At 39.3% G+C, this 144,179-nt stretch overlaps 6 protein-coding genes and 1 pseudogene across 9 annotated transcripts in view; 1 reads left to right on the top strand and 6 right to left on the bottom strand.

Annotated features, from left to right (window-relative positions):
* LOC139984718 (uncharacterized) overlaps nt 1-2,062 on the bottom strand; it is a 13,618-nt gene extending 11,556 nt beyond the window's left edge. Inside the window, exon 1 of one of the 2 annotated variants that reach the window (XM_071998744.1) lies at nt 1,882-2,062. The gene's annotated coding sequence lies outside the window, so the exon portion shown is untranslated. The remainder of the gene's footprint in view (nt 1-1,881) is intronic. The other variant, XM_071998745.1, reaches the window with a different exon arrangement.
* Nucleotides 2,063-30,861: 28,799 nt separating this feature from the next.
* On the bottom strand, nt 30,862-36,519 carry LOC139954618 (uncharacterized). Its single transcript, XM_071954514.1, has 7 exons — nt 36,453-36,519; nt 35,577-35,654; nt 33,404-34,871; nt 32,435-32,558; nt 31,874-32,000; nt 31,471-31,589; nt 30,862-30,995 (listed from the first exon to the last, which is right to left on the bottom strand). The coding sequence occupies exons 1-5, from the start codon at nt 36,475-36,477 to the stop codon at nt 31,935-31,937; spliced, it is 1,761 nt and encodes a 586-aa protein (XP_071810615.1). The 5' UTR covers nt 36,478-36,519; the 3' UTR covers nt 30,862-30,995; nt 31,471-31,589; nt 31,874-31,934.
* Nucleotides 36,520-41,850: 5,331 nt separating this feature from the next.
* On the bottom strand, nt 41,851-85,318 carry LOC139984477 (N-lysine methyltransferase KMT5A-A-like). The gene is made up of 7 exons (XM_071998393.1): nt 84,955-85,318; nt 83,981-84,091; nt 83,729-83,870; nt 81,478-81,673; nt 81,205-81,241; nt 79,800-79,874; nt 41,851-41,942 (listed from the first exon to the last, which is right to left on the bottom strand). The coding sequence occupies exons 2-7, from the start codon at nt 84,087-84,089 to the stop codon at nt 41,851-41,853; spliced, it is 651 nt and encodes a 216-aa protein (XP_071854494.1). The 5' UTR covers nt 84,090-84,091; nt 84,955-85,318.
* Nucleotides 42,310-48,744, top strand: LOC139984478 (uncharacterized). The gene is made up of 4 exons (XM_071998394.1): nt 42,310-42,392; nt 43,042-43,235; nt 44,835-44,997; nt 47,592-48,744. The coding sequence occupies exons 1-4, from the start codon at nt 42,310-42,312 to the stop codon at nt 48,142-48,144; spliced, it is 993 nt and encodes a 330-aa protein (XP_071854495.1). The 3' UTR covers nt 48,145-48,744.
* On the bottom strand, nt 52,217-62,500 carry LOC139985017 (uncharacterized). Of its 3 annotated transcripts, XM_071999197.1 has the most exons (7): nt 62,072-62,500; nt 61,633-61,780; nt 60,003-60,246; nt 58,743-59,331; nt 57,665-57,772; nt 56,120-56,402; nt 52,217-53,528 (listed from the first exon to the last, which is right to left on the bottom strand). In XM_071999197.1, exons 4-7 carry the CDS (start codon nt 58,905-58,907, stop codon nt 53,296-53,298), a joined length of 789 nt encoding a protein of 262 aa, XP_071855298.1. In that variant the 5' UTR covers nt 58,908-59,331; nt 60,003-60,246; nt 61,633-61,780; nt 62,072-62,500; the 3' UTR covers nt 52,217-53,295. The 3 variants fall into 3 exon arrangements, with proteins under 3 accessions (XP_071855298.1, XP_071855299.1, XP_071855297.1); XM_071999198.1 differs by lacking the exon at nt 60,003-60,246; XM_071999196.1 differs by having other exon boundaries at nt 58,743-60,246.
* On the bottom strand, nt 64,422-69,310 carry LOC139954897 (uncharacterized). The gene is made up of 6 exons (XM_071954874.1): nt 69,208-69,310; nt 67,782-67,954; nt 67,024-67,180; nt 66,238-66,359; nt 65,253-65,445; nt 64,422-64,600 (listed from the first exon to the last, which is right to left on the bottom strand). The coding sequence occupies exons 1-6, from the start codon at nt 69,293-69,295 to the stop codon at nt 64,488-64,490; spliced, it is 846 nt and encodes a 281-aa protein (XP_071810975.1). The 5' UTR covers nt 69,296-69,310; the 3' UTR covers nt 64,422-64,487.
* Nucleotides 85,319-89,826: 4,508 nt separating the features above from the next.
* On the bottom strand, nt 89,827-108,255 carry LOC139984484 (uncharacterized; annotated as a pseudogene).
* Between the last annotated feature and the right edge of the window lie 35,924 nt (nt 108,256-144,179).

Here is a 144,179-nt window from a genome sequence, read left to right on the forward strand (position 1 = left end):
CATGTTTAATCTACTCAGTGGGGCTAACCCACATACTAAGTATGAGATCAATCCAAGTTGGCATTGTGAAGTTACGGTGATTACAAGGTTTTCAGTGCTTGATCCCAAATTACCTTTGACCTCTTACACAATCAATATGGTTCATCTACTCACTGAGGCCAACAACATAAGGCCTACTCACGGCTAACGAATGGGGATCAAATCCCATACACACGCCTGGTCGTGAAACATTTGGCACGTACATACTACCATTTGAAGGGTCATGGTTCACGGGTAGGCCTAACCCTAACACAAGCCTATTTATTATTTATAGAATAATATAGGATACAGGAAAAAACATTTGGGAATATAATTATATTATACCATAGCCTAGATATTAATATTATAATTCAGAATCGTAGGCTTAGCTTAGACTAGGCCCACCCTGATTTTGAAAATTTCCCCAAAAATGTGTAAATTCCTGAAGAATCGATTGGCCTTGGTCGTCCTAGGAAGAGAATCACGCGACCGGGCGTGCACTAGTATGGGACTTGGTCTGGATTCCGTACGACTATGCCAGTGACTAAAATGTGAAATTTTACTAGGCCTGCCAGTGCCACATAAGCATGCACGGTTTCGTGAAAACTTACAACCGGTTTTTCTCTAGCAAAAAACCGAATCTGGTTCAAAAACCGTATTTTTTCCACCTCCCGAATTGCATTGAAAACATCCAAATCTCGATCGCTAAGATGCATATTTTTGAAGCTTTACCAACAGTGGGTACAAGGCTGTTCGTTCGCAGTAAAGGGTTAAAAATAAGGAGAATAAATTCAACAAATGTTATTGCCATTCATGACTATCATACCATAACCTACGTTAACTCTACTGAAGTAAATATGTCGAAATGAAATGTGTTGAATTTTTTCTAAAAGTTTAACATCACGTACACGTATCCTTTGTCTTGTGTTTACTGTACTTCACGAAGTATAAATTTGTGTTCAGAAAAAATATCACTCAAGCCTGACGCCAAGGTGTCTCTTGTGAATAATGGACTGATTGTTCTCATGTTACTTGTTGCATCTTAGTTGTTAAACTCAGAGCCCTCCCCCCCCCCCCCGTGATTGTTACTTGTTGCATCTAAGTTGTTAAACTCAGAGCCCCCCGTGATTGATTGAATGTTACTTGTTGCATCTTAGTTGTTCAACTCACAGAGCCCCCCCCCCCCCCTGCGACTGTACATGTCGTATGGTTTTGTGGATTGCGCATTGTACCTTTGAAGTTTTAACGTTCATTTTTTCAACACGAGCTGTGATCAATGTGTTTGAAAAGATTTTCTCCATATCCTCTACTAATAAACTGAAGTTAAATAATAACTACTAACGTTGGCCACCAAGATCAGTTCAATACTACAAGGTCACCTAACTGATGCACGCATATAAGGGCTGCATAGCCTAATGTTAGGCCTAGCTGTCCACCCTCAAGCACTGGTTATAGCGTGTGCCGATCGTAGCTGAGAATGTCGTCTATCAGAAAAGCTTTCTCTTGTTGCAATTTACTTTCATATTGCCAAAAAAAACGGTAGATAGGAGAAACCAAAGTCAACAAACTTTGTTTTTTCCAGTATTTGGAATTCACATTTCGGTTTTTCCGGTTTTTTCGGTTCTCTTAAAGTAAAAAATAGTACCGAAATTCGCCCGGAAAAACCCGGTACTAAAACCGGTTTACCGTGCATGCCTAGACTGCCACGATATACTGTTGCCTATGGCTATCATATAATAACGTTAGCCTAGCCTATGCTAACAGAAGTCGTTTGATGATCCTAGCCTGTTCTAGTTGGCGGTTTCTCGTACAATTTAAAGAACAAAATACGAAATTAAAGGTACCGGATGTACTGTTACATACCAGTTTTATAGCCTGATTTCCTGAAGGTTTGTCTGATCTCTGTTGGATTATGGTAGATGAATGACCGCGGATATGAGAAAAGCGAAGACTGGTTGTATGGTCAAATTAATTGTGCATGCAGTCTAATCTGCAACAACTCTGCATAGTGCTAGTGCATGCATCGCTGGCAGATACCGCGTATTTTTTTCCTTGGACCGTTACCAGCAGTGTGCCACTGTGTGGCCAATGTAAAAGCCAAGATAAGAAAAAATGCTTTTCTGCATTAGTAGAATCCTAGCTTTAGGCTCAAACCTTTCTTTACAATTTTATGAAAGACGCCAATATGTGGGGGTGGGGGAGGCTGGAAAACTGTTGAGACCACTTGAACACGCCACTGAGATAATATGTTGAATTGGCCACACTTCGAAAATTCGTGTTGATGGTTGAACACACATGAAATTTTGGATCTGTGCCAAACGATTAGTACGTGGTTTATGTATAATATAATAAGGCGGGAAATAACCAGTTTAACAATGTTGCACTGCAGGTTCGTGTGGCGCGCGTGCCACCGATCTCAGTAGAAAAACTTGTTATTGCGATCGGTTCGCGCGTACGTACGCGTTTCCCTATGGGCGACCATCAGGAAAAAAAAGACAACAAATGGAAAGTAAAGTCAAGTTAAAAAACAACATAGGCTATGCCTAGCTCGGAATAAATAAACGATTTCAGACATAAATTATTTCAGTGAGGCTATAGGTCTGGCACATGATCGTGGAGAAAGCTGATGACAGAGCTAGTTGTCTAGACGAGTCTCAATCTACTACTACTATAAAAGTAGATTTCAGTAGTATACTACTACTAGCTCGGAAAATCAATTAGAATTGAAACAAAGGGATAACATATTGGAAAATATAAAATATATATGTGAAAAATATGTGACAAATCCAAACAAAATAATGAATAGATATCAAATTATATTTCAACATTGGAATATTTTAGTCAGATTGTGGGCAAAAAGAATTAAATTTATAACAAAATGAAATTCATTTCCGAAACAAATGGCAACGCCAAAATAAAGTTTTACCTCAAATCAAATTTAGGCCTTTTTCATAACAAACAGCGCAATAATAAGTTGGTAACCGAAATTCAGTTTATTTCACTGTGAGCAACAAACAGCGCGAAAAAGACATAACAGAGGGCGCCTACAAATTGAACCACAAAAAGACAATAGATCGGAAATTATTTTTTAAAACAGAATATAGCCTATCTGAAACAAATATTCGCAATTAAAGTGTGGACAAAACGGCAGCAAATTAGAATTCATTTAAATTCATCTCCAATGATATTTATTTCAGAAGCAACAGACAACGCGAAAAAATTGTAATCGAAATCATGTTATATACCGTATTTCACAAGCAAGGGCGCACCCAATAAGGGGAGGGTGGGGGTCACGACCCCACCTTTTATGTGGACCTCCCCAACTTGTGTAAGACCTTGGTTTTTGGGAAGGTCCAAAATTATCCGATAAGCGTTTATTATCGTGAAACATCCATATTTCACAGGAGGTTAAGGTTAAATCCCCGATAGAAATTTCGCGTTGTATAGTGTGTGTACGTATATATATATATACATATATATACATATATACACATATATACACATATATACACATATATACACATATATACATATACATACATACATACATACATACATACATACATACATACATACATACATACATACATACATACATAAAGATACATGCAATATTACAACGCGAAAAAAAATGGTCGGGAACTTGTCGGGTAAATCCTGGTGCCACCTCTGTTTTGCCCCCCCCCCCCAAATTTCAACACGTGGTTACGCCCTTGTTCGCAATAACAGACAAGTTTGTAATCGAAATCAATATGATATCACAAGCAAACATAAGACAACGCAAAAAAATATATATAACAGAGGGCGTCCACCCAGTAAACATTTTGACGTCGGATCGACGTCGGGTTTAGGTCCAGATGGTCGGTTAAACGTTGGTGTCCAACATAAGTGCTAGTTCAGAGGTCGGATTGACGTCCCAAATTAATCCTTTCACTATTAGACGTCCTAACGACGGCGGATGGACGTTTGTTAATATCGTAGTTATATAAAGGTAGTCTTTTCGACGTCGGATGACAGCCCTTTGATATACGTCGCGTTTTAATGGTCCATCCGACGCCGAAATGACCTATTATAATAGACCTATAATCAAATGTTCGTTGGATCGACGTCGGTTCAACTACGGACAGGACACGTCGCACTGAAAACGTCCCTCCGACGCTCAAACGACCAGTCAGAATAGCCTTATGATAAACGATATACCCCCACCGCATATCCTCAGAAACACAACCACATCCCCGACTACGTATTTATAACACTTCCGTAGACAAATGTGCGTCGGCAGCGCTTTCATCAGAAGCTGAGCGAACGTGAAAGAGGAATGTCAGTTTTCTTTTTATGCGCTGTGCAAGACTATGGAAGCGCAGAAGGGACATTGCATTGAAAAGTTACCGACTTTTCTAAACCACAAACAACGGTAAATTGTCGAGTTAACGAGACGATAACGTCATAAAATTCACAAACTTGGTATTGAATGTTGTTAATTTATTAATTTTCTGTAATTTGCTGAGTCGCACACTGAGTTGGTACTATCTCAAAAATGACAGAAGTCGGAAAATGTTGACGAGATAAAGTATCTCCTTCAAGTTTCTGCAAATTGGCAGGCAACCAACTTTAACAAAACTAGAAATATATGAAAAATGTTGAGATGGTAACGTGATTCTAGAAATTGCCGTATTGACCGTACAACCGACGGATCTCGTTAACGGATTTATTTTCTGTAATTTGAAGAGTGCCAAACTTTTGGAAAGTCGGGAAATTAACAAGAAAATTACTCTTCAATGATTTGACGAATTGCACTACATTAATCTCGCGAACATAGCGTTATATAATTGAGTTGAATTTTGATTACTCCATAGTGGAATTCAGTGTTGTTTTTTTTTATAATATTTACGAGTTGTAATTGTGCATCACGACACTTTTACGGTGTTCATAAGGGGACATTTCTCACACATTATAGAATAACTCAACTTCTTGACAAAAATAGTAGTTCTGTCGAGATACTGACGCTTTCTTGACATGTCTGTCAAAATGCATATACCATTGGTTTAATTCTAGGTAGACTCTGGGCCACTGTATAGCCATGTAGTGCCCCCCCCCCCACACACACACAGAAACACTCATTTATAGGGAGTTTCATCCTCCATTTCCGGTCACAATCTATTTGTTTGTTAATTTGGTGTGGGCGTTAGGGCTGTTGCCACGGCAACTCAATTTTAAATTGGAATTAATGTAAACAACATAAAAACAGTACGACTCTTTCATACCGTTTTATAATGTTGGAAAGACGTCCAATAAAAGTCATTTCAATGTATACCGAAGAGTCGGCCAAACGTCGGATCAACGAATATTGGACAGTTTCATCGACGTCTAATCGACGTCGACATTGACTGTTGGAAAGACGTCCAATGAATGTCGTTTGAACGGTACACCGAAGAGTCAGCCAAACGTCGGACCAACGAATATTGGACGTCTGAATCGCCGTCGAATCGACGTTGCGCCACTTTGCAAACGGGAACGTGGGAGACGTCGGTCCGACCATTTCACGCGACCCAAACCCAACGTCGATCCGACGTCAAAATGTTTACTGGGTATATGCACAATGGCGTAGCTAGGGGATTCCCGAATTTAGGTTTTTTTTAATTTAGACGGATACAACATTATACATAAAATGGAAATTAACCATTTCGCCTCGAGACATGTTTTATAAATTAAGGATCATTAGATGCAATCTGGTGCTATATTTTGCAACTTGAAGTAATTTTTTTGCTTTGAGAATTTAAGAATTAGAGTACTTAATAATTTTGTTTGAGTATTTTTTAACACTCCAAATCTCATCTGGGGGCACCTGGTGGCGGGAGGGCAAGTGCCTCGGCCCCCCCCCCCCCAGGCCACCCTGACAACGCCACTGCACGTTCGCAATAGTGTTGATAGACTGGTGCTATAGCCTATCTCTTCCACGTCGCGTGCTCTTCGGATAAAGTGGCTTACACAAGAAAGACAGTGTTACAGCCCGTTCATGTTACATGAAATTGTTTTACCATCTTACCAAATCCTCCGTTGCCCCAAACAGGGTTGGGAGAATTATTACGGGCATCTCAATAGCCAATCGCCAGCTGTAACTGTTGTAAGTGAAGCCTAAACCACGCCTCGGGGACTCGGTAGTCATCGGGTCTCCGGAGGCTCTGTCTGACAGCGACTCCGGAGACTCGGTGATCGTAGAGCCGAAACGTGCCACCGGGACGAGCTGGTACGACGAGATGGGGGAACCCTCTCTAAAAAGGTCGGCCTCAAGCGACGACTCAGACGACGATATGTCGTCTAGAGCTCGCTTGAAGCTTACAGAATCGTCGTCGGCGTAGTTTTGCGTCATTGCCCTCTCATGGCCCATACTTTTTCAGTTGCCACTTTCAACGTCAATGGCATGAGGGATCATCGCAAGCGCAGTCGCATTTTCCAATATTGTATTTCAATGGAAGTCGACTGCGTTTGCCTGCAGGAAACATATTTTGGAAGAAGATGTCCCTCTATGGGCTTACGAGTGGGGTGGTGGGCTGCATGCTTCGTTTGGTTCGTCTTCATCCTGTGGCACTGTCATCCTTCTGTCACCTCGTCAGGCGGGTTGTGCCACTAGGGTGGAGACGGATCACGAGGGCCGATTGGTTTGCATTCTATTCAAGTATCCACAGGGTAACATCTCCCTTTGCAATGTGTATGCTCCCAATCGGCCTTCTGCTAGACGAGAATTTTTTAACACGCTACCTTCCTTTGTTCCTGGTAGTGCACCATGTGTCATGGTCGGAGACTTTAACTGTGTCCCAGACTCGGGTCTTGACAGACTCGGGGCCTCTGTGTCTGCTAGTCCTGACGCTGGGATCACAGAATTGGACAGATTCACTTCGCCACACCATTTAGCCGATGTCTGGAGGCATATGCACCCGTGTAGTACGGTGTATACGTGGATGGGGTTTAACGGAGAAGATTCCTCCAGGATAGATCGAGTGTATGCGCCCGTAAGTTTTAAATTTTCGGGTTGCGAGACGCTCAGCTGTCCGCTCTCTGACCATGACACTGTAGTAGCACGTTTTGTTTTGCCTTCCATTTTCCCGATCGGGCGGGGCCTATGGAAGCTTAACTGTCGGATTCTTGGCGAGGCAGAGTTCCGCCAAGGTTTCGAGACCAGGTACAAAGGATGGCAAACATTGAAGCCGGCCTTTGCTTCTACATCCCAATGGTGGGATGATGTCAAGTTGCGCATCAAACGCTTCGCAATTCAGTATTGCGTGACCCGCGCACGGCGTCGAAGAGAACATTTTTCGAAGCTGTGCGCGGAGGTGAAGTTTGGCGACCCTTCGGCTGTCATCGCTTTGCAGACCTATCTCGATGAAAAGTACCACGGTGCCCGCGTCAGGGCCCGTGTCGAAGCGGTGGAAGCCGAGGAACGCCCTTCACTGAGGTTTTACCAGTCCGTAAGCTCATCGGCGTGTGACAGACGCGTCCCGTCTGTGCGCGCTACTGATGGGACCGTGGTTAGTGACCCTCACGGCATTGTCCGCGTATACAAGGATTATTATTTGAGTTTGTTTACGCGTGGCAGTGTCGACTTGTCGGCACAGGCCGATTTATTGAAGGGAATCTCAAAAACCGTTCCCCACGATGTCAATGATATTTTGGGGGGCGGAATAACCACTGTTGAGCTTTGGAAGGCGCTTTCGACGATGAAGAATGGCAAGTCCCCGGGTTCGGACGGGCTTCCGAGGGAGTTCTACCGAACCTTCTGGGCAATAACAGGACCCGACCTCAGAGCCGTCTTCGAGGACGCCTTCCAAAACGGACTGTTAAACGAAAGTCAACGTCTGGGCATGATTACTTTGCTGCCCAAGTCTGGTGACCCCTTGGACCCTCATAACAAGCGTCCAATCACCTTGTTAAATGTAGACTACAAGTTGTTGGCTAAGGCTTTGTGCAACCGTCTTGCACTGGCTATGCCGCATCTTGTGGGTGATCTCCAGACTTGTGCAGTGAAGGGTCATTGCATCCAGCAGAACTTGTGGTTGATGCGCGACTTGACCGACTTTGTTATTGAACGAGATCTGCCATGTGCATTGGTGTCTCTGGACCACCAGAAGGCCTTTGACATGGTGGATCGGGGGTTTTTAATGAATGTATTGGAGACGTTTCAGTTGCACCCTGTTTTTCGTAAATGGATTTCTGTTTTGTATCAGGAAAGTTTCAGTTCTGTTATCGTAAATGGGTTTTGTTCGGAGGTTTTTAACGTGGAGAGGAGGGTGCGCCAGGGGTGCCCTCTGTCTCCATTACTTTGTTTTGTTTAGCGAGTCCCTGTCTCGTCTTTTGGAAAGGGACTCAAGACTTGTTCCATTCGTTGTGCCAGGGGGTGCCAAAGTGAAGTGCGTTCAATATGCAGATGACGTCACGTGTGTTATTTCGAGTCTGGGCTCCTTTCGTGCTCTCTCGCAGAATTTATCTATCTTTGAGAGAGCTACCGGGGCGAAGTTGAATCCGGAAAAGACAAAGGGCCTTCGCCTTGGTAGCTGGAGATACAGAGACTTACCATTCGGTGCATCGTGGTCGGATCAAAATATCAAAATTAATGGTATATGGTTCGGCTGTGATGCACCTTGTGATGTAACCTGGAACGAGAGGGCTGAGGTTCTTGAGAGCAGGCTCGAAACCTTTGGCACCCGCTGGCTTTCGATCCTAGGGAAAGTCACCGTAATTAATCGTTTTGTTTCGCCCATCTTGTGGTACCCGGGCGCGGTGTATCCAATTCCGCGTCGCGTCCTGGTGCGGTTGGAGAGAGCGATATTTTCATTTATTTGGTCGGGTGGTACAGAGCTTGTCAAAAGGGCGCTAATGTAGCAAAAACTGGAGAAGGGTGGGTTAGGGGTGGTTCATCTGGGAAGTAAATTAACCTTTTTGTTATTTAAGCAGTTGTTTGTAGCGGTAACTGACCCACGGTTGCCTTGTTCATATTTTTTACGTTTTTGGGGCGGTTTGCACCTGCGTCGATGGGTCCCGGCGCTGTTTAGCAACAGAGAACCGCATAGTAGTACTCCAAACAGGGTGGTGCGTGTCATTTGCTCCGCCCTGATTGAGTTGCCCCCTGTTGACCTGTCACAGCCGGCCCTCGTTCACAGTTCGTTGCAGGATAGGGCCTTGAATGCAATTTTTGTCCAGGGACGTCATTCTGCCGAAGTATGGCGTTCGGTGCATTCAAGGCTGAATGGTGGCAGGCTCCGTGATCTTGCATGGAGAATTGCACACGGTGCCTTGGTGACGAACCTAAAAAGATACCATTGGCGATTGGGTGATGGACTGTGCCCGAGGACCGGCTGTGACAGCTTAGAGAGTACCGCTCATGTTTTTTGGCATTGTTGCTTTGTAGTTAACTTATGGGAGTGGTTCCAGACCTGGACCGACCGTGTTACGGGAGACCGTTCATGGTCGGTAGGACAGGGCTTTATTTTATATGGGGTAGACCCTCCAGTTTGTTCGGTTGCTGTTTTGCATCGCATTATTTTTGTTGCTCTACTGTGAAAAAACATGTTTGGCGGAATAGATGTGATGTGGTTTTTAGGGGGAAATTTGCCAGTTGGCAGGCAGTCCTGGAGGCGGTGAAGTCTGATATTCGCCTTCAGATTGAAGGCGATTTTCGCTGGGGCTGCCTTTTTTGGACGCTGGTGTGCTGGGGAGGGGTTTTTCGTTTCGCTCCGTACTGGTCGTCCTTTTGTGGTTTTTTGAATGTTTGAGTGGGGGGTTGGGCGTTTTGTCTCTGCAGGTCGGCGGGCGTATGTTTTATTGGCTCGCTTGACCTGAGTTTCGTTTTTCAGAATGGGATGTTTCGGTAGTGCCGTTTGGCCGTGACGTTTTATATCCCGCATGGCGGGTCACGTAAAAAGCACTAAACCACGCCTACACCTTCCTTATACACTGCTTGATTCGATAGAAAATGTTCAATGTAGGCAGATCCATTCTGTGTCACGTAAGTTTCAGTAGCCAATAACATAGGCCAACACTGACTAACACAACACTCAAAAAAATGAAGTGTTAAATTTGAATCGTGTTTGGATTAGGGATAACACCCACCGGGCTCAATTAACACTTCAGAAGTGTAACATAATATAACACTTTGCGAGTGTTGCCTTAACAACACCCATACAAGTGTCAAAATAACACTTCCTGGTGTTGAAGGTACACTACAGGGAGTAAAATTAACACAATAAAGTGTTCATTTGTTAAAACTTCTGGGTGTCAACATGACACTTCAGGAAGTAAAATTAACACCATAAAGTGTTCATTTGTTAGCACTTCTGGGTGTCAAAATTGCACTTCAGGGAGTATAAGTAACACTCTAGTGCACATTTTTTGGCCTTCTGGGTGTCAAAGTTCTGCTTCAGTGAGTAGAATTACCACCATATAGTGTTCATTTGTCATCTGTGTCAAGATGATACTTAATGGACTCTCAACACACAATAGTGCTCTCTCGTTTATACTTCTGGATGTATATTTAACTGCTGGTTTGTAAAGTTTTACATGTTTATTATGTAACACAAATACAATACTGTTATGTAAAATTTTGCCAGAAAAGTTTACATCGCACCCGTTTAGTCAATATTTTATACAGGTTTTAGGTTAATTATTACCTAGTAATTAGGTAAACAATATGGATGCATGTTTGAATCGCTCACAGCAGAAAGTTACATTTAAGAGAGAGCAAAAAGCAATGACAACACAAACAATTCAGAATGTGGGATTTCAGCAATTAAACACCCTACTACCTTCCTATTCCAAAGGTCCATTTATTATATCCCATTAAATGTAAAACGAAAAATTTAGGCTATAAAAGTATTGTCTTGTGGAATTAAGTCAACTTAAAAGTGCCAACATTTTCAAATGCTACAGTGCAGTTACTTGGTCTTTGTTGTTGGCAAATGCCTTTTGGTATTCCAGATTAAACGCAAGAAACAACTCTTCCCAAAGTCAATTTTAAATAAGCAACAACTTTAGATATATGCTGATCCGTGGGATGAGAAAACGTGGAGTACTGTCTATGATGACTGCTACACTGCAGTTACTTTGTCTTTGTTGGCTCGTGCCTTTGGTATTCCAAATTAAACACAAAGACAAAACTCTTCCCAAAGACATTCCAAATAAGCAACAACTTTACATACATTCTGATCAGTGAGATGAGGAAACATGGAGTTCTGTCTATGACAACTGCTAAACTGCAGTAACTTTGTCTTTTTTGTCGGCACGGTGAGCATAAAAATGTCGAATCTGGTTGCGTTTCACACCACCAGGCAACTTGTAGACAACTTTTTGGAAAAATTCCCAGGCACCGAGACTTGCAATTTGGTATAATTCAGATTTAACACGTACAATAATTTGAAGCAAACACCAATGGCTTCATAAATGTCCTCTGGGGTAGGGCATGTCTCTGGATGATCACAAATGACTGCTTGGGGTGTATTTTGCTTCCTCCAAAAAGTAACACATATTGCTGAGGTCTTTCTGAAATCTTTTGCAAATAGAATTCCAAGTTGATGCTTCCTAAGTAACAAAGAAAAGAAAATTCCCATCATAATGAAGTTGTGTTAAAACCTTCTTGGAGCATAAGCAGTTTTTTACATGTACCCCTCACAAAACATGAACATTCCTAAAGAAAATGCACACAATTTAATCAGTTGTGATTGTAACTTCTTCAAGTACGTTTGAATCTAGAAAGCCAGATGGCCTATAGTGATTACTTGTCAAAACAGGAACTTGCATTAAACTTTCATCAGACAAGGTAGGCAACTTTTATAACCAACGCATCATGTTAACAATGCTTAAAACAATGCTCACTCCCACTGTATGCAATTATGTAGATTCATATGAATTATAACAGCTAGATCACTTCCATAAGATAGCTAAATTATAGTTGGGCCTAGGTCTAAAAGTATCACCAATCCACATCAGCTTCGGCCTACTTGCTACAACTTACAAGCTAAAATGGCAATTAGTGGTAATGATATATTGCATTACATGAATATATGTTTATCCCTTATTGAACATATAGTACCAGCGTAACTATAGGCCCATGCCCGATGCTATTTAAAATGCATTGTCTTGAAATAGCCTAAGTATACCCTACTAGTACTAGGCCTAGTAGTACTACTTAAAAAAGTGACTCGCAGGGTATACGAAGTTACGGTTAACGCACAAAAAGGAATAGAATGCACTAGATTACAATAAAGGCCTACACCAAAGTCCTCCGTCCGTCCGAAGGCAATTCCGTTTAATGTTTACTTGTATGTAGGCTACACTGATTCGTTGACAATTATGAGTTGACTATGACAAACAGCAGCTAGCCTATTATATTAACTTATAGTATGACTTTAACGTTAGGTCTACGTAACGCAAGCGATTCAAATGCATTCGTCTACCCAGCTTAGTCGTGGGTCTCTAAGCATATCTCGTTCTTGTCACGTACACTTACATAATATCAAAACATACCTTCGAAATTTAAAAACGTATATATGGCTGTGGTAACTATAGTACATTTAGTAACGATAAATGTCGACTGCTACAAGTATTGCTAGGTACGGTAAATGGGTGTTCACGGTACGGTGGTACCGTTTAAACACTTAATTTACACTAAGAATCCAGCTGACAGGAGGTTTGACCAATCAGAATGCTCGAACTGAAAGTACACTTCTGCAGGTGTTAAAAAATCCACGCTACATAAATTATGTAACCCTACTCAGGGTAAACGGTTACACCTGGAAAGTGTTAAAATTCAACACTCCATTTTTTGGCGTGTTATACTACCACCTCGTGGCCTGGCTGAAGGTAGCAGCGATTAACAGAAGACAATAAGACAGTATGTCAAAACTGTGGGTGGACGGAATGACACTTCGAGCGGCTGTTTTTTGTCACCATTAATTATATACTAAGTATATATGCTGTCTCTATATGTATCATGTGGCCCAAAGTGCAATGTAACGGATACAGTCATGCTGTCATGATGTTTTAGTTATGTATCTGTTGTGTTGTCTATATATGTGAGATATGACCCAAAATACACTGTAACAGATACAATAATATTGTGTGTATTAGTTACGAATAACAGTTACTAAAGCAAAGAACGTATATGCTCAGTAACTGTTTCGCTGTCTTTATGTGTAACAAATGTACTGAACTGCAACGTAACTGATATACTTATTCTATGTATTAGTTGCGCTTTGAAGTATCTGTTATGCTGTCTCTATATGTAACATACGGCCCAAAGTGCAATGTAACGGATACATTGAAGTTATGTATCATGTTTGTAGGGATACTACTTATAAACTAAAAGCTAAGAGTACTTTAGACTGAGTAGGCTATTAACAAGTAATAACAATACTATAGCAATGTAATAGTACTTGACCAGGTTGATATACTTCAAATTTTTTTCACAAGAGTAAACTGATCATGATTCCATTACATACTTAGAAATATCCAGTAATACTTTAATCATATTAAATGCAAAAGAAAGGTTTTACCTTACTGCAAAGACGCTAAACAAGTTGAAGCATGAAGTTGAAAAAGTGGACTGTTGATTGTCCGGTGGACGGTACTGAAAGTTGTATTATCCGTCTGTGTTACTTTTGGAAGTCAGCAGAATAAATTCCTGAAAATGAAATTCAATTACCATTTTATTCAACACTGATCAAAAAAGGCATAATCAATAGCTATAAGACTCAGTGTTACTAAAAGTAAGAAAGTAAAATTGAACAAAATGTATTCATGTTGGAAGAACTACGTGAATGCAGTGCGATGCCTAAGTGTTGCCGAACATGGGAGGTGGATGTGCCCTCTCCAAAAACATTGTGCCCCCCACCCCAGATGAGATGTGGAGTGTTAAAAAAATTATTGAAATGAAAAATTCTTAAACATTTAATTATTTAAAGTTGCAAAATATAGCACAAGATTGCATCTAAGGACCCTTAATTGATCAAAAAAATCTCCAAGCAAAAGGGTTAATTGCTATTTTTGGTAAATTTGTTATCTGTTTTAATGAAAAACATAATTCCAGACAGATTAATAATTCCGAAAAATAAGACAATATTTGAACGTAAACTTTCTTCAAGTTGCAAATTATAGCACCAGAATGCATCTAGAACCCTTAATTTATATAAAAATTCTCAAGGTGGAAGAATTCATTTCTATATTTTTTCTTTTATCTGTCTCGATTAAAAACAAATTCAGACAGAATAACCCAAAAATAACACAATTCTTCAACATAACTCATAATTGAAATTGAAGCTTAACTATATTCATTATGAAGAAATTGCAATTTCTTTACATGCTCCATGGAACAGTATGGTAGTTGCATACTTCTAGACTAACCTAGTACTTATATTACTAGTAAACTATACTAGACAGTTCTAAAAGTTTGTCAATTGCTTGAATATACTGACCCTGGTTCCTGCCAACTCTGTACTACTAGAAATTACAAATTAATACTTGAACTGAAAGCCTTACTATTATTATGAAAAGATTTTTGCTGTAGAACTAATATTACTAGGCTAGCATACTTGACTAAGTTTGTTTAGTCACAAATCCTGATTCCATTCCAAACTAATAAGTATCCAGTAATAAAATTGACATTTATTTAAATTTATAGTAAATACAAAACAAAGGTACATACCTTACTGCAGTGAAACGGAACAAGTTGAAGTTGAATTGAATTATCAACAAAGTACTTGAAGAAAACTGTCCTCTAAGATGAATGATGAATTATAGATATTGTTGAGTCTGGCTCTTTCTGAAGTTTGCAGCAGAGTGATCACCTGTGCTTCGATTCTACTATGTAAGTACTACTTACTTACTCCCAATCAGGTCACCCAGGGATTTGGAAGTTAGAACTCCCTGGTACTAGGGACACCAGCATCTTCTCACTCAACACAGACTCAAATTTAAAACCCAAGCACTCTATCATTAGACTCCTTATAATTGATGATAATAGTTTCTGCATTATACCCTATGAAAAGGTCAAATTGGTCCAGTAGACAATCAAGATGGATGTTTGTATAAAACATCTGTGAAAGTATGATTAATGATTATGGGAAAGTTGAGTAAGTCATGTATGGTACCTAGGGGGGTGGGAGGGGGAGATACTATATTGGCCTGTAGTATGGAACTTCATTGGAGGTGTAGCAAGAGGAAATATTTTTACTGACCATGTTTATATGCATAGGTATTGCAACTGTTATCAATGTTAGTAGTCTCATGGTATTTTGAAAATGTGCCCCTATTTCTTTCACAAATTGTCTCAATACATCAGCCATGTTGGACTTTGTCAACTAAAAACAGTAACATCAGTGGGCATTTTTCTATCAATTAATACACTAACATAAGTGGGCATTGTTTGCCCATAAGGGACCTTAAATGACCTGACAGTTTTTATCAAAAATGTTTTCCTCGATGAAGAGCACTCTGTCCTAAAATTGTTAAGTGCTCTAATGTACACACACAATGTAATTGCTAAAAAGGTATCAAAACCAACCTTTTGCCCCTCATAACTTGAGAACCGGGTGTCCGATTGAAGTGTGAGTTGGTTTCCTCTACATAGCACACAGAGCTCTATCTCATATGAAAATATTGACAAACTGTTTCTTTTTGCCCCCTTTTCCAAAATGAGCTTATAGGGTTAGGGTTAGTAGTCACACAAATGCAGGTCGACTATTGGATTACAACTGTACTTATTAAAAGAAAAATTGACCTCTGATAACTTCGCACACACGAAAGTCGCACAGGGGTCAACCTAAGACAATTTTGATCGGAAGGTACCTTTGAGAACCGAATATGGCCACGAAAATTCAAATAACAAAAGAAACTGATAGAGTTCACCTGAGGTCAAACTGATGTCATCTAGATGCAAGTCGACTAATGGATTACAATACGAAAATAAAAGAAATATATGAGACCTACAAGCGTGTCAACAGATATGATAACATTGGTGACCTCAGATGACATGACCTTTAAGTTTCAAAATGTTCCACCACCCCATTCACAACTTGTCCCAATATATCACCCATGTCACACCTTGGCATTGAAATTTAATTGCATTAAATGTCTAAAAATTAACTTTGAACTTGTATACATAACTTCACACACAAAGGTCACCCGGAGGTCAACCAATTGACATTTTTGCTCGGTGAGACCTAAATAGAGCATGACTGTAAAAATTCAAACATTTTTTCTTTGCCCATTTTCTCTCCCCCCAAAATACGACTTTTTTTAACATTAGCTGACCTTTGGTGACGTTGGATCACGTGACCGTTATGTTTGGAAACGATGCCTTACCCATTCACAACTACTCCCAAAATATCAACCTTGTCACACCTTGGCACTGGGAGTTATTGCATTAATTGTCTGAAAATTAACTTTGACCTCATACAACTTCGCACACGAAGGTCACACGGGGGTCAACCTATTGACATTTATGATGAGAAGGTACCTTTAACATCTGAAAATAGCATCGAAACTAAAAATCCACAAAACACGAAAAGGTCACCAGAGGTCAAATTGAGGTCAAGGGTCACCCAGATGCGGGTCGACAATTGGATTACATTGAAGCAACTCCCAACCCTAACGGACAATTTGTTCTCAAGTTATCGCAAAAATACTAGTTTTTTATCATTAATTGACCTGTGGTGACCTCGGATCACATGACCGTTAAGTTTGGAAATATTCCCCTATACCATTTGCAACTTGTCCCAAAATATCAACCGTGTAACACCTTGGCACTGGGAGTTATTACACTAAATGTCTGAAAATTAACTTTGACCTCATATAACTTAACATACAAAGGTCACCTTGGGTCAACTTATTGATATTTTTGATCGTTGACACCTAAATAGAGCATAAAACTATAAAAATTCCAAAAATTTTTTCTTTGCCCATTTTCTCCTCCCAAAATACTACTTTTTTTAACATTAATTGACCTTTGGTGACCTCGGATCACATCACCGTTAAGTTTGAAAATATTCCCCTATACCATTTGCAACTTGTCCTAAAATATCAAGCACGTCACACCTTGGAACTGGGAGTTATTGCATTAAATGTGTGAAAATTAACTTTGACCTCGTATAACTTCGCACACGAAGGTCACACGGGTGTCAACCCATTGACATTTTTGATCGGAAGGTACCTTTGGTATCCAAATCTAGCATCAAAAGCAAACATTTTCTTTTTTGCTCGTTTCCTCCCAAAATAAGCACATTTTTTTAATGTGACCTTTCACCTTTTGACCTTGGTTTCAGATGTCGTTTTGTGTTTTGGAACACAAAACGACAAGTCTGTACAACCATCCTAACTCCGACCGAAAAACTTTGACCCCATATAACTTCGCACATAAAGGTCACACGGGGTCAACCTATTGACATTTATGTTCAGAAAGTTCCTTTGACATCTGAAAATAGCATGAAAACTGTAAAAATCCCCCAAAACACGTAAAGGTCACCAAAGGTCAAATTGAGGTCAAGGGTCACCCAGATGCGGGTCGACAATTCGATTACATTCAAGCAACTCCCAACCCTAACGGACATTTCGTTCTCAAGTTATCGCAAAAATAGTTTTTTATCATTCATTGACCTTTGTTGACCTTCGATCACATTACCGTTATGTTTGGAAACGATGCCTTACCCCATTCACAACTACTCCCAAAATATCAACCATGTCAAACCCTGTCAATGGGAGCTATTGCTGTTTTTAATATATTGGTTTTTGGCATCTAACTGACCTTTGCGGGCACCAAAAACAATAGGGATCTTCCTCTTACTATGGGCTATCCACCCAACAAGTTTCATCATGATACATCATTTCCTTATAGTTCATCGGCTGAGTATCAAATTTCCACACTTTCGTTGCACCCCCCTTGCAGCTTTAGTTTGAGTAATGAAATGGGCAGTTAAAAGTAAAAGAAACAATATTCAGTGTGTTTTCCGCAACGACATGAGTTATTTTGGAAGAAAACAGTGGTTAAACATGGGCATATTTTAAATGAGCGGAAGCCCAAAAGCAGTAATGAGGCCCATCCGCTGCTGCACTTTCAACCAATGAATGACCCTTATTTAGGTCATGTGATCTGCTTTCAGTATTTTGTCAACACAAAACATGGCTGCCGCCACAACTGCCTCTTGTTTGTGTCATACGCGGTTAAAAAACGACGAGAAACTCACATTTTACAGATCGTAGTTGGAAAACGTTTGTGTCAAGTGCAAGAGAGTGGAAAGAAATTGATTCCGGGAGGAAATTTCAAATTGCACAGCAAACGGAGGCATTATGGAATGTAGTAGGCCTAGCTAACTTCGACCAATTCGTTTACCATCGCCGTTGCTATCAAGACTTTACCAATAAAGCAAATCAAGCAAAGGCCAAAAGGAGGCTACATTCGGCAACGACTGAAGGTAATTAGGCCCTAATAATATTGTTATCACTTTGAAATACAGATTCAGAAATGCATTTATGGTGTCTATAATATGAATTTATTAACCTATGCTATCTTAGGCTATAGGCCTAACTTTAGGCCTAACAAGTAAACGTTAGGGTAACTGTTTACTGTAGTTACTAGGCAAGGCCTAACGTTAGTAACGGTACTATATAGGCTAGGCCTAGGCTAGTATACGTTAGGTTTAACGTTATTGTTAGCTAACGTTATGGGCCAACAAAAGGTGTACACAGTCACATACTTGACATTGAAACAATATGCAAAGGTTAAGAGGCTTGATTTACGAATTACGAACTAGGCTATGACTTAATGAGACTAGGTTAGCTTCGATTTGCTGGTGAACGTAGTTTACCCGGCTTAAGGCATAGGCTTACTAGGATATTCATCTAAATAGTTAGGCTACCGTCATATTAGTGTTGATAAGGTAAGGATTGGGGACAGGGTTAGGAAAAAGGGTGTCGAAGTAACAAGGCGGAAACAGGGGTCACTGCATGATTCTTAAATCAAGCCAGTCAAGATTTCAATATCAAAATGTGCCGTTAAAATAACAAAAAGAAAATGTTCTATAGTAGGCCGAAGGCCGTGCAAATATTTGGCTGCATCGAATACACCGTCGTGTTTAGCCTTGGCCTGTCCTATTAGCCTAGCCTACATTTCTTGACATCAAATGTGCTGTTAAAAGACACAAATGTTGTAGTATAGGCCGAAGGCCCTTCCAAAAATGTTGCTGTATCAGATACACATTTTTATTTAGCCTTGGCCTATAGCCTAGCCACCATTCTTTACATAATATGTGCCGTTAAAAATGAAATGTTTTAGTATAGGCCGAAGGCCCTGCCAAAATGTTTGCTGTATCAGATACACATTTATATTTAGCCTTGGCCTATAGCCTAGCCACCATTCTTTACATAATATGTGCCGTTAAAAATCAAATGTTTTAGTATAGGCCGAAGGCCCTGCCAAAATGTTTGCTGTATCAGATACACATTTATATTTAGCCTATAGCCTAGCCAACATTTCTTTACATCAAATGTGCTGTTAAAAGAAACAAATGTTGTAGTATAGGCCGAAGGCCCTGCCAAAATTTTGGCTGTATCATATACACTGTTATATTTAGCCTATAGCCTAGCCAACATTAGTTAAATTTGCCGTTAATAAAAAAAAAATTATAGTATAGGCCGAAGGCCCTGCCAAAATTTTTGCTGTATCAGATACACATTTATATTTATTAAGCCATAGCATATCCTACTAGCTTAGCCTACATTTCTTTAGGGAGCGGAATAGCTCAGTCAGTAGAGCTCCGGATTACAAATCGAAAGGTTGGGAGTTTGAGATTCCTCTATGATTCACAGAGAGGACATTCCCTTCCAAAAAAGCGCACTTACTGGATGGCGTAACGCCTACCCTAACTTTCACTACTGTTGTATTTATCCTCTTTGTTGTATAACTAGAAAATCATTTATATGTATTACAGAACTTGATGAGACGCCTCCTCTGAAAAAAAAACGCGATCACGACAACAAGGCCAAACAGCAATCCTGCCACGAAAATGCATCTTTCATTTGGCGTCATCTCCTCACAAGCTGTGTGGTCAATCCGGTTTGAAATTCTTTAAGGACAGAAGTTCAGGAAGTAGACAAGAAGCAAGGTTAGTTCAGTGTCTAACTCTAGATGCCTCTACAAGACTGAAGAGTGCAGCAATTGCCAAGAATGATGAAGCTTTGTTACTCATGGTTAGAAACTCTGATCTTATTGCTAGTGAAGTATGTTATCACAAATCGTGTTATGCTTCATACATTTCCAGCTACCGACGGGCAAGTGAGATGAATGACAACAAAGAAGAGTTAGATGACATTGATCAATACTCTGAAGCATTCAACGAACTTTCCAAAGAGGTTGAGGTTACTGTCATTGATAACGGAGACATCATAAAGATTTGAAAGCTAAAAGAGCGCTACATTGACATTTTGGAAACCAAAAATGTGCACATTCTACAATACAGAACTGAAAAGTTAAAAAACAAATTAGTTGCATAATTTGGCTCTAGAATTGGCTTTTGCCGTCCAAATAAGAGGAACAAATGTGAGATAGTGTATTCGGAAGAAACACCAAAAGGAGAATTGCTTGAAACCTCAATAGAGTCGGAATCATCGCAGAGTGAAGTTTCCGAAACAGAATTGCCAGAATCGTCACATGCCCACCTATCATCTGAAACAAGACACCTCTACCATTCTGCTCAAATATTGCAGAAATCACTCAAGGACTCACGCCATGGCACCATCTGGCCTCCGACAAGTGAGCAGTTAACAGCGGAAGTTGCTGACAGCATAATACCTTGGCAATTACATAACATATTAGCATGGTTGATGCAACCCACAATATCTGCATTGCCTGTAAACAGCGATAAAGTAGAGTTACCGGTTGATATCATGGTTAGGCTAAGATCTATTGCACAGGATATAATTTATACTTACCATCATGGGAGGATAGTAACTCTGAAGCATATTGCTCTTGGTGTGAGCATTCACCACCTGACAAAGAATGTTCAAGTCCTCACACTTTTGAACAGATTTGGCCACAGTGTTTCTCACAGCTACATTTGTGAGCTTGAAACTGCTGTTGCACAAGATGTCATTGAGGAACATAAGGTCCTGCCTCAAAACATTGATTCGCAGATTTACACTACAGCTGTTTGGGATAACAATGATCTTTCGGAGGAAACTTTGTCGGGCAGAGGGACAACACACAACACTAATGGTATTCTAATACAACGGTCTGGTGACAACAGTATGACTAGGACGTCATCCAATGATAGCTCACAAACGCCAAGACAGAAGAGAAGCGGAAAGCGATCATTGGAACAGCAGCCATCTACATTTGTACCTTACTTTTTACAGAAGAGACAGGGACCTGGGAAATACAGTATCGAAGAAACTAGGAAATACAGTATCGAAGAAACTAAATTGGCTGAAGACAAATCTTCTCAAGTTACCGCTGAACGTCATGACTTTGCATGGCTGTTGCTCCGCCAGTCTCTGAATGACCAATCTGAATGTCAAACAGGAAGTTCCCAAGTAATTCCATCATGGTCTGGATTTAATGCTGCAATCAAGGAGGAATTTCCAAACCAAAGTTCTGTTGGATACTTACCAGTAATTCAGTCTAGTCCAACTGAAATGTCAACTGTGTATGAAATGTTAATGAGAACACTAGATATTTGTTGAAATCTTGAGCAAAGTGAAATCGTTGTGGTGTTGGATCAGGCTATATACTGCAAGGCACTACAAATCATGTGGAAGGAAGTTGACAAATTCAACAGAATAGTACTTCGATTGGGAGCTTTTCACACGGCTTGTGTTATGCTGGGCATCATTGGAAAGAGGTTTGGTGAAGCTGGATTCAAAGATGCACTTATTGAGTCAGAGATTGTTGCATCAGGGTCAATGTCTGGGGTAATATCTGGCAAGCACTATAACCGATCATTGCGAGTTTGGAAAATAGTATATGAAGCATTACATCGCTTACGCTGGCAATCGTTCAAAGATTCTGTTGAATCCACCCAGGCAAGTGAAAGAGATAACCTCTTAAGTCTTCTGCAACAAATTCAAAATGGCAGATGCAATCCAACGAACATTGAAGACCTTTTAGAAAATGAGGAATTCCTGCAAGTGAAGCAAGTTTATGATGACTTTTGTTCAAGCATTAAATCTTAAATGTTTTATATTTTGGTCATCCTTCATCAGCATGGTGCAAACATTGCTGAACTTCACTCGAGCAACAAGAACAGGAGACTTCAAGCTACATCTCTCTTCATTACGCTCAATGTTACCTTGGATGTTTGCGTATGACAGAAAAAACTATAGTCGTTACTGCTCAGTGTACTGGTTGGAGATGGTCTCACTTCCACAGACACATCCATCAATTAATGAACAGTTGCACCAGGGTGAATTTGCTGTCCAGAAATCCACAACAAACCCCTTTGGGCGAGTAGCTTGTGATATGGCTATAGAACAGACATACAACCGGGACACTAAGACATATGGAGGGATTGTTGGGTTTAGCCTAAAGCAGGGAGTCGTACAGAGATGGACATTAACTGCACCAGAGAGAGCAAAGAACCTGGCTGCATGTCGTGACTTGGCAGGTATGAACAATACAGGTACATGGCATCACAAAGATGTAGGACGTTTGCAGCGTGATGAAAATGATGTAGTGAAGGTCACCAACACTTTACAGGGGTTTATAGATCCATTTTGTAGTGATAACGACCATTTAGTCCAGTTAGCCTCTGGGTATATGCCAACAGTTGATGTTCAGAGTGACCTGATCAATGCAAAACAAAAGGGTGAAGATGCGCTGCAAAAGTTTGTTCAAGAGAGGTTGACAACGGATACGACAGACTTCTTTGCCCCAATCAAGCAACAGAAATTGAAAACGTTCAGTGACATTAAGAAGATAGTTACAGTTTCTGCATCAAAAGGCAAAACTATAATTGTTCAAGAAGATCGCAATCTCTTCTGCAAAATTTTCACAGTGAATGACCAGCTCAGGCGGAAAATAGATTTGAAGGATATGTTTCAATATTCGTTGGGTACTTATCCGTATGCACTCGCAACCGTTCATGGGTGCCTTGTAAAGACTAACAAGTCAAAGCTAATGGAGTGCATGGAAAGGGGGCATGATCCTATTGATCTGGAATCCATCAAGGACAAAGAATCTGTGTGGATTTATGATGCTATGGCTATCCTGCAACAGCTAGGCAACAGCTCTGTAAGTACCTATGGCGAAGTTGCTAATTCCGTGTTAAATGTTATACTGTCTGTTACCAAGAAAAATAACTGTACCCCGTGTTGATTTTGTTGCTGACACCTATCCATCAATAAGTATTAAGAGTGCTGAACGTACGAAGAGAGCAACATGTGGTGAAGTAAGAGTGAAAATAACTGGTCCCACTCAAAGGAAGACACTCCAGTGGAAGAAATTCTTGTCCAATGGTTCTAATAAAACAGCATTAGTAGAATTCCTTTACAGGGAGTGGAGTAAGCCTGAATATGCTGGCAAACTGAAGGGAATCGAACTAGTTGTGACGCATGGTACAAAGTGTCACTCTATCAAAAGTACTGATGGGATAAATTTGACTGTCAATGATGTACAAGAGCTAAGTAGCACCCACGAGGAAGCGGATACCCGACTTCTACTGCACGCAGCTCATGCAGCACAAACAGTACCAGTGGTAGTTATCAGAAGCCCAGATACCGATGTAGCCGTTCTGGCAGTAACATTCAAGAAACAAATTTCTGCAGACGTGTATTTTGACACAGGTGTCAAAAATCGAAGACGTCTTGTCAACATTAATCAGCTGAGCGATCAACTTGGTGAAAAAAAGTCTTCAGCACTATTAGGTCTCCATGCCTTCACTGGTTGTGATGCTGTAAGTGCTTTCACTGGAAAGGGTAAAGTAAAGGGCTATGATCTACTACTGAAGGATGAGCAAGTTGAGCAGCTTATGTGTGAACTTGGAACATCATCTCTTGTATCACCCGAGCTTATGACCGCTTGTGAAATGTTTGTATGTAAACTCTATGGCTCACAAATCTGAGACATATACTGTTTACAAAGAAAACTGCAAAGAGTGAGTTACTGCCACCTAACTTGGACTCTCTAAAGCTACATTGCAAAAGGGCGAACTACTAATCATATATATGGCGAAATGCATTGATAGCAAATCCAATGATCGACAGCCCTCATGGAATGGGATGGAAGATATCACATGATAGCATTACCATTGAATGGGCGACCCTTCCACCAGCACCTCAGGCTATACTACAACTAATGAGTTGTGGGTGCAGGAGAAGCTGTGCATCAAATGTCTGCCAATGCAGGAAAAATCATCTAAGATGTACGGATGCATGCAAGTGTACTTTGTGTGAAAATGTGGATGAAGACAATGACAACAGTGAGGATGATTCAGAAGAAGATAGTGAGGATGAGGACGATAGAGATTAATTGGTCACGGAGGATATGTACATGTAAGTATATGACCCAAGCCTCACTTGGTCCTTATCAAGGTGGTTGCGTGGCCATTCAGTGTCCAAAACACAGCTGCGTGTGCAGTATCATACAGTAAATATGACAAATCTGTCATATATTTTTCTCTGAGCAAATAAGCCAGTTTACGGTTAATATTGTGCAATCAGGTCAAAAAGTTACGAGGGTACACCTGGCTACATCTGTACACATAGCTTATGCTAAGCAGTATACAATGTTGATTTACATTTGGCTCTCACATTCTGCTCTCATTTTGCCAGTACCTTCAATAATTTACAAAGAAGTTTAAATCGCCAACGTAAGAAGAATTAATGATACAGAGCATCGATAGAATATTTTTTTTGGATGAAAAGTAAGCTCTTAATTAGCAGTCTTAACCAGACTTGTAGTAATGATTAGCTAATTTACATAACTCAAATAGCAATATATGTACCATTAAATTCACATGTGGTAATTCATTGTGCCTCCTTGCATCAAAACGTAGGTTTACGTATTAGATTCCTAATGATATGATGCTTAAATAAAGGGTTATCATAATCGTACATTTTGTGATGTAGCTATATGCATACTTTACTAATTTGCATATTTCAAATAATTACATGCATACATAGCATATAATTACTATAAGTCATACATATGTTAATCATACTTCCCAGCCCTAAAAATGTCAATTTTCACTTTCACAATTGATATGATGGGATACATAAACTAAATTCCATTTATTCACAATAGTTGTTTGCTAATTTGCATATTATGCAATTTTAAGCATTCTTGCATATTTGTAAATGTGCTTTTACGCGTATGAGGTTCAAGGGTACATTTTCATAACTCTTATGATTGCAATAACATCTATTGGAATTTAAAATAAGTGATTCCAGAGCAAATGTGCTACGTTGACTGAGTTAACAGTATAATATGTAATTAATGCACATAAATTACGAATGTATGCATACTTGATTTACTTGCAAATTAACACCTCTCAGACTGGAAAACATACAGATTTATATTGCTCAGGGATATATTTACCAAACCCAACTTTGCAAACAAGGCTGCCAGGGGGGTGCAACGGAACCCATTTTCTAGGCCTCTTTTTGGTACTCAGCCGATGGACTATTATTGAGATATCGTGTACACAAGCCAAGCGTCACATACACACACACACATACACACACACGCCAAGTTGAACGCATAGGTTCCTTGCTTTGCAAAAAGTAAGGAACCGAAAATTCAAGAAGGGCCTCCTAATTTTTTTTTCACTTGGTCTAAACAGAGACAATACAAACTGAAATAAACATCTTTCAAATATTGGCATTTTTTCCTTCTATCCCAGAAACTTTTTCATAGATATGTTGAAAATTATTCTAATTTCATGGGGAAGCAGGCAGAGTGGCTATGATGGCCCCAGTTACACGTACTTAATTCTGCCTATCCTTTTATACAGAAAAATAATGGAAAATATTTGAGTCTGAGGGTCGCAGGCAGAGTGCCTAAGATGGCTTTAATTCCATCGTTTTCATTGCGGCCTATTTTTTATACAAACAAATGTTAAAGACAATTTTAAGTCGGAGGGGAGTAAGGATAGTGGCTACGATGGCTTGGTTTTCATTTCTGCATATCCTTTTAGATTCTATTAAAGGCGAGGGAAGTAGAAAGTCTGGCTACCATGGCTCTGATTGCATCGGTCTCATTTCTGCCTATCTTTTAATAAAGAAAAATGTGAGGGGAGTAGAAAGAGTGGCTAGATGGCTCCAATTGCAGCGTTCTTATTTCTGCCTATCTTTTGATACAGAGAAATGTTTAAAAAAAATTAAATCTGAATGTGTAGGAAGAGTGGCTAGGGTGGGTCCAGTTGCATCTTTCTCATTTGTGTGTATCATTTTGTACAGGGAACAGTAGAAAATAAATCTGAGTCAGAGTGAAGTAGGGATAGTGGCTACGATTGCATCGTTATCAAGAACGTAGCCATTTAAGAACGTAGCCACCTAGCAGCCACCTAGGCCTACGGGGTGCAGGTAAATTGTGGCGGGGTATTAATGCAACTAGGCCTGGCTGGAGCCTTTATTACATATATTTGAACTGGTAGGTATTTATTTTTCTCATGCTGAAATATTACGTAAATGAAGGTGTTCAGACTATGCATTGCTCCTAACTTCGCATTACTCTTACTGTAATATATTACTTACGAGTACAACTAGCCTAGTACTAGTAGTATTACTAAATGGACCCTGCATAGTTTAGAAACAGAATAAGGGAGGATTTTCAATCATTGAACTGAAGAAATACCTGTGTGAAACAAAATTCACCCTTCATTAGATCTGCTCAGCAGATGTCAAATTGTGAAAGTTTCGGAAATTCCGGTAAATTTTGTACGGAAAATTTTGTGTTTTCTGTACAGGAAAATATTGGCTCAGCCTAGCCTATGCCTAGGTTGACAACGTCGGAGTATAATTCGAACGGCCAACTAAAATGGCGGCCAAAAATTCAAAGGCATTAAATATTTCATATACACTGGTCTTATTCTTACCTTCAATTCATAATATATTCATTTTGTTCAACGAAAATTGTGGTTGATTGGTAATAAAAGTGTTGAGTTTTGCGAGGTTCCATTCAAGTTAACACAATGTTCAAATACCTGAGGGAAATATTTTTCAAACGTCATTTTTTGTGGGAAGATCGTAAAATGTTGTGACCTAACATTGAATTTATGAATGATTTTTATTACATATTTGAAAACTGCTAGGTTTACATTTTCCCTTGCTGTATTATTACGAACATGAGGGTGTCCAATCTTAGCAGAGTTCCTAACTTCGCAATACTGTATATAGGCCTAGGTTAGGCCTCATAATAATAGACTAGTACAAATCAGCCTTAACTTACACCTACGCTAGGTCCACTGTACTAACAGAGTAACGTTAGATCGAACACAGTGGCGTACCAAAATTCATATTATTATCATTTAAATATTATCATTAAGTACTTACTAAATAAATAGACTTACCGCTTTCTTCTACTGGCGAGTCGGATTTGGTAAATATGGAAAGCAAATACCAATATTTTGCTGCACTGGATCTATCTGATTGTGGAGAGTTGGGTTTGGTATGCTTGTTACGTGACCCGCCATGCGGGATACAAAACGTCTCGGTTAGTACGAGCACGTGCACAGTCTAGACGGAAATACACCCAGCGCTGCACGGCTGCAGGCTTGCACAGCAGTTCCATTTATTTTTGCCCCAAACATCCAGCATATCGACAAGCGCTCGTCCAATCACGATAGGAATCATAAATTCAACCAATGATATTGCCTTATTACTGCATGATCACCGTGTGTTTTATCTACTTATCATAAAGACAGGGAGTTGAATTTAAAGGTACAGGTGACGATAACAAATAATAACACTATGTTCACCGATGTAATTGAGCAAATGGTTACGTCTACATCGCAATACCTTTAAGTACCATGCGCTGTATTAAAAATCAGCTACAAAATTACGGAAAACGTACCAAAAGTATGTTTTCTGATCATTTTAAAATGTTATCAATAAGTAACATTAAGTAACAATAAGTTAAATATGAATGTGAGAGACTGACTTCGGTCAGCTTGCGGCTTTGATAAGCCAATTAGGCTTCTTCGCGAGTTCCTGCTTGCAGGAGGATCTAATATACATACATACATAACATACATACATAACATACATACATACATACATACATACATACATACATACATACATACATACATATACATACATACATACATACATACACACTTACATACCAGCAAGAGTTACATTGTGGGGTTTTTGCTGTATGAACAGTATGGGGTGAATCATTTCAGTACATGGGTACCATATGGGTATACCAGAAAAAGTTTGTACAGTGATACAATGTGGGAATATTAAGTATGTACCATGTGGGACTATTCACATGCCTCCCTGTGGGGTTGAAATATAACTGCACTGTGGGTATAGAAATGTATATGTGCACTGTGGGAATATTAAATAACATTGTACAGTACTACTCTGTAAGTAGAAATGCTGGTAACTGCGTTGTGGGATCAGTGGTTTACTAATAAACTAGTGAGTGAATTTGAGCATAATGCCTGATCTGCAGGGGTTGTGCATTTGTAGATCCATAAAGTGAAATATAGCTAATAGGAGAGGAACAAAATTTTCAAAGTACCTTTAGCTACTAATACTCAAAAAGTGGAAATTCAAAAGAAAGAAAAAACAATGGCATTTTCAATACTTCCAGGTGTATTTGATGACTCTTATCTATTACATTGCATCAGAATATGACAATGCATACATATGTTGTTGATATATCAAAGTCATATACTGTAACGGAACTTGCTGGTAATTAAAAAAAAACATGAATTAGCAACAGATTTGTTTTTCCTTTTCAACAAACTTTAACAAGAACAAGTTTTGATCAGTGAATGAACATGGAAACATATACGAGGGGATAAAACGGTAACAACTGCCTTTCTTAGAAAATATTCTCCAAGAACTGAAAATGAAAAACAAATTAGATGTTTTCAAGTGCATGTTTTGTTGATGTCTTCTAGCGGTAGTCAGTTAATTTTATGTAGACATCATATTACACTAATAACATCTTGAAGCTTCTATGTCATGGATTACTGCTAACTACAATATAAACCAGCGTGATGCCATCGGTGTTCAATGATCACAAACTGACTACTGCCTATGAATAACACAAATGCATAAGAATGAAAGTTGATGTAATAATTAATGGAACCTTGTCCAAAGCAAATGAGGTGATAAAAACTTCTCACGTTTCACCCACCCAAACTTTTTAAGATACTGTCTTTACAATGTTTTAAAGAATTTACCATCTCTTGCCCTAAATTATATGACCTTCAACCCCAAGAATAGCTACTTCCCAGTCACTAATTATGCACCAGCTGTTCAACAAGTGGTTTAAAACTTTGACCTCTGGTTAACTGAAATGACCTTTGAAAGTCATGTAAAACAGTAGGCATCATTTACATGTACGTCACAACCTACATACTATGTCCACCCTCTTATGGTTATTTCCCCTTCGTCCGCATCCAACTAACTTTGGCCTTAATACTTTTCAGTGGTATCTTCCACATTGTGCCCCCCTTTTCTTTACTGGTTTCGATAGCCTTCTTGACAGCCTTTTCCCCGGGTGTTTTGTTTCTCTTAAAGTAAATGTTGAACAGCTGTCTGACTTCATCGATTTCAGCCGGAGTCCATGTATGCCTCTTGGTTACCTTCCTTTTCTTCTTTGATTGTCTTGTTCTACCTATCAAGAAGAATGTGCCATAGATCAGATTCTCATCTTATGTTACATTGCAGAGGCTAATGTCACTGATCCTGAATTGAAGCTGAGTAAAATAACATCATAGCTGGCTGGTGTGTACTTTTACATCATTAGTAGACTCGTAGGAAAAGAAACATTTGAATCACAAATTTTACATTTCATGATTAGTAGGGGAAACAGAACCTCAAATACAAGATGCCTTGACCTTTTGACCACTCCTGGTTATGAACTTCCAGCATTTTTTCGTGAAATACTTTTACCTATTTACTACTTTTGAACCAAAAATTCCCACCCATACACATTTTTTTGGCTTTTGAACATTACATTTAGTACTCTGAGACTTACATGTGCCCAAAGATTCTTCTTCTTCCTGGGGTAAATCAGGCAGATATTCCTCCTCAGCCTCAGAGTCACTACAGTAGTTAGAGTGTTCAAACTGCTCTTCATCTTCATCTGTTGGTTCACCCACAGTGGCGCCATTAGTCTTGGGTCCATCAAGAAGCTCTGCAAAGAAAGGAAATATTCATAACCACTAAAAACTCCTGAACAATGTATTAATTGCTTTAGGGCGAGGATGCAAATAACACTGTCATTATTTCTTGACACACTGGTATATCAGCATTGGGAATGAGTGCAAATAAATGTTCCCAACTTTTGGACAGATATTACCTACAGATTGGTTAGTTTTCATGAACATGCATATTCAAAGAGTTTGGACTTTGGGCAAGAAGCACTATGAATGCTGAGCAACAAAGGTTTCAGCAATGGAGTTGATTGTTTTCAGTGTTAACATGAAATAGTGGGTTTGAAGTTATATAAACGCCACACTGTACCCAGAACAACAACACTTTCATGGCATGATCAGGCCAAATAACACAACATGAAGGTTTCAACCACAGTAAAGGGAATTTAGTGTAGAAGAATCCTTGTAAAATACCTTGAAACTTAATATCTTCCACTTTCTTGTTCTTGAACCGTCCAATATGCCCCGAATCCATCATCAGCAGTAACTTAGTGATATCAATCCTCTCAATTATGTCGATGGTGGAACGCTAATGAATGTGATGAATGTCCAACGTGTGGCCCATGTGGTCCACTACCCATTGTTGCTGCTGGGCAGATATGTTGATCCCTGCATAAGAGGACAACAAAATATTATTCTACTTATACGTATTTTCTGTTCAGATAACTATGTGCATCCGGTTTAGACATGAAAGTGAAACAGATAACTCATATGATCCATAGAACTGTGATAAGTTGTTTCATTCACTACATTAAAGAGAACAGTTTTCAAATTTTCTTTTATATCTCTAGGTTTGACAAATAGCCGCTTAATGTCAAGAATGTCACATTTAGTTCTATTTCATACAGAAATTTTCATCGTTCACGACCAGAAACCACCAGCTGCCACCTTCATTAGAGGACACAATTCAAGTACAGACCGGAGAAACAGAACAAGACAAACTGTTGTGAGTCATATACATACACATGACAAGATCTTCATGACTAAACCAGGTCCCATGGTGAATAAAAAAAGTAGTCTCGCTTTTCAGGTACATAATTAGCAAAAGGCAATCACAAATATATAGAATTTAAAAGACAGTTACCTGGGTCATTGTAGCGATGTACTTTCTCATGTTTGTTGCCCTTATTCGTTCTGGGTTTTTTAGCTTTGCAGCAGTTTTCATGACACCAGTCGCGTAACCCCCACGAATAACACCAGACTCTGTGAAGTATGAAAAGTAATTGCCACGCACGTTCTACAATTTAAATCTATAAGCCTACAATTCAATATACAGACACATCCACACAAGTGAAACAGACAATATTCTTTGGTTCTTTAATATGAACACACTGGTGAAAAAAACTGGGATACACATTTAATATGTGCTGGCATAGGTATCAAAACCTTAACATTCCTTTTTATCTGAAAATAGAGTACGAACAAATGATATACCTGGATCCGTTTTGAAATACATACTTGTTAGAATAAAGAGGAATACAACTTACTGTTATTGGCAAAAATGTAAGTATTAGTTGTTGATATTCCTGCTTCATTTCTTGTTTGCTTTCAGGTGATAAATTCCATGAGGGGTTTCACATATGATGGTAAGATAACAGGCACAAATTTTCCACACTGGAAGTGGTAAGAAAAGTGACTTTTTCAGGAGGAAAATTAGAAATGAATAGAATAACAGTACACCCCCCATCTTCCAGTACTGCTTTCTTTCAATACCCAACAGCTGTTCTTATTTCTTTGTATGATATTTCCTCATTTTATTGTGTTTCATGTAAAAAGCTACCCCATAGAAATACGCTACAAAATATTTCAATAATATTATTACATGACAAAAACCCTTTCAATATCAAAAAATTATTGTAACTGATTTCTAGTAGTTAATGTATTGAATCATCTGTTTGTATAGGTCATGTCAGTCCCATCAGTTTTGCTGTTCTTACCATTAATACAAAGTATCTTAGACATATATTATGTACTGCATGTTGCCCCTATTTTCAGTTTGAAAGTACCAGCATCTAGGGTACTCTATATGTGTGCACAATATTTATTACCTTGCCCCTGACCTCCATTACATCCTGTTCAAGTAGTAGTCTTCTTTCAAAATCTGTTAAATCGCCAGTAATGGCTTCGGTAACTTCATCGGTGCCCGACTTTCGAGCGAAGTATTTGGCAGCTCTGTGAAGTAAATTTGACATTTCCTCATTAATTGATGTCCATTACTTTGAAAAAGAAGTTATAGTATAATATCATGTAATGCCTGAGTTCAATCAAGAACTCTCTACTTGCAAGCCAGAATGCTTAATATCCTTTTCAGCTAATAAATGAATAAACTGATCACAATAATATGGAGGGTATTAGAGAATTAGGAAAGCAGCAGAAATGTGGTTGGCTGACCAGTGCCATGTTGTATTGACATTCCTGCAAAATGCACAAATGATCCCACTTCAGAGGCATAATTATGCTATAATTTAGCCTAGGCATCTTTGATATCCCTCCGAACATAAACATGCACCTAATCCAGGGAATCTTGCTAGAATGTATTGCTTATAGCCACCAACTATGATATTTGCCTACTTACATTACACACTCCAGGTCTGGGGTTATTCTATTTTTCAAAGCCAATCAAACCTGATTTAAATGGTTGTTTTAAATGATTGTGAGAACTCAAAAACTAATGGTGACCCAACAGGGGAGTGGGTTGCATGCTTTCTTTTGTCATATTAATACTCTGAGAGATACATAACCAGTCATGGTTCAGCACCCAGCTAGATGGCAGTTCAACCTCATACTTGACACAAGTATACAAATACATAGGAGTGCAAATTAATGATACTTGTTTAAGCAGAAACATGTATGCAAATCTTAAGAAACACCAGATGAATGTCTTACTCAGTCGTACATAACTTTACATGATTGAAATAAGGCCTTTGTAAATGGAAGACCAGATTCATATTTGATGACTTTAACCAGGGCACCATTATGAATTACAGTAACCAATAACCCATTTGAAATTCACTCACTTTATTGCTTGGACATCTCCGGGTCTTCTGCGGTTGTAACTAATGAGGGCTGCCAGGGCCACGATTACCACTTTTCTGAAGTTGGCATAGGACATGTCTTCAAAGTTACAAGAAACTGCCTCATTAGTCAGGTACTTGCTGAATGCCACCACATCACTTGGGAGAGGAACAGGCTTGTTCTCCACTCTTCTTCTCTCTTCCAGTACAACCCGTTCCAGTTTGGTTGTCCATTGAATGGACATGAGCTGCAGAAAATCTTGGGCTGCCTCCTTTTTGTCTTTGCTGTGACTTTCAATGGCCTTCCCTAGTTTGATGTTGGCCAATCTTTTTATGTCAAATGACAACTTGAGGGCATTTGATGGTGCCTTCAAGTTCTCCTCATCATGAGCATCTTGACCAGCTACTTTGAGAGTTGCACGGACAAAATGACTGAAATATGCAGGATCTACGTAGTCCTCCATGTCATTACCTGTGTTTGGTGTCACCATGCCTCTAAGTGCCACAAGTAATCTGCTTGAAAGACGCATGGCTGCCGAAACATAGTATTTTCGCATGAGCCGGTTCCCAAGATTTCTCAGCAGCCACTCATTCCCAAGAGTTACAATTAAGGGGTCAGTCATCGCAAGTTTGCCGATTGCATCGTTTCGCATAATCGGAAAGACTTCCTTCACAATGTTGCTACTTGCCTCACCATTTAGTCTTCCGGCTATAATAGCACTCTGGATGATTAGGTTCCCTTTCGTTTGATTGATACCTTTCTCACTACCAACAATGCAATTTACCTGGTGTCTAGCAATAACGACCAGTTTGAGCCATTCAAGGCATGATGGGCAAGGCCCATACTCAGCAAATCTGAAAGCGTTGTTTTCTGATACTCTCCTTGCCACAATAACCTCACCATGTTTCTTTTCCAGGACTCTTCTATTGTGTTTATTATCACCTCTGTTCCTCAAAATGGCGATAAGCTTTTTTCTTGCTCTCATCTTTTGTTCCTTGGTATCAGCACTGTCTTTAGAGGACACTATTATCTGACTAATCTCCATCACTTCAGGTTCATTCTCATGCATTTTACCAAGAAGGTGTTGGGAAAAGTTGGTGTAAAGTTCATTACAACCAAAGGGGCAGCAATGTCTTGCATTGTAAACCCTGTCACACTTTTTGGCTTTCCCAGCTTTTGTACTTTTTGAAGCGACCACTCTCCTTACATATATGCGATTATTGTCTTCGTCACGGATGATTTCATCTTCATCTTCATCAGTAGTGTCACTGTCATCCTTACTATTAGTGGTATCAGGAACATCAGAAATGTGCACATTGTTGAGATACTCTAGTTTCTCAACCCTCAGAGGAATGTCAACACTGCCCACTTGTGGTACTTCAACGGAGCCCTCACTCAGGCTATCACTCACTATCTCTTCGTCCTCCTTCTCTGGGACATATTCTGATCCACTGTCACTGCTAGCATTGTCTAAAATAAGAAAGAAGTAAAAACAATAAAATTCTAGAGTTCATGGTTTCTAGTAGAACTTACTTAGTTAACAGCATTTAAAATATTCAATATATCACTCTGCCACACCTCTGTCATTGAGGAAATGCAGCTGTTCCAAACTTACATCGGGATTGCGAAGGGGTGGGTTGTTAAACCAATGGGAACACAAAGTGTTATCCAAAATACATGATAAATTAATAGTGCAAGTGAACAAGCAATATCACATACTCTTACTGGTGATAAACAGAACAATCTAAATATTTGAAAGCAGTTCATGGCCTGAAGCAATGATATTTGCATCCTAAAAGCATTCAATCAATTGCCAGTTGCTGTGATAGAAAATAAAGCACCTGGGAAGGAGTGAAGCAGTGTATAATATGTATTTATACCAATGTATGTAAATAAGATCACTACTTTAGGTTATATTCAAGATGTGCAATCTACCAAACTTATATAATACAAGAGACTGTCAATATTACATTCATCTTGTCAAGTGTATTAAACAAAACTGACATTCGAACACAGGCTCATTTCAATGATAACAAAAAGCACACCATGTCAGAGTGCAGTTATTAAAGTTTTATATATCTAGCTATTAAGCTATATAAGCTATATAAGCTATTAAGTGTACATTGCACATGCAATTGACAACACTATTATTTGTGTCATCCTAGTTCAAATTACCTGAGTCATCAACATCGCTGTTATTTCCTACTGCGCCAGATGATCTCTGTGAACATTCGGAATTGGGAGTTTCCATCACTATGAGAAAAAAACAAGAACATATTCAGGTAGCTAGAAGCATTTAAACTTCTCAATGCATTCACAATTCTGTGAATTAAGCATTTATCCAGTTAAGGCTGATCATGCAGTTACACATTACATACAATGGGGTTGCCATATCACTGTGGGGTTTACTAAGGGGTTATATTTACTAAATGAGTAGAAATTAACTGCATGTATCTACTTTCATTGGCACCTTCTTCCTTGAGAAATTGAATCCCCACAGACACTCATTTCTGGGGTAATTGTTTCCAAACATTGAGATTCTTATTATTTCGCATAAATCAGCTTGTGTGTATACCACTGCGGGGTTATTGCTGTACAAAAGGGCCAAGCTTTGGTCCTAGATTTACATCCAGCATTGAAATACTGAATGATCATGATGTTGTGTACAATAAACCCCAATGTCTTCATCATTCTGCAAAGAGACACTGTTTTGATCAATCCGAGATTGCAATTTAAAGATAAACAACCAATCATGTGGATTTTAACCGTTCTTACAGTTTCAATTAAGACCACTAACATTAACAAGATACACCTAAAGTCTTGAAGATTGATTGCTTTCTCTGGAGTGAAAACAAAGAGACTTTGGGATAAACACATCTTGGTTCATTGTTCCAACATGAATAGAATTAATGGACCAATATCTACATAACAATAGAACAGCTACCTCTATAATGTACCAAATATCCAAAACAAGCTTAGATTGCTCGTATTTATGTCGTCACAAAGACAATGGACAACAGCACTTTTTGTGTCTCTCCTTGTTGAAATTACCTTTACTATTGACATCATTGTTCATTTCTTTTGTACTTGGAGGTCTCCCTGACAATTCGCCATCTAGGGTTGCGAAATACGAAGAAAATATTCATTTTCCGTGTTAAGGCTGGTCATGCATTTAAACATTACACACAATGGGGTTACATTATCATGTCACTGTCGGGTTTATTGATGTTCTACATATTCACCAAATGAGAACAATTCACTGTTTCTATTTCGCTGCCACATTCTTTCTAAATGAAATACAGCCACACAGACACTTTTTTCCGATGTATTTGGTTCAAGAAATTGAGCATTATATTATCTCACACATTGGATATCAGCTTGTGTGTACACTACTGCGGGGTTATACTGCATTGCTTGATTGTTAGAATATAAATGAATTAATCCTCCGTGTAACCTCTCTGGACCACTATCTACATGACTATAGGAGACTTACCTACATAATGTATCAATGATCCCAAACAAACTACAAGCTATTAGGTGTACATTGCACATGCAACTGACAACACTAGTTGGCAGTTGGCTTTCGTGGAGTGCGGACGTGTTTTCGCTCTCGCTCTTCATCTGTTACAGCTGTTATTGTACTGTGCTGTGCTATACTTCCCGCCAGACGGGTGTGATAGCTTGTGTTCGTGTGTTTTCCTCAGTTCGTATATCGTTTGTTGTTTCACTATCCTGTCTTTTGTTTGTTTTGTGTTACTCCCCTGTGGCCTAGCCACCTTCGGTATCATGGCATCGCGCCGTGATTCTCGGATAGTTAAGTTGTCGTTCACCGGTGAACAAGCTGTTCCACCGGTGCAAGTTTTTAGTATTTTGAAGAGCAAGGGTGTTGTTGTGCCTGGAGAGGTTGATGCTTTGCAAGCTCTCCAGGGTCGTAATACGTACGATTTACGTTTTACCAGTGACGTGGCCCGTCAGAAAGGTGTCACGTTGCTGAGTAACGTCGAGGGGATGACAGTTACTCCATACGAGCGATCCGTATGGGTAACTATCATCCACGTAGGACTAGAGGTGCGGCAGGAACTTGTCGTAACGGTTTTGGGTCGGTTCGGGGCTGTCAAGGCTGCCAAAATGTGCTCCTATGCACAAGCCCCTGGGGTGTTGAACGGGCACCGACAGGTTCGGATCGACCTGAAACAGGACATAGCAGGGCATAAAGCCCACGTGCGGTATCCCGGTCAGCCCCGTACCTGCTTCAGGTGTGGGGAGACCGGGCACGAAGCCAAGGGCTGCCCAAACAAGAAATGTGGGCGCTGCCTTCGTCTTGGGCATGATAGCACCGCTTGCCCAAACGAGGTTGTGTGCTCACTATGTGGGAAGGAGGGACATGTCTTTCGAGCTTGTCCCTCCTCTTATGTCTCTAGGACTAAGAGTGGGGGTAAGTCAAGTTCCGATGCACCTACTACTTCACGAGAGGAGGGGGAATCTGGTGGGATTTTACCCTCCCCTGCACCTGGTTCACCCTCCCCCGTCGTTGCAGACCCCAACCCCGTGCCCGCACCGAGAAAGTCTCCACCAGCTTCCCCCATCAACTCGTCCAGTTCCGTCCCCAGTCCGCCGCCGGTATCGCCAGATCCGGAGGCTTTGTCTGACGGAGAATCGGTGGTCATCGATTCTCCGGAGGTTCTGTCTGACAGCGACTCCGGTGAATCGGTGATCAGCGAGCCGAAACGTGCCACTGGGACGAGCTGGTACGACGAAATGGGGGAACCCTCTCTTAAAAGGTCGGCTTCAAGTGACGACTCGGACGACGATATGTCGTCAAGGGCGCGCTTGAAGCTTACGGAATCGTCGTCTTCGTAGTTTTGCCCCACTGCCCTCTCATGGCCCATACACTTTCAGTTGCCACTTTGAACGTCAATGGCATGAGGGATCATCGCAAGCGCAGTCGCATTTTCCAATATTGTAAATCAATGGAGGTCGACTGCGTTTGCCTGCAAGAAACACATATTTTGGAAGAAGATGTCCCTCTATGGGCTTATGAGTGGGGTGGTGAGCTGCATGCTTCGTTTGGTTCGTCTTCATCCTGTGGCACTGTCATCCTTCTGTCAGCTCGTCAGGCGGGTTGTGCCACTAGGGTGGAGACGGATCACGAGGGCCGATTGGTTTGCATTCTATTCAAGTATCCACAGGGTAACATCGCCATTTGCAATGTGTATGCTCCCAATCGGCCTTCTGCTAGACGAGATTTTTTTAACACGCTGCCTTCCTTTGTTCCTGGTAGTGCGCCGTGTGTCATGGTCGGAGACTTTAACTGTGTCCCAGACTCGGGTCTTGACAGACTCGGAACTTCTGTGTCTGCAAGTCCCGACGCTGGGATCACAGAATTGGACAGATTCACTTCGGCACACCTTTTAGCCGATGTCTGGAGGCATATGCACCCGTGTAGTACGGGGTATACGTGGGTGAGGCCTAACGGAGAAGATGCCTCCAGGATAGATCGAGTGTATGCGCCCGTAAGTTTTACATTTTCGGGTTGCGAGACGCTCAGCTGTCCGCTCTCTGACCATGACACTGTAGTAGCACGTTTTGTTTTGCCTTCCATTTTCCCCATCGGGCGGGGCCTATGGAAGCTTAACTGTCGGATTCTTGGCGAGGCAGAGTTCCGCCAGGGTTTCGAGACCAGGTACAAAGGATGGCAAACATTGAAGCCGGCCTTTGCTTCTACATCCCAATGGTGGGATGAGGTCAAGTTGCGCATCAAACGCTACGCAATTCAGTATTGCGTGACCCGCGCACGGCGTCGAAGAGAAAAATTCTCGAAGCTGTGCGCGGAGGTGAAGTTTGGCGACCCTTCGGCAGTCATCGCTTTGCAGACTTATCTCGATGAAAAGTACCACGGTGCCCGCGTCAGGGCCCGTGTCGAAGCGGTGGAAGCCGAGGAGCGCCCTTCACTGAGGTTTTACCAGTCCGTTAGCTCATCGGCAGGTGACAGACGCGTCCCGTCTGTACGCGCTACTGATGGGACCGTGGTTAGTGACCCTCACGGCATTGTCCGCGTATATAAAGAGTACTATTCGAGTTTGTTTACGCGTGGCAATGTCGACTTGTCGGCACAGGCTGATTTATTGAGGGGAATCTCAAAAACCGTTCCCCACGATGTCAATGATATTTTGGGGGGCGAAATAACCACTGTTGAGCTTTGGAAGGCGCTTTCGAAGATGAAGAATGGCAAGTCCCCGGGTTCGGACGGGCTTCCGAGGGAGTTCTACCGAACCTTCTGGGCAATAATAGGACCCGACATCAGAGCCGTCTTCGAGGACGCCTTCCAAAACGGACTGTTAAACCAAAGTCAACGTCTGGGCATGATTACTTTGCTGCCCAAGTCTGGGGACCCCTTGGATCCCCGTAACAAGCGTCCGATCACCTTGTTAAATGTGGACTACAAGTTGCTGGCTAAGGCTTTGTGCAACCGCCTTGCACTGGCTATGCCGCATCTTGTGGGTGATCTCCAGACTTGTGCAGTGAAGGGTCATTGCATCCAGCAGAACTTGTGGTTGATGCGCGACTTGACCGACTTTGTTATTGAGCGTGATCTGCCATGTGCATTGGTGTCTCTGGACCAGCAGAAGGCCTTTGACATGGTGGATCGCGGTTTTTTAATGAATGTATTGGAGACGTTTCAGTTGCACCCAAATTTTCGTAATTGGATTTCTGTTTTGTATGAAGAAAGTTTCAGTTCTGTTATCGTAAATGGGTTTTGTTCGGAGGTTTTTAACGTAGAGAGGGGGGTGCGCCAGGGGTGCCCTCTGTCTCCATTACTTTATGTTTTGTTTAGCGAGTCCCTCTCTCGTCTTTTGGAAAGGGACTCCAGACTTGTTCCATTCGTTGTGCCAGGGGGTGCCAAAGTGAAATGCGCTCAATATGCAGATGACGTGACATGTGTTGTTTCGAGTCTGGGCTCCTTTCGCGCACTCTCGCAGGATTTATCTATTTTTGAGAGAGCTACCGGGGCGAAGTTGAATCCAGAAAAGACAAAGGGCCTTCGTCTTGGTAGCTGGAGATACAGAGACTTACCATTCGGTGCGTCGTGGTCGGATCAGAATATCAAAATTAATGGTATATGGTTCGGCTACGATGCACCTGGTGATGTCACCTGGAGCGAGAGGGCTGAGGTATTTGAGAGCAGGCTCGAAACCTTTGGCACCCGCTGGCTTTCGATCCTAGGGAAAGTCACCGTAGTTAATCGTTTTGTTTCGCCCATCTTGTGGTACCCGGGCGCGGTGTATCCAATTCCGCGTCGCGTCCTGGTGCGGTTGGAGAGAGCGATATTTTCATTTATTTGGTCGGGTGGTACAGAGCTTGTCAAAAGGGCGGTAATGTACCAAAAACTGGAGAAGGGTGGGTTAGGGGTGGTTCATCTGGGAAGTAAGTTAACTTGTTTGTTATTTAAGCAGTTGTTTGTAGCGGTAACTGACCCAGGGTTGCCTTCTTCATATTTTGTACGTTTTTGGGGCGGTTTGCACCTGCGTCGATGGGTCCCGGCGCTGTTTAGCAACAGAGAACCGAATAGTAGTACTCCAAACAGTGTGGTGCGTGTCATTTGCTCCGCTTTGATTGAGTTGCCCCCTGTTGACCTGTCACAGCCGGCCCTCGTTCACAGTTCGTTGCGGGATAGGGCCTTGAATGCAATTTTTGTACAGGGACGTCATCCTGTCGAAGTATGGCGTTCGGTGCATTCAGGGCTGAATGGTTGCAGGCTCCGTGACCTTGCATGGAGAATTGCACACGGTGCCTTGGTGACCAATCTGAAAAGGTATCACTGGCGATTGGGTGATGGACTGTGCCCGAGGACCGGCTGTGACAGCTTAGAGAGTACTGCCCATGTTTTTTGGCATTGCCCCTTTGTTTTGAACTTGTGGGAGTGGTTTCAGTCCTGGACCGACCGTTTAACGGGAGACCGTTCCTGGTCGGTAGGACAGGGTTTTGTTTTGTATGGATTAGATCCTCCAGTTTGTTCCGTTGCTGTGTTGCAGCGTATTATTTATGTTTGTTCTGTTGTAAAAAAACTTATTTGGAGGAATAGATGTGATGTTGTTTTAGGGAGAAATTTGCCAGTTGGCAGGCAGTCCTGGAGGCGGTGAAGTCTGACATTCGCCTTCAGGTCGAAGGCGATTTTCGCCGTTTATCTAGGGCTGCCTTTTTTGGACGGTGGTGTGCTGGGGAAGGGTGTTTTGTTTCGCTGCGTGCTGGTCGTCCTTTTGTAGTTTTTTAATATTTCAGTGGGGGGTTGGGCGTTTTGTCTCTGCAGGTCGGTGAGCGTATGTACTCTTTTTGGCTCGCTTGACCTGAGGTTCGTTTGTAAGAATGGGATGGTTTGGTAGTGCCGTTTGGCCGTGACGTTTTGTATCCCGTATGACGGGTCACGTAAAAAGTACTATTATTTGTCATCCTAGTTCAAATTACCTAAGTCATCAACATCGCTGTTATTTCCTACTGCACCAGATGATCTCTGTGAACATTCGGAATTGGGAGTTTCCATCACTATGAGAAAAAAACAAGAACATATTCAGGTAGCTAGTAGTATGAAGTGCCATATGTGACAATATTATATACCATATATATTGATTATAACGAGGAATATATGTTGGTTATGCAGTAATATTTATGACTTATGTGTGTTCTTCATATATATATATACGTTATGCATAACCTATATATAACGCATATCATATATATATCGCATAACATATATATATTGTTCGTTATAACCTTTATATATTTTATACTATTTTGTCATGTTCGGCGCGGTAATATATATAGATTATAAAAGTCTGAGTGACACGCGCGAGTGGGAGGAGCTTAATTTCCTTGATTATTTGAACATTCGCGCCGCATAAAGCCTAGGTACATGTCAATGTGTTCAACAAGTGATGGATCTTCAACAAATGTCCTCATGAACGACCCTGTACCACAGATAACCCAGACTGCCAGGTATGATTGTGGATGAACACCGGCTTTTCAGCCTTCTCTTCACGACCAAGTGCTCAGATGATAACGAGACAGGCGTGAACCCATCCTGCTCCCTGGACCGCCATTTAACGTCCCCATCCCATGGACGTGAGAGTACCCCATACTGCGACCACTTTTGTCAAAGTCTGGGGAGGTTGAAGCAACTTGCCCGTCACCACTGTGCAACAGCCGTGCCGAACAACCTGAAGCGGAGAACCCCCATTAATTAACAACTGCAGCACATTCAAATTAACTTTGGATTGTTGGCAATCATGTGTTTTATCAGCTTTTATCAATTCCCAAAATGGCCAGCACTGTTCAAGTTATTCCCTATACAGTGTTCTCCATGAAGGGTTTTTGGGTGGTCGCATGCCACCCAAGTGAAAATTGCTGCACCCGCCCGGGCCCCCCTGAAAATAGCTGCCGCCCCTCTTAAAAAATCCCTCCCCTCTAGACAATCTCAAAATGTCACATTTTGCATTTATCTTTGTTTATGTCATTGCCCAAACATTTGGCAGTCAAAATGTGTGCAAAAAGTACATACATGTATGTATAGTTTAACTACAGGTATTAGTATTCATTGAATTACAAATCCTTATTTCTATTTAGGTTTTGCTTGACCATGCCACAGTTGGAAGAACATTATCAAGTTCTTGGATCTTGGAAACAAGTGGCCTCAAACACTGAATATATCATATAGAACCGTTCTTCGAAGAAGACATGAGTTCCAGATGCCTACACACCTTGGAAGCGGCTATAGTCAAATCACAGATGATGATCTTGATGCACTAGTGCAAAGCATATTACAAATCTCACGAGATGCAGGTAAAGTCCAAATGTAATCTATGTAATGTGACAGTACAAAATGTGACAGTACTCTTCAGTTTTATTAAGCATTTCATTTGAAAATGTTTTATCACCTATAGTAACCATTTCAGTTGAAAATGTTTGTATTGACCACTTAGTTTGATTCAATTCAAACTAAGGGGGTTGATCAGAGAAATATACATAATACATTGTCTATTACACATGAAGACCTTGTTTTATCATGAACTTCCCCTTTAAGATAAGGAATCAGTGACAGTTGGTACTCATGTTCTGATTAAAGTACTGTACTGTACTGTACTGTACTGTACTACTGTCTGTACTGTACTGTACTACTGTCTGTACTGTACTGTACTAAAGTACTGTACTGTACTACTGTCAAATTGTAGGGAACTGTATAAGTTCTTTTTACTGATTTTTTTTATAATAAATGTTTTATTTGTGATCGCAATTAGTGACATGCAAACTACTGTATACCTTACGCTAGGCCTATAGACACTGACGTTAACTACTGTACACAAACTCACAAAGCCACATGATGATTTGGTCATTTGAATTTTTACTTGCTCAAGTCATAGAAAAAACATAGATTGGGGAAATTCCCGAGTGCAATGTAAATTTTGTTATAGTGTACATGTAGGTTAAATATTGTGTATGTTAATGGATGAGTGATCTAAAGCCAAATATCTGCCCAAATGGAATTCAAGACTCTTTTTTTTTCAGATATATTTTCCTTCATTCTATGTATTATCCATCAAGTTGATAGGATGCTAAAACGAAAAAGAGAAAGACAAAACAGTGTTTGCATTGCGGCAGTGTTTGTATTTGTCGGGCCACATTTAGTGTGATTTGGTAAAGTTACCGAGCTATCGCTATGTTTAAGATAACGTTGTTATAGATATTGAATACTGTATGTGAAAAAATGGCAGTTGAATTTTTACGGCAAATGGATGAAGTAAAATTTACTCACAGATGAACTGTTTGTATCAAATTGCTTGCGATATCGGTAGGGTGTTATCAGCAATTGACAAAAATTTCACAGATACCGATATGAGGCAGATAATGACAATATCAATCGTTACCGATACTGTATACTGATAATCGGCCCAACACTATTCCAGAGTGCATTTTGTGTGCTTGTTGATTAACACCAGACTGATGCAAGGATAAGGAAGAACAATCATACAGTCTTACACTACTGAAAGTATAACTGACCAAAGAAAACTATTGAAACTAAAGAAAAACATTTCACATAATTTGACCATTTTAAGCAGATTATAGCATATCTTTAAAGCTGTTTGCTGGATGTAATGGTAGCTATCCATGACAATTTTCAATTTATGCACTGGCATTAAAAAGTGATAAAAAATAAACTGTTTTGTGATGATATTAATAAAGACTGCTAAAACAAAACAACACCGGTTTGTTGCAAAATGTACAGGTTTGTTAACAGTGATGAATTGTTGTAATAAAAAAGTATATCATCCAAGACTCTGACTGATGAGGGTGTACAGTATCTCTACATAAAAATTTCATATTCATACCCATATAGTTTCTAGTAGTTAGTATCTGATGAATTTAATATTTCCATTTTTAAAGGTGAAAGATATGTCATTGGAGCTTTGACTGGACGAGGAGTAAGAACTCAAAGATGGCGGTTGAGACAGTCCATTTCTCGAGTGGATCCCATCAGTAGATTGCTCAGAAGATCATATGCAATTTGTCGTCGGACATACCATGTTCCTTGCCCAAATCATTTATGGTAAGCAATCTGACGATGATCACACAGTCACAGTCCCGATGCAAGGGGACTGAGGCTGAGAGCGGATCAGTCGTTTGGTAGTTTGGTTTTCGTGCCCAGGTTCTTTCCTGGGTGACTTTTTCTTAAAAAGTATCATTTATGGTAAGCAATCGTTAGGCAGCTATACAGTAACACTTGCATTGCTGTATTATATGTGAGTATGTACAGTACTGTTGCTTGCTAATGAAATGTTTCATGTAATGTGCATGTACAGACATACTGTACTAATCCTGGAGATCCCCTACATGCATGTTATCAACAGATTTGTGGTAATAAACCTCAATTTGGGTGGGTTTGAGGGATCTTACTCAACTAGCATTGCATACTTTCCGGAATTTGTTGTTCTTTTGAAGATCAAGATGCATGTAGGTAATCACTTTTATTATTTCATATTCCAACTAGTGCACCAATGGTGCAGTGGCTGTTACAAATATTTGTTAATTTATCACAAGTTACATTTCATATTCATGGCTGAAATGAAGTGGTCAGAGTTCATTTGTAACAAATTGACTTCTAGCAATGTGTTAAAATTGGTGTGCATTTTCAGATAATGATCTCAAATAACCCCGAAATGACCTCTGACCCGAAATGTATAGACAACCACTTATGTTTCAACACCTAATGATCATTGCATTTGTGTTACACTAAAAAATCCATAAAAAACAAAAGATCAATGCTATTTTCCATTTTATGACATGTGACCTCAAATCGCTAAAAACTGCACATGCACCAATACTCAAAGATTAAAATGTGTAACTTTGGAATACCCCTGATGTCCCCTCATCAAATAAACATTGTGTTCAAGTTTGGTTAAACTCCATTGAGGAGAAGCATGCTGAACAAATGTGGACAGACAAATAGATTTGATTTTGAGGTCGTTTTTGCATGTGGACAGACTATATTTATGTAGACATATATAGACTCGGTCAGGAGAGTTATGTATGTTGGGTGGTGGGAACCAGGGATTTTGCATTTCCAAAAGTGACTGTGTGTATGTGTGTGGTGTGTGAAAGCTCACTCGTAAGTTTCACTAAATTTTATTTCATTATTAATGAGTGGGTGCTTAATGCCAAACAAAATAGCTAATGCCACACAAATAGCTCATATAACACAACATCTCAAAAATGGCATGTTAATATAATATTGGACTGGTATATGACACTTATGGAGTAGATATGCTTTGTTCTTGGTATCCAAATCATAAATATTAATGAGTGGTCTGGGCTTAAAATACAATTCTTAAGATGTCAATATCTTTGTAACTGTATGAACTTCATAAGTGACACCAAATTTTTTTACTTTAGAATGGGATGACATTATTTCTGAACCACACAAAATAGCTTGTAAACACAAAATCTGAAATTGTCTATTAAGATTTTCTGATATAATTTTAATTTTCAAAATTTTTATTTTCACTTGAGAATATGGCAAGAAGGTGAAGTGTATCATCACAGCAGATATTAATAAGCTTGGAGATTTTTCTTACTTTTGGTTACAACGCGAAAGCCAAAGGTGTGTGTATGTGACGGCTGGCTCGTTAACACAGTGTATCCCCAATGACATGTTTGATTTATTAACCCAGTTATTGATATGTTAGATCAATGACAGGTAGTTGTGCCATGTGTAGATGTACCATATGGTGTTTCTTTACCTGAACATTAATGAATGGGTGGCACTTATCATGTCATTCTTCACAGGTAGATGTATCATGAATGTATCATGATCAAATGTATGTGACATAGTTTTTACCATGCCGTAAGTAATCATACAGTTTGCTATCGTTGTGTTAAAGTCGAAAATGAAAGAAAATGAAATGTGTTCTCATTAATATTCATTTTGCTTAATATATATACTTTTATATATAATATAGGCCTACTCAATATTTTATTATATTTATTATCAGAATGCAAACATGATCAGGAACTCACAATAAAATGTGAACAAACAAAACAATGCTTTACCTTCAGCCTGAAATGCAAGTTTTAAAAATAAACTATGTCACATATATACATATGATCGTGCCTATATGATCAAGCTGCATCTACAGTATCCGTCTGTTGATACTTGTTCAAAATTTTTCTTCTCGTACAGGCTTTCATGGATTTTGAGGAACCTTGGACACAATGTTCATTGGATGAGGGGGCATCAGGGGTGATGTAGGTCATTTACTGTAGGGATTATTTAAGGGCATTACCTGAAAATTCTTAAAATGCTTCTTACAGAGTTATTAATAAATTTTGTCCAAAGTAACACATTATGATCATGAGTTAGTGGTACCATGAGTTAGTGGTGTTCAGTAATTTGAGGTCAAAGGTTATGAAGTCATTTCTTTGTAAGAAGAGCATTATCATAGCATAGTCTTTCATGGATTTTAGTGAAACATGGATGCAATGATCCTTGGGTTTCATTCTGGTTCTTTATTATCAGAATGCAAACATGATCAGGAACAAATGTGAACAAAACAAAGCAATGCTTTACCTTCAGCCTGAAAATGCAAGTTGTTTATGGTTCTGAGTGGATTTGCACCATTATCTTTTACTGTTTCCCCTTCACAGGCACATTGATGGTAACCATAAATTAATTCCATGGCGGTTGGTCATCCATGGTGGGATCGATGGATACAGCAGACGGGTAGTGTATCTCAGATGTACCAACAATAATCGTGCCCAAACAGTCCTTAGTTTATTTCAGGAAGCTGTTAATCTCTATGGTGTCCCCTCCTACGTCAGGTCAGACTTGGGTGTTGAAAACTATGATGTGGCACAGTTTATGCTTGAAAGACGAGGGCTAAACAGAGGAAGTATGATAACAGGGAGGAGCGTGCATAACCAGCGCATAGAGAGGTTATGGAGGGATGTGAATGTAAAGGTCGTCCGTTACTTCAAAAATGTTTTTATGGCCATGCAGGATGATCAAGTTCTAGATCCATTGAATGAAATTGATATTTCATCACTTCATTTTGTTTTTATAGCACGAATCAATAGGGCTCTAGCAGAATTTGTACTTCAGTACAACAACCACCCCCTTAGTTCATGTCATAATCAGTCCCCAAATCAACTGTTCCACCAAGGTGTTTTCGGCTGTTTCATTCAGATTATACTGGAGTAGAGAGTGTGTTTGATAGTAATGAACAGTGGGAGTTGTATGGGATTGACCCTGATGGAGATGCACCTATGAATGAAACAGAAGATGGAGTACAAGTTCCAGAAACTGAGTCACTACTTTCTGATGATCAGATTGCCAGACTAAGGAACACTGTTAATCCACTTGAGAATGATGGAAGTCATGGATATCAATTGTACCTGAACACTCGCTCATTTGTTACAGAATGCAATGTCCACAATTAATATTGCTAATAGGTGATTCCACGTAAATCGCATTACACTTTTTCAAGTTTTGTGTATTGCAGGTTGATTATTTGTGGTATTAAAGCCAACACTCAAAGCAATCATCTAAAATTATTCGGGGTGATGGCACTGCTTTGTCTTATGTATGGTGCTCTTGAGAAAATCAGTAACTCGCATTACCCAAAAAGGACACATAAAAAATTGATGCAAGTTCAATGCAGTTGTTTGCTCAAACAAAAGATGTTGTATCCAGTTGAATGTATGTAGTAGATATCTATTCCACTGGTGTTTACATCAAACTGCTAAATGATATGAAACAACTTAAGATGTGGTGTGGAAGGGGAAATACTCCGGTTACTCGCATAACGGTAACTCGCATTTCACTTTGTCCAGTCATCAATGAAATGTAAATGGAAAATAAAATGCTGAAACTAATATTTTTAGTGGAAGGTGACCTACATTATATGTAAAGTTAAATAACTAAAAATTTATCAAAAAGTACTTCATGACAGGGGGATAAACAAAATCGATAACTCGCATTACACAAAAAGTACACAGCAAAAATGGAGATACTAGTTTAGTCAAACAAACAATGTTTTGTTCAATTGAATTTATGTACTAGATATCTACTATATCCTGAAGTTTACATTGTAGCGCAACAAAATATAAAACAACTTAGAAGTGGTTGGGAGGGGGGGAAGAATCTGGTAACTCACATTAAGGTACCTTGCATTACAAATTGCCCAGTCAGTATTTTCATCAAATTCTGGAGAATTATTTGCTCTGAAGAACCATTGTAGAAGTGTAAAAGCATTGTAGCAACGAATAAACAACAATACTTATACCTCTGTCAATGATTTTAGTAATAATTGCTGGCCAAATTAAAATATGTGATGAACAATGATGACTATGTTCATTTCCAATGATTCACACACAATTTAAATGTTAGCTAAAGCTGGAATAGGGTTTTTCAACTTGTTTTATCATTCAGCATGATGGATCAAAGGTTTTGCATTCTTTGTCATAAGGCAATATTCAGTTATTTTCAGTATTTACTGTATGACAACTGGCATTACAGTGGTTACTCGATCGCATTACAGCACTGTTAACTTGCATTACCGGTAACTCGCATTACGGCTTTCAGTGGCCCTTGATATGAAAATATGCATGGACTTTCTATTCCTTTGATTATTGTTAAACTCAGTACTTGGGCCTAAAAGCAAAATATGGAATGGCAGAAAATTATCGCCTCCAGGAGCAATAATGTTAAAATCTTGATTGCTCAGGAACTTGCATTACATGTCAACATAGACGCCTTTTAACTCCAGCAATATACCTACAAGCCAAAAATGGGTGAAGGGCAATGTGATGTGATTTTAAAATATCATATTTTGTATTACTCATAAATATTTCACACTTGTACAAGTTACTTTCATACAAGGGAATATGGGACTTTGAAAAATCCACACAGACTCACTTGCATATTAATTGCAGAACCACAGTCAGCTACCACTGCACGCTAGCAAAAAGTTTCTGATCTGGACCCTGAATACCTTAGCATGAATTAAAAGCAATATATTGGGTCAGAAAGGATTCTTTCATTTTTGGGGTCATGTTCCTGTTTGCATGGAATCGCCCTAATGCATAGCACTCTAAGCTATGCATAAAAAAAGTGAAATGTTAAAAGAATAGTGATGAGAATGAGGACGAAGTAAACTACACTCGGTGGTGAAAGTCCCATTTCTAGTTGCTGAGATATGAATGTTTCAAATAAGTTCACATTTTCAATTTCATTAACAATCTGGCAACATTTGTGACATCAGTTGCATATTGAATCCATAAGCTTTTGATTTTCTTGATAATTTAATTAGTGATTTTTTTCTATAAATAATTTATCCATAGAAGAAGAATACCAAAGTAACAACTGCTGCATAATGCATTTATCATATATATTACAAACTTTGGCATACCACTTGAACATGTGAACATGTGAAACATGTAAAGAATAACAAGGACTTTTCATACCAAGAGAACTGATGGTATTCTAAGGTATATTTCTCACTAATGAATGACAATGATTATAATATAATTGTTTTATAAGATGAACAATGAACTGAATGTTTAAAACATCACACCTTCAAGTTATTTCATGATTTGACCTCTGATGAAAAGTTGCACTAATGATATTGCAACAGTCGTATGTTTGACAATTGCAGGCTTTAATCTATGGTGATATCCAAGAACAATATTGCAACATAGGCAACAGATAGTTAAATGTAACAAATACTCTTATAAGCATTAACCTGTCCAGATGAAAATGTGAACAAACACATGAATTTCTTAAACTTTCTTCATTACCAAATAATTAAAGAGTAAAAATATTTCACATATCATATATATTGTTGACTGGTTGGTCAAGCATGAAACAAGAGAAAGATAAGAAAATGTTTAAAGCAAAACACTTTGTCACTTTGTATTTTATATAGAGATGGAACTTGTGGGCAAGCTTGAATTGTGTGTAATGGTGACTATTCACTAACACAAAATTTTGCTAGACTGATGCAACTAGATATATATCAGACTCTTGTGTTCAGTATATCCATGGGTACCACGTTACATTACATGTTTGATACAGTGCAAACACCAACACACTGCAAATGTTCCAAAAACCTTTTCTGCCATGTTGAGCCCATATTCAGATATCAGTAAATGCCATTATCATGATAACACTATTGGTAATATACAGATAATCATAACACAATGTAAATTATTTTAGCTACCTCTGGTATAAAAAATGTTGGTACTCCATGTACCTATCCCAGAGGATCATTTCCTCTACTCATACCATTAATTGCATCCTAGATTTAATTATACTCAAAAAGGGGGGGGGGGGGGGAAATGTCAAACTTGCCAATGATTTACCATTACATCTAAGTATCTACACATCTCAAATGTGTCAATACATATTTTTCTGATCAATGGTGACAAATGTTACACCAGGTCAGTGATCTCTTCCACCCCTATCACAAAGGTAGCCATCTCAAAACAAGCTTATTTACCTGGAATATGACAAACAATGGTACAGCAGCTCGTACAACATTAGAATGGTCTAATAAATTTATATGATCAATAGTAATGAATACTCCACAGGCTTTGACAAATTGTTTTTTAATACTTGCCTGTTGGGCTAGCTGTTCGCTAAACCTACTTGCCCGCATAAAAAAATCGACTTGCCTCAGACCTACATAATAATTATGTATGCCTGCATATGCCAGATTCTTACAATGTTTTAAGTTATATATGGATTTAGTTTCACAGAAAACAATGAAAATTTGGAATGTAAACCATTTTGATTTAACTTATAAATTTGAAAATGTAAAAGCATTAAAAAAATCTGCAATGGTAAGGCTGTGATGTCATCACTAAAGGGACTATCCCAAATTTAGTATAAAACCCAGTGTTTTTGTGATTGATTGCTTTTAAATTAACATAAAGTAGTATTTAGTATTGTTCCCCTCCTTACATTAAGTTACCTGTTAAAGTTCTCTGTTCACTGTGGGCAAAATATGACTCATTAATGTTCAAGATATTCATCTAGCTTGCTTACAAAATTCTTAAGGTTTTCACCATATCAAACAACCTGCTGCAAAATTAGCAGGTTTAATCTATATACACTATATGTAACTTTATAGTATGGGATACACCAATGCTTTCTTCATTTGACCTTTTTCTTGACCTGAAATGACCTTTTACCTCTTACAAAATGCACTAATGAGCTAACCTGATTATAAATTTTATCTGGTAAGATATAGGAATATTCTAGTCGACCAAGGCAATATAAGTAATAAAAAGTTAATTTGATTTTAACAATGTCTGTTCATCATTACATACTGTTGTACAACCACATCTCATCTGAATTGGAAGGAAAAATAATAATCTTGAAAAAGATGATGTATAATAATATCATTATTTCAACACCGGCCCATGAAAGCCACTTGTGTTATGAAAATTTAAAATAGCCTGAAAATGCTCAAATTTATAACCAGCTAGATGAATAAATAAAAAAATAGATGCAAAGGAACAAACAAGCAGGAAAGGCTTCCAAGATGACATCTGACTTTCAACTGCCTGAACACTTCGTATGAAGCACTCCCCAAGGACATGTTATTTTCAGTAATGTTCAGTACAACCTGTGGGAGGCGGCAGTTTTGAAGTGTTTTCAGATAATGAAACCTAGATGACTATAAAATACCTGAACACCATGAAGGAAGCACCACTCAAGTTTCAAATGCAATAAAAGCTGTACACTTTAAAGCATTTTCAGGTAATTACCTCAGCTGCTCCATAGATGACATGTTACCTCCAATTCCTATCACCCAAAAATAGCTCATCACCCAATGATTATATTTAAGTCCAAATATCATAAAATAAAATCAGGCAAAGGAAAACTTGAAAAATTGTGGACAGAGGAATAGATAGATACATAGGAGCATGATCACAAAAGCTCATTTTGCTATGAGCTTTTAAAACATACATTTTTGAACACCTTAAAGGTAAACAATGCTCACCCCAAGTATGCTAAACATGTTCTAGACTGGTCAGCTCATTTGATTTAATGAATGGGGCTTGATCCAATCATGAATTTCATGAGGTCTGTGAAATTCACTTTGGAGCCAGAATTGTATACCTTTAACAAGTTAATAAAACACTGAATGATCACAAAGGAACTATTTCTAGGCAAAGAAAAACAGTGAAAAGAAGAAGATGATAAAATATTGTACAACTAATTTGGTACTATGCCTAAAATGTTACCTTGAAGGTAATCATGGATGCCATGTTAGTACAAACACTCCCTTGAGTTAGTGTGTATAACTGCATATGCCTACATATAGCTTATGACAGAAATATTGATTCAAAACCTGCCAAAATATTCACCAGTCTGTGCCATCCTGTCCAGTACTGTTGTTTTGAAAGAGGCATAGGTGGTATGGCCCTGAGGAAACATAATTGAACACTGACAAGTATTGGCGATGGGTGAAACCTCCTCAGGACGTAAGGTGTTAACAGCAATTGTTAGCTTCTGGTCAGGGGAGAATGAAGAGCTGCCAGTTGCAAACTTTGCAAGAATATGTGCGTCTGTGTCATCTAAAAAATAGAACATATATTTTTTGTTATGAACCAATGGGAATCATAAATACATTTTATTGATCAGGCTATGATAAGTATATTTTTGTGAATACTATACAATCATAAACCCCAAAATGTTTAGTGGTTCCAATGCCATAATATATTAAAAAGTGTTATCATTAGCCTTTTTGCAAAGTTTTCAATACTGTAAGCTAATATGCATGATATTGCTAATGAAACCAATAGGTCCATACCACACCTATACAACATGATGCATCTGCCTGTCAAGACTGGCAAGCTGTCACATGTTTACACACAACAGTGAGGTAGTCAATTCAAGTCAAGCACATTCACCAGACAACTCTTAAGACATAACAAGCAACATATGTACGAGGAATAAGATTTATCCAACTTGGGACTGTTAAGATAACCTTGTTAAAAGGTTTTCAGTGTTTGACCCCTATTGCCCTCATATGACCTTTGACCACTTTCAAAATCAATAGGGGTCATCTCTCAATATGGCTAACAAATGTACCACGTTATTATAAGATAATATTATAAGATATTAATCCAATTTGCCCTGCTGAGATGACTTGGTTACAAGGTTTTCAGTATTTGACCTTGTATGACCTTGGACCTCTTTAAAAATCAATAGGAATCATCTACTCAATATGGCTAACAAATGTACCAAGTAAGATATTAATCCAATTTGCCGTGCTGAGATAACGTGGTTACAAGCTTGGTGTCACACACACACATGACACACACACACAGGTGTACATTACATTCAGTCAGAGGACTTCATTTAAATTACCTTTATCCTAACCTCATAGACCCTCACATTGACAAAACCCTAACCTTTGTTTGTCTTCCGAGGACTTGAAATTCCTTTCTTCAAGTCCTCGGACGTTATGACCCTACATGTCCATACACACACACACATTCACGCATACAGGTGGGTTTTACACTATGTCTGAGGACTCCATTGTAATTTGCTTTGTCCGCGCTCTAACCTGACAATACCCTTACCATTGTTCGAACGTCCTAAGACCTTTTGTTTCTATTGAATTTGTCTTCCAAGGACTTGGAATTCCTTTGTTCAAGTCCTCGGACCTGCTGCAAAACACGTCCACACACGCCAACGTGATTGCATAGATTCCTTGCAGCCAAGGCAAGGAATCAAAAAGCCAGTTGCTGATAGATACTGTCATCAAGACCAGCTGGCCGAGCCTGTTCTCGAGTGACAAACACACATACATAATCACAAAGGTCCCTGAGCCTTACTAAAATTTGACTAATAGAACTGTATAAATATCCTACTTAATTAATATCTGAGGCACTGAATAAAAAATAAAAAATTCATGGATTAGTAGTCAACTACTGTCAATACAAATATCAAGTATGGTAACCATAAATCATATTGATCTGTACTTGTAATCTCTAGCTATTTCCAGTGGTTAAGTATTAAGCCAAGCATCCTCATGAACATAAAATGTTTTAATATATATATTATATAAAAATATTTAAAATTCTGATGAAAATATACAGGTATATCATGTTTGATGTATGACAAATGACACTCTGGCTATTTTGTGGTATAGATCATCCGTATTGATTATTCTGTTGTCATGAGTATTAAAGGCATGGGTATAATATGTAATAATAAGTATTTGTATGAATCAATAAGTCATTAATATCATAAGTATTTCCAAGTTGGCAATGTAAAAGCCATCAGACAGTCTGTTTATACAAATTTCTCATGAAAGGCTATTGCAACACATCATTGTTTTAAACCTTGCATTTCATATAATTTTCAATATGAATGTATTTGACCAGAAAACCAAAAGATTTAGTGGTTCCAATGCCATTGGTGAAATTTTATTAGTTATCTGACATACCTGAACATTGGAGAGAGGTGAGGAATTCCATTGTCATGTGCCAATGAACATCTCATCATCTATCACCATACCAAGGATGAAGCTGATCAGACATACATTCGCAAAGATATTGACATTTTAGCCCGCCCGCTAACAATTATTCATGTCATAGACAACTATACGGCTTATCTTGGGACATCTACCAGTTCAAGTTGACATCAATTCAATATACTTCTTTTACGTTTACAGGCCATTCTGATAAATTTAGCATTAATAATGCATTCATGAATATTAATGAGGATCTCTCATCGATGATCATCTAACATCACACGACAAAGTATCAAGTAAATTGGACATGCAATAGCAAAATACTGACATTTTAAGAATTTGACTGTCCTGCAACTCATTAATATTCATGTCATGGAAAACCAAAAAATAGGGCACATCTAATCATGGAGCACCTAACAATTCAATATGACAGTAGTTCATCATATTGTTTCTACAATTCCATGTTTACAAACTACTTTGAGGGATTAAGCATTAAGCCCCACCCACTGACGAATATTAATATATAATACAAACATACCGACAGGGTTGCAGAGGTTACTCGGCCTTTGGCATTGCAACCAAAAATGTATTTTCTGCACATGTAGCGAGCTTGAATTTTCAGACCAAAATTTAACTGAGCCTTACGATATGTTGGAAGTGTCATAATTACAGGTAATTAATTACCCAAATATGTGAAGAAGCTGGATATAAAGCTGACAGTCCTCCGATACCCTTCAGACTCTGCAGGTCTGTCAAGCTTTTGCAAAGCTTCTTGCACCATGATCTTCAAATCCTTGGCCAAGATTGGTCTGATAGCCAAGAGATCTGCAAAGGCTTCTAGATCAACCATGTGGAGCTCTGGAATGCAATCCAAGAGACCCTTCTGCATGGCATCGATGGCATCCCTCCTTATCCCAATGGTATAATGGAACATGAGACAAAGAGCTATGTCATGTTTGTTTTCTACCTGTACAAAACAATAGACAACTAATTAACTTATCAGCCTGTAATTGTGTACAATCTCATCTAACATAACCATGGTAGTCAGTGGCCCAATAAGGTAATTTTTTGAGTGGTGGGGATTTCTTTCTGATTTTTTATACATAATGTCTCTGGTGTACAGCTGATTTGCCAACTGTATTTTGGGGGGGGGTGGCAGTCATAATTAGCCCTGACCTACATTTTTAAAACTAGTGATAGTCATGCATGTACACTGTCTCTGTCATGAAAACCATAAACAGGACCTAACTTTGAAAATACAGGCTTCAATAAAATTCATAACATGTCAATTTCCTGGAACATATTGTTATGAAATAGTGATACCATCTCTTTGATGTTACCGAAAAACTCCATCGAGACACCTTACAGGCCTCTTATGTATTTATCTAGGTCATGGATTCAGTTTTCCCACAAGAAGTTTTGAACTATGTTATTGAATCTTGGTACAGGGCCTTTTCCCAAAATAGATTCCATTATGTCTGTGGAACATTCGAGAAGGTTCTCTCACGTGGTATGGAAGTTTCCATAGAAAGGGGATGGACTTCCAAACTCCCAACCAATCAGGGCAGATCAGTGCCAGCGCACTTATTTTGATATCGTTAAGTTAATACAGGATGGTCAGGTTATTGGCTGCCTACTGATTATGCGCAGAGGGATTTTATAGAAGTAAGGTATAAAAGGAAAAGGGGACCGAAAATTTATCACTCCGTCAGCGCTCCGTGATCAGTTCGTCGCTTCGTCGTTGCTTCGTTACCATTTCATCACTCCTTTTAATTGCTTAATTGACGGAGTCAAGTCAAGTCAAATCATTGTAATTTAGTTTTATTTGTAAAGAGAATCGACAGAGAAGAAATTATACCGCATCACTAATCAAATCCGATCTTGTCAAATTGTTTTTCTGTGAACTCATTGTTTTCTTCAGTTCGAGACATCTCCTGAAGAAGCATAAATACGGCATCAAGATATCCCAGTACCTTTCTATCGCGAGTCCCTATATAGTTTTACTATCGGAGGAAGCGGGCTCGTCACAATATTACAATATCTATGGACATATATTTCTGTCAAAACCACTGGATGTTCCAAGCTACACAACTTACACAAGGTCCTCCTTTGCATTACTTATATGCTAAACTTTGTGCTTTTAAGCTCTTCCAATTACTTCATCAACTAAACCACTCTTTCATTGAATGATATTGCCCATGTATGCCAATCTAAAATTGGTACACTCACCTTCATTGCCTTTGCAGCTGGCCACCCACAGCTGTCAAGCCAGTTCGTTGGCTTGCTCTCATCAGACAACAGTTGCTGAAACATGTCCTCATCTGTCTCTTCCAATAGCTTTAAGGACAGAAAAAAAAAAATTAGGAAAAATGCATTAATATATTTTATCACATGAAATAGTCGAGAGCAAAATCATTTTGGTCAGGTATGTGGCCACTTTTGCGATGTCATCAGTTCACTTGCTGTGGAAAAGTCTTTGTTAATTCCAATTTGAAATGGTATGCCAAAGTTTGTAACATTTTTATTACAAATGTATTTCACAACAGTTGTTACTTGGATATTCTATTTCCATGGATAATTTAAAATCATTAAATTAAGAACAACAAAAGCTTCTGGATTCAATGTGCAATTGTGATGTCACAGATATTGCCTGATTCTGAATAATCATTACAAAGTTCAACATCAGTATTCCTGTGGAATATTCTTTTAACTCTCATCTGACAAATCATGCACACATAATAATTTGTTTTGGTGTATCAGCACATAAATGATCTCCAGCCATCCGAACCTATATGCATTCTACGTCACTGACTAGACACAAATTGGCTACATATAGTTGGAAAAGCAATTACTAAAGAATCACCATTCATGACACACTTTATACATGTTGAAAGTACAATAAACCTTTGTTTTGGTGCAATTGTATAACACTTATTATAAGTTAGAAATGAAGCTTACAAACCTTGTTTACACATTTTTTTTGGGAGGGGGGATTATAAGCATGGACTGCTAATTGTCACTAATTAATACTACACTACACTAATTAAATGTTCATTTTAAAAATAGCCAGTTAATGCAAATTTTAACTACAAAATCGGGAATTCAACAATTTAGGACCTTTTGACCAATGATTGACTGATTTAACAAGAATGATCACAATGGCAAGGAATTTGAAGGTCATATGGATGTCACCAGGGTTCATTTTAGGTCAAATTACCAAACCATTGTTGAATCCACATGAAATTTGGTACATATATAATCAACATTTGGTTCGAAATTTTTTTCATACATGTATTATTCTCATTACCTCTGTTATGAAATCTTGGAGGCTCAAGTCGATTATGTCATTTTTATGCAGCTGTGCATAAATTTCTTCCTGTGTCTTCTTTAGTATCACTGCAATCACTGCCTTTTCTACTGACACTTCATTCAGAAGTGCAGTGCCAATCGCTTTCCCCAACACCTGGTACATCCCTCAGAATGTGTGGAATTGATTGTTTGAAGGAAGCAGTTTTCCTGTAGGCGTTGATATTACTAGGTTTTTTTTTCCGGTGACTGGACCTCTTGAAAGAAGATACCAAAATTTTCACGGATAAGTCCTCCAGCATCAATGCCTTCTTCTCCTTCAAAGTGCACTCTGATGGGTCCACTCTTAGCATCAAACCTGCAATTCTTGAAGAAGGCAATGTTGTCATTAAATAGTTCATCTCTATGAACATATAGGTTGTTTGTAGGTTTGTTGTTGAAGTGAATGAGGGATATGAAGTCTTGTATCAGTGAAGCTGGATTCTTCAGTTTGCTGGGAAGTTCACTTTGCTGGGAAGGATCATCCCCTGACGATGGCAGGACCTGACAGACTGACTGACTGTCAGAACTGACTGATGGAGACAGAGTGACTGAAATTAAAAATAAAAAGCTGAAAACTCAATATGATGTAGTTATGGCCCAGTTCCACTGGATGACAGGGGCGGCGCCAGGATTTTCCCGAAGAGGGGGCCCGAGTTCCCCGGCGTGGGTGCCAAATTCCCCAACAAAAAGTGTTATTGTACACATTGTATACGGTAAAGCATAAAGCCCCTATTTTTTCCGAGACGGGGAGGGGGGCACTCCGGTGCAGGGAGGGGCCTGTGCCCCCGATGGGCACCGCCCCTGCTGGATGACACTTTAACCCTGACCCATCCATATACACTGGTTGGATGCCTGACCATTCTAGCAATGAAGTAATTAATTATTTGATCAGATTTTATTTATGATTAAGAAAATATTCAAAAGCCCATAAAACAAATCCTCCTAATTAATAAAGATGATCCCCAGTCCAATGAGTCCATTCTGCACTAACTCAAGGGTTAGAGTATGTAAACTTGTAGTGGACATGATACAAATATATATCCCTAAACCAGATATGTGGCAAGGATATGGAATTTTATGAATTTGATTTTGAAGCCACATATACTCATCAGAGTGCACAGTCATATATATGTGGATTTGTGCAAAAATTGAGAGAAAGAAAAAGCATATATTATCAGAAGTAGCTGTTTTCAAATTGATACATTGCATGCACGCATACCTTCACATATCTCACAGTAATCTGTGTAAGATGAGTTAAGAAAGGTGCACTGCGGGCAAGCTCTTGCTGTTGGAGGGCCACATTGTGCTGTGGATACTGATGATGTCAATGCTGATGTCCTTTGTGGGGCAGTGGACCTCAAAGCAGATCTAGATGATGAGGATGCATGTGCTAATGATGGTGATGATGATGATGATGTTGATGGTCCTAAGAACGGGTCTGGCATGTCATTATCTTCCTCATCCTATAGATCAAGGAGCACCAGATATAAAACCATAAGCAATCTTGGATTAAAATCTAGGACAACCCAACCCAACCAAAGAACAGTGCTTCTGCAGTGATTGACCAGTGTCTGCAATAAATTTAACTAATATCTGAGACCCGAGTCCGGACTGGAGTCTGGTTTTGAAGGGAACATTGCGAATTATCAGCGCGCTTTGTGTGCAGTTATATATTACTTTCAGCTGGTATTGTCTTCGGATGTAATTTGTGCAAAATGTGTTGTTTTTAGCACCAATCACTGTAGGGGTGCAAGTCAGAGGGGGCCACAGCCCCATCGGGATGTGTAGCAAAGACAAAAGGCTAATTTGGATACCTCTCCCATTCACTTCATGATTAACGCCACCGAATCCCCTATCAAGGTAGTATCTGTAGATGTATAGGCCGTACATGTGGACTGCATGCGAGACTGAAATGATCAGTCATGAATGTGACCCTAATATTATGTCATCGAAAACTCGGTATCCGATAGGTGTCATGGGCCCCGAAGTTGGTCCAGCTTCCCTAAGACCAAAATGTATTGCTTCAGGCTACCGTCATCGACGTTTCCTATTTTGTCTCATGTCTGTAAATATATACATTTCATTTGCCCCGAAATAAAAGAAGTGTTTTACTTTTTGGCCAGTAATAATTTATAGGCCTAATATAAATGATGCCACACCTATTTGTTAAACAATGTGGCCAGGTAAAACTATAATGTAAATTTCTAACCCCCCCTCCAATGCCCAAACCCCCCCCCCATACTATGAATATGAGATTTCGAGATCTATCTATATATAAATTTTGTCAAATTCAGCCAATTGTCGACTAGCCAAAATGGTCACTTAATATGCTTAGTAGGCCTACTACTGTATATAGCTAAGTCTAGATCTATGCCAAGTTTACGTTTCAAATGTTAGGTATGTAATTTCTGTGATAAAATCATGCCTATCTGTTTAAATATACTTAATAATATATTTTTAATGTAGTTTATGACTAGTTGTAGGCTCTGATGTTCTTGCACATTGTCATAATGAGCAATTTGTAATGCTGGTTGTTACAAAATGATTGTAATACAGCACCTTCCCATGATGCTCTATTACACATTGTGGGTTTCTGGGGAGGTTTAAGTATAGTGAAACATCAGGTACATGACATTTGACATATTTCCTTAATTAAGCGAGGGGGGACTAATGAAAATGTCTCTATTTTTGTCATTTTGTTTAATAAATATTTTGTTAATATTTTGCTATTTCATATTTGGGGATAGCTGACTATCCCATGATATAACAGCACCTATCCCATGCAAATTAACCTCCACGGCTAACTTAATTCCCAATTGCCCCTAAAATATGAAAGGAAATATACATACCGAGGTATCTACAGATATCCTTCTCTCTGGGCGCAGGTACATGGTTTTCTGAGCAAAAATGTCACAAACCTTTGCTCCAGACATTTTTTCTCCTTGTGCTAATCTTGGAACTACCAAGGTTTGCCCCTCAGGCTTTAGAATCTGAAAACTTTGAGACAAAATCCAGAATGTAAATATGCAAAAGTGCAAGAGTGGTTCTGATGCTATTATAATAAACATATTGTTATTGATCTATACTTGTAATCGTCAAAATGAGTTATTTCCGTGGGGATAGGGAAGTTAGAAGATATAGCTTCCCATCGACTGGTACAAAATTTGGTAAACAGTGTTTTAAAATTAATGTAAAATGAATGGGTGTCAATATAACTGCCACTCCCGAAAAATCAACCGCCACTCACAGATTCCTTGCCTATAACCCTGCAAATTTCATATAATTTACCTCATGGAAGATCCATCATTCAGTCTATCAGCAAAAGCATCTTGGAGCCTCCTTGTTACTTCTTCAGATTGCCATGACTTGCGGAAAAAGAACTTATCAATAATGCATCCTTTTTCATGCAGCCTTGCTCTGTTCTGTCCTCTTATTGTTGAGGATCTGTAGAGTAGAATATGTATGTACGTACATAGCCTATATGTATATGCACCGGGGAGAAAAATCGGACCAAGATACCCTGGACCATACCCGTCGGTAACCGACAAAATAATGCAGACGTATTAATTTGGCTAATTTTAGCCACGGTGTATATAGGCTAGCAGATTTATACATGCATCACAAAATGGTCAATTTATACGCTACTTATAAGTAACTATTTGTGTCTAAGGCACTAACGTTAGGCATGCCAGTGTTCTCCACAGATATACAAGAACATTTTGCCAAAAAAATCTCCTAGCTAGATCACAGGAAATGACACTTAATTCCCAGGCCTTGCTTCGAAACCTGTTTTATTTTGAAATCTCATGTGTACATAGTGCAAGGCATCATGTACATACTGTACCGTAGGCATACATACTTGTGCACCATATACAGTTTACTATTACATTATTTGTGTATTGTATCTATAACATTAAGTTAGTTTATGGACAAACATCGCGGAATTGGATACCGTTTAAACATTAAACGAACGTTCATTTGTACCGTTTAAACGAATACAAAATTAAACGGAAATTGACAGTCCTACTACATGAGAGATCATTTCTCTTCTTAGCAAATCAACAGAAACTCAGTGGAATGATGAAAATTTGGTACTTAGGAAAAATTTGTGCAATAACTGATAACAAACATCTTATTAAACATTCTGGAACATTTCAAATTTTCAGGGGGCAGATTATTTTTAGGGGGCATGATTTTTTTAGGGGCCGTAACTATTTCTGGGGGTGGCAATTTTCACTTGGGTGGGCCGCCCCCTAAACCCCTCGTGGAGAACACTGCATGCATATAATTGCTATAATCAAACCAAAAGGTTTTGTGATTCCTTGCTTGAATTGAAAATTCTGATGATGAAATTGCTTTAAACTCCTTTCTGTCCAAATTATATATTTTAGGTTTCCCCTACTCTGAGAAACCTACATACAACAATGATATGGGTGACCTACATACCAACTATGAGTTTCATCCATGTTTCCCCTATAGAGTTAGCCTGATTACAAGGTTTTCAGCAATTGAACTGTGTTGACATCTTATGAAATCAACAGGGTTCGTCTACTCAATATGGGTGACCTACATAACTACTATGAGTTTCATAAAGTTTCCCATATAGAGTTAGCCCGATTACAAGGTTTTCAGCTATTGACCCGTGCTTACCTCAAGTGACCTTTAACCTCTTATAAAATCAATAGGATTCATCTCCCCAATATGGGTGACCTACATACTAACTACGAGTTTCATCCAGGTTTCCTCTACTGAGCTAGCCTGATTACAAGGTTTTCAGCAAATTACCCATGTTAACCTCAAATGACCTTTGAACTCTTATAAAATCATTAGGGTTCACCTACTCTACTAATATGGGTAACATTTGTACCAAGGGTAAGAATAATCCCACTTGGGACTGCTAAGATAACCTGGTTACAAGGTTTTCAGTGTTTGACCCTTATTGACCTCATATGACCCATACAAAAAAGTCCTGCAAAAAAACCTGCATAAAATCCTGCAGGATTTTTTGCAGGATTTATGCCAGGATTTGGCCACATCCTGCAGGATTTATGAAGGACTCCTACAGGAAAATTTGCAGGATTTTTAAAGGACTATGCATGATTATTTGCAGGATTGTAGAGGACTATTCAAAGATTATGCATGACAATTTACAGGATTGTACAAGACTTTGCAAGACAATTTACAGGATTGTACAGGACTTTTGAAAGACTATGTAAGATAATTTACAGGAGTGTACAGGACTTTTAAAGGACTATGCAAGATAATATACAGGATTGTACAGGACTTTTGAAAGACTATGCAAGATAATTTACAGGATTGTACAGGATTTTTGTAAGACTATGCAAGATAATTTACAGGATTGTACAGGACTTTTGAAAGACTATGCAAGATCATATGCAGGACTTTTGAAAGACTATGAAAGATCATATGCAGGACTTTTGAAAGACTATGCAAGATAATTCACAGGATTGTACAGGATTTTTGAAAGACTATGCAAGATAATTCACAGGATTGTACAGGATTTTTGAGAGACTATGCAAGATAATATACATAACTTTTGAAAGACTATGCATGATTTTTTAAAGACCATGTGACGATATTTAATTGACTGTAAAAATAACCCAGCATTTTGAAAAAATCTACACGTGAAAGAATAGAACAGAAATTTTCCATTTAAATTTTTTATTTCCTTTCTCCCTTTAAATTACAAATCAACCAATCTTCTCTTTGCCATCTTATGTTCATCATTCAATTTTGATCTAAGTGCTGTCTTCAGCTCCTTCTCTGAACACCCAGGATACTTTAGTGACGCAAGATCTAAGGGATGAAACAAAAGAAAATCATTAAAAAGAGTATTTCTTCAAGGCATACCTTCTATACAACCTTTAACAAGAAGTCACAGCTGTAACAGGCTTCAATAGAAAAACCATTTGTTTTTAAATAAACATAGAGTTAAAAAGATTTTTTAAGATTTAAGTTTACCGTTTCATAAAAAGAAGTGAATTTTCAGGCAATACAAGTAGGTTAAAGTATCATTTTGATTGCATGTTTTATAATATCCTTTAAAGATTGTGGTTTAGAAATTGTTCACACCCCCAAATACTCAATTCAATCTTCAGAATGATAGAGCATTCAAAATAATATAGCTGGGTATCTTTATTTCCAAGAAATAAGGTTCACACAAAGAAAACGGAATAGTTTTGTAACTCATGTTTAGTTTGTTTACCCAAACTTTTAAAAATTCAAAGAATGCAACCTTCGTTAGTCATGTATTATTTGACATAATAGTTTAACATTGTTATTTTCACCCTAAGTTGTGAAGACTGAGGCAAGATCTCTCTGCCAAATGTGCAATTAGTGTTCATTCCATATTTAGATTTGTTACTTTCTTAACTGAAACCTGAAATAATGTCAATTGTCAGCTCGTCATTTTGCAGTAAATAAATCAAGAACAACATCTGTGACCTACCTAACAATGCTGTCACCTTTTCAGTCGGAAGTGCTGGCTTGGCAGACTTTGATGACTCCCCTTTCAAGCTGTAGCTCGCCAACACTTCTCTTCCAAAAGTGACTGTAGCTACATCCCTGATGAAAAGGGCTACTGCCCTTGACCTGGGGATTTTCTTTAGGGATACTGGAGAAATTCCAGCTCGTTTACAAATCTGTTTAGAGTACAAAAAATAGTAAAATTTTTTATTTTACCATTGGTATGCTTTGAAACAAGAACTTTTTCCAATCTATATGTGTATGCATCTAAATGAATATGGCATGCCAACTTTCATTCTTTCATTTGTCCCAAAAAAGTCCTATTTTCCGACCTCCAAATTTGGCTTTGGAAATTTGAACTTGACCAAGTTCACGGCTCATTGGGAACAACATTCTTATGAATGAAATTCCATAATAAGAAGAACCCCGACCAATCACATGTTGTAACATATAGTCCAAAGAGCAACTTGATCCAGCAATGTGACTGGTTGAAGATCAAAATAACTATCCTAACAATGGCCTAAACCCACTCTTTAGCAGTTGGGGTTTAAAACTGAAAATATGGAAACAGATCAATAAAGAAAGTTTTGTCATGGTTTAAACTCTTCTGAGGTAGAATGCTAAATAACATTTTTTGCTGTTAGGAACCCCTTATTATTATGATGTTCAAACTGACAAGATATAAGGCGATTCAAAATAAAACTGCACAGTGAATTAGACTTCACACAGGACTTAATCAGGGAACAAAGTATACAAATAAGGGTCAAAATAAAATGTGTAGGAAAGCAAATGAGCCGAGCGGTCTTTATTCCGCTCTCCGGACCAAAATTAAACCTGTGGGTGGACAAAGTGCAGACAACCTAATTTATCTGCCAGATTCTTTGGTGCTTTGTGATGTAACGAAGGTTACATAAAGGGGTTGACACAAGAGGTCCATTAAAGCCATGCAGCTCACAACAAAAAAATACCTCAGTCTCTGCACTGTCTTTTTCAATCTCTACACCTCCAACCGGTTCCTCAGATCTGGTAATAGGAAGCGCTCTCTGTGGGGTCACAGGAGAGGACGGTCCGTCTAGCTTCTTTAACAAAGCTGAAAGAGACACAATAAGCATATGATTTACCAGTGACAGACACCTGTAGAAAACCAATATCAAGGCCAATGGTTTTCCCATATTTCAAACATAGAATTCCTAAACTGAAATGGACCTAGTTTTTGCTGCCCTTTATTTAAACACAAGAACCTGCAATCCATCACGACTGCAACAGTACAACTTCCTCTCATCAGCATATATGCATCTACTGTATGAGTTAACGTGCAAAGCAACTTCTGCTTTGAGGTACAATTAGCTGAATGGAGATTTAAAGGTATGCTGTATTGGCCCCAAATATGCCAGATACTTAATTATGGTCATCTTTGGTTAAGATAATTAAACCGTATGTATTACCAGCTTGGAGGAAATTAACCTCACTGGGACATTCAGTCATCATGTGTGGTCATTTGGAATGTCTGAAAACATTTACAGCATGCTATAATTGGATGCTTATACAGACTACCTTTTAGCGCAAACTCTGATTGGAGCAATTATATTTAATATTTTTGGATGTTTTAACAAAGCTTTGCCTATTTTTTCTGTGCAGAAAGATTGATGAAGCAAAGGAAACTTTTGAATAAACCCAATGCATAAGGTGTGAACATTTATAGGAAGTAGAAGAAATGTCATAGCTATTTCGTTTCAAATATAAATGACACCTACCATTTTGTAATTTGAAATTGAGGGACCGCAACTCTGCCAGTTCTTTATTCAATTTTTTATTCTCGTCTTCCAGACTGGAACAGTTGGAGCAATCCGATCCTTTGTTGATGCTTGACATCCATGTTAATAGGTCACTGTTGTGACGTTTACGAATGTTCTGCAGAGAACATGGTAAAAAAATATAAATTAATTAAAAAAAAATATATTGATCATGTCATATTTGATACATGTTACTCCTACTACCAGATAACTGGAAAAAGACTAAGATTGGCTACTAATTAATTTGAGTCAATTTAAAGCAATTCACTTTTCCAATTTGAAGATTTTCATTTCACCCAGATGTTTACTTACCTTTAAGGAGGATAGGTAGTTGAAATATACAATTAACATGGAAAATGTCTACTAAAATATCAACTGTATCTCTAAACCTAGCTATACTCATTTAATTGCAATATAGTATACAATGTTCACAATGTAGCTACACAAATCAGCTACCAGCAAACCCTTTCAAATATAATAACGGATGAAATGTGGTTACCATAGAAGCACATCTAATCTAACTTTTTCAATCATGGAAAGACATATAGCAACTATGTGCATAATGCAATTTAATGTATGAGCCCAAAACAGTGAAAGAAATATCTGTTGTTGATGATTTTCCCCTTCAAAGTCATAGAAAAGAAATTTCGTTTATCCGTAAGCTGGTGAGATGTGTATGAACATTTGAGTGAAAACTCAGCAGAAGATACAGCACTTACTTGTTTACACGACTTTTTGGGTTGCTGCAATGACTCCTGTTCTTCATCTGACTCACTGGAGCTGATGTATTTTGTATTTCTTTTCCTATCTCTCTTCTCTGGTAGATTTTCCTTTTCCCTATTTAGCTCTGCTTCCACAGTGATGAGCTCTTTCATCACCTTCTGTTTATTACCTGCAAGAATAAAATATAAACATAGTACACAATAAATGCTTCAAATGTGGTTGCTTGCTGTTTGATATTCTTATACCAGGTAATAATCAAAATGTTAACCTTTCTTCTTTCAAATGGAACGCCCAAATGACCCATTATTGCTCTTTTTAAAGAATGCAGATTGAGTTAACGTTTAAGTAACCCTTGAATTTCTAATCAAACAACTGAATTGTTTTCATATTTCATATAAATATACAGGATTTTTTTGTTACAAATACCATTCCTCATGAAGCAAGTGAAATAAATATTTTTCAAATATAAAGGTACAGGTACATTATGCTATATTGGTCCAAATATGTCAGATATTTAAATATGAACACCTAATTGGTGAAAAGTTTTTCACTTTTCACCGCCATGGAGGAAATTTACCTCACTATAGGCCTTTCTAAATGCAAAGTGGCTATTCTTACGACTAGTTGTAACAATAATTCCCTTTTGCGCATGCGCATTTGCTATTTATTGACTAGGAGTACTATTTTTACGAACAATAATTTCCGGTTAGGGTTAGGTTTAGGACTAGGGTTGGATTGAGGGTTACATAAATTTCAAATATAAATGCTTCCTTGAAGAAGGTTTGTAAACATGACACATGACAACATCGACTCTTTTGAGGCCCAAAAGGTAACATGTTTCATGGGAGGAAATTGTGAACAACTTGATCGGGCTATGTGGGAAGAGTTATTTGTAGTAAATGACTTAGGCCTAGGGAGGAAGAAACTAGTAATTGGGCCTACACCAGAAGAGCAGTAGCATATCCTTCCTTAAACGTGCTGGTTTCTAAAACTGAAAGTGAAAGCATTACTTTACTCAATTCAATCATTTGTGGTAATTCCATTTACTAAATTTATTCTTTCCACATAGCCTAGCAATATGACATCATCAGCTTCATACCAAAAACGATACTTTCCTTCCCTGAAATTGAAAACGGTAGTTTCAACCAAGTGTCGTAGGGGAAGAAACCAACGTTTTACGGGACAGAAACAACCATCAAACAGTACATCACTTCATATCCAGCTAAATTACTGTCAGTTTAGCCTTATTTTTCCCAGCCTAGACTTTCAATCTTATTTGCTTAAACATGACCATCAATTGTACGATGTTTATACTACAAATGTTGCGCCATGCTGTAAATTAATGGCACGGCCTAAGCTAGGTTGTGGAGCCTAACGATGTTTCTCATATGTGCACTGCCAATAAACAAGGCTGATACTCACGATCGATGTTCAAAATAGTTGCCGGTCCGCTTTCGTCTTCATATTCGACATCAACGGTTGCCCCAATCGTCTTTGAATTTGCAGACATTTTGCGTTGTGCTGTGTTGACGATGTCTCTACTACGGTGTTTAAATGAAGTATAATTGTTAACCGGCGGTACGGTTAGCGTGGGCACGCTTGGTTCCCACTTCTCGGAAGTAGACGGATTAGTGTTACGTCACTATATGCATAAAAGGTGGCCGTGCGAAAGTCTTACTTGTTATGCTCGGTGTGTTAGTTCTTTACCTCTCCCATCCAAAAAAAACGTTCTTGCTCTTTAAAATAGAAAAAAAAAATTATTTCACTAAAAACCAAAAAGTATAAAGAGAATGTCAATGACTTGTACATAAATATATCGAGCTACGACACGTATAATGGTTTAGATTGGCAACATGCGGTAATCACACTGTTAACTGTAGCTGTGCGTACTATAAGTTACGCCTTACATTTGCGAGTATATGAATAGGCGACTCACTGTCCTGAGTGGTTTTTACGCAACGTTGCTTTGAATATTCAGAAAAGTTCCAAAAGGTTACGACAACAAGAAAACTTCGATGAACTTTTATCCTGTAAACGGACCGGGACGTTCCTACGATGGTTGGTTGAAAAATTATTCTTAATCGCATTTATCTACTAAGGCTCAAAATTCTTACATACTGAACAGCGTTAGGCTGCTACAAAACTTGTACAAGAACAAGTTACAACACAAAGGCAATGATATTGTTCGTTACTTGGCTAGGCGCGGCATCATTGTAAATGCTGTAGCCTACATAAGTTGAAGTTGGAATAGGCTAAGTACTACTAGTACTACTACTAGTCCAGCACCTAACAAGTAACATTTGAAGTGTTACAACTCATGATGTAGATCTAGCGTTAATTAATGTGAACGTGTTTGAGTTTTTAAAAGACGTAGTCTTATTGTTATGATGTTATTTGTCATTCTGCATCTGAACTTAGCAAAAATGTAAATTGTGTCTTTTTGCAACTGGTAATGGAATTTTCTCTTTTCATATGAAGGCTAGAAGAGCAGTATCTTACAAGAGATATCTCGAAGATGACAGTATCCCAGTCCCTGATCGTTCAAAGAGGCGGTACCAGAACGTTAATAGAGCAGGTATGATATACACACCTATACAATCCTCTAAATATTCATGCATAGTCTTCCAAAAGTCCTGTAAAATCCTGTTAACTATTTTGCATAATCTTTAAATATTCCTTCACAATCCTGTTATGTTGGTGTACTAATTCTATCCAATCCTGTATATCGTCATGCATAGTCTTTTAAAAGTCCTGTACAATCCTCAATTTGTCGTGCAAAATATTTGTTAAGTCCTATGCAATCCTTTAAATAGTCTTTCAATAATCCTGTTAAGTCTTGTAGATTTTCTTACATATAATAATGAACAAAATCCCTGGAAATTAAAAATTCTCTTTTCTAATCTAGGTGAAACAATTCAACACATAAATGGTACAAGCACCGTAGTACCTCCCTTGGCACAGGAAGGATGTAATCCTTGCAGAGGTGTCAGAAACAACAGCGATTCTGTGGGCATATTGAGTGAGGATTCTTTGCTAGAAGGAGACCAACTTTCTGACAGGCAGCCCCAAGGTCCAGAAGAAAATAATCATGAGTTTAATCAAGTTTAACCACATGTTTCTACTATTTTTCAACGGTACCTCTGGAAGCCTTATATATACGTAACTGTAGAAGAATTCTTTCCTAAGCATTAATAGTGAAAACCATCCAGACTCAGGACAGTGGCTTTCTTGGCATCACTGTACCTAACTGCAGTACTTCAATTAACACACTGTGATTAGAGGGGTTAATTCCCCTTTGTATAAAAAGAATATAAACATTTGTTCAAGAAAAGAAAAATGTTCAGTGTAAAAAATCTGTTATAAAAAAGAAAAAATAGAAAGGCTTGTTTTTTTTCTTCAAAAACCTACATTAATTAAATTGATCGTGTAAATTTCAAGAAATAGTCTGTCATCAATTCTGTAAATTATTATGCAAAGCAGTAAAAAAGTCCTGTCCAACCATGGAAATTATCCTGTATAGTCTTTCAAGAAACGTGAACAATCGTGTAGATAAGTATTAGTTGATGCTCTAGTTGTACAGATTGGATTGTAATATATATGACATATGTATATATATATGGGATATAACAATTAATAGAAAATATCTGACATTCATGTGGATGTAACTGGTATGATGTTTCTGTTTACAGGTGGATTCAGCTGATACTAATGGAGATGAAGTGGAAAACACGCACCGAACTGGAGAAGCTGCTAACAGTGGAACTTTGAATCCAGATCCTCCCGATGGTTTAAATGATGACAATGTTGGCCATAATCCGCAAAACGGTGACAGTAAAGATGGTAACTGTGATTTCGAGAACTTCGAGAAACCATTGTATGAAGGATCAAAAATAACTATGTCAGGGACTGTTGTTATTAATATGTTTCATCGTACGCCATGCTTTAACTAAAGCAGCAGTTGAAGACCTGCTTACGCTTGTCAACCTGTTCACACCCACAGGTGTCACTGCTGCTATACCATCTACTCGTTATCTCTTTTATAAGGAATTAAATTTGCCTTCTGATGATGCAACTGAAAAACATTATTTTTTTCCTACTTGTGAGGGTTACATTGGAACCACCAACGTTGAGAATCTGAAGTGTCATATTTGTGAATTGGAATATGAGCCTGGGTTTTTGAGACAGAAAAATTAAGTTTTTATGGTGCTTCCTATAGCATCACAACTTATTAAAAAATTTGCCGATAATGATTTTGTTGCTAACATGAACTATAGGTGGGAGAGAAAAAAGTTAGAAGATAGTAATATTGAAGATATCTATGATGGGGAAATGTACAAGGCCATTAAGCCTCTCAATGACCTAAAGTCTAATAATCTTTCATTAAGTTGGAACACAGATGGCGCTCCAATTTTTAAATCCTCCAAATTTAAAATTTGGCCAATACAGTGCTGTGTAAATCAACTTCCTCCAAAGATACGGCAAAGACATAACTTGCTTCCAGGGCTCTGGTTCAATAACTCTAAGCCTAACATTAACACCTTTTTCAAACCTTTTATTAAAGAATGCTACAACTTGGAAAGGAAAGGCATAACCTGGATAAACAGACAGGGTGACACAATTTGTACAAGAGTTTTCTCTGTTCTCTGTATTTGTGACTCAGTTGCAAGGTGCTTGGTCCAGAATACAAAGCAATTCAATGGCGAGTACGGATGTAACTGGTGCTACCAAAAAGGGGATCTTATTGAGAGTGGAAATGGTACATGTAGGGTTTATCCATGTCAAGAATTTCCTGCACTAAGGAGAACGCATGAAGGTTTTATTAGGGATGCCTCAACAGCTGCATTGAATGGCAAAGATTGTCACATGGGTGTAAAGGGTGTAAGCCCTCTTATGTTGCTTACACACTTCAATATTATATCTGGCTTTTCAGTGGATTACATGCATTGTGTGCTATTGGGCACATGTAGGCACTTGTTTCAGCTGTGGTTTGATACAGAGAACCATGCCCAGCCTTGGTATATTGGTAGGAATATGGCAAAAGTTGATAGGAGGTTATTGGCTACGTGACCTCCTGACAGTATGTTGAGATTACCTCGTTCAGTGACATGCAGAAAATATTGGAAAGCTTCTGAATTCAGGAACTTTTTGTTGTATTACTCAGTACCTTGCTTAAGAGGGATACTTCCTACAGAATATTACAACCACCTGCTGTTTTTGGTACATGGTATTTATACATTGCTAAAAGGGTCCATTTCGATTGAAGAGTTAACTACAGCACACATTTCTGTAAGCACATTTCACAAGCAGTTTCAGGACCTATATGGACTTCGAAATATGAGATACAACCTGCACTTGCTCAACCATATTGCTCAGTGTGTCCTTGATTGGGGTCCTCTCTGGGCTAACAGTGCTTTTGGGTATGAAGATGGTAATAGGATGCGCATGAAACTTTTTCATGGCACTCAGGGGGTATCTGTACAAATTACTTCGTATTTTTCATTACTACAGCAAATTCCAAAATTTTTCACTTCTGTGAACAGTCATGAAAAGACTGAAGAATTTGATTTTTTTTTTGGAAAAACTAGGGTGTTCGTTTGCTACGAGTAGAACAGTGTATAGGGAAGCTAAGGTTACTTTGTGTGGGAAATCACATTTACATATTTTGACCCCACGTGAAAAGAAACTTCTGCACCAGCTTGGTTATGATGCTCCACGAGCGACCTGTTTAGAGTACGGCAGGGCTATTGTCAATGGGTTTGTTGTGAATTCAAAAGAATGGAACAGTTCAAAAAAGAGGTGTAATTATGTGTTTGAGTTACACAGTGGGAAGATCTTTATAATCAAGCGTATTTGTCATGTAGGAGATGTCGATGGAACAATTTTCACTGGATAGCCTCTTTCTAAGAAACAGCTTCATTTGAAGTCGTGTACAGCAAAGTGTAAAACTCTCATGGATGTTTGCAGTTTCTCCAATGAAGGAAGGTATCAGGATAGTTGTACCTTCTGAACTTTACAAACCAGTATTACTAATGAATAATATTCATCATAGCCTCCCAGATTTAATTGCTTGTTCCCTTGCAAATAATTTTGAAATATCATAATCTTCAAAGTACATTCATGCTTATCAAATTCATTTGAGAGTGTCCAGAAATACATTTTTCATGCATATATGCTTTTATTGAACACTGGTCATTGATGATTACAGAGTTAAAAAGATATTCTTGATTTTTTTTTAAATTGAATAAGTTGCAATGTACCTGGTTAGAATGTCAAGGTGATGGAAATACAATAATGAATTTGACTAAATTGAATTATTCTGTTATTTCTTTATAGCTGTTCATTTCCTGTACAATCCTGTATATTATCTTGCATAGTCTTTCAAAAGTCCTGTACAATCCATTATATTATCTTGCATAGTCTTTTAAAAAATCCTGTACAATCCTGTAAATTAACTTGCATAGTTTTTCCAAAGTCCTGTACCATCCTGTATATTATCTTGCATAGTCTTTCAAAAATCCTGTATAATCCTGTAAATTATCTTTCATAGTCTTCATAAGTCCCGTTAATCCCTGTATATTATCTTGCATAGTCTTTCGAAAGTCCTGTACAATCCTGTAAATTATCTTGCATAGTCTTTCAAAAATCCTGTATAATCCTGTAAATTATCTTTCATAGTCTTCATAAGTCCCGTTAATCCCTGTATATTATCTTGCATAGTCTTCATAAGTCCCGTTAATCCCTGTATATTATCTTGCATAGTCTTTCAAAAATCCTGTATAATCCTGTAAATTATCTTTCATAGTCTTCATAAGTCCCGTTAATCCCTGTATATTATCTTGCATAGTCTTCATAAGTCCCGTTAATCCCTGTATATTATCTTCCATAGTCTTTCGAAAGTCCTGTACAATCTTGTAAATTATCTTGCATAGTCTTACAAAAGTCCTGTACAACCCTGTATATTATCTTTCATAAACTTTTTAAATTCATGTAAAATCTTGAAATTTGTTTGCATATACTTTTAAAAGTCCTTTACAATTCTTGTCTTGCATAGTCTCTCAAAAGTCCTGTTATTTTCCTGTAAATTATCTTGCATAGTCTTTCAAAAGTCCTGTACAATCCTGTAAATTATCTTTAATAATCTTTCAAAAGCCCTGTATATTATCTTGCATAGTCTTTTAAAAGTCCTGTACAATCCTGTATATTATCTTTCAAAATTTGTTAATAATCCTGTGCAATGCTGTATATTTTCTTGCATAGCTTTTTCAAATTCATGTAAAATCTTGTAATATTTGGGCAAAAACTTTTAAAAGTCCTGTACGATCCTGTAAATTATCTTTCAAAAGTCCTGTACGATCCTGTAAATTATCTTTCAAAAGTCCTGTTAAATCCTGTAAATTATCTTTCATAGTCTTTGAAAAGTCCTGTATAATCCTCTAAATTATCTTGCATAGTCTTTCAAAAGTCCTGTTAAATCCTGTAAGTTATCTTGCATAGTCTTTTAAAAGTCTTGTACAATCCTGTATATTATCTTGCATAGTCTTTCAAAAGTCCTGTTAAATCCTGTAAATTATCTTTCATAGTCTTTGAAAAGTCCTGTTAAATCCTGTAAGTTATCTTGCATAGTCTTTTAAAAGTCCTGTACAATCCTGTATATTATCTTGCATAGTCTTTCAAAAGTCCTGTGCAACCCTGTAAATTGTCTTGCATAGTCTTCTAAAGGTCCTGTACAATCCTGTATATTATCTTGCATAATCCTTTAACAATTCTGCACAATCCTGTCATTTCTCATGAAATTATATTAAAAGTTCAATGCAATTCTGTAAATAGTCTTACAAAACTCCTGTAAAACCTTGTAATTTTTCTTGCATTGTCTTTTAAAAGTCCTGTATATTATCCTGCATTACATTTTAGTAATCCTGTACAATCCTGTAAATTATCTTGCACAGTCTTTTAAAAATCATGAGTACAATGTAAATATATTCTCGCAGATTTCTAGTAAACTATGTCATGGGGAGGTAATAATTTATAACAATTTCTCTAAATCTCAAAACTCACACATGTACAACGAGAATGAAGGATTCCTGCATATATATGAAGGATTCCTGTGTGCATATGTGAAGGATTTGTGTATGCAGGATACAAAATTCCTGCATGCATATGACTAATTATTTTGTATAAAGGATTCCTACATGTGTATGAAGGATTCCTGCATGTGTATAGGCTGAGTGAAGGATCCTTGTAGGTTAATGAAGAATTCTTACATGTGTACGAAGGAATCCTGCATGCTTATGAAGGATTCCTGTACATGCATCATGGAATCCTGCATGCATATGAAGGATTCTTGTACGTGAATGAAAGAATCCTGCATGTGTATGAAGGATTCCAGACTGTGGCTGAAGGATTCCTGCTTGCATGTGAAGGATTCATGTTTGTTAAAGTAGATTTTTTATAGTGAATTCAAGAATCATGCATTTTTGTAAAGGAATCCTGCTCTACAATGAATAAATCAAGTTTCTAACACTTAGTGGTGTATAGTTCAATCTCCATTTGTAAGGAATCCTGTTCCATATACAGGAATCCTATAGGATTCCTGCAGGATTCCTACAGGACTTTTTTGTATGGGGACATTTGACTTATTTCAAAATCAATAGGAATCATGTACTCAATATGGCTAACATATGTACCACGTAAGATATTAATCCAACTTGGGACTGCTGAGATAACGTGGTTACAAGCTTGGCATTACACACACATGACACACACACGCAGGTGTACATTACATTCAGTGCGAGGACTTCATTGAAATTTCCTTTATCCTAACTAATAGACGTAAAATTGACAATACCCTAACCTTTGTCTTCTAATGACTTGAAAGTTGAAAATCACATTGTACTGTAGTTCTTCCAAGAACTTCCTTTGTTCAAGTCCTCGGACGTTATTACCCTACATGTCCGCACATACCAACATGATTGCATAGATTCATTGTGGCCAAGGCAAGTATGTCGTCCACTTTTTGAATTGTCAGAGTCATGATTTGTAGGGTCTGATATATGTGATGATTATCTAAGTATTTGCCAAGGTTGTTAAATTGATCTTGGAAATGTAAATATTTCTGAATAATACTGCAAAATTAATGTGCAAGGACTTGGAAAAAATCCCCCCCCCCACTGTGGGCCCTGATGTAGTCTGCCTGTGTCACTACCAAAAATAAATCATACCATGTTTAAAACCCTATCAAAAATTGAGCACTCACGAATTTACATAATACAGGTAATCTATAATATTTTTTTACTTAGGCATATGTGCACAGTGAAATTTAGTGTGATTCAACATTGAAGGAAGGTCAAACTTACTCATTTCGGGTCAAAAGGAGGACAACAACATCAATAGCTTTCCCAGCTGATGCCTGTTGGGTATATGGGCGATACCTTTGATGGGTCCCTCTGCTAGATGATCCTCTCCTAGCCGGAGCCTGCCCACGTCCTTGCCCTCGACCACCAAAACGGAACAGGTTCCGCATTTCCTCATGGGCAGTCTGAAACACATTCCTACAATGAATGTCAAAAGAGCATTATGTAAATTAAAAAACTATGAAAGGTATGTCATGTGTCACTTAATTGTGAACAACGTTTTTTTGTAGTTAACCATTTGGGGAAATAATTTCTTTTCCATTTTCATTTGCAAGATTACTGCCTAACGTGTAATTATGTATTTGTGAAATCTGATAAGATAATGTCTCTTTCTGATAACTGTCTTGTCACATATTATATTAATGAGTGTAGAATACATTGAATTATATTATATATAATATATTGAGTTCATACCCTTACAAACTGTTTGAAAGTTATGTTGACCCACATGCATAGTGCATGTAGATTCAGCCCTACATGAATTTGGTACGAGTTATATTCTTGTTCAAGTCAAAATTTGTCCTGTGCATACATGCACATTTTGTGTCTACATGCGCGCATCATGCACAGAGGTGATGACCTACATGTACCATTTGCCCACATGTAAACGATGAAATACAAAACAAGGAAACAAAATTGCACTTTCAGGGTACAAATACAATCGTCCTAAAGTTTAATTTAAAAAAAATAATAATGTAAGTATAATAACTTTGATACAATTTAAGTAACATTTTATTTTCTTCTTGGCCTTTTAAAATTTATTTTCATTAAATAATGAGTCTGATGGCTTGGTCATAAATTGGGACCCTGATTCAGTTTTGCTTTCCTATTTTGAGAAGAATTTTCTTGAAAAGCTGATTTTTTTGGCCTATCCTAAATGTGATTTTGTGCTTCCGCCTCAGGTCTACAAAGACCTAGGGCCCTGTAGGGGCCTAGCCTAGGCCTAACTTAGTAATTACAGTATGTTACAAAAACCTTAATCATTCTAGTTATATGAAGCTTTGTGTAACGTACCGTTGTTAGGTCATGGACTAGCACTAGCGTAGGCTAACTGGTTAGGCTATATATCACTTTACCATAGCTAGCCTAGGCTTATAGGGCTAGGCCTAGCCTAGGGGCCCCTAAGATAATTTGGTACTAACACTGCAGTTGGGCTAACTCTCCAGTACAGTTATGCAATTTGTTAGGCTAAGCCTACCTGTTAGTGTTTGTTGGACGCTCTCGATCTCCCACCACTCTCATTACTTGTCTTGCGACAGGCTCAGCAAGTCTATTTACTAATGAAGAAAACTCGCTTTCCGTAAAGTTATTCGACATGTTGAAAGCACTGAGTGTTATAGGTCAGTGGTTGAAAGGTTCGATAGTGTTTGGCGGACAGATAACGTAGCTTTTGCCCTATTCTTCTATTACATTACAGTGTAGGTATATACTGAAGCACTAGTATATATACTATACAAGTCCTTTTCCCCGCGCTCCGTCGAAAAAGTTGATCAACATTACCGATCGTACACATGGTGCTCGCGAACGCGATTTGCATAACGGCTCCTCCCACTCGCGTGCCATTCACACTTTTATAATCTATATATGTAACCGCGCCGAACATGACAAAATAGTATATAATATATAAAGGTTATAACGAACAATATATATATATGTTATGCGATATATATATGATATGCAATATATATAGGTTATGCATAACGTATATATATGAAGAACAAACATAAGTCATATATATTACTATTATTATTATATGGTATATAATATTGTCACATATGACACTTCATATAGTAGCATTTAAACTTCTCAATGCATTCACAATTCTGTGAATTAAGCATTTATCCAGTTAAGGCTGATCATGCAGTTACACATTACATACAATGGGGTTACCATATCACTGTGGGGTTATTAAGGTTTTACACATTACATGCTATGGGGTTGCCATATCAGTGTGGGGTTTATTAAGGTGTTATAGTTACTAAATGAGTAGAAATTAACTGCATGTATCTACTTTCATTGGCACCTTCTTCCTTGAGAAATGAATCCCCACAGACACTCATTTCTGGGGTAATTGTTTGCAAACATTGAGATTCTTATTATTTCGCATAAATCAGCTTGTGTGTATACCACTGCGGGGTCATTGCTGTACAAAAGGGCCAAGCATTGGACCTAGATTTACATCCACCATTGAAATACTGAATCATCATGAGGTTGTGTACAATAAACCCCAATGTCTTCATCATTCTGGAAAGAGACACTGTTTTGATCAATCCGAGATTGCAATTTAAAGATAAACAACCAATCATGTGGATTTTAACCTTTGAAATAAGCCACTGCCATTATCAAATTAAACATGGTGTTTTGAAGATTCATTGATTCCCTTGGGATATACACTAAGAGAACTTCTACCTCTTAGTTCGTTGTTAAAACATGAGCAGAGATTGTCTTCTCCCTGTATTAAACCACTCTGGAGAACTACTCTACCTAACAATAGCTGGACAAATACCTTGACACGGTACCAGATCTTTCATACAAAGAATTACTCTTAGGTATAACTTTGCAAATGCAGTGGAAAACCTTCCTTTTTGCCTATCCTGAAATTACCTGTGATATTTGAAGTATTGGTTTCTTTGGTATCTTGGGGTCTCTGTGCCACTTCGACATCGCGAGTTTCCATCACTATGAACAAATAATGGGAAGGTATTCAGAAAAGGGAACTGTCTATCAAGAGACTGTATATCAGAGGGACCTGTTGTGTTCTCTTTATTTAGCAATATCATCCATGTTTTCCTAACAAAGTACCCACAAGCAACGAATGTTTCATTGAATTACACCAAATCAAAAGTCCATTATGACAATAATATAAGGATAGGCTAGTAAGTATGGCCCTGGTATTGACCTTTCACCTTTGTATTTCAACAACATAATTCATCTTGAGACCTCACCATACAATTTTATGGTGTAAGCGCTAAAGAGCAACTCTGTTCAGTAACAGTTCTGTGAATCCATATTTTATCTACATAAAGGTGTATTCATACATTACAATATATATTTTTTGGCATTGCCCCTTTGTTTTGAACTTGTTGGAGTGGTTTGTCCTGGACCGACCGTTTAACGGGAGACCGTTCCTGGTCGGTAGGACAGGGTTTTGTTTTGTATGGATTAGATCCTCCAGTTTGTTCCGTTGCTGTGTTGCAGCGTATTATTTATGTTTGTTCTGTTGTAAAAAAACTTATTTGGAGGAATAGATGTGATGTTGTTTTTAGGGGGAAATTTGCCAGTTGGCAGGCAGTCCTGGAGGCGGTGAAGTCTGACATTCGCCTTCAGGTCGAAGGCGATTTTCGCCGTTTATCTAGGGCTGCCTTTTTTGGACGGTGGTGTGCTGGGGAAGGGTGTTTTGTTTCGCTGCGTGCTGGTCGTCCTTTTGTAGTTTTTTAATATTTCAGTGGGGGGTTGGGCGTTTTGTCTCTGCAGGTCGGTGAGCGTATGTACTTTTTTTGGCTCGCTTGACCTGAGGTTCGTTTGTAAGAATGGGATGGTTTGGTAGTGCCGTTTGGCCGTGACGTTTTGTATCCCGTATGACGGGTCACGTAAAAAGTACAATATATGCAATGGGTATTTATATTACCATGTCACTGTGGGGTTAACTAATGTTCTATATATCGCCAAGTACAAGAAATTTCCACTCTTCTTCCTTCTGCATCCGAACTACCTCCAAAGGGAATAACATCTATTGAAACCCTAATATGTGTATCAATTGTATTGAAATTTACAATGCTATTTATCAAGAATGTGACATTGGCTTGTGTGTTCACCATTACAGGGTGTCGAGCTGACAGTTGAGAAGCATTTGTGGTCCAAATTATAGCATACTAAAACTGCAACAAGTTTTAAAAAAGCACTTTCCTTGAGTTCATTACTTTCTTGTTCTCCATCACAAATGAACCAACATAATCCAGGGTAGTAATAAAAACAGTTATCATACTTTACGCAAACTGTTAATAATTACCTTTGCCCTTGACTGTCCCTGGATGTCCAGCTGACATCTGTAAAGTAACAATTAAGCATGAAACATATTAATGGAGTTTAAATCATATGCAACTATTTTATCAAGGGTCTTCCTTAACTAATGAACACATCATAATTGTGATATTGAAATCAACAAACTTGAAACAAAATCAAATGGCTTTATACTATGAACCTGAAAATCAAGTATCAAGAGTACAAGTTGAGTTTGGGTCGGCTGGTGTGAAGAGATATCATGAACATGTCTCACTCTTACCTTGAGTCTCCATTCACTATCTGGCTGCCCGTAGTCAAATCTGATTTCATCCCCTACTTCAATGTTGTTTAGGCAATAAACAGCAATGATGGGAATGTTGTCCACGTACACCTTTTTGACAACACCACCAGCTTTCTTCGGCCTCCACTCGTCATTAGCGTACCTGCCAAGCCTCTCGCTGAGTGTTGCATCATAACTGAAACGATCATGACCAAAAACAACAAATGTCTACAAGATATTTAAATCCAAGAAACAGGTAGAGAACAGGGTCCAAAAAGGATTTTGGTGAATTTAAGCAAAATCCTATTTACAATATTTATTCCGACTATAGCATTACTACAGTATAGAGTACTGCAAAGTGGAAAATTATCTGTAAAGCACCCTGAAAAAGACACATGAAATACCCGTCTCCCAGAAATAGATGTAGACCACAATACTACTTAACAGTAATATTCAGGAAGGAGTTCATTCAGCAGCCACTTAAAGGTGAGTATTTAGCATATATATTACCCTATGGTTTTTGAAAATATGACCCTATTTTTGGCAATATTTTGCCCTATGAGTTTTCGATATATTTCCGTATGATTTCTAAAACATGTTGCCCTATGATTTTCTTAATTGCAATGCTTTTTTATAGAATAATAAAGAGTTAAAGGATTGTATGCAAAGCAAAAATGCTAGGGAATGGAGATATTCAGCAAGTTAACGGAAGGAACAACACCTACTATTGACTCCTATACAACTGAACTTGAAGATTTAATGAAAGGAAAAAATTTATAGACAAACATGTATATTTCTACTTTTAACAGAACCCTCATTCTATGTTAGAATGTTTGTTTTTTCTTGAAACTGAGTGTAAGATCAATTTGTAAAGCTTAATGCTTGCAAACTACAGGTCATAGTACAGGTCAGAAATGACCTAAAATTTAATTACAGTCTCAGTCTTACTTATTGATCTAAAAACAGTGCAGGTCTTAAATGCTCAGGAAAAAAGAAAATATTTAGAATAATGTGATTGTTTTTAGAAGCAGAGTTTTCTCTCAGTCCCCTTGCTCTTCTTGTCTTGGACTGCAATAAAATGAAGCATTTTAACACTTACCTTGTTTGTAGTAACACCCAGCATCTCAAACAATTCTAGGTCACTATTTGCTATGAAGAGTGGAAAATTTGAACTGTATAAACTTCAGGAATTAAAACAGTGCAGGCATGCTATGCAATGAAGAATGGAAAAAATTAACTGTTTAAACTCCAAATTCTGGCAAACATATAAAAATGCAATGTTAATGGAAAATTTGAACTGTTTAAACTTTTAATTCTCGCAAAACATATAAAAATGAAATGTTAACAGAAGAAACTTGAAGACTTAAACCGTGCAGGCATGCTATGTAATGAAGAGTGGAAAGAATTAACTCTTGCAACTCCAAATTCCGGCAGACATATAAAAATGCAATGTTACCAGAAGAATCTTGAAGACTTAAAAATGGGCAGGAATGCTATATAAAGTGTTTTATTCTCATAAACTCATTTCAGCTAGACTGAGAAAGCAAAGCCACAATCATGGTTTGATTTAAGAACCGCAAAGGAAGAAATAAAATTGCCTCCATTTACTTAAATTTAACAGGGCACCAAGGCTTGATAATGTGGCCAAAAAGCATGAATTTTCCATGCGTATCGAATTGAATCCCAGTGTTTTGTCAATTCAAAGGGTATTGCAGCCAGCTATGCATTTACTTTACTTCATATATATTTGAAAAACATTTTTGCCAAGAAGTTGATTGTTTTTATGTCTCACTTTGCGAAACAGCTTTGGAAAAGAAGTACATCAATGTGTAGGTGCGATTATATGGTACCGATATTAGCAAAGAGACTACTTAGTTTATTACAGTTTGTTTACATCAAACACATCATGCTGTAATGCTGCAACCCCACAATAAAGCTCCTGTACGTTGAACAACATAAGCTACTTTTGACCACAAATAGAAGGCAATTTAGACTCATGGATACAAAGAGGGTACAGTTTGTCAGTGCAGAGACAGTGTAATTCAAGGTAATGAGAGCAATGCTTAGCATGGTCTCAGTATTACATAACCAACAAATGAAAGAGGAATATTTTGCAAAATTCTCTGTTTTTGAAATGATTAAGTATCAACTAGTAACTACAGAATCAACCTAAATTCAAAAAACCATAAAAATAAAACAATTGTAATTCAAAACAAGAACACCAACTACAACAATGTTAATGGTCACTTATCAGAGGTTTCTTCCATTTTCTTTGAAATGAAATATGTATGTTTGATCTTGTTCCTCAACATCCTCTGAATTTTTTAACAACCCTGGGTATTGGAAAAGAAAATACCCCTTAACGAATTGTCTTTCTGCAAAAACTCCGTACGCTGAAAGAGAAACAAGACAGGGTATTTTGCTTGATACTGTTTCTCAAGAATCTGGCTGGATTGTTCCATTTTTAATTTTATGTAAATACTAGTACATCTAAAACACTTACCAACTTCCTCACTGATATATCTAATGTTTATCCCAGGTGGGTCCTTCCGATTCCGGATCCATTGAGTAGCCGCCGTGGCCATTCGACCTCTTCTTTTAGACCGATCCATGTCTAGATAGAAATTGAATGTTATACTAAACATAAACTTTACATAAACCAAGTACTAGGAGTAGGCTACTGCTAAGTTACTCTATGTAAAACATATCATGTAATGGAAGCAAAATCAATGTAATCCCAAAAAGAGTCAATGTAGCCTAAACCGGCAAATTCTGATATTACAAAAATCACTACTCACCATAAGGCCTACGCTAGGCCCTCCCCAAATTTTGTTTGAAAAGAAAAGGCACCATTACTGGATTTGTGGAGCCTACACTACAATTCATTGTATATGGGCATCCTCAATACACAGTTGATTTGCGAAACAAAATAAGCGTATTGAATGAAATGTCACATCACTGTAGACAAACAAACACCAAGCAGTAAGGAAATCACAAAAGCAATTAACATAGTCTCTAATGCCAAAACAATGGCAAAAATTCAACACCATTTCCAGGTCTTCAATGTTTGTAATGATAAAATGACCAACAACAGTCCTGGGGTTAATGTAAATGGTATCCATAATTTTCTGCCATTTTGGGAATGCATCTGTAGACAACTCATCTGACGCGTTATATGTAGGCCTAGCTTAACTAGCATTAACACGGGAGAGATAGGATATACCCACAATGTGTTAGCAAGTTACACATAACATAAGGCCTACATAGGAAGCATAGGCTAACGTTATTCTAACAAATTAGTTGGTTACGCACATTATGGGGTGTTAAAAGTTTTTTCGAAGGGTATTATCGCCAAGATATATGTATTAATCGTTCAGTGAACGTCCACCGAAAATTTTATTATGAACTACTTTTTAGAAAGTACGAATTTTTAGTCTGAAATTATCATTGTATAGCAAAAGAAATGGCTCGAGTTACCTTTCGACGTTCGATGAATGTGGTCAGTACAACGAATATATACGTGCAAGCAAAAACGCGTACACGTGTTCGTGCATGTGTGTGTATGTCATTCCGGGGTTTCGTTGTGAGGGCGCTTTACGAGAATCTACCAGCTTGATTACAAAGCTATATACAAATATTCTACATACACTTTGAGTATACAAAGTCACTGTGGGATATTTTTTTTTCAATTGCAAACAGCCCGTAATGTCTATACCTACCAGTAGCGAAGATCGCAGCTGTGGGGTTAACCCCACAATGAAGAAAAACCCCACAACGATCGGTCCAACAAAAACATAGTCCCACATTGTATCTCTTGCAAGAGCATACATACTTACATACATACATACATACATACATACTCACTTACATACATACGTACATACATACGCACCTGATCTGCAATTCGAGGACCGGAAAAATCGTCCCGAATCGTCACACTAAGTGATGACTTGTATGCATTTCGAGGACTGTACATTCAAGTGTCAGTTTTAAGTTTTAATGGTCACAGGAGACCTTGCGTTGCCCCAAATCTTGGGGAGAAATACCTCATACACTTTACCTTTAAAGAGGAGAAAGGCTTTCACCTTGAAACATAGAACCATACCCAAATGCACAAAAAAGGACCGTACATACATGTATAAACACGGGCCGACTGAACAAGCGGAAAACACAGGACCATTCACAAATAAAGAAACACGGGACAGCACACACACAATGAAGAAACACAGGGCCTGCCAGTCATATAGAAACACGGAACTACACACATGCATTTCTAATGCACCCAATACATATGATATAACATATGAAATCAAAACCTATATGTAGAGATCAATCCACATGTCAAGCAGGACACATCTCCCTGCACATGATTGGTCTGGGGGAGATATTTATCAAATAAAAGGTGGCTTTGATTAATTGAATTGTTTCCATGTTGGCGAATATTTCTGCAAAACTACAGCTATCAGCAGTACGCATATTAAAACCGCAAACATAGGGAACGGCTATGTTATCAGCTAGAAAAACAGGTTTCTCAAAGAGTTTACTCAACCTTTATTTAGTTGGACATAACGGTATAGTCGTAGCGAAACATATTCCCCAATATGACATCAAATGATAAAAGTGAACCATATATAAGAATGATATAATACTTGGTGACACAGAGAAAACATTGGCTGACTGATGATTATTATAACCTAACCATTTTTCTTCCTAAAGCTACTTAAACAGGCTTAGGTTAAAGATCAAGTATCCACAACCAAATGTTAAAGAAAAGCTGTTATATAACCAGCCTGAGGCAAACTGTAATAATACCTTTGTGAAAGTGGTTTTGAGTCTAATCAACAGTAATATGATCAAGAAGCATCACTTCACTTAAGTCTTTCAAATTTGGTAGTTTAAGCAGCCAATGTTAAAGGAGAAGCAAAGGTTTAGGTTTCAGTAACGAAAGAAAGGTGACATTTTAAACAACATGCATTAAACCACATCTTTTTATCTTGTTCATGCATCAATATATCACTATTCTTATGATCGACAAGAGAGCTCCCATTTTCCACACACAGTTGATTTGTAGTCTCTTCACACTCCTCTCCACACAAACATACCATGACGTCATGACTCCTTGGCAAAATTAAGTAAGCCTGTCACATCATAATAGACTTGTCACAAGTTATTATGTTGGAAAATGGCAATCCCTTGTTAGAAACTGGAATGGTCACATCAGCACTTTCAACTTAGAGGCAAGGCATTCTTTAAGTTAGTAATTTGGGGAACAATTACCTTTATGAGGGGTGGGATCAAGGTTGCTGGTAGGAAGCGTTCATCATCTGGGAGTCAGTTGGAGGGCCAAAAATCTTCGAATTCAGCAGCAAAGATTTGCAAAGGTGTGTGGAGTACAGAGGTCTGGCCAGTAGCCAACTGCTCAGGTTTGATGGAACCAAAACTGCAAACCTCATGTAAAATGGGACAGCAGAACAATAAAAGACAATCAGTCTTGTGTGTTATTTTTCTACAGATGACATGCAGCTTATATTTGTTTATTTCTTAACAGCAGAATAACAATCACTTCTAGTTTAATGTAAATCATATCCTTTGTTATCAGTCAAAAAAGAATAATTTCCATTGGTTTCATCATGGAGCTCTATGGTTTCACTTGCTAATCGCTAAATGAACCTTGACCTAATTTCTGAAAATACTGTAGGACATCCATTTCTATCTGTATCAAACAATTTGCATAATTTCAAACAATATTTTACGAACCTATGAATATCCTGTAACATCCCAAATAAGCTAATTTCCAAAAATATCCATCAACATCTGCAGAAGTAATCTGTCTACTTTTAAGCAATGACCTCCCTCGACTCACTCTTGTTGTTTGTGTGAGAAGTTTGCTTCTAGGAATATCATCTTATCATTCAAATGACCACTAAATGACCTTTCAACTCACATTTCTGATTTCTCACTTTACATGAGGATCATTGTGTTTCAAAATACAAATGAGTAATATCTCAGAAGTTTAATTTGTAATAAGTGACAGATAGATAGGTATATGACATAGAATGACTTAATATTTATAAGAATCTCTGGTTGCCCCTTACTATGATTATATTGACGCAAAAGGGTACTAGAGTTACTTTAATGTAAAAGGGTCATCATACACTAAGCCCTGTACAAATTAAAGGCATTGAAGACTCGCTCCAAACCGCGCTCTGAAAAAGTTAACTTTCTGTTGCTTGCAAGTGACGTTTTGTTCGTGCCGCTACAAAATGTAGACAGTAATGAAACGTGATACCTTGTTATCTTTAGCTGGACCTGAGATGTCCATAGCTATATCGTTTGTACACTGTGTTGTGGGATATTTACCGTAGCTGTATGTACTGACTGAACACTAGTGTCTATGTACCGACGGTAGCAAGCTGTGTGTGTATTTTCTGCGATCGATGGTGGTGTCTAACACTTGTTACACCTCATTCGAAGCTAGGTCAGATTACCGACATTAGAAGTTTCTTTTTGCGCGAGTCTTCACACCCTTTAATGCCTTTAATTGAATATTATACTGAAACAGAAAAACTATTACAAAAGAAATCTATTACTACAATGAACATACCTAGTGAAAGGCTTCCTCCAAATACTCACAAGAATATACCAAATATTTGTACTATAACTCTGATTGACAAACTTCAGTGCCCCCCACCAGCAAATTTTCTTCCAAGATTCATTGATTGTTACAGGCTTGAAGTAAGTCTTACAGAATTGAAGTGACTTGGGAAACTAAAGTTTGTCTTGACATAAAACTGTAAACATCCCCTAAAATTTATAACACTACAGTTTAAGGTTGTCATTTTTAGTAAACACCAATGACAGGCTATGTCTACATGTCGTGCAAACGGGTAAGAGAAACAAATAAACCCTGCTTTAATTATTACCTTCGTTCTGCTTTGATAGCTGGGATTTGTATTGCATCGCAATTCTTACACTGAAAGAATACACAAATCTTACATCAATTTAGCTGTTTTCCAAGTCCTTTGAAGGTTGTTGTTACGTTTGCATCAGATCTTTTGAATAAGTTGAGGGCAATGTAAGGTTCCCAACATACTGTTGATAATATTATCCAATAAACCTGTGCAATGTCACTGTTTTGGTTGTCCTAATTTGGACTTCTCCAATGTGTTAATATTATGTACCTTATTCTTCACATGCTGCCACTGTTTGTCCCCTAAGAGACTATCACTTCTTTGTATAATTAGCTGGCACAATGATTTTCCAGGTACACGTTTTACTTTTAGCATAATTTGTATCTCTCTCTGGTTTCTTAGAAACTGCTCTTGCTCCGTTGACCACCTGTTGTAGTGGCGTTTCTTATGCTTTCTTCTTGACTTAACACCAAGATTCTCTGCACCAAGATTGCTTGCCATCTCTGTAACTTTACTGTCACCCTTCCCTGTACATCCATTGTTGCCCTTCGATAGAACTTCAATAGTGTCTGTATCTTCAGTGAAGTCAGTCTCTTCTGGTGTGTCAGACTCATCTGCACTTGCACCGCCTGTCACTAACTCATCTTCAGCTATGCTTATTTCTTGGAGTGATTTGCCTTTACACTCATGAAGACGTCCTTCAGTCAAACTGAGCAGTTTGCTCATCTTGGCCAACAGAATGGTTTCAGATGGTAGTCTGTAGTATTCTCGGTGTGTCGTCACATCATGACCCATGTGGTTGGCTAACTGCTCCAATTCATTCTTCAGTGATAGAAGTTGAGACAGTGTAGCAAGATGTTTCCTCAGCTTAGTACATCTGATACTTGCAGGATCCTTCAGCTCCGGTTCTTTGGCAAGGTCTGCAATTACCTGATAAGCCCTGAGTGGAGTTGCAGATCCCTCTCCATGTCTAGAAAAGAGATAATGTTTGCCACTATTGTGAAAGGCTAGCATGTCAGTGCTCTCCTTCAAATTTTCTGGAAGGAGTATAGGAACCCCTCTTCCCTCTAACCATTAACAAGGTTGATCTTTTCAGTGATACTTTTTCAGGAGCTGATAAGGACTGCATAACCTCATCATGGACAGTAGCCTCTTTTGTTGTTTGGTCTTTGTAGTCACTTGTGGTTATCTCCGCTACCTCAGATGGTCTTCTTCGATTATACAATATAATTTGTGCAAGTGTAATGGAGGCGAATCTCTTGTATGTAGTGAATGAAATTGTGCCATCTTTCTTAATTTCTGCTTTTATTTTCTTCTCTTCAGATTTGAGATATGTATTGAACTTCACACAATCTTCTGTCAATGGAAGTAGCTTGGGTGCCTTCCATACCATCTCTTGTTTCTGTCGATGGGCAGGGGCTATTATTCGTGCACGCCATTAGGTGTTTCTAAGGTGAATGAAGTCATCCACATCCGATATCTTCTCACGGCACTGTCTTTTAATGTACTTGTTTTTCACAGCCAAGGCCAAATCTGAGATGGCAAATCCCATGTTTAATGCACAAGAATAGAACTTGTGCACTTGCTTCTCCTCATTGTAGCCAGATACAACTTTTGCGGCCTCTACTACAACATCAAACTGAGCTGGATGAACAAGTTCCTGTGACTGTGTAATACTTTTTCCATCAAGTGATCTTGCACTATCCAAGAGCTTTGCCAGTAGTCTCATTTTCTCCCTTGCTTTGTCCCCTTTTCTTACTGAATTGCTTATGCTTAAGGTAGTTTCACCCACTTTAAGTATATCTTTATAATTTCTGATGATCAACGTTATTTTATCATGCATCATTTTGCTTAGAAGATTCTTCATTTGGGTTGAAGTTTCTTCCCTGCAATGTACAAGTTTCATGCCCTCCCTGACATGATTATTTTGACTTTTGACTTTTGCATCCTTTTTTGGGCAACTCTTCGCATGGACCCACAGGCTATGTCTGTGGTAATACCCATAACAATGTACACAAGGTACATAACAGTATATGGAACTTGAGGTCTCAGATGGCCTTCGTCTTACCACAAGGTCCTTAGCCTTGCCTGAGAAAACAAGGTTGTTATGATCATGGTTCCCTAAGTTTCTGATGTGAAGCCATTTTGTTCGTTTGTCTCCTTTATCATCTGCAGCCAAAGCTTCGAAAACCAAGTATTCCGCTCCATGCTTTCTTGCGCAATGTCGTGGTAACTTTAACTGGCGAGTAGAACAATAGAGGCAGTAGCTGTACTTTCCCAAACTACTTTCCACAACAAAAGTCTCTGCAGAATTGTCATCTTCATCTTCACCTTCAACATCAATTCCATCTTCATCACCATCACTGACAACCTTGTAACTGCTAGGATCATCTCTCCCAACATTTCTTTTGCTCGACTCTCCATTTGTGGAACGACTAATGAGGTCCTGCTTATTTTGTTTTTCAAGAGGTTGATAATTTGGATCAACGGGATCGTCAGTGTCACAATCTGAATGGCCATCTTCACCTTCAACATCAATTCCATCTTCATCACCATCACTGACAACCTTGTAACTGCTAGGATCATCTCTCCCAACATTTGTCTTGCTCGACTCTCCATTTGTTGAACCATTAATGAGGTCCTGCTTATGTTGTTTCTCAGGAGGTTGATAATCTAGATCAAAGGGATCCTCAGTGTCACAATCTGAAAGGCCATCTTCACCTTCAACATCAATTCCGTCTTCATCACCATCACTGACAACCTTGTAACTGCTAGGATCATCTCTCCCAACATTTGTATTGCTTGATTCTCCATTTGTGCAACCATTATTGAGGTCCTGCTTATGTTGTTTCTCAGGAGGTTGATAATCTAGATCAAAGGGATCCTCAGTGTCACAATCTGAAAGGCCATCTTCACCTTCAACATCAATTCCATCTTCATCACCATCACTGACAACCTTGTTACTGCTAGGATCATCTCTCCCAACATTTGTTTTGATTGAGTCTCCATTTGTGGTGGGATCATGAATGAGGTCCTGTTCATTTTGGTTTCCAGGGTTCTTAAAATCTGGCTCTGGATCAATGTATTCAGGAGGGCCTTTGTCATCAACCTCTGGATCAACTGAAAGTAGAAGCAATATACATTTTAGATCTTATGATCACCTTACACAGGTTGACTTAAATGAGTAGACCATGGTCATGATGATGCATTGAACTACCTCTTTGATCAAGAATTGTTAATTCATCTTATATTTGTCTATAAAATTCTATTTGGTATGACATTTACAACAGGCTTACTCTTTTTAAAGGTTTATGGACATGTTAATGTCATACCTGTCTACTGTATGTAAAAGCATTGAAAATGTGACAAAATAGCCACAATGCGAAAATATTTTTCATTACAGGATCTTGTAATGATGAGCTATTTAAGTTTTGCCTCTAGCAAACTTCACATGACCTTTGATCTCTACCAAAATGTGTACAATGGGATCTCACTGTAAGAAATTCAAACTTCATCAATGTTACTAGTTATTGTTGAGTTATGCTTGCAACCTTCCAAAAACTCACTAAAGCACAGACACATGTAAAGTTTGAAGTCTATTCATAAGTGCAGCACTGAGAAATGGCATTTTCAAGGTTGGCTTTGGCCTTCTACTGATCCCACATGACCTCTGACCTATACCCAAACCTGTACAAAGTAAGTCTTTACTGTTAATGAAGTCACACTTGACCTATGACTTTCAAGCAACATTCTCTTGATGAGTACAGGCTGCCAACAATATTCTCAACTAATATGCTCTAATGACCTTCCATGACCTTGGACCCAACCAAGATATTGGTAGAGTCCACCCAGATACAAAGTTTTAAAGTCCACACCAGCTTTTATGGTTAATGTTTGTTAATACTTTCTACTGACCTCAATTGACCTTTGACCAATACTGGTTACTCGTTTCACAGCTTTTGATCTGTCACCTTTGCTGACTTCAGGTCTTTTGACATGAGCCAAAAATAATCCCAACCAAGGTTTTAATAGGGTACATCTATGCAGTAAGTTTGACATCCATTCCACTTAACAAACTTGAGTTTGATTGATGTTTACAATTCAAGGAACACACATCCATACACTGGCCACCCCACAGCATAGATTATTTTTATTTTCAGAAAGAAATCAAACTGATGTCTGTCGCAGCAGAAAATTTCTCTTCACAGTCACTTGATGACACAGAGCAAATGTTATACCAACATAGGATATTATAGCATGTAAAAGACTGTAGTATAGGCCTAGCTCTTATTGGACCCTATGTAGCATAACATGAACTGCAATTTCAAAAGCACTACAATGTTATATTGAAGAATCAAACTACCACCACTTTTCTGAAATGCATAATGGCCAAAGAAATGTTGTCACAAGCAAAACTTACTTTGTGGACTGTCAACTTTTTACTTTTCATATGGCTGCACTCTAATTGGAAATGGTATCTACTACCCAATGGTATGTCAAAACTGTACACATCTTTGTGATCCCTATAAAGGAAAGATATGTGGAAAAGGGTTGAAGACATGTTCATGGCGAGTTTGGAATATCAAACTGTATAATAACCAAGTGCACATTGATCTGAGGATTAATGGATGCATATCCATTACCCACACTAAAGCCTAAGTCAAGTAACAGGACTTGCACTTAACTCAAGCAAATACAACAATTCAAACTTGGGACTAGAGCTCATGCATCAAAACTACAAGTTGATGCTAAATGACATAGTCTTTGAAAAACAATACAGTTAGAAAAAATTGCATAACTTTGCACCCAAATCCCCTTTTCCATTCTAACCCAGTCATATGAAAAAGATAAAACACTACCAAATTTCTTTGAGTTGAGGTTTCTATGCCACTTTTGCAGGTCGTTATTTGACTGAACAACAGTTACTCTTATTCAGATCCACATGTCAAATGTCAATCTGCATATCCACGAGTATGAGATTTGCAATCTTCTGAAGACAGAGTTTTGAATTCCTTCAACAGTTTTGATAGCATTTTCGGCATGGGATTCATGCCTTGTGTTCCCACTAAGGATGAATGACCTGCAGCTTAGATTCAGGTGTGTAACCAATGATTAACTAGATTTAACTGCACTACGCAGCTATTTTGTAATTGCTGCAACCATAAAAACTGTTAGCACAGTATATCCATATCAACCCTCATACTAAAATCGGCAAGTTGTTTTGCAAAACTACTTTTGCTCATTTACTAATTAGAAAAAAGATAACCAAGCCAGGTAAAGATATACTTCAAATCAGAATTACTTGATCATCAATCTTTTCCTGCAAATAGTATAAATACTGATTGCTCATTAGTTCACTGCAATGAGACTTTTGATTCCTGTGATTAAATTCAAAGTATTATTCTTAATGAAATTAAAGAAAAGTCACCCCAGGCCTCGGTTTCTCTTCATTTTTGAAGAGGGGAAAACATGACAATTAAAAAGTTTCAAGAAACCTTTCTATATTTTTTTATTCTAATATCAGAGTCAATTTTTCTTGTCATTGACTGTGTATGGAAAGTACAACCTCTAAAATTAAAAAACAAGTACTTGATGTATTGTATTTAAAGTAAAAAAAAACATTGCTCACAATTCCAAAAATAGCCCTTATAATCCCAAAAAAAGCCCCCCCCCCCCAAAAAAAAACAAATTAAAATTCTCAAGAGCCCCCATACCAAAATGTGATTTTCAGCCCTGGATATACATGTATAAAATCATCCTAATTCACTTCAAAAATTCTTAAGGCAGTTGGCAATAATCTGAATGAAATCAAACATACCTTGAAAGCTTTTTCTGTCCCTTGTTCCGGGATTGCAGAGATCAACAATGACAGTGTCAATAACAGTTGCACCACACTTATTTAGCAGCTGCAGAAGTTGTTCTGAGTTGGAAAAAAAAGAAGAGAACTATATTACACAGACGGCATCTTTACTATCAAATGTGGTAGTAATACTGGAATGTTGACTTGACACAATGTCATCAAGAGATTTGACTGTATGATCACTCAGCAGGACAAGGACGGATATTGGCCAGCATTGTATGATGTTGATGTGTCTATGCATGTGAAGTTTTTGAGGGAAATTTGAATCCTCCGTAGGCTAGGGTCCAACAAGTCCGCCGTAGTTTGCTTTTGTTTGTAGATATGTAGGGCAAGAATGAGCGCTACGCATAGGTGCGTTACGAAATTTTAGGCGTGTTACGTAATTGTCTTGTAGTCTGAATTTCAGGCTGGTAGTAATTAGCTTCCTGCTTTGTATAGCGCGAAGACGTTGGTAACAAAAGGGGTAGGATAGTGAAAGAACCAAGGTATGTGCGGGTATAGTGTCATTGTCGTATGGAGCCACACCAGAGAAAAGTTGGGTACAGTCCATCGTAGACCTTTGCCATGTAACGTGTCTTTTCCCCAACGGTCTGACTGCGTTAGTTTTCGCAACAGCTAGAAAGCTGCCTCGTTGCCAAAATCACTTTCAAGGGTTATATATAATATCTGAGCAAGGGCGTCAGAGTATAGCGAAGGTAGATTAGAGCTTTATTAGGAGGAGTTTCTGCCTGATGTCGAGACGCCAGACGCTTGTCGAGACCAGTTTCCTGTTGTGTGTTTAGAGCCATTTTTCCATCTAAATGGTGAGTTACACGTTTTCTTTTCCCTTAGAGAGTGAAATACTGTATTACAATATTAGGAATGTGTAGTAGCAATAAAGATTATTGTGTGTACTGACTGTCACTAGCTTGATAGGGTAGTAATGTACGTTGGAAGTACTGCTCTTTAAATCCCTTATATATTTATCGTTTTCGAGTTGCAACGTCAAAGTCAACATAAGACGATTGAACGTTCAGGCTTGAAACAGTATTTTGACAGTTTTGACAAGTATCACATCGTGTTTTAGTGTTTGATGTTGTTTGCAGGCTTTTAACTTTGGGCTGGGACACGAGTGACGTCGCTCGCTCGATTATTGGTCTCCATTTCACGCTCGGGTCACGAGGACGGGTGAACATCGAAACGTTGCCGGTTCTCATGGAGGTTTGAAACTGTATTGGCGAACAGTGAATTATTAGCACTTGACTTTGTCATAATTGGCAGATGTTTTAATCGTTCAACGAACTGACAGATACCCGAACATTACTTCTGAATTTCTAGACGCTCCTGAACAGTCCAATAGCTCGATGCATTTTTAACAAATGATTAGACGAAAGATATATTTACGTTGTTATGCATGTGATATTTTGGGAATTTAAGCTGACTTGTCATTGAACGTTGATCCATAACCTAGCGTCTTTTAACGACTAAAAGGGAAGCCTAAATTAAGAAATAAGAATTAAAAGAAAGAGAATAACAAAATAAGAGATTAATATTATAAGAGTGCAAGAATTGATTGAGACATAAGTTAAATGATAAGAGCGCGGCGTATATTTTAGTAAGATAATTTTAGGTATTTTTGATGTCGGAATATTGTAATTTGTGGTGCATCACACTAATAGGTTAATTGTTTAAAGTAATTAAACGTAGAGCAAAAGACAATAAAATATCTTTGTGTGTTTTTGTTTTGGTTGTAGAAGGGCTCTAGTATACGAGAGAGAGATAAGGTATCACCCTTCCAAGGTGTAAAAGTTGGTTGACCCGTGACAATGCACACCTTCAGTTCCTTTAAGTAAAAACGAAGCTTACAAATTTTGGGCAAAATTACGACCTTACAATGTTACCAAATACATTGATGCATATTGGTTCAACTTTGCACAACTTAATTTTCCAATCATCGACAGACACAGAACGATGGAAGAATAAACAGATGTATGGACAGACAAAGAGACAAATACAGACAAGCACACAGACACACAGACAACTAGACAGCCACAATGTCATGAAATTAACTTTGTTATTATAACATTGCTACTTTGCATACATATACCCAAACCTCACATTCAGAGAGATGTTAATAATGTGCAAACTGCAAGTGACATTGTTCACTGATTACTCAGTAAAGAAGATTATTATAAGAATTGCATTCAGCAATAGAAAAAGAAACTTTGAGAACTATACTGATTAGTAATTGAAGCATCTAACATATGCTAAAACATCCATTTCAATCGGAACTGTTTCCTGACAAGTGTGAACTAACCTTTGGGCATTTTTGTAGAACTGCCAATAACAGTGACATGAAAGTCTTGAAGTAGTGGTGTTCCTTTCCACATTCTGGCTCTATGCGGCCCACCACCTTCTCCATTAACTTCAAACCTTTCTTCTGGTAAGAGACATCCATGCTTTAAAGACTCTGTAATCCCTAAACAAACCAGAAAAGAGGCAATCGTCCTTTTTTTCAAGTAAATGTTATCAAGAAATGTAACTATATAACAAGCTTAACTAAATTGATCCTATAGTTGCCAACTATAAGGAATAAACATAGCTGAATGATTAAACTCAATGAGTTTAAACTTGTACCCTATGCTCTGCATCAATTTGATGGTCCACCAAGTTCTAACTCACTAGTAGTGTGTGTTCTGTGTTACAATATATTGTAACCCATGCCTTCAACACAGTAGTTATGCTGTCACGATTAATAAAGTAATTTAAGTACAATTTTCACTGCATAAATTTCAATCTTTCAATTGGTGTATTATGTAACACTGCACATCATCCAAATCATCACAAAATTACATACACCTCAAAGGTACTTTATTGTACAAGACACTTGTCTGGTCAAAAACAGTCTACCTGAACAAATGAAATTAACATTTCTTGATAACTGGTTTCAGAAATTATAATAATGAGGTTTTTATTGGTCATGTCAATGACAGGGGAACAAACACTTCACTTACCAAGCAAAATGAATGCAAGTAAGCCACATCAATTTCACTCTTTGTAAAAAAATATATTTCACTCCCCATTGATAGCTTACACCACTGATTGTAGAATTTCTGATAGGGGGGAGGTTTGCAATCTGTGAAATACTGATGGTACATGTCTCCAATTTCTTGTTTCTGAAAGTACCAGTAGTCTTCCCAAAGCAGGTATTACTGCAAGTCACCATCTATAAATAATGGATTTCGCATACAATTCCTTTGACATTGACAACCATGCAGTTTTGTATTCTGATATGTTGTGGCATGTGGCTACTGCTCCACTTCCAAGTCCCTTCAAAGACTGAAACATTAAAGTAATCTTTTTGGTCCCCACTTGGGAATTTCATCATTTGATACTTCTTCACTTAATATGAGTTTAGTTCACCCTGTTCTAGTTTTTAATATATGTATGGTTAACAACATGTTTTTACTTACCTGCTTCTAATTTTTATTTTATAATTAAAATGCTTGGATGAACTTGGAACATAGCCAATATCTCATAAATCATTTTGAGAAAAGAGGGCTTGTAGAGTCGAGTAACCCAATAACATAAGACAATGATCTCATTTTAGAAAAAAAAGCAATTGCTTTGGGAACAAGAAAAAATAAAGGAAGGCAATCTGAGTAGTACAAGAGTGACATCACAAATTATCGTGCTATAAATGTTAGCATTCAACATCTCAGCACATAAATCTAGTGTCAACTAACAATGAGTTTCATTTTTTCAACCTTCTGACTAATACTTTTGTAAGTTAAGATGAGAGGATCCTTGGAATACAAAAAGGTGATGTGCTTACCGGCACTGGTAATGACATGCGTGGCAAAGTTGTCAACCGTTTTACTGAGTTTGCAACCTGTTATTTCAGCTAAAAGTTGAACTTCTTTCTTTAAAAAAGGAAGCAAGAAAGTACACAATAAACTGAGTTACACAATAGACACTTAAATAATGTGAGAAGTTTTCATTGCAGACTAGTTATTCATTAATTTATTACAGCTAGAGCACCAATGGTGCAGTAGCTGAAACCTGTTGAATTTGATTTTATGCCTACAGTTGTGCTAGGAAGGATGAACATTTGCATGTTTGAATAAGTGCATGTCACACACTTTACCCAAACATCCTTAAAACAGCACTACCCACTGATAGGGCTGGACGGGATCGCTAATTATCCATACTGCTAATTTGGGTGACAGAGGTGAATGAGGTAGAAAAGTTGTAAGACATTTCCAATATCATTGAAGGAATGTCTTTAAATTGTATTTGTTGCATCTGGGGGTTGTATCATACCATGAAACCCAAACAATACACCGTGTAACGGCTTCACTTTAATAATGCCATACTTAAAATCAGTGGGCCTTATATTTATGAACTTCTAATCATGAAACTGGTAGTAGCATGATATCGAGCTAAACAAGGAGACAACCCATGGAATTGAAAATCTCTGTGGTTTAATGACCTATGACCTATGACGTCACCAATTACGCATGCACAATTAAGACTGTATGGTCAGGCACCTACTTTATGAGTTTGAACTTCATTGAACTTACAGTTTATAAATTTGTGATATTTTTTTCACAAATTTTAGGCCAATTTTGATCTTTGTCCGTAGAACCTTTGAACTTGATGGACAGACGGACGAATGTAATGAATTTTAATTTCCACATCAATTAGTGACAATCTGTTGTAAGTGGTAGTACACATGTGATAGCTCCTTATTGCAACAATTTGTACCCCTATATTTCTTTCCTCTAGATTGAGATCTATATATATCTTATTTCAAACTAACCTTCTCTTCTGCGCTTAAGCCAGTTGTTACAAGACAAACTGAATGCAACAGTTTTGAGGATGATGGCAGTAAAGTGTCCTCTCCATCCTCAATGTCTGAAATCAAAGTTGAAGCTAGTTAACTATGATGTCTGTTGCATTGTATAGAACACTTAGCAACTAGTGCTTTTTACGTGACCCGCCATGCGGGATATAAAACGTCACGGCCAAACGGCACTACCGAAACATCCCATTCTGAAAAACGAAACTCAGGTCAAGCGAGCCAATAAAACATACGCCCGCCGACCTGCAGAGACAAAACGCCCAACCCCCCACTCAAACATTCAAAAAACCACAAAAGGACGACCAGTACGGAGCGAAACGAAAAACCCCTCCCCAGCACACCAGCGTCCAAAAAAGGCAGCCCCAGATAAAGGGCGAAAATCGCCTTCAATCTGAAGGCGAATATCAGACTTCACCGCCTCCAGGACTGCCTGCCAACTGGCAAATTTCCCCCTAAAAACCACATCACATCTATTCCGCCAAACATGTTTTTTCACAGTAGAGCAACAAAAATAATGCGATGCAAAACAGCAACCGAACAAACTGGAGGGTCTACCCCATATAAAATAAAGCCCTGTCCTACCGACCATGAACGGTCTCCCGTAACACGGTCGGTCCAGGTCTGGAACCACTCCCATAAGTTAACTACAAAGCAACAATGCCAAAAAACATGAGCGGTACTCTCTAAGCTGTCACAGCCGGTCCTCGGGCACAGTCCATCACCCAATCGCCAATGGTATCTTTTTAGGTTCGTCACCAAGGCACCGTGTGCAATTCTCCATGCAAGATCACGGAGCCTGCCAACATTCAGCCTTGAATGCACCGAACGCCATACTAAGGCAGAATGACGTCCCTGGACAAAAATTGCATTCAAGGCCCTATCCCGCAACGAACTGTGAACGAGGGCCGGCTGTGACAGGTCAACAGGGGGCAACTCAATCAGAGCGGAGCAAATGACACGCACCACCCTGTTTGGAGTACTACTATGCGGTTCTCTGTTGCTAAACAGCGCCGGGACCCATCGACGCAGGTGCCAACCGCCCCAAAAACGTACAAAATATGAACAAGGCAACCCTGGGTCAGTTACCGCTACAAACAACTGCTTAAATATCAAAAAGGTCAATTTACTTCCCAGATGAACCACCCCTAACCCACCCTTCTCCAGTTTTTGGTACATTACCGCCCTTTTGACAAGCTCTGTACCACCCGACCAAATAAATGAAAATATCGCTCTCTCCAACCGCACCAGGACGCGACGCGGATACACCGCGCCCGGGTACCACAAGATGGGCGAAACAAAACGATTAATTACGGTGACTTTCCCTACGATCGAAAGCCAGCGGGTGCCAAAGGTTTCGAGCCTGCTCTCAAGTACCTCAGCCCTCTCGTTCCAGGTGACATCACAAGGTGCATCACAGCCGAACCATATACCATTAATTTTGATATTTTGATCCGACCACGATGCACCGAATGGTAAGTCTCTGTATCTCCAGCTACCAAGGCGAAGGCCCTTTGTCTTTTCCGGATTCAACTTCGCCCCGGTAGCTCTCTCAAAGATAGATAAATCCTGCGAGAGGGCACGAAAGGAGCCCAGACTCGAAATAACACACGTGACGTCATCTGCATATTGAACGCACTTCACTTTGGCACCCCCTGGCACAACGAATGGAACAAGTCTTGAGTCCCTTTCCAAAAGACGAGACAGGGACTCGCTAAACAAAACATAAAGTAATGGAGACAGAGGGCACCCCTGGCGCACCCCCCTCTCCACGTTAAAAACCTCCGAACAAAACCCATTTACGATAACAGAACTGAAACTGTACTGATACAAAACAGAAATCCATTTACGAAAAACCGGGTGAAAGTGAAACGTCTCCAATACATTCATTAAAAACCCCCGATCCACCATGTCAAAGGCCTTCTGCTGGTCCAGAGACACCAATGCACATGGCAGATCTCGTTCAATAACAAAGTCGGTCAAGTCGCGCATCAACCACAAGTTCTGCTAGATGCAATGACCCTTGACTGCACAAGTCTGGAGATCACCCACAAGATGCGGCATAGCCAGTGCAAGGCGGTTGCACAAAGCCTTAGCCAACAACTTGTAGTCTACATTTAACAAGGTGATTGGACGCTTGTTATGAGGGTCCAAGGGGTCACCAGACTTGGGCAGCAAAGTAATCATGCCCAGACGTTGACTTTGGTTTAACAGTCCGTTTTGGAAGGCGTCCTCGAAGACGGCTCTGAGGTCGGGTCCTATTATTGCCCAGAAGGTTCGGTAGAACTCCCTCGGAAGCCCGTCCGAACCCGGGGACTTGCCATTCTTCATCTTCGAAAGCGCCTTCCAAAGCTCAACAGTGGTTATTCCGCCCCCCAAAATATCATTGACATCGTGGGGAACGGTTTTTGAGATTCCCCTCAATAAATCGGCCTGTGCCGACAAGTCGACACTGCCACGCGTAAACAGACTCAAATAATAATCCTTGTATACGCGGACAATGCCGTGAGGGTCACTAACCACGGTCCCATCAGTAGCGCGCACAGATGGGACGCGTCTGTCACACGCCGATGAGCTTACGGACTGGTAAAACCTCAGTGAAGGGCGTTCCTCGGCTTCCACCGCTTCGACACGGGCCCTGACGCGGGCACCGTGGTACTTTTCATCGAGATAGGTCTGCAAAGCGATGACAGCCGAAGGGTCGCCAAACTTCACCTCCGCGCACAGCTTCGAAAAATGTTCTCTTCGACGCCGTGCGCGGGTCACGCAATACTGAATTGCGAAGCGTTTGATGCGCAACTCGACATCATCCCACCATTGGGATGTAGAAGCAAAGGCCGGCTTCAATGTTTGCCATCCTTTGTACCTGGTCTCGAAACCTTGGCGGAACTCTGCCTCGCCAAGAATCCGACAGTTAAGCTTCCATAGGCCCCGCCCGATCGGGAAAATGGAAGGCAAAACAAAACGTGCTACTACAGTGTCATGGTCAGAGAGCGGACAGCTGAGCGTCTCGCAACCCGAAAATTTAAAACTTACGGGCGCATACACTCGATCTATCCTGGAGGCATCTTCTCCGTTAGGCCTCATCCACGTATACACCGTACTACACGGGTGCATATGCCTCCAGACATCGGCTAAATGGTGTGCCGAAGTGAATCTGTCCAATTCTGTGATCCCAGCGTCAGGACTAGCAGACACAGAAGCCCCGAGTCTGTCAAGACCCGAGTCTGGGACACAGTTAAAGTCTCCGACCATGACACAACTAGTGTACATACAGATGCGTGAGAAGACTCAGGCAAGAGGGAAGAAATTATTTTTGGGGAAAGAAATTATTGGGAGCAATAGCAAGTCAGCTGCAAATTTTGGCTGTTTGGGAAATGGCTGGGAGAAAAGTGGGGGGGGGGGCAAAGGCACTATTTCTGGCCCCCAACCCTGGAGCTGCAACAGCTACTTGCAAAAGGTAGCTACTGTTGATTTATAAGTATGAGGAAGCATATCACTCTTTGTAACGTTCATCACCTCCAAAGCCCACTATTAAGGCACAGGCAGTGGGTGCAACCTATGGCTAGTAGCCAGCATAAAACCTACTTATATAGAGCACAATCAGGTAAATGGTAAGGGTATATCTTTTTACAAAACGGATGAATTGGTACATATACCTCTAAAATATGATAAACATTCTTCAACAGAAGGGTGCTGTCTTTCCTCAACATGCAACATTCGATGAAAGAGTGGCCGGAAAGCATGGAATTCCCCCAAATGCTTCAGACTGAAAATGCCATCGTTCATATTTCTGATAACTCCTTGTGAGTCCTTCTTGTATGGGTACAGTCTCATGTGGTATATGACCATCGGATAGAATGTAGTACATAAGACATCCCATCATCTGCAAACATAAGAAATGAGATGAGCTGTGTTTTTTCCCCCTAAAAGTTAAATATCACAAGCGGCACAGAATACTCCCTAATCCGAAGTGGAATAGTGACATATATAGAGCCAGGTCTGAAAGGGAAGATCATAGTGGTAATGAGGAAGCAGAGTGATTCAGTATATATGCTATTGTGTATCAGTAAACATTTTGAGGTGGTTTCTTAGAGGTTTACAAACTGATTTTAGCACGGTCCTAAATTTTCGGTTCAAATGTTGGTAAGCACTCGGCATCAACTTAGAGTATCAGAAAGTGTATTGTGTCTAATGCAACAGTATTTTGAAGGCACAATTACTATAGATCGCTTTGTTATTTTTAGTAAACTTCTTCATTATTCGTATCTTAGTCCCACTGAAAGTCATTTTTAATGCAATGAGTACTACTGAAAGACAAATCTTCATGAACACATATTTTACCTGTACATGTGATGATTTTTTGTATCTTGCAATATCATCTGTTAAAGTATCTGCATTCATCCAACAAAGAGTGCCCATAGCTTTTGTCAGTAATGTTGTTCCTGTTTCCATCTGGCGGGACACTCCAAAATCTACAAGTTAAAGATATATGAGAGGACAAATCAACATGCAATTTCATTATTTGTAACAAAACATGGCTATTCTATGTTGTCTGCATATAAAACTATATGTTATCTGCATGAATATATGATATTATGTATAAATTAGGCATCAAGTGCAGCCGACATTTGCTAGAATGAGGAATTCATTCCCTCAGTACAGACCTCTGAAATTTGTGACGGGAAGTTTTGAGCATGACACAAAGCTGGCAACTGATTCACAGGGTGTTAAAAAAGGAACAATCTCTGCATTCAGAGATTTTGATCTAATTGAACTGATTATTTCACAGTTTAGTAAACAGCCTTCAGTTACTTACAACAGAAATTTGTGTTCATTTCTTCATACAGTAAATGAACATTTCCTTCAGGCAAAGTCTCCTTAATGTGCAGTAATGTTACTGAAGAATGGTAGTGTGGTAATTACCAGAGTCCATAATGATACTTATGAAATATCAGTTCCATCAAAGGTCATTTGCGTGTGACTCTGGAGCTTTCCCATTTAGGTAACCACACATATTGTAAATGTTTCAAAACATGCAAGCTACTTTACACAACAATGTATTGAGGACTTAAATTATACTCTGTACTGCTTTTTAAGTTAATACCAAATTAAAGCGTTATGATTCTAATAGCTGATTTATCTGTAAATCTTTAAACAAGAGATATGAATATAAAGTAAATTAGCAGTGATTAGTTCATGCTGGTCACAATCAATAGGGCAGTCATTAATTACCCACAGCAAACATATCCTCTTTCACTTACCTATCAGTACATTGGATGGTTTTAGATCACGATGCAAGATGTCCAGCTGATGTAAGTCTTGTAGTGCTGACATCAGTTGAACACACATTTCTTTTCTTTCTTTTGCTGACAGAGCAGTATGGTATGTGCTTTCTATTCTTTCTTCAAGGTTTAACTCACATAATGGAGTTGCTATGTATGTAAACTCCTCATCTTCTTCCACTGCAATGGTCTTCAAAACATTCTGGGAATTAACTTTCTCATTCAAAATGATATTCAGTGCTCTCTCCCTAGGGTGAAATTCTCCTGGAAATCTTTTTACTGCAACTGGTATCTTATCTTCTAATAACCCCACAAATATTTGAGAGCCATTACTGCCATTTGCAATCTTGCAATGCTTGCTGAATCTTAGACACCCAATTTGCTTGATCAAAACACATGATTTCCTGATATCTTTCAGCTGTTTCTCCCATCTGTGATTCTGTCAATGTTGAAAAAAGTTATGCTGATGCATAAGGTCATACAAAAGGTTATTGCATGACTTAAAACCTAAGTGATAAACACTGGTTAAATTCTCAAAATGGAACACTAGGAATCATGAATTATGGTACGAGTGGTCTATGGGAATGCTATGATTCCCTCATGTTCATTCAGTTCAGTATGAAAAGTGCATAAGGGTACTTGTCCTTAAAGTAATTTTTTTGTTGTTCTGGTGCCCAATGCCAATGTCTAATAATGGTCCATAAATGAGATAGATATTGCAATGCATATAAAAAATATAACAGTCCAATGTAAAATGTAGCATTTAAACACTTTCAACTGGAGTTGTTTTTGTTGATCAGTAAGGGTCATCAGGTTTGGAGTTGCAACTTAAGAAAGACTTTTACAATGTAACATGCTATTTATCTACTAACAGTAGATGTGACTGCATTATGTTGTGACAGCAAAAACTCATTCTTTCAAGTATATGCAGTATTTTCCATGTACTGCAGATATTTCTCATACATTTATTGGGCGTTTGCTTTTGAAAGTATGTTGCACAGTGACCAGTCATAAGTCTAAAGTTAAGGGAAATATGTTTCTCTCTTTTAAGTCAGCACTTTTGGTTTACTGATGCAACCTTGCAATTTGATACAGATTAGCTTTCTTGTTACGATTTCAAGGAGAGGCTTGAAGCTGGAAAAAAAGGGTAACAATAAATTTCTCTGACTGACCTGACTTTGCTCCATTTCAGCATCTGCCAATGTCATCTTTTTAGCCTCCTGTGAATTAAAAAATGATACAAAAAATATCAATAACTCTCCGTAATATTAGCCATAAGTATTAAAAAATACTGGCTGCTCACATTGCCACATGCTCACAAGGTAACATAAACAATCACCACTGCAAAAGTTTCAAACATTTTGCCACCTTTATTGGTGCTTTATCACTGATTGATTGGGTGTATTCTTTCTCCATTAGGTACAATTCAAGGGAAAAGAAGCACATTTAACAGCTTCTACTCTCTTTTAGCAACAAAACATTGTTTCAGTACAAAACAAACTAAATAATTATGTGGCACTTCACAACAGGTTTTGTTGAAATGTTTGGGTTAGTACAGTACTGTAGCTCAGAACCTCATGCTTAATTGTCTTGACTTGGCTTTCTTCATGTCTGTAGCAAGAAGTCAGTACTAAAGCAGCCTTGTTCAACCCTCTCTTTGGTAATTCCTAGAGAGTAACTACAATGTATACTTCTGTAATACTCAATAAGTTATACTGTACCTTTCTCCTCCATGGTACACTGTTATCACCATAATCGAATCGCAATTCTTCTCCTCCTGGAATGTCCCTTAACGCAAACAAGCACAAGTGAGGTGCATTACTAACAGATACCACTCTCATAACCGAGTTGAGTTGTTTGCCTGTGCCATCATTAACCATTCGGCATGCACCCTTTGAGTAAGTTGCATCAATGCTGGTTGAAACAAGAAAGTATAAATTTCAGTGATTGGATAAATATATGGACAACTAATTATCTGAATACTCCCTATTTTATAATTCATAATATTTGTTGTGCCATACAGTATGTAAACGTTTTGGCAGTCCATTGAAATCATCATATTATTTCATTTCACTCTATTCACACTTTGTTCATTCAGTGCAGACTATAGTATTTCAGCAAATGAGAACCCCGTGTACTGTAATACACCTGCATGGATTATGCACTACTGTACAGACGTTTTCCTGAACACCTGGTTTAGTAAAGTCACTTTATGTGTTCATCCCCATTACACGTATATTGCTCTATCCACCCCAGCTTTCAGCCATACTTTGGTGTCACTTGATCACAGCATGGCTTTAGCAAGACTTTCATTTCTGGGAGTTTACAGTACATATGCAGCCTGGGGAGAGCTCTGTGACCCTGCCTGTTTGCTGAAAAATTGTGAATTTTTGCACTTATTGGATGCAACATTTTTGTAAGCTTTACTTGAGTAATTGTTTCATACATCTAAATGATATCTAAATCGTTCTCTGACTAAAGCCTTGATGACCAAATGTGGTTACTGGAGGTCTCCAAGAGGCATTGTTCACTGCTGGTCACTGGCAGTTTGTTTACATTATTGCCAGATTGGTAGTTTGCAGCCAGCAATTTACCTGCCTAGTTTAGCAGTCTGACAGACGTCAATAAAGACAAACATACATGTAATGAATATTCAAAGAAAACATTGAACAACTTAAAAAAAAAGTATCTATGGTGTATGCACAAAAGAATGTAGCATACTTTTTTTACGGTAATCCCACATGATCTCTGTAATGACATGGCAAATCAACTTGATGAATATGTAGTATCAAATGAACTACTGTACCAACACTTATGGGTCATTGTCCAAGTTTCCAGAATCCACCACATTAAGGTACATTAACATTAACATTAACATAAGAAGCCATGGACCCACACAGGGTGGGTAGGCATACAGTAGGATGTTTAAACCATTGAGGCTAGGTAGTGCAATTTCTTTGGCAGGATCCTTTCCTTTCCTTTCATTTCTCCACTATATTTCCTTTTGTAAATACTTGTTAATTTTCAATTGAAAAAACACTCAATAATCATCAATTGTTACCATTTGTGAGATCCCTTGTGCATGAAGAAGTACAAGAAGTTTCCTTTGTTGGGAGAGTAACCCTGTTGCCTTTTTGTGCCTTCTTTTTTTGTAATCAACTCCCCTGTGTATTCTAGCAAGAATTCACCCTTTGTACGATCTTTTGTTGTGAAGGTTCCTCTCCCTATGAAAAAATATATATATAATAATATTAAAAGTAAAAACAACAGGCAGTTGGAGGAGATGAATGGGTGACAGCAATTAATAGGACCAACAGTATTTGTTACATGTATTCCAATTACCATTTTGCAACAACTACAATACCCACACTGTTCGTAATGCCACAGAAGACTGTTATGGTAACCTCCAACCTGTCTGTGTTAATTGTACTTCCTTTTATGGTCAAAAAACCTTTTAAAAACAACTAGTTCAACATCTCATCTATGAGGCAGGTCTGTGTGGACCTCTTTCTGACATGTACTCAGAGTGCTCAATAGCATGATAATTTTGAAAAAATTATCAAACTTTAGACGGACAAGAAAAATTATAACACTTTCGGCAGACAAGAAATGGCAGTTTTACTACATTGTTTACAAATTCTGATGTCTGTTCCTCACTTACATACCCTTTTTCATGTTAACGATATCTCAACCAATCCAGGAGAGACATTTCACTAATTAGGCCTACTGATATGCACCCACTCACTGCACATGGAATTTCTTTATAGCTAAAACAAAAGACTCACCAATATAGTCATTAATGAATTTGACTTCAAATCCATTGTTTTCTGCCTTCTTCTCACATGCACGGCATGTCGTGTTGCCTTTGATCGCAGGTTCATTTCATCCACTTGCTTCCTACGAATTAGTTCAAGAACAGAAAATGATAGCAAAGTATACTAGCAGGACTTGTGAAAGGACCAACATTGAACTTCAAGCAGACATTCCTTACTATTTATCCTGTAAGGCTATTGCAGATACTGAAAGGTCAAAAATACTGAATTAACCTGTACGTGAAGAAACTGCAATTTGGAATACTATCACAGCTAAGGTGCATGAGAATCTCCTTCCAATTATCAACCCTTGAGCGACTACCGCATCCTGTTTCTTCCTCACTGCTTATAAATAGGCTTACTGCCAAGTAACTTACAGCTTGTGATAACTCTCTGTTCTTTCTTTTTTAGGTGTGTAACAAAATTAATTTTTATTGAACTAAATTTGGACCCAAATTTTGATATTCCACAGTAATTTTTCTTTTCCAAATCTTACAGGAATCATGCAGTGGTTTCAAAATGACTTACAGCTCCTGGAAAGGGTTGAGAATTTGAAAAAAAATTCACCAACTTTTTCCCACTGTCAAATTTATCGTGTACGTGAGAATAGTTTACTGACATGGCTATGCTAATGACCACAGTAGGTTACATTGAATGTTCAGTTAGCAACCACATCTCGGGACAAGTCTGTAGGTCTGTCTATGTATCCACTTGGTAATTAAGCTAGCTTACAAGTTACTGTATAATGGAAGAAATACAACATTCCATGATTTCATTGCTCATCTAACATGTGACACAATGATGCGGCTGATTAGCACTGGCCACTACTTCAGTAGGTCGTAATAAGGACTGTGTAGCCTATAGGGAGATCTCAGCAATCAACTATATACAGAACTTTACGGAGGTCAAGAATTATATGTGCTACCCATCCAGAGAATAATTAAAGTTTAAACTTTGCAGCTTAAGACTTATGTATAAAATCTTTGGAAACCTAAAAGTTAATCATACATAAAAATACTATGGTTCGACATTTTTGCATTTGTGTAGCAAATTTAAGTTGTAGCATTGGGGGGGGGGGGGCATAGTGGAAATAAATGTCACTTGCTGTGTCATCCCTGCACTTTGTTTTGTTCCCATTTGCTTCATGTATTATCTATTATCTAAATCAAAATCAATATGGGATGCGATACCAGACATTATCAGGTTAGGATATACGCCGAGGCTCTACTTAAGGTATACGAACTAGCCTAATCTAGTAGTAGTGCTAGGCCAGTAGTATTACTACTACTAGTAGTAGGGTCTAGTAGCAGTACATAGTAATAGCATGGGCACATGCCTATAGTTCAATACTGAGCACTAGCCTTAGCCTAACCTTTTTTAATTTTGGGAAACTCCATGCTAGGTTAAAAACTATCACATGCCTCGGGGATATGATCGCTAACTAACTAGACCAACTGAAACTGTAAGCTTAGTCCAAAAACTGTATTAATAAATGATATGGTTCGACTAACCAAAAAGTTCGCGAAACATCTTACCATTATTGCCGATGATAAAGATAAAGGCGTAGGCCTTCCACAAGCAGAAGTCATACTCTTGGTTAGTTACATCGATATCGTGCCCAGTGCCGAAGCGTGCGGAGCGTTTCTCTCTTCAGAACAATGCTTCCACAAATCAAAGTACAATATATAATGATTGACCCGAATATTTCTCAAATTCAGGGTTCTAACCGAAAAGTACCAACAATGATACATGGATAGTCGTTTCCCTGGATTAAATTCGATTTCTAAATTTCTCTAAATGACTTCAAAACACATTGAAGTTCATAAACTCTTCCTTGAAATAACAAACTTTCCTTAAAAGTGGAAACTTAACTTCGCAATGTGCTTCGACGTAATACAACACAATTCAGTGTAGTATATGCGCTCAAGTACTATTAGCATGCAGAACATGTAGTGTAACGTGTATTATCTGTACACAGCTGGCACGCGGGAAATTTAAGATGCATATATATAACAGCATGAAAGTCGCCTTGTGAAACATTCATCATCACAGTACGATATTACGTATGTATCATAGAAATTGATCATATCCGCGACTCAAAATAACTGTCTATGTCAGCACACTATATTAGTGTATAACGTTTGACTACTATGAGCGTAATACGTGCAGTCGAAATGTTATATTGTACTGTACTAACCTATATCGGTCATCCAAACTTCTGCTAAACTTTGTTATGTTCAAGAGCGAGCAGATAATTTGAACTATCGTGAAAGTTGCAAAAAATTATCCGTTCGTAACAAAAATTACTAGATTCAAGTTATTACTGAACATTCTACACCTACAGAATGATGACTACAGCTGTACATTTGAACTAGTCTGCAACTCGATCTTGATGATCATATGATTCAGCAACTCACATATATAAGTCTAGGCCTACTTCGACAGCCATTGAACATGATATGGCCGACCCTAGCATATATTACATGTTCAGTCTATATCTATTCTACATATTGGAGGTACTAGTATATGAGCTTCATATGCGTAGGCTAATGTGTGATTTTTGCAATAATATATTTTAACTAATGAAAGTTGTCTCCTTTGCTAACATTAAACAGGTTCTCACGAAGTACTAGTAAGAGTCGTATAAGAAGTCGCGAATACAGAGCATGTAATATAAATTAGATTACACACAATGTAAAGATCAGTTTTGTAATAAATAGGCCTAATTATCTGCTCAAAAGGAGCAATGATAAATGATCCATTCTATTCTGAGTGGCAGCGACGTGGCCAGGAATTTGAAGGGGGGGAGCACTTTTTGCGATTGATTTGGAGAGGGGTCTAAGGGGAGGGGGTATCCCCGCGCGCGTCCCCTTTCAGATATTTTTGAACAATTGAAGGTCCTTAGATGCGATCTGGTGCAATGTTTGCCAGTTTCATCATCATCATATGATATCATATTATCAGCAGATTTTGTTTCCTGTTTGAATTATTACATGTTCTTTTACATAATATATCAGAAATACAATCACAGTGCTTTTTTGACAATTTTTCCAGTAGGATGATCCTTGTTTATTGTCTAATGCCTGGACTTTAATACATTTGCCGAACTTACCTGATGGACAATATAAACTTTCATATTTTGTAAGACAGCCAGATGTGCAGTGGCCTAAAAACAAATATCGTTATCGCATTGTTTTAGCAGTGTATTAATTATTTATAGGAAGTGCGTTTCACGTACGATTGCTACCTTAGCTTCATAACATGCTGTTCGTGCAACTTAGGGCGAATCATAGAAAGGATGAGAACGAACGTTGTCGACGTTGTTGTGCATACGGTTCGTGACTCTCCATCGAGTGCGGTTACAGTAGGTAGGCAATTTGTATTTTATTACGCAGTGGCCAACAATAGGCTTGTAATAGGCTATAGGCTAAATTTAGCTAATTGCATCTGCCAAACTAAGTAAGTAGTAGAATCAGTGGGCGTGGATGTTGTTTCTACGATTATAATCGAGTTAATGGAGCTGACGAGTGTTGAAGATCAAAAGAGCACTGACAAAATACCATGCTAAAACGGCTACGTCCCTGCAGAGTGGTACGTACACTAATCCATTTCTTTGTTTTGTATGAAATTTACAAACGTTACAGTCACCATGCATCCGCCTTTTACCACGTTGCAATACGTTATTCATCCAGAAAGCTTTGCATCTGCGTGAAGGCTACGTTCAGATTGTCCTTGATGTGATATCATGCATACAGCCACTGAGTAACGCTTCTGTAATATCCCTTTACATCGCATTGAGACCCTTCCCTTCAATTAAATCAAAGAATATATACTTGTCAATATAACCACCACCCACCAATCACAAATGTTAATACTATATCATAAAAGTCAAGTCAGATGCTAGGTTCATTTATTACGGGGTGCTCTGATCCCCGGGATGGATATTTTTGTATTAATAGGCAACAAGTTACAATAAGCTTTCCATTTGATGCACATCATTTCAGTATTCTGTCTTTCCTTCCATAATTGTAAAAACTTCGTGTGACCTTGCAGGCACTATTAATATCTTTGATGTTGACCCGTGTTCATATATGTTGTAACCGAATGGAAAATGTAGCCTTTTCTCTTCATACTGACTAACATTTACTCTAAAACGACAAGGGTGGGGGGGGGGGGAATAAATGCACAGTTTTCAAAGATGGGGTAGTGTGAATGTCCCTGTCTGTTTCATTTCAATTAAGTCTTGGAAACCTTGTTTTATTTCCTGCGAACACTCTTCAAACAACTGCCGATTTCCCGCTGGTGTTCGCACAGCGAACACACCGAGCACGCGTTGCGTGCGAGCATAATGGCATGGGGTCCAGGGACCCGCCTTAGGGTCCCGGTTGGGTTAAGGGTGGAACCCCATATGGGGGCCCAGAGGCGAAAGGCCCCGGACAATTTTGGTATATTTGCGTGTCTGGCGACAACAAATTCGCAGCTGCGGATGAAAAATAATTACTACTTTTTGAACTTACATTGTCACGAATGTGGTGAAAAAATGACAAGTTAGAGTAGCTATATTATGTTATTAAATGAAAAGAGATTTAATATGTCTTACAATCTGTAAATAGTGTAACTTACAGAACTTTCGATATTATGAAACAATCATCGTTCGGCAAAGCTCCATTCGAGACATTCGAGACATTGCCTAACAATGAATAGCGTGCATTATATACGTTTATTACAACCACAGTGCTCAACCCCAACAGGACTTCGGTACGGTACATGTGCTGCTAATTTTCCCAGGTACCTTGCCAAACAACTGTGGGCTCATCCCCTGTCTAACACCTGTTTGTTAACATGTTTTGGCAAGTATCCAAGGAAAGTTCCATGGAGTAAACTGTTTTGGTTCCACTGTAGAATTAATTAGGTTAGTCAGTAAAGGATCGGCAAAGTTATGCGAACTATTATCTTACACGTTCAAGAAAAGTAGGTCAAATATCCCCGTAACATAAGTAAAACACACCTCAAGCCAACTGACTCCTCCGCATGAACAAAACTGTATATTCCCCATGAAAACGCGAGGCAAGGTCCATACCATACATACGTACACGCATAGCATTAATATCACGGCCCTAGCTATGGCCATCTTTATGAAAGTAAACCTTTACACCACATGTTTTAGGCTCGCTGGCATAATTAACTAAATACAGAAAATTGTTTACATGTTCCTCTAGAAAACTTCCACTCCGCAAATACAATTTTTGTAGTTATGTGAGATCAGTAACCGACGAGGTGCTTATACACCTAACTATGGTAGGATATTATTGTTTTCGTATTTTTGGAAATTCTACAAGAAAACATTTCTCCCCGCTTAACACAAGATGTGGTATTGTATTCATAAATGGGTGTACTAGAGCCTTGTGTACATGACATTAGATAAATCAGCACGATATGCCAGTTTCGCGTGAATTTTTTATAAAGTTTTTGCTCAATCTTTCGTAACATTTGATAAGGTTGCCACTTTAGTACACATCCTTTGGTAATTTTTCTACTGATTTTCAGTTTGTACTTCTATACGGTGAAGTGAAATATTTGTGCGTGCGTGCGTTCAGATGCTGTTTATTGACTACAGGTTGATAGAAAAATAAAGAATGGTTAATTTCAGATCTTAAATTTCTTCTACAAAGCAATTGGGCAAATGTCTTACAGTAAATAAATACAATAGTTAAGTTGTTATCGGAATTTCTTCTTTACAGCGATTCAGCAAAATGTCTTTCAGTAAATAAATACAGCATTGGCAAATGCTGTTTATTGACTACGGTTGTTTATTCGGTCCCGACTTAATAGGTTAGAATCAAGTGTTGTGTTTCGAAGGTCCCAATATTACGGGTTAGGTGCCTGTAAATTTGTGCTTTAGGTTAGGTAATACAGTCGTTTGTAAATATTTCCTGCATGGATGCGAACGGGCTCAACTTTTCTCTTCAATCCGAATAACAGTCACTTTAAAATGATAAGGGTATGGGGATAGGAGGACATTTTTCAAAGATGGTGTAGTGTATTCTAACATTACATTGAACTGTTGCAAATAGCCTATATTAACTGAAGTTGCCAAGACTTGTCGCTATTGTAAGAGATGTGGAAGGGGTACCTATCATAATGACGCTATTGAGTGTTAATTTATTCCTGTTCAGTAAGAATGATTTTAGGAAATAAAATAACGGATTGTTGATACAGTACTTGCTTTTCTAGACTGAACTAATTCATGAGAAAAGTACATATATTGACTATATTAATCAAGAAACAGGTTTATAGAAAAATAAACAATGGTTAATTTGTTATCGTAAATTTCTTCTACATAGCAATTGGGCAAATGTCTTACAGTAAATAAATACAGCATTGGAAAATGCTGTTTATGGACTACAGTTGTTTATTCGGTCCCAACTTAATAGGTTAGAATCAAGTGTTGTGTTTTAAAGGTCCCCATATTACAGGTTAGGTGCCTGTAAATTTGTGCTTATGTTGAATAATACAGTCGTTTATTTTGTAAATAAATCCTGCATGGATGCGAACGGGCTCAACTGTTCTCTTCAATCCGAATAACAGTCACTTTAAAATGATTAGGGTATGGGGATAGGAGGACATTTTTCAAAGATGGTGTAGTGTATTCTAACATTACATTGAACTGTTGCAAATAGCCTATATTAACTGAAGTTGCCAAGACTTGTCGCTATTGTAAGAGATGTGGAAGGGGTACCTATCATAATGACGCTATTGAGTGTTAATTCATTCCTGTTCAGTAAGAATGATTTTAGGAAATAAAATGACGGATTGTTGATACAGTAGTTGCTTTTGTAGAATGAACTAATTCATGAGAAAGGTAGATATATTGACTATATTAATCAAAAAACATATTGTATATAAGAAATTAATCTACAAATTTTTAGAAAGTTTTTTGCTCAATCTTTCGTCACCTTTGGTAGGGCTACCACTTTAGTACACAGTAGGTACTTTTTCTACTGATTTTCAGTTTTTACTTCTATACGGTAGAGTGAATAATTTGTGCGTGCGTGCGTTCAGTAAATACAGCATTGGAAAATGTTGTTTATTGACTACGGTTGTTTATTCGGTCCCGACTTAATAGGTTTGAATAAATTGTTGTGTTCGAAGGTCCCCATATTACGGGTTAGGTGCATGTAAATTTGTGCTTTAGGTTAGGTAATACAGTCGTTTGTAAATAATTCCTGCATGGATGCGAACGGGCTCAACTTTTCTCTTCAATCCGAATAACAGTCACTTTAGAATGATTAGGGTATGGGGATAGGACATTTTTCAAAGATGGTGTAGTGTATTCTAACATTACATTGAACTGTTGCAAATAGCCTATATTAACTGAAGTTGCCAAGACCTGTCGCTACTGTAAGAGATGTGGAAGGGGTACCTATCATAATGACGCTTTTCAGTGTTAATTCATTCCTGTTCAGTAAGAATGATTTTAGGAAATAAAATGACGGATCGTTCATACAGTAGTTGTTTTTGTAGACTGAACTAATTGATGAGAAAAGTAGATATATTGACTATATTAGAAACAGGTTTATAGAAAAAATAAACAATGGTTAATTTGTTATCGTAAATTTCCTCTACATAGCGATTAGGCAAATGTCTCACAGTAAATAAATACACAATTGGCAAATGCTGTTTATCGACTACGGTTATTTATTCGGTGCCGACTTAATAGGTTGGAATCAAATGTTGTGTTTTAAAGGTCCCCATATTACGGGTTAGGTGCCTGTAAATTTGTGCTTTAGGTTGAGTAAAACAGTCGTTTATTTTGTAAATATTTCCTGCATGGATACAAACGGGCTAAAATTTTCTCTTCAAACCAAATAATAGTCATGAGAAACTTACTTATACTGATTATTATTTAAAGAAAGATATGTATCGAAAAATGAACCACTAGTCAACTGTGTTGTTATAAAGTTCTTCAAGCGATAAAGCAAGTGGCATAATTAAGTAAATATAGTGTAGAGATGTTTATTGACTGCAGTTCTTCATTCGGTATCGACTTCTATATATTATTAGTTGTGGCTATTAGAGGCTGTTAGTTCATTCCTGTCTTGTTAGAATGATTAAAAGAAATTAAATAGCGGATTGTCACTATTTGTTTTTGTTGGCTGAAAATAGTTTTGAGAAACGTAGTTATTTTCCTTATTAATCAAATGTTGTGTTTGAATTGTTTTACAATTTCAGATGAGGGTCTCTGCAAATTTGTGGTGGAAATCTGTAGCTTCTATTGCAAATAGTTCTTGGATACAAATAGCCTGCGAAGGTGTAGGGTTGTTGAAGTCCAGCGTCAGCTGCCTAGATTTGGTGACAACTTTTGTTTTTAGGGGCATTCCATGGATCCATTCGAATTTGGAAAGGAAATGATACCTGTGATAAATTAATTGGAGGGGGGGGGGGTGTGGCGATCAGGCAATTGAATGGGTATTGTCCCAGAGTGTCTCTGTGGCTACGACCAGTTTGTTGTATCAATAAAAGTATTCTCTACATTAGTTAAAATGAAACAAATATCATAAAAAGGATATCAGAGCATGTACAAAGTAATATGAATCACATGATGCATGTTATTGTGCCAGGTTTGTTGACCCCCTTCTCCCTAAGAATAACACATATATGCTATATTTGTCTTTTCGATATTCCTGTGCACAAAGCAGATTTTACAAACCCACCCCGCCCCCAGCCCCATTTCCTTCAGCATAGCAAAATACGGCCAAGATTTAATGCACCATGGCTGTGCATTACAGGGGTAGTAAGTAAAATCGTTTCTCATCTGTATGAACACTTTTATGGTCAACGTTATATCGTGATTAAAATATTCTTAATATGCTTGGTTACACTCGGAGTTATAGTGGCATTCTATTCTGTGCCAACGTGTCTGGGTCATGATGGTCCCGTTTTAATAAATACCCCACTCAAAATTTCTTCAAATAGGCCCTGCTTTGATGGGAACCAGGCGCAAATTATCATTCAACCATTTGATTTCCGTTTTCATGTCAAAGTTGAAATTACAAGAGATGTGCCTTGAGGGTATTACACTACATTAGAAGATTAATTCACACTTCAAGCCAACCAAGTTGTCACCACCCCTTGCAGTGCTCAGTAATATACACTAAAAAGGATTCTGTAAGCTGGTCCTTGGCTAAAATTTTTCAGATGACAAGATACCTGGATGCACTTATCCATAACTTCATGTATGTATGTATGTATTTTAGATCCTCTTGCAAGCCCGAACTCGGGAAGAAGCCTCATTGGCTTATGAAAGCCGCAAGCTGATTTGATATCTAGTATGTTTTTAGTTTTGATTTTCATATTCCTTCTCCAGTGCTAAATGACCATTCTCGTTCACCAAGAAAATTGTTCACTATATTATCACATCATAACATTCCAACTTGTCACTGCAATGTTTGCCCTCAAAAGATGTGAATAGAGTGACATCTTAACACAGTGCAACAGTGGTATAGTTTATAGTATATGTTATCAAAAGCCTACAGAGTGTCCCTCCTTCTAGTTGACCAAACGAAATGGATAGCCCGTGTCTATGCTTCCATATAAAGAAAAACATGGACAAACACAGGACATACACACTTACTCAAAATATGATGACCGAGGGCGCCATTCAAATAACACCTTTGCTTAAAAAATATAAGTGTTTTTGTTTTCACAAGGTCAAACACACACTTAAAGGCTTAACATACGCAAAGGTGGGACCACCTTAAAACTTTCGCAGTACATCCCTCATGCTCTTCTAAGGCCTGCAGGTCAATAAAAAGTGGAGACCGGGATTTTGGTCCCGTGTTTTCAAAATGTCCTGACCTTCTAGGTGTGTATTCCAACAGAGGTCCCAACTCAATGGACAAGGTGCACACACACATACATACATACATACATACACACTTACGTACATACAAACATATAAACATACAAACATACAAACATACATACATCTTGTGATGTACACTACGATGAAATTTCACATGAAACAGACACTAGGGTAAAAACTAGTAGGCATTTAAAGAGCCCTCAGACTGAAAACGATTCGTGTTAGATAATCTCCATATATGATATATATGGAGATAAAAATGGTACCTCTACATTTTGACTAAGCAGGAGAGGACTCTTCGAGTTTCATGTTCTCACCTGCAGTGTTAGTGTGTTGCGCAATTGTATACATTGGCTACATTATCTTAGCCCAAATTAATTGAGGCATTTGTGTGTACATTTTTCAATGTTGGTGGGTGGGTGGGTGTTTTGTCTCTGCAGGTCGGTGAGCGTATGTATTATTTGGGCTCGCTTGACCTGAGTTTCTTTTGTCAGAATGGTATGGTTCGGTAGTGCCGTTTGGCCGTGACGTTTTGTATCTCGCATTGCGGGTCATGTAAAAAGCACATTTTCAATGTATGTAACTGTTCAATTCGAGCTCTTTAGAAAAATTGGGGTGGTAACTATTTAATAAGTACATGCACTAATTGTTTTTACTATAATGTACTACATTAAGGTGGGTGCTGGGGAGGGGTGTTTCATTTCGCTGCGTGCTGGTCGTCCTTGTGTGTTTTTGTAATTGTTTGAGTGGGTGGTTGGGGGTCTGTCTCTGCGGGTCGGTGTGCGTATTTACTTTTTTGGCTTGCCTGACTTGAGATTTGTTTGTTAGAGTGGGGTGGCTGGGTAGTGCCGTTTAGCCGTGACGTTTAGGATCCCGAATGGCGGGTCACGTAAAAAGTACATTGAGCAACCAGGTAGAGATAAAATAAATACTTTCTGGCCAATTTGTCTTCAAACAGATTTACAGTTATGATATTTTTTTACTAAATGTAAAGAGCAACACAATACCATCATTCAAGTTATGTAACAGATGACCAACGATATTAATTTATCTATCTATCCTGCAGTTAGCAGCTCCATCGTCACTAGTTTACGGGGTTGGTGCTTTTTTTTAAACGAGTAGCCGGGGCACACATTGAAAATAGAATCCGGGCAATCATCGTCAAGTTCCACAGCCATAAAGATTGTAAGTCCTTTATCAAGAATAGACTTAAGCTGAAAGGTTCGGGCATTGTCATCAAAGAAGACCTCACCCACCATAACCACCAACTACTCAAGGCCACCCAAAAGCACGACCTGATAGAGAGTGCTTGGACCTCAGACGGTAAAATCTTACCAATCTACAAAAGAGACGCAGGAAAAAGTACAGGAGTTAAAAAGATCAGGAGCATAAGAGATATTGATGCATAAACTATTACCACCTTTTCATGCAACAGAGTCTACACCGCTTTAACAGTTTCTGTAGAGTCCTCCCGTGGCCAGATTCCTTTCGTTGCCATAAACACCTGTTTCTGATTACAATGAATTGGAGTATCCTCAAGATGTCGAGTAACATTTCTGCAGCATACATAACAATAAGTTACGTTCTCTGAAATGTTTTCCTTGCAGGCTTGTAAGGCTTGCATATTCTGTTACATTTATGCCTTTCTGGCGTTCCATACATGTTTGATTACATCTCAGATATGACAAAGGTCACAGAGGTGTGGCCACTCTCGCAAGATCCTTAGTACGACTAACGTCGAATCGATACACCAGTTCTTCGTCATATCCCTTTGTGTCTGTTCTTATTATTATCCCAAAAAATTAACAAGAACATATCATCGTGACCCTGCGACGTGATTCTGATCGGGAAATCGCCGAATACGTGGAACATTGTGGTTAAATCGCCGAATGAAACCACCGATCGTTGCACGTGAATACCGGAACTGAACACTGGGTAACGTACGATAGCCTGCTGTGTTTAGGCGTGAGCCTAAGCTTTATTCCGTTGTACTGTATCATAGCCATTTGCTTATAACATGGCATATGCAATTCCGCCACCGTCACCGATGGTTTGCGCGGGGAACATGGAAACAAACTAGACTGCGTTTAAAGAAACCTGGCTGGATTATAGGATAGCTGTTGGCCTGGACCAGAAAAAGCAAGCTGTCCAGGTAGCTACACTCAAAACTATAATGGACATGGAATGCTGAAAGCGCCTAAAATCACTAACATTAACAGACGTAGAAAGCAAAAGCCATGATAGCATAATCAAGAAACTTGACCAACACTTCAAGCCAGCACGGAATGTCTTATATGACAGGCATAAGTTTTTCCTATCATCTGAACAACAGGAGGAGACAGTCGACCAATATTACATGCGCCTGACGCAATTAGCAGAACACTGTAAGTTCGGCGACATAGAACAAGAGATGATTAGGGATAAACTGGTCATTTGGTGCACAGACGCAGCAGCGAAGGCAAGAATTTTCCGGCTGAAAGAGTCGGACGCAACACTAAAAACAGCACTCGAAAGTTTACGTATAAGCGAAGCGACCAATTCACAACTCAGAACAATGAGCGGAAAACAACAGAGCCTGGTTGCCGATACCGAAACAGTAAATACAAAACGTCACAATCCCAGGCAAGCAGCAGTATCAGCACAACCGCGAGACAAATGCTGGACCAAACAGAGAATGTGGCAACTGCGGGTTAGTTCATAAACCGAAGCAGAGTCCAGCGTTCGGCCAAACTTGCAATAACTGTGGCAAGCGGAACCACTGGCAGAAGAAATGCCGGTCGAAACCGAGTAAAAACCGCGCGGCAAACAAGCACATGAAATCCATGCTGACGCCGGACTCGGACATTCCGGACAGTTATAGGTTTGACCTAGAAACCATCGAAACTGTCAACCAGAATAAACACGGAAGGAGTGAAATACGCGGTTGCCAGGGTGAAAACCCAGCAGCACAAGAGTTTGCGCCTGAAAGCAAAACCTATCGGGCACTATTCGGACCACCGCACACCCTTAAACCATCACCAGTCCGATTACGCGGCTACGGGAGTAAACCAATCACAAATCTTGGAAGCGCAACTGCGATTAGCGTCCAGCATGGAGAAAAACGTGTTGACAGCGTTAGTTTCTACGTGAGAGAATCCGGTAACAACCTGTTCGGTTTGGATCTACGCAAAGAGCTGGGCATTGGGCATCCTACGACATTCATGAAGCATGCATGCACGGTCGGAAGGAAGACATCGTTAAGGAAAACGAGGATGTCTTCACCGGAATCGGAAAAAAATGCGAGCGAATACCACATCGAGCTAACAAGCAATGTGGAACCAGTGGTGAAACCAGCTCAACGAACACCAGATGCGCTTAAACAACCGCTACGTGAAGAGTCAGACCGGTTACTCGATCTGGGCATACTGAGCGAGGTGCGGGAACCAACTGACTGGGTCAATGACATTGTTCTAGTGACCAAGCCCGACGGTTCACTGAGACTGTGCCTTGATCCTCGCGAGCTAAACAAGTACATCAAGCGCCGACACTACTACGCAAAAACCCTACACGACATGTTACCAGAACAACGAAACGAACTCCCTCAACGCTTGACCTACGCAGTGAGTATTGGAACATCCCACTGGACACATCATCCCAACACTCACCACATTCACCACCATCTATGGGCGTTTTTGTTTTACCACTCGGGCTAATCTCATCTCAAGACATCTTCCAGCAAGACCTAAATGGTATCCTAGGAGGAATAGACAACGTCTTCCGCATCAAAGATGACATACTGATTGCTGCTGAAACCCAAGTGCAGCATGACATAGCGCTTCAGAAGGTATTCCAAGCCTGTAGGCAAAACAACATCAGGCTAAACTCCGACAAGTGCTACTTCAACCAGGTCAAAGTGAAATTATTTGGTCACATCCTAAGCGCTGATGGGATAGCACCCGACCCAGCAAAGGTGTCTGCAATCAGGAACCTCAAAGCGCCATCTACCAAGCAAGAGCTACAATCGCTTCTCGGGCTTGTTCAGTACCTTGCAAAGTTCGCAAAAATGAGCCAGCTAACGGAGCCGCTCAGAAAGCTCCTTCAGAACGACGCCGCGTTTGTCTGGACAGAAAACCACGATGCAGCGCTGTATAAGACCAAGTATGCAATCACAAAAAGCACCTGTTCTTGCCTACTTCGACGCAAGCAAGCCTATCGAAATACAATGCGATGCATCTATGAAGGGATTAGGAGCAGTTCTGGTGCAGGCCGGGAGACCGGTACACTTCGTATCAAAAGCCCTCAACAAAGCTGAAGCTAACTACAGCAACATCGAGCGAGAGACAATGGCTGCAGTATGGGCAACCAACTATTTCAAGTACTTTATTTTCGGCCGCGAATTCATCATCTGCTCTGACCATAAACCCGCTGGAGGATATCACGAAAAAACACATCAGCAAAATGCTAAGCCGTCTGCAAAGACTGATTCTGCAGCTGCAAGGATACAAGTACGCCATCAAGTACGTATCTGCGCAGAACGTCCCCATGGCTGACTGTCTTTCGAGATGCATAGCGACAGACCGCGAGCCCAAACCGATCCCTCACATAGACGTACATGTTCATGAGATAACCAACATGAAACCGTTCATTATCGACAGAATCCGGGCAGCCTCTGCATCTGACACTAACTTGCAATCTCTGAAAGGCTACATCATGAGAGGATGGCCTTCAGAGAAAAACCGCTGCAATGAAATAACTTACGAGTATTGGCAGCACCGTCACGAGCTGGCAATACATGATGGGTTGATCTTGAAAGGATCCAGGATCTTGATCCCCGACACAATGAGACCCAAGGTCCTAAGCGTTCTACACCAGCAGCACCAGGGCATCGAGAAGACTGGACTGCGTGCCAGACAATCGGTGTACTGGCCAGGTCTTAACAATGATATTGAGCGCATGTTTCAAACATGTGTCCCATGCCAAACACATCAGCGAAGCCAATCCAAGCTGCCAGTGAAGCTGCCATCACTTTTGATACTTTCCATGGACATTTCATCTTTATGGACATTTGTATACTTAAGAAGGGGGATGTTACATTTATGCCTTTCTGGCGTTCCATACATGTATGTTTACATCTCAGATATGTTAAAGGTCACATAGGTGTGGCCACTCTCGCAGGATTCTTAGTACGACTTACGTCGAGTCAATACACCACAGTTCTGTTTTACGTCATATCCCTTTGTGTCTGTTGTTACTATTATCAAAAATAATTAACAACAACAAATCATATTCATCTGTTTGTTTTTGTATAGAAGTTAGTTTGTGTATTTTGATTTTCTATGTCCTGTGGTAAATGTTTTTTTTTTTTTGGTAATGGGGATATTTTCAGCGGATACTACGGTTTTACTATTTGTCACTTGTGTCACGCTTTAAGTCACAATACCTGCATTACTCAACATAAGGATGGTACTATGGGTTGGTTTTCTTTTTTTCTGTTTGTAGTTTGGGGTTGGCTTTTTGGGCCGGTTTTTTTTTTGGTGTGCTTCTCGTCCTTGGTGTCCTTTTCTCGTCACGTTTAACGCTGCGTTAGTGAGAGATTTGTGTTTGTGGGTTACAGTGGGGTTTTGGTTGTTGTTGTTTAACAGACTGGGATTGTTTTTGGTTCTGTTGACCTTTGGTCCGTGTCCGTTTTCTTAGCACGTAAAAAGCACACACACTATAAACAACTGGATCCGTAGGACATGTTCTCAAGCTGATTTTCCCTTCATTGACGTCACGGACAATGAACTCGCTTCTGGTTTTGGGAATTGCAGTACGCATACAGGTGCTTCATTGACAAATGACACTTCAGTAAATGATCATTGGTATATTGACTATAGAAGATGGCGCTGATCAATAGCGACGTGACTACTGGAGCTCTCCTGTTTTTATTGTTGTTTTACGTCCTTTCAGCGTCTCTTTCATCTGTATTCGTGCAATATACCCGGGAGGAATTGTTGCAGATCCGGAGGGAGTTCATTTCGGAATCGAACGTTCTTAACACCAGTAACAATGATTTTATGTTGAACCCGCCAATCGGTACATGCAGGAATCAGCCTAAGCCTAAGCGCAAACGGGGTAGTAGAGGAGGTAAACTCTTTAGGCTTTGCCGTAAACACAGCAACACACCAGTGCCAAGTATCATCCTAGCCAACGTACAGAGTCTCCGCAACGAAATATGTGAGTTGTTTTCTCGAATTGCAAACTTTCGTGACTACAGTGACTGTAATGTGTTTTGCCTTACGGAAACATGGCTGACACCAGATCACACGGATTCTTTGTTTCAACCACCGGGGTTTACGCTTTACCGCCATGATCGTCACCGTGAAATTACGGGAAAGTCTCAGGGAGGTGGGGTGTGCTCCCTGATCAACAACAATTGCTGTACAAACGTGAAGGTAGTTTCCCAAGGATCCACCTCAGCCTTGGAACAGCCTTCTTCATAATTGGTTGTATGATGAGCAAAACAGGGCATATTTGAAACCTGATGTTTTCTATACAGTGTTTAAAATTGTAAATAGCCTCATTTGGATAAAGTTTGGAAACCATTTACCCGTGGCTAAATGTAGGACTTAAAGTTTTCTTCCATTACATATCATACTTAAGAGGGTAACATGTTCATGCAAGTAAACAAACTATCTGTCGATGTGAGTTACATGGAAGCAAAATTCACTGAAGAAATAGGTCATGTATTTATTAAAGACCTAGAAAAGTAAGGCAAAGTGCATGCACGAAAGTATTTTTTGCAGCAGATAAATGTCATAAACAATGGCAAATACCAACTGTCAAGATCCACAAGAAGAATTCAGAGCTATTAACACATTCATTCCCCCCCCCCCACACACACCCATTAGAAAATGCGCCCATTAAAGAACCATTTTGCGTTTTGTCGCCGTTTTGCACGTTTTGACATGGTCATCGGGTTGTTTAAATATATGAATCACAAAACAGCATTCTAAGATATTAGCCAAGTTTTCCCAACGAGAAAAAAAAATGTGAAAATTGTAAATTTTGCAACTTTTGTGCCACTTGAAGTAAGATTTGAATAAATAAGCTTGTAATCAGTGGCGTAGGAAGTTACTTTTGAGTGGGGGGGCTGAAGACTGATGGCCGGCCTGGGGGAGGGGTCTAAGGGGAGGGGGTGTCCCCCTCCTGTTTGGATTTTTTTGGCATTTCCAGGTGGCCTCAGATACAATTTGGTGCAATATAGCACACTACAACACCCACTCCATTTTGTAAACTTCATTTTGTATTTTCACCTGGCCTTAGATGCAATTTGGTGCTCCAAATGAGACTTTTTTCTCATTTGGAAATGAAAAAGGGGTTTTCTGACTTGCGAAGCGGGGGGCGGAATGATACTTCCGCCCTCCACATTTTTCACTGGGGGGCTGGCGCCCCCAGCCCCCCGGTTCCTACGCCCTTGCTTGTAATGTCTGTCGTTATGGCATCGTGGAGTCAGTTAGGTTGAGAAAAATCATAGAAAAGGACGCAAACTTTGCGTCCTTTTTTGAAAGCTGCTTTAGTACCACAAGAGTTTATCTGCCTCTGGCATTTCAATAGTGGTAGATTACGGGAATATTGAGCCGTGCAAGTGACTTTTCCAAGCTCGGCTCCTTTAATAAGTCATGCAAATTTATTACGTAACACACATGCTAATGCAGACTAATAACCTTGAAAGGTGCAGAAGTGACCGGTGGCGAGAAATGAACGACAGTCGTACTAAAGATTTTCGTACTAAAGATTGTTCCAAGGCTTGGAACACATTACTATTAAATGTAGGCCGTTTTATTTGCCACGGGAATTGTCATCCGTAACATTGACAGCCGTGTACATACACCCCCGTGCAGACACGACCATAGCCGTGGACAGTCTACGTGACATCATCGCCCATTGTGAGAACTCAGATCCTAATACCCTGTCCATTGTTGCAGGTGATTTCAACCAAGCTAACCTGAGAATTGTCATGCCCGAGTTTTTTCACTGCGTGTCTTCCTCACTCGTGGTAATAGAGCCTTGGATCACTGCTATTGCAGGGTGAAGAATGTGTGCAAGTCCGTCACACGAGCTGGTATCGGGAACTCTGATCCACGCCACTGTTCTCCTAATCCCTCTTTACAAGCAAAAGCTGAAGAACGAGAAACCTCTCAAAAGAACGATAAATGTGTGGTCTCAAAAGGGAAGTGATGAACTACAGGATTGCTTCGCCACCACAAACTGGGATATCTTTAAAGCGGATAACGATCTGCATGCATTCACAGAAACCGTTAGTGCATATAGAAAATTCTGCAGTGACATTTGTTTACCTTGCAAGACCGTAACAAGTTATCCGAACAATAAACCTTGGTGTGACAAAGCCATTAAATCTAAGATGAAGGCTAAGTTTGAAGCTTACCGCCACAAGGTCACCGATCCACAATGCTACCGCCACGCAAAATCAGACCTGCGGAAGGCCATTAAGAACGCTAAAAGAACACAGAAAGAACGAATAGAGCAAAACTTTCAGACTACAAATCCAAGAGCGGCATGGAACAATATAAGGGCAATTACTCATTACCGTGGGGCAAGGAAAACACCAAACACCAACGACACTTCTTTGCCTGATAAACTGAACGAGTTTTATGCACGTTTTCATTAGGACAATGAACTCCGTTCAAGACAAGCAAATACCGATGGTGCAACAACACCAATTAACATTGATGAACATTCAGTGAGACAGAAATTCAAGCGACTGAATGAACGGAAATTTCCTGGTCCTGACGGCTTTACTACCAAACCTTTCAAGATATGTGCCGGGCAGCTCGCTGGGGTATATACCAACATCTTCAACTGCTCCCTCAACACGTGTGAAGTGTCCCAGTCTTTCAAAGAGGCAACGATAGTCCCTGTTCATAAGAAGAGCGATGCTTCATGTCTTAATCATTACCGTCCAGTGGCTCTAACTTCAGTACCGATGAAAGTATTCGAGGATTTGTGTTAACATTTTTAACAAATCTCATACCTGCTAACTTCGTGACCGGACAAATACCCCCCAGACAAATACCCCCCGGACGATTACCCCCCAGACAATAACCCCCCGGACGATTACCACCCGGACAGATACCCCCGGACAAATACCATCCCGGACAACTACCCCCCAGGACAACTACCACCCGGACAGATACCCCCCGGACAATTACCCCCGAGGACAAAACCCCCCCGGACAAGTACCCACCCGGACAACTACCCCCGAGGACGAATACCCCCTAGACAATTACCCCCGAGGACGAATACCCCCTAGACAATTACCCCCGGATAAATACCCCCGGACGAATATACCCCTGGACATATGCCGTTAACTATAGGAGACGGATGCAGCGACGGATACGCCCGTCTTTTTCGAGTTTAGTTTCCCGCGGGCCTCAATATATACCCTGGTCCCTCGGGCAACTCCGAAAGCATATTTACAATTGGGTCAGGGTGACGGTTAAACTGGCACCACTAGGGTCGTCGTGTGTCCTGGCCCTTATAACCTCCTCCCGACTTTTAAAAAGATTCGAGCTTTTCATATATAAGCCCCCAAAACTCCTGGATAGGGTTTGACAATGGACCGAGGCCCGGGGGTTGGGTTGGGAATTGCTCACTGCTGGTAGTAACTATTAATTTACTATTTGTTATAGTGACACTATTCTGTATTATTAATCTCCGAACAATTCCGGCTTATTGCGACTTAGCATTTTCAAGTTTTCTTGTGACTAATTTTACTTGATGATTTGTTATGTTATGTTAGTTTTTGTATAGCGCTTTATATGGCACAGCCATCTCATAGCACTTTGAATCCCTGGTCATCAGGCTGGCTGCTGAGAATCCAGCGCACACACCTTACTTACCTCACAGGTACCCATTTATACACCTGGATGGAGAGGGGCAGTCGAGAAAAAATGCCTTGCCCAAGGACACAACATAACAGGATTATATATAAAACAAAAGCATTAGCCACTCGGCCTCCACGCTCCTCTTGTTTTGCTTATTCTAAGCTATTTTTTCCTGTCAGTGCACGCCATTTTAGGATGGGAGGAGCAGAAGGGAGGGGTGGGGCAAGCACAACCACGGTCCACCCATCTAGTTTGGTGTGCATGATCATCATCAATACCCCCCATGCATTGTTTCATGGACCGCTGGGCTATCATAGTCAAACCCGGTTACGGTGTAGCCCGTTATACCAGCAGAATTGCCTGTAAGGTTTCATAATAGTATGTACGATTGTATGAAACATAAGTAAAGAAAGAGGCTTGAGACCAACGTCACCACCATTTGAAAAAAACTATTCTCTGGTCATTCTGTTTGCAAAAAGAATGATGATAATCTAAGAAATCACTTTAATTTTCCCTAGTTATAATAATTCTACATTCCAACTATAAACAGATTAGTGATTGCTACATTGCCCACAAATTGCCACCCATAAGCCAAAGAATAATAGGTTTTCCTTGTAATAATTTTTACAAAGGCCGGTAGCGTCTGGCGCTTACCCGGGATTTTTCATGGGGTGTCCTATCACCTTTAAGAGATTTTCTACTGTACGAAAGTGTGCTTAGATGCCAAATGGTGTAATTTGTTGCCCTTCTAAGGCAAGACTATACTAACATCATTGGCGCCTTCAGGAGTTCAGGGTAAATTTGGGGGATTTGGGGCATCCAAATTCATGGTGATGTCACATATACACAATCAGCATTGAGCGTGTGTTTTTATTTTGAGGTATCAAAAAACTACACCTCAAGGTCCCCACCCCTACAAAAATGTCTCCTAAGATCTTCGCTTCTTCACGCCTCAATTTTGTGTGTTTGTGATGCTGGCCCCACAGGTTCAATTCCCATCTCGAGTATGGCTGTCAAAAGCTGTAATGTTAGTTTTTTTTTTCAATTTCCGGTGTAGTCCAATAGCTGTACTGCAGTTGTTGTTGATTCCATTGTAGTGGTAAGCAATTGATTCGGGTTAACTGTGTTCATTAGTTAGGTTCGACAAGGCTCTCCTGCAGTGGCGACGGACAGGTTGCTACCTACTCTCTCAGCATTCCGGAAAGGCTGAGAATTGACTCACGTCTGTCGGATTGGGACATTAACTGACGACCCCGGGAACAGGATCAGATTGTAATAGTTACAAACCTGCCTCTCTTGTACTCTGAGCACTGTGCGAAACTACAAGGAAGATTAAATCACAAACGAGACAAGTCGACAAGGGGCCCCGGTATATAAACCCAAAATTAGTATACACGCAAGTCTGGTATATGCAAATTCGGTATACACACAAAATTACTTGCGCGACGACTCTCCATGGAACTGCTACTCTGAGTAGCAGTTCCCTGGACGCACCAATAGAAAAAAAAATTGAGGCATGTGCAATAAATCTTCCTAGGTAATATGTTATGGTATTAACAATGTTATATTTTTAATCTTAGTTGCTACAGAATACCGATACTGTATCAGCTTATAGGCAGGGACGTACCTAGGACTGGTAGGACTAGGATTGGGGTTATAGGGTAAAAAAAAATCGACTAGGGTTAGTCTTTAAAGCCCATAAATTACGACTGCGGCACAAACTCGATTGCGCACGAAACGCAAAGTTTTTTTTCAGCCGTATTATCGTGTTCCATTTACGGTCATAATGTTAAAATACAAACAGAAGGTAGGCTAAACAAACAAAGTTAGAGACATCAGTTTTCATAAATGAAAAGAGTTGAAGTAAAAATGATTAAATCACACTTGCAACTTGTAATACATGCATGACATCATATAGATTCTTACTTTCTATTTCAATCTTTAACTCTCAATTAAAGTAAATATTCACAGAAGCACGGAGTGCTGCACTGTTCGACAATTATTCGCTGTTGTTGGACCGAAAAGAGACTGGGGATAGGAGAACTTTGTCATGTGTACTTTTTTTTTATATCACTGGCATGTGACGTGATTCTCAAATGAGATCCAGGTCTACATACATTCTACATAAAATACGCGTTCTTCGCATTATGTGCAAAATGCGCTTTTCCCTTGTACCCCTCCCCACGACCGTCACCATTTCCACTCTGCTTTGTAAATCAGACACTCACGCATGATTTCGCCATAGAGGTCGAATTCACGATACTGATCTGTATCCTGTGGGAGGAGTCTTAGGGGAGGGGTGGCCCCTTAATTTTCAATATTTATTTATATGATGGTCGTCCGAACCATTCGACCCCCCCCCCCAACGTATGGGCCTGCATATATCTCATTTTTCGAAATGCCCTCGGAGCAATCAGTTACACATCCATGTACTAAAATAGTTTTTGATCGCTCGTTCTTTTCACAATCGCTTTTGCGATCCCAACATTTCTGATGGTATTATTTCCTCTGTCCCCCGCTTGCTACGCCAGTGGTCCCTTTCGCAGTACCCTGATCGGTACAGAGAGAGAGTTTTTTGGTTGATTTATTAAGGTTTTACGGCTCAGTTTCTAACCAATTGGTTTAAGTTGCGCCGACGACGGCCTTTTTTCAGCTGTGGCGCACTGGCTTGTTTTCCCTACTCCATTGCTTGAGCACCAAGCACAATAGCAGTAGGTTCCAGTCTTCGGTATGACCCAGCCAGGAATCGAACCCCTAACCTACCGGCTGCAAGTCGGATGCTCTAACCACGTGACCATGCAGTCGGTTTGAGAGAAAGAGAAAGGGGAAGGGGGAGTACAACCAAACGACAAATGTAAAGAGGTTGTCGGAACTGTAGCGAAATTTTATCATCAATTCTAAAAACATTTGCACTTCATCACAGTTTGTTTACAATTGTCAGTTGATTTTACTACACAACCATCAACTGCCTTTCACCATCAACAGACCAGCAATTCCTTTTGAAATCATCTCTTTTGTTCACTGCTAGTCAGCCTATTTAACATTGTGACTCAACAGAATAATTCAGGCAAGCTCACCTGTTGTTGAAATATCTTCACTACCGTACCCTAGTAGATGTTTTTGTATCATGGCAACAACTAGCCAATCAAGAGACAGTCTGGAAAAAACACATGACTCAATTTTGTGGATACATACCATGTGCAGCCATTTTAGTAGAAGGACTTCACCCTGGAAGCAAGAATTTTCTGCTAGACACATGCAACTGTATATTACAACTCATCTGCACTACGTTATGTTTTATCAGCTGCAATAACTACCAAGAGGAATTCTCATATAGATTCAATCCATTGGATATCATGGGATATCATGGGATATCATGGGATATCATTGGATATCATTGGATATCATTGGATATCATGGGATATCATTGGATATTATTGGATATCATTGGATATCATGACGATGACGATGACGATGATACTGTTAAATAAGGTGTAAGAAATCGCCCTGACATTTCGACTGTAGAAAACAGTCGAAACGTCAGGCCGACTTCATACATCTTATTCTTCAACCTTGGTGATTTTGTGGATAAGCAGTTTTTATCAGCTACGTTATTTTACTTTTAAATTTGGTTATATCAGGCTTGTGCAACCTTTTGATTAGGAGGGCCACCTCGAATGATTATGATAAAGGAGGGGCCGCATGAGCCTACAAGCTCCTGTGGCATATCCAGGGTTTCGTGCCAGAGCGACAAATTTCAGTGGCCCCGACAGGGGTCTGTATGGGAAATGAAGTTTCCATACAAGCGGAGCGCCACCGTAGGTTGGCGCGTGGCGTGCAAGAATAAAAATCGCCCAAAAGACCCCCAGATTGCAGGAAATGACACTTCACAAGCCTTGTGATCTGTATCAAAACAATCTTCATATTGAGATATAATGATCTCTGAAATTTATCAAAAAAGAATTCCTGGGTAAAAGTACATTTGTACATTAATGAGGTTGTCGGGCCGGAACGGGACATTGCGGTGGGCCGCACTGTGGCCCGCGGGCCGTAGGTTGGACAACCCTGGGGTATATAGAAGACGTGGAACATCCGGTAAATTTCTAATTACTACATGCATTTTTGGATTGTCAGATGCTTTAACGTTTCATATCAGAATAATAATCTGATATATCAGAATAATAATCTGATATATCAGATTAAGAAAATTTTCTTTCATGGCCCTAATGGGCTGTCGTACTACGGAGTTCACCAGCTAAAGGTCCGCTTGGTGAACGGGCTCGTAGGTGGGGGGGGGGGGCTGGGGCGTATTCTGGTTTAGTTCGGGTAGTAACCTGGGTGAGGTATCTGTGCCGGTGTATTTGTGCGGGCAGAGTTTTCCCGGAGGTAATTGCTGGGGGTGGGGTTAATTGTCCTCGGCGGTATTTGTCCTCGTGGGTGTACGTCCGGGGGTAGTTGTCTGGGGGGTACTTATCCTCGGGGGTATTTGTCCTCGGTGGTGTATGTCCGGGGGGTATTTGTCCGGGGGGTAGTTGTCCTCGTAGGTATACGTCCTCGGGGGTTTTTGTCCGGGGGTACTTGTGCCGGGGGTATATGTCCGGGGGGTATTTGTCCGGCAACCGCTAACTTCGACCCATACCAATTTGCCTATCGAACCAACAGGTCTGTTGAGGATGCCATTTCGATTTGGATGCATGAAACTCTTATTCACCTGGAAAGGAAATGTTCTTATGCCAGGGACCTATTCATCGATTATAGTTCCGCTTTCAACACCATCGTGCCGTGACGGTTACATCTTAAATTACGGGATCACCTTGATTTCCCCGCTGCTATTTGTGACTGGATCCTAGACATTCTTCTTGGTCGCAAGCAATGTGTCAAAATTGGCAATACCTTCTCAGATTCTATTGAACTAAATACGGGTACCCCACAGGGATGCGTGCTTTCTCCGATGTTGTACTCTTTGTTTACATATGATTGTATAGCCAGCGACCTGAACTCGAGGGTTATCAAGTTTGCAGACGATACCACTGTTACTGGATTAATTACTTATGGGGAAGAAAGCGGGTACCGCAATGAAGTGAATCGATTAGTGAGCTGGTACAAGGAAAACAATTTGATTTTGAACATTAGTAAAACAAAGGAATTATTTGTGGACTTCACTATGGGTCCTCTCATTATCGATGGAATGGTGGTAGAGCAGGTGAACACATTCATGGACAATTTATCATGAAACATTAATACTGAAGAAATACTGAAAAAGGGACGCCAGAGACTGTTCTTTTTACGTGTTCTTAAATCTTATGGGGTCTGTGCAAATGTTTTAAGAAACTTTTATCATGCAATTATAGAAAGCATTTTAACTACTAACATTTTAGTCTGGTTTTGTCAAGTAAGTCCGAGTGACCTTCGGAAATTGCAATCAGTAATTAGAAATGCTGAGCGTATTATTGGTACGGGCCTTCCATCTCTCCACTCTCTGTACGAGGAGCGTGCACTCAAGAGAGTCCATAATGTACTGAACGAGGACTCACATCCTGCTCATCAGTACTTCCAGTTCTTGCCCTCTGGTAAAATATGACGTACATTCAGGGGATCAAACAGACTCACAAACAGTCAGTATCCTGATCTTGTAAAGATATATAATACACATAATGCCCGCTGATTGGTTCTAGTCTTGCCTTCATGTTTTAGCCACTGCTTCTTATTCTGTAATATGCTATATTTGTTATACTTTTTTGACCTCTGATCAGTCTTTTTATATCATGAGCAGTATACTTAGTACCCTTTTATATCCTTTACCTAGTGAAACGAATTATTATTTATTGTCTTAATCGTTTCATTGTTTCGTTTGAGCTCCTGTTTTCATCCAATTTCCATTGTATACTATCTATCTATCTGTCTGTCTCTCTGATAGATAGATAGATAGATAGATCTGTCTATCTATCTGTCTGGATTATTTTCACGACATACGTTTGGATATGTGTAAGTACTACAATATTGATGATCTAAATATGATGCCTACTAGTAATTTCAATATTTTTCATTTACATAGTCTAACGGCAATTTGGGTGACAATAATGTCATGATATCCTATTCAGGATTTCTTATCACTGACATTACTGATCATTTCCCGATCCATTTAAATATTACCTTTTTACCTACTAAGCATGATCCTGAGGATTTTTATGCTAAAGATCTTTGAAATATTAATATTCATAATTTTATTTCGGAAGTATCTGGTTTGGACTGGCATCAAGTTTTGAATGATGATAATGTTAATAATTCTTTCAATAATTTTCACAATACACTTAGTGAAATTTATAATAACAATTTCCCTATGAAACTTATTAAGGGCAGGAGGACGAGGAAGAAACCTTCCCCTAAGATCACTTCTGGTACCTTACATTCTATTCGTACAAAAAATAAACTTTATAAAACATATATAAAATTGCCTACAGCAGAAAAAAAATACAATTATGCACGCTTCCGGAATAACCTTTAACCACGTTCTCCGTATTGATAAAAAGAATTATTATTTTCATCTTTTTAATGAAAATAAAAACAACATGAAAGAAACATGGAATATTATCAATGGCACTCTACAGACTAGAAAAACCAAACATTTTCCCGATGTTTTCCATTCTAAGGATGATCATGAATTCACTTGTGAATAAAAAATAGGAAATGCTTTTAAAAATTATTTTGTTTGCCTTGGTCCTTCCTTAGCTAGTTCCATTGATTTTAATGTTCATTTCAATAGTTACCTAGGGGATTCCAATCTTTTCACTATTTTTCTCTTTCCTGTGACTGAAAGTGAAGCTTTTAATGTCTGAAATGAAATTTTGGCTACTAAGAAATCGGCTGCTTTCGATATTTTCCGCCCGAACATTATTAAATTGATTATAACTTATATTGTAAAACCACTGACTCTTATTTTCAACCTCTCTTTTACCTCGGGTATTTTCCCTGATATTCTTAAAATTGCCGAAGTTACACCGATATTTAAAAAGGGTGACGTTCATTTATTTAGTAATTATCGTCCCATTTCTATACTACCTTGTTTATCTAAAATATTCGAAAAGTTGATATTTAACCGTCTCAATGCTTTCTTTCACAAGTTTCATATTCTCAATGAAAAACAATTTGGTTTTCGCTCTGGCCACTCTACAGAAGTTGCTTTGGTCACTGCAGTGGATAAAATTGATAGTGCTCTTCGATTTGGGTGATAATTGTATTGGTGTTTTTTAGCCCTTTCCAAAGCAATTCGATACCATCGATCATGGAATTCTTGTGAGGAAATTATGACAGTTATTTGTTTAACAGGCAACAGTACGTTTCTTTTTCTGGAATAAATTTTGATAATCGTGCTTTTTACGTGACCCGTCATACGGGATACAAAACGTCACGGCCAAACGGCACTACCAAACCATCCCATTCTTACAAACGAACCTCAGGTCAAGCGAGCCCAAAAAAGTACATACGCTCACCGACCTGCAGAGACAAAACGCCCAACCCCCCAGTGAAATATTAAAAAACTACAAAAGGACGACCAGCACGCAGCGAAACAAAACACCCTTCCCCAGCACACCACCGTCCAAAAAAGGCAGCCCTAGATAAACGGCGAAAATCGCCTTCGACCTGAAGGCGAATGTCAGACTTCACCGCCTCCAGGACTGCCTGCCAACTGGCAAATTTCCCCCTAAAAACATCACATCTATTCCTCCAAATAAGTTTTTTTACAACAGAACAAACATAAATAATACGCTGCAACACAGCAACGGAACAAACTGGAGGATCTAATCCATACAAAACAAAACCCTGTCCTACCGACCAGGAACGGTCTCCCGTTAAACGGTCGGTCCAGGACTGAAACCACTCCCACAAGTTCAAAACAAAGGGGCAATGCCAAAAAACATGGGCAGTACTCTCTAAGCTGTCACAGCCGGTCCTCGGGCACAGTCCATCACCCAATCGCCAGTGATACCTTTTCAGATTGGTCACCAAGGCACTGTGTGCAATTCTCCATGCAAGGTCACGGAGCCTGCAACCATTCAGCCTTGAATGCACCGAACGCCATACTTCGACAGGATGACGTCCCTGTACAAAAATTGCATTCAAGGCCCTATCCCGCAACGAACTGTCAACGAGGGCCGGCTGTGACAGGTCAACAGGGGGCAACTCAATCAGAGCGGAGCAAATGACACGCACCACCCTGTTTGGAGTACTACTATGCGGTTCTCTGTTGCTAAACAGCGCCGGGACCCATCGACGCAGGTGCAAACCGCCCCAAAAACGTACAAAATATGAACAAGGCAACCCTGGGTCAGTTACCGCTACAAACAACTGCTTAAATAACAAACAAGTTAACTTACTTCCCAGATGAACCACCCCTAACCCACCCTTCTCCAGTTTTTGGTACATTACCGCCCTTTTGACAAGCTCTGTACCACCCGACCAAATAAATGAAAATATCGCTCTCTCCAACCGCACCAGGACGCGACGCGGAATTGGATACACCGCGCCCGGGTACCACAAGATGGGCGAAACAAAACGATTAACTACGGTGACTTTCCCTAGGATCGAAAGCCAGCGGGTGCCAAAGGTTTCGAGCCTGCTCTCAAATACCTCAGCCCTCTCGCTCCAGGTGACATCACCAGGTGCATCGTAGCCGAACCATATACCATTAATTTGGATATTCTGATCCGACCACGACGCACCGAATGGTAAGTCTCTGTATCTCCAGCTACCAAGACGAAGGCCCTTTGTCTTTTCTGGATTCAACTTCGCCCCGGTAGCTCTCTCAAAAATAGATAAATCCTGCGAGAGTGCGCGAAAGGAGCCCAGACTCGAAACAACACATGTCACGTCATCTGCATATTGAGCGCATTTCACTTTGGCACCCCCTGGCACAACGAATGGAACAAGTCTGGAGTCCCTTTCCAAAAGACGAGAGAGGGACTCGCTAAACAAAACATAAAATAATGGAGACAGAGGGCACCCCTGGCGCACCCCCCTCTCTACGTTAAAAACCTCCGAACAAAACCCATTTACGATAACAGAACTGAAACTTTCTTCATACAAAACAGAAATCCAATTACGAAAATTTGGGTGCAACTGAAACGTCTCCAATACATTCATTAAAAAACCGCGATCCACCATGTCAAAGGCCTTCTGCTGGTCCAGAGACACCAATGCACATGGCAGATCACGCTCAATAACAAAGTCGGTCAAGTCGCGCATCAACCACAAGTTCTGCTGGATGCAATGACCCTTCACTGCACAAGTCTGGAGATCACCCACAAGATGCGGCATGGCCAGTGCAAGGCGGTTGCACAAAGCCTTAGCCAGCAACTTGTAGTCCACATTTAACAAGGTGATCGGACGCTTGTTACGGGGATCCAAGGGGTCCCCAGACTTGGGCAGCAAAGTAATCATGCCCAGACGTTGACTTTGGTTTAACAGTCCGTTTTGGAAGGCGTCCTCGAAGACGGCTCTGATGTCGGGTCCTATTATTGCCCAGAAGGTTCGGTAGAACTCCCTCGGAAGCCCGTCCGAACCCGGGGACTTGCCATTCTTCATCTTCGAAAGCGCCTTCCAAAGCTCAACAGTGGTTATTTCGCCCCCCAAAATATCATTGACATCGTGGGGAACGGTTTTTGAGATTCCCCTCAATAAATCAGCCTGTGCCGACAAGTCGACATTGCCACGCGTAAACAAACTCGAATAATACTCTTTATGTACGCGGACAATGCCGTGAGGGTCACTGACCACGGTCCCATCAGTAGCGCGTACAGACGGGACGCGTCTGTCACCTGCCGATGAGCTAACGGACTGGTAAAACCTCAGTGAAGGGCGCTCCTCGGCTTCCACCGCTTCGACACGGGCCCTGACGCGGGCACCGTGGTACTTTTCATCGAGATAAGTCTGCAAAGCGATGACTGCCGAAGGGTCGCCAAACTTCACCTCCGCGCACAGCTTCGAGAATTTTTCTCTTCGACGCCGTGCGCGGGTCACGCAATACTGAATTGCGTAGCGTTTGATGCGCAACTTGACCTCATCCCACCATTGGGATGTAGAAGCAAAGGCCGGCTTCAATGTTTGCCATCCTTTGTACCTGGTCTCGAAACCCTGGCGGAACTCTGCCTTGCCAAGAATCCGACAGTTAAGCTTCCATAGGCCCCGCCCGATGGGGAAAATGGAAGGCAAAACAAAACGTGCTACTACAGTGTCATGGTCAGAGAGCGGACAGCTGAGCGTCTCGCAACCCGAAAATGTAAAACTTACGGGCGCATACACTCGATCTATCCTGGAGGCATCTTCTCCGTTAGGCCTCACCCACGTATACCCCGTACTACACGGGTGCATATGCCTCCAGACATCGGCTAAAAGGTGTGCCGAAGTGAATCTGTCCAATTCTGTGATCCCAGCGTCGGGACTTGCAGACACAGAAGTTCCGAGTCTGTCAAGACCCGAGTCTGGGACACAGTTAAAGTCTCCGACCATGACACACGGCGCACTACCAGGAACAAAGGAAGGCAGCGTGTTAAAAAAATCTCGTCTAGCAGAAGGCCGATTGGGAGCATACACATTGCAAATGGCGATGTTACCCTGTGGATACTTGAATAGAATGCAAACCAATCGGCCCTCGTGATCCGTCTCCACCCTAGTGGCACAACCCGCCTGACGAGCTGACAGAAGGATGAAGACGAACCAAACGAAGCATGCAGCTCACCACCCCACTCATAAGCCCATAGAGGGACATCTTCTTCCAAAATATGTGTTTCTTGCAGGCAAACGCAGTCGACCGCCATTGATTTACAATATTGGAAAATGCGACTGCGCTTGCGATGATCCCTCATGCCATTCACGTTCAAAGTGGCAACTGAAAGTGCATGGGCCATGAGAGGGCAGTGGGGCAAAACTACGAAGACGACGATTCCGTAAGCTTCAAGCGCGCCCTTGACGACATATCGTCGTCCGAGTCGTCACTTGAAGCCGACCTTTTAAGAGAGGGTTCCCCCATTTCGTCGTACCAGCTCGTCCCAGTGGCACGTTTCGGCTCGCTGATCAGCGATTCACCGGAGTCGCTGTCAGACAGAGCCTCCGGAGAATCGATGACCACCGATTCTCCGTCAGACAAAGCCTCCGGATCTGGCGATACCGGCGGCGGACTGGGGACGGAACTGGACGAGTTGATGGGGGAAGCTGGTGGAGACTTTCTCGGTGCGGGCACGAGGTTGGGGTCTGCAACGACGGGGGGGGGGAGGGTGAACCAGGTGCAGGGGAGGGTAAAATCCCACCAGATCCCCCCTCCTCTCGTGAAGTAGTAGGTGCGTCGGAACTTGACTTGCCCCCACTCTTAGTCCTAGAGACATAAGAGGAGGGACAAGCTCGAAAGACATGTCCCTCCTTCCCACATAGTGAGCACACAACCTCGTTTGGGCAAGCGGTGCTATCATGCCCAAGACGAAGGCAGCGCCCACATTTCTTGTTTGGGCAGCCCTTGGCTTCGTGCCCGGTCTCCCCACACCTGAAGCAGGTACGGGGCTGACCGGGATACCGCACGTGGGCTTTATGCCCTGCTATAAACAGGAAGGAGGGAATGTCCTGTTTCAGGTCGATCCGAACCTGTCGGTGCCCGTTCAACACCCCAGGGGCTTGTGCATAGGAGCACATTTTGGCAGCCTTGACAGCCCCGAACCGACCCAAAACCGTTACGACAAGTTCCTGCCGCACCTCTAGTCCTACGTGGATGATAGTTACCCATACGGATCGCTCATATGGAGTAACTGTCATCCCCTCGACGTTACTCAGCAACGTGACACCTTTCTGACGGGCCACGTCACTGGTAAAACGTAAATCGTACGTATTACGACCCTGGAGAGCTTGCAAAGCATCAACCTCCCCAGGCACAACAACACCCTTGCTCTTCAAAATACTAAAAACTTGCACCGGTGGAACAGCTTGTTCACCGGTGAACGACAACTTAACTATCCGAGAATCACGGCGCGATGCCATGATACCGAAGGTGGCTAGGCCACAGGGGAGTAACACAAAACAAACAAAGGACAGGATAGTGAAACAACAAACGATAAACGAACTGAGGAAAACACACGAACACAAGCTATCACACCCGCCTGGCGGGAAGTATAGCACAGCACAGTACAATAACAGCTGTAACAGATGAAGAGCGAGAGCGAAAACACGTCCGCACTCCACGAAAGCCAACTGCCAACTCAAATTTTGATAATCGTTCAGGTAAGTGCGGAGTTCCTCAAGGGTCTATATTAGGTCCACTTCTTTTTCTAATTTACGTAAATGATATTTGGAACGTCTCTACAAATTGCTCGATTGTCCTTTTTGCTGATGACACTAATATTTTTTCTCTGACAGCAATGTAGAAACTCTTAAAGTAACCATATATGTAATCAATTAAATGCGTTTTAGGATTGTTTTTCTGCTAACGAACTGTCTTTGAATATTGATAAAACAAACTATGTGGTATTTGGAAACTCCTCTAGAACAATAAATGCTGATTTAAATATGCATGGTATTTGCCTTAAAAGAGTCGATAATATTAAATTTGTTGGTGTGTATATTGACTCTCAGCTCTCTTGGAAAGTCCATATTAATCATGTTTCCAAACAAGTTTCTAGAGGTGTAGGTATTTTATCTAAGTTAAAATATACTTTTCCAAGGAAAATTCTGAGATCTATTTACTATAGTATTATAATCCCTATCTATCGTACTGTTCTTCAGTTTGGTCTGGTACTTTGAATACTTACCTTAATAAGCTTGTCATTCTCCAAAAACGGGCTGTGAGGCACATGACGTCTTCAGCTCGACGTGATAATACCAGTCATTTATTCTCCTCCTTAAACGTGCTCAAGCTCACTGATCTCATTTCTTTAAATGTTCTGACGTTTACTTACCGTGCTATGAACAATCTGCTTCCAAGTTCTTTTGCTACCTTTTATACAATTGGTCACTCTATTCACAATTATAATACTAGACAAGCTGCTCACTTACGTGCTTCTTTTTGTCGTCATTCAAAGAGCATGCAAAGCCTCCGATATCGATCTATTTCTTTGTGGAACAATGTTCCGAACAACTTTAAATCTTATACTTCCGTGGCTTCGTTCAGACGACATCTGAAAAATTACTATGAAAGCCTTTATTAATTGTATCCGTCGTAAGGGGTGGGAGTTGATGGTGGTGGGGGGGGGGATTGTTTATGTCTTATTTGTTAAGGTTATCTGCTTTTTTTTGGGGGGGGGAGTACTTTTTTAGGTGTTACGGTTTTCTATTTTCTTTTCATGGGAGTACTCTATTCGATTAAGCCCACAAGGGTTTCTTAGTTTACTTCCTTTGACATATTTTCTTATTTGCAGTTATATTGTCTTCTTCACCTTGTATTACCATGTGTTGAAACGATCAAATCATCAAAAAAACATTCTTAAATGAAATAAAGTAATTTAAACCGTTGTCATTTTTATCAACATGATTTCAATCAAGCAACCCTGCTAGTCTACTTTCTTGAATTTTGCAATGAACATTTTCTTTAAGAAATTTTTGTTTACATTATTTTCAGCTATACAGTAATAGAAAATGGGGAGAATCTGTGCTGCTATCGGATGCTCCAATAGCACTTACCAACTTGACATTTGGCATTCACATTTGTAAGCCGCCATTCCAGCTTTTCCCATTTCCAACAGAGGCAAAGGATGCAGAAGCGAGACGGAGGTGGGAGAAGCTTATGAATAAAAAAACTAAAGGAGGGCGTAACTGGCAGCTGGAAATTCAAGCAACCGCTTCATTTCCAGACCCGACAGAAAACCTTGGGTATGACACCTCCAAACCTGGCTTTGCATCCAGCTCCAGAGGAAAACAATCACGGAAGCCACCAACATACAGAGCGCCATACACACGAATTGTAAGGAGAAGAAAAAATGCCTACATACCAATCCAGAGTGAAGAGGATGTCGCTGCTCCAGAGATAGATGATTTTGTTGTGGAAATGCTAAGAGGGGATGTTTGGATAATGATCTGTTCCCTTTCGAGGGGAATGGTGATGCACACCCGACGATGATCACACAGCAAAAGTCCCGATGCAAGCGGACTGGGGCTGAGAGCGGATCAGTCGTTTGGTAGTTGGGTTTTCGTGCCCAGGTTCTTTCCTATAGTATCCCAAGTGTCCAATTGATTCAGCCCCCCTCCCCCTACCGAAAAGTCCTGGCTACGCCCTTCAAGCCTATGCATAATAATGCTTCAAAGGATCGTTCAACTTACTATATATATACTCCATATATATATATATACACCATACATTGTTTTATTTGTTGGGGAAGGGGGTGCGATTGATTTGAGATGGGTGAAGTCAGATGTTCTTTTAATCTGTTATTAAGCAAGAAAATAGCCAATATGATATGCTAGCATCATTTATTAAAATATTTGTGTCCCAGGAAAGTAACTGTCATCCTAGGCTTCATACCCGCTAACTTTATTTTGCATTGTGAGATGCCTTCCATCGTCTTACTGGTTGTTGGATACATTTTGGGGGTATACTTGTAAGCCCATTGTCACCCATAACTCTAATATGCACTTCAGCTTAACATATTCATACTTCCTTCTTTACCATTTCATTGGATAGGTAGCTTCTGAAGGAATATTCCGAGCATTTTGTTGTCTCTAGCCATGCTTCCTCATCGAAAGGGACACGGATCCGTAGGTAGCCATACCAAAAAAAATCACACCAAGATGTATGTGGAACACCCATTTGTAGCTGCATTTGTGTTAAATAGGGGTGTGAGTTCTTTAAAGTCATTCTGTAAGTTGTCGCCTTCAACATAACCTAAATTTTCACTACATGGGATTGTATGTGAAACACTTAGGGGGGCACTTTATCTCCAGGACACCTTTGGGCAGCATGGGCAGTTTATCAATCCGTCGGGACGCGATTTTTTTTCTCCCCAGGACGAACGTGGGTTTCAGGTTTTTCAGGAATTCAGAAATTCGTTTCAAATCAGAGTTAGGGTTTAGACAGTGGGTTAAGGATACAGTTTCTATGAAATTGCAGGATTGTCGTTCATAATCTGGGGTCAAAACTAGGAAAAAAGATTCAGAACATGTTTTGGGAAAAAGCGTCACATGTTTGGAATACAGGGATTTGATTGGCCGATGCCCACGTTCGTCCTGGGAAAAAAATACGCCGTCGGGACTTGCCCCTAAATAGATATGTTCTGAGTCCACAAATAACCCACATTCATCAACTTTCATTAGAGCAATATACTTAGAACGTGGTTCACTTTCCATCTGTCTACCATACTTTAGTGCCGGTGTAGCAGTAATGAGTGTCCGTAGGACCCTTATTACTAGGATATAGTGTCCACTTTGCGTGGATAGTGTCCAGCAAAGACCAAGTTCACAATTATATATCAGTCAGTATGCACCATCAAAACTCGATTAAAGCATAAGTAATACTTTGAGTTTCGACTGTTGTGGGAAGGAGGCGGCAAAATGTTATTATTATCATTGAGACTACACCCCAGAGGGGCGCTGTCCGCTATATTCGATCGTCAACTGTGAGAAGGCTGCATATTGTTTAAGTTTTCTTCTGAACTAATTAGTCATGTCTGTCTGACCATGGAGCTATAAACTCCCAGGTTTATAGCTCCATGGTCTGACTCTGCTGCTTATGAATCGTTACTACCATTAGGGTAGTTGTTTGGAAGGTCTGAATTTCTAAACGTTGGAGAAAATCTACCATGTAGGTCGAAGGCAAATGTATTTCAACCGATACGCGGCGGCGGAAATTCCGGGGTCAGAGTCAATACATGTTATTCAGTACGCGGAAATGTGCAAATCTCCCGCTCTACGTTCTAGGTGTGACAATTTTTTTATTTCACGCATGCGTATTTCCATTCTACTGTCAAAAGTATACTATTCTCAGTAAAGTAAGCCCAATGTGCCGTCTACGTCGTTAACGTTGCATGTCGCAGACCAAAAATTTCTTAGCAGTTGCAAATTTGCAGGCACATTAATTGTACCCTTCGGTAGAGTATTAAGAGTTGAGACGGTTAACTTACTGAGCCAAATCTGATATTACAAGATGACTCCTCCTGAGATGGACGAGTACAGTATCATTGGAAAATATCTTTTGTCAGGACTACCCTGAAAAGTCTACGTTAAATCTAGAAAGATCGATAAGGAGAAGATCTAAGAGTTTTAGACTGGTAACGAAGATCCTAGGCCCGTAATCAC

The sequence above is a fragment of the Apostichopus japonicus genome, chromosome 17 (genome assembly GCF_037975245.1).
Source record: "Apostichopus japonicus isolate 1M-3 chromosome 17, ASM3797524v1, whole genome shotgun sequence".
In the NCBI taxonomy this organism is placed as follows: Eukaryota; Metazoa; Echinodermata; class Holothuroidea; order Aspidochirotida; family Stichopodidae; genus Apostichopus; species Apostichopus japonicus.

Bases quoted from the DNA above. Each gene is read 5' to 3' on its own strand.
- LOC139954618 (XM_071954514.1), bottom strand. From the start codon at position 36,477: ATGAACAATGATGTCAATAGTAAAG. The intron at 34,872-35,576 runs GTAATTTGAACT...TTCTTATTTTAG, and splicing joins CAGCGATGTTGATGACTCAG to ACAATGCTAGCAGTGACAGT. The intron at 32,001-32,434 runs GTAATAAATATT...TACCACTTCCAG, and splicing joins TAATGGAGGTCAGGGGCAAG to TGTGGAAAATTTGTGCCTGT.
- LOC139984478 (XM_071998394.1), top strand. From the start codon at position 42,310: ATGTCAATGTGTTCAACAAGTGATGGATCTTCAACAAATGTCCTCATG. The intron at 42,393-43,041 runs GTATGATTGTGG...ACCATGCCACAG, and splicing joins CAGATAACCCAGACTGCCAG to TTGGAAGAACATTATCAAGT. The intron at 44,998-47,591 runs GTAAGCAATCTG...TCCCCTTCACAG, and splicing joins CCTTGCCCAAATCATTTATG to GCACATTGATGGTAACCATA.
- LOC139985017 (XM_071999198.1), bottom strand. From the start codon at position 58,907: ATGTACCAGGTGTTGGGGAAAGCGATTGGCACTGCACTTCTGAATGAA. The intron at 57,773-58,742 runs GTAATGAGAATA...CTGTCCTTAAAG, and splicing joins TCCAAGATTTCATAACAGAG to CTATTGGAAGAGACAGATGA. The intron at 53,529-56,119 runs GTAATTAATTAC...TCTATTTTTTAG, and splicing joins CAGCTTCTTCACATATTTGG to ATGACACAGACGCACATATT.
- LOC139954897 (XM_071954874.1), bottom strand. From the start codon at position 69,295: ATGTCTGCAAATTCAAAGACGATTGGGGCAACCGTTGATGTCGAATAT. The intron at 67,955-69,207 runs GTGAGTATCAGC...TTATTCTTGCAG, and splicing joins AACTATTTTGAACATCGATC to GTAATAAACAGAAGGTGATG. The intron at 67,181-67,781 runs GTAAGTGCTGTA...TGTTCTCTGCAG, and splicing joins CCAAAAAGTCGTGTAAACAA to AACATTCGTAAACGTCACAA.
- LOC139984477 (XM_071998393.1), bottom strand. From the start codon at position 84,089: ATGGATCGGTCTAAAAGAAGAGGTCGAATGGCCACGGCGGCTACTCAA. The intron at 83,871-83,980 runs GTAAGTGTTTTA...TTTCTCTTTCAG, and splicing joins ATATATCAGTGAGGAAGTTG to CGTACGGAGTTTTTGCAGAA. The intron at 79,875-81,204 runs GTAATTATTAAC...ATTTGTTCATAG, and splicing joins AGGGACAGTCAAGGGCAAAG to TGATGGAAACTCGCGATGTC.